At 48.2% G+C, this 110,901-nt stretch overlaps 2 protein-coding genes and 2 long non-coding RNA genes across 20 annotated transcripts; 2 read left to right on the forward strand and 2 right to left on the reverse strand.

Annotated features, from left to right (window-relative positions):
• Positions 1 to 8,490: 8,490 nt before the first annotated feature.
• On the reverse strand, positions 8,491 to 86,594 carry LOC144292441 (large ribosomal subunit protein bL21m-like). Of its 3 annotated transcripts, XM_077862732.1 has the most exons (8): positions 21,426 to 21,555; positions 17,491 to 17,548; positions 16,701 to 16,903; positions 14,985 to 15,070; positions 13,765 to 13,928; positions 11,520 to 11,572; positions 10,477 to 10,580; positions 8,491 to 8,605 (listed from the first exon to the last, which is right to left on the reverse strand). In XM_077862732.1, exons 3-8 carry the CDS (start codon positions 16,742 to 16,744, stop codon positions 8,541 to 8,543), a joined length of 516 nt encoding a protein of 171 aa, XP_077718858.1. In that variant the 5' UTR covers positions 16,745 to 16,903; positions 17,491 to 17,548; positions 21,426 to 21,555; the 3' UTR covers positions 8,491 to 8,540. The 3 variants fall into 3 exon arrangements, with proteins under 3 accessions (XP_077718858.1, XP_077718857.1, XP_077718856.1); XM_077862731.1 differs by lacking the exons at positions 16,701 to 16,903; positions 17,491 to 17,548; positions 21,426 to 21,555 and adding exons at positions 71,336 to 71,489; positions 86,452 to 86,594; XM_077862730.1 differs by lacking the exon at positions 16,701 to 16,903 and having other exon boundaries at positions 21,426 to 21,549.
• Positions 21,573 to 104,325, forward strand: LOC144292439 (DNA-binding protein SMUBP-2-like). Of its 15 annotated transcripts, none has more exons than XM_077862716.1 (8): positions 21,573 to 21,728; positions 23,499 to 23,668; positions 26,139 to 26,328; positions 26,727 to 26,824; positions 48,353 to 48,407; positions 48,620 to 48,715; positions 49,470 to 66,571; positions 66,761 to 68,130. In XM_077862716.1, exons 1-8 carry the CDS (start codon positions 21,643 to 21,645, stop codon positions 67,000 to 67,002), a joined length of 18,039 nt encoding a protein of 6,012 aa, XP_077718842.1. In that variant the 5' UTR covers positions 21,573 to 21,642; the 3' UTR covers positions 67,003 to 68,130. The 15 variants fall into 15 exon arrangements, 14 of the variants coding, with proteins under 14 accessions (XP_077718842.1, XP_077718847.1, XP_077718839.1 ...); XM_077862714.1 differs by adding an exon at positions 23,074 to 23,174 and having other exon boundaries at positions 21,601 to 21,728; positions 49,470 to 68,130; XR_013359836.1 differs by lacking the exons at positions 48,620 to 48,715; positions 49,470 to 66,571; positions 66,761 to 68,130 and adding exons at positions 47,663 to 47,705; positions 70,698 to 71,186.
• LOC144292443 (uncharacterized) lies at positions 41,760 to 69,787 on the reverse strand. The gene is made up of 2 exons (XR_013359838.1): positions 43,089 to 69,787; positions 41,760 to 42,320 (listed from the first exon to the last, which is right to left on the reverse strand). It is a non-coding gene; the product is annotated as an uncharacterized LOC144292443 (long non-coding RNA).
• On the forward strand, positions 86,682 to 87,848 carry LOC144292442 (uncharacterized). The gene is made up of 2 exons (XR_013359837.1): positions 86,682 to 87,209; positions 87,658 to 87,848. It is a non-coding gene; the product is annotated as an uncharacterized LOC144292442 (long non-coding RNA).
• Positions 104,326 to 110,901: the final 6,576 nt, after the last annotated feature.

Here is a 110,901-nt window from a genome sequence, read left to right on the forward strand (position 1 = left end):
GGATGAAGCAAACTGGCAGAAGAGGGTGGAATCATGGGGTGCCTGGGAGGCTCAGTGGTTGAGCATCTTCCTTCTGCTCAGACCATGATCCTGGGGTCCTGGGATCGAGTCCCTCATCGGGCTCCCTGCTCAGTGGGGAGCCTACTTCTTCCCTCTCCTTGTCCCCCACCTCCTCCCCACTTCTGCTCTCTTGCTCTCTCTTTCAAATAAATAAATAAAATCCTAAAAAAAGAAAAAAGGAGGTGGAATCACACTTTCCTGGGTCTTCAGCTTGTATGTGTCAGATCATGGGACATCTCCCCTTTGGTAACTGTGACAGCCAATCTCCAACAATAAATCGTGTATCTCCGGATATCCTATTGGTGCTGTTTCTCTGGAGAACCCTGACTCCTATGGTGTGATCATTTGGGGACGGAGTGACAACTTATGGAGGTGCAGCGCCTGCAGGAAGCTCTGGATGCAAGGTGGTGGTTGTTTGCTCTTGATTCTTCCCTGCACAGAACCTCCTCGCGCCTCTGCACAAAGATCCTGTGAATTCCAAGCAAGAAGTCGGAGTTTTATGATGGCTGTTCTGAATGAGTTTAATGCATTCTTTTGCACAGATAGTACTTGCCTATGGCAAAAATTCCAAAGGCGCAAAAGGGCATGTAAGAAAAGCATGCCCTTCCTGTCCTCTGGTTTCCCAGCTCCCCACTCTGAAGAGAGAAACTTATGTCAGTTTTGGGTGCCAACTTCGAGGGATATTCCATGTTTTCACAAACATATACTTTTTCCTGTGATTTTTCCCCCCCCAAGTGAAATAGTATCTGAAGAGAAGAGCTAGCTCATTGTGAACAAATATTTATTGATAACTAGACGGGACATGGACCAGACTGGAGTGCGAGCCCCTAAAGGAGCAGGTGTTCTGCTGAGATTTGAAGCCCTTAACCCTGAATGAAGCTGCGGACACCAGCAGCTTCCCCTACAGAATCGAGTAACTGGACATCTCAGCCCATCGTAAATGTGTTCTTTGGTGATGAGAGATCAAGACAGATCCTCTCCTCAAGCTGGCTTCGGTTCCCAAATACCCCACATCTGTCTGTGGCAATAAAAACAACCAGCACAAGGGGCCCCTGGGGGCTGAGTCGGTTAAGTGACTGACTCTTGATTTCATCTCAGGTCATGATCTCAGCGCAGCATCTGCTTGGGATTGTCTCTCCCTCACCGTCTGCCCCTCCCCAACCCTCTTTCCACCCGTGCTTTCTCTGTCTCTCTAAAATAAAGAAATAAAATCTTATTTCTTTAAGATTGCAGGAATCACAATCAGCACAATCACTTACATGTTCCAGGCTTTGTTCTCCGAAGGTATCCCAGCCCTGCCTCTCTGTGTCACCACTATTATGTGGTAAGGACCCTACACAGGAATTTGGTTGCCAGGTGCTGGCCCGGCTACTGGAAGAAACCCAGGGTGATTTCTGAAGGAACTCCTGACATCCTTGCGTGGACATCCTCTGGCACTGGCCACAGGTCCCTACATTTGAAAGGTGACCCTTTATTACCAAAGAATGTACTACAATGGATTCAAGCACATACTTGCTGGGTTCCATTCGGGACACCCCTGGGCTCTGTGGCTGTATTTGAGTTAAGGAATCAGCAGGGATGGGAGTCAGAAGTAAAAAAAAAAAAAAAAAAAAAAAGTGGTTGGGACCAGAGTCTTTGCTCACCCCCACCTGTCTTCCTGGGTCTCACACTCAGGACCTCATCAGCCCAGGGCAGGTCCCAGACAGCCAGGGATGGCCTGTGTCCCACATCCTCTGAAATTATCCAGACCGGCCAAGCCTCAGCCTGTTCATTCCGCCCCGCCTGCTCCTTCCCTCAGAAACCACAGTGAAGGCTCCTGCCCACAGTTCCTGTCTCCTTCTGCCTCCTGAGCGGCCCTAGTGCTTTCCTGTGTGGCCCCCTCCTCTTCCTCTCGGAATCTGTGTGTAATAAACCATCTTTCCAACAGCAGCCGAGTCCTGATCTGTTGGACTCACTGCTCACTGTCCTAATGAGAATAAAACCTGTATTTTGGGGTGTCTGGGTGGCTCAGTGGGTGAAGCGCCTGCCTTTGGCTCAGGTCATGATCTCGGGGCCCTGTGATTGGGCCCCACATCTGGCTCCCTGCTCAGCGGGGCATCTACTTCTCCCTCTCTCTCTGTCCCTGCCCCTGTTCTTTCTCCCTTGCTCACTCTCTCTCTCAAATAAATACAGTTTTTCTTAAAACAAACAACCAACAAACCCCCACAAACCTGTATTTTGAAACAGAGGAATGCAGAAGAGGGGAGGGAGGTGGTGGCCGAGGAGGGGACCCTAAGCTTGTCTTGTCCCATGAACACAAATACCTAGCTATCAAATCATCTTAAATATCCCGGAAATTGACCCGAAGCCCGACAGAGCAAATTCCACACGACTAGAGACAGAAGTGGGCACATGGCGGAAGAATGCTTTTTTGTGCCATTGAACTCCACCTTGCGTATTTCATTACACAGAAAGTGTGATGTATGATTTAACAGAGTCTGTTATCAAAGATTTTTATTTTTATTTTTATTTTTTTTATTTTTTATTTTTTTGTTATCAAAGATTTTTAAACCATATGCCGAAAAAATAAAAATAAAATTAAATAGAGGGATGCAGCTCCCTGCTGGCCAGGAGAAGGAGAAAGGAGAGGTTCGCACAGGCGCCCCCCTGGCACGTGCGCCGAGGTCCTGGCAAGGTGTGCGGAGCGGCCAGGGAAGGGGTCGTCGTGCCCTCTGGGTACTAAGGCCGATGGCTCCTGCCAAGTGCCTCACTGAGGCAAATAGCACTAAGGCCCCACGCAGCTGAGGAGGAGGCGGAGGCTCAGGCGGTGAGGTTGTTGCCCATCAGAGCTGGGGCTCTGAACCCGGTCAAGGCTTGAGGTGGTGGAGGAATCCTGCCAAGAGAACCCCCCTCCCCCAGGCCCTGTGTAGTGGCACAGCAAACTCCCCAATGCTGTGTGTCATTCCCACAGAAACATTAAAGCTGGAAAATTGGTGAAGAACAGGTGTGGCCTGGGGGAGGCAAAGGTGCTGTGGGGGGAGTAATTTCTGGGGTGATGGAGGGCTCTGAGCCCAGGCCTCAAATCCTGCCCCTTGAAATGGCCCCACTTCAAGAATCTTCTGTGAGAGTCCTAGGTTTAGAAAAATTAAAAAAAATTTTTTTTCAAGTAAGCTCCACAGCCCAGTGGGGAGCCCAGTGTAGAGCTCGAACTCATGACCCTGAGATCACGACCTGAGCTGAGATAAAGACTCCAACGCTTAACCAACTGAGTCACCTAAGATTTTCTTTTTTTTTTTTTTAATTTACTTATTCATAGAGACACACACACAGAGAGAGGCAGAGACACAGGCAGAGGGAGAAGCAGGCCCCATGCAGAGAGCCTGATGCAAGGGACTGGATCCCAGGACTCCAGGATCAGGCCCTGGGCTGCAGGGGGCTAAACCGCTGAGCCACCGGGGCTACCCCTGCCTAGGATTTTCTTTATCCCAGTCCAAACATTCTGAGAGAGAGAACTCTACAAGCCTTAGCTGAGTTCCAGAAAGTTCTGGGCAGCAAATGGAGGGGGACTTGCGGTGTGTGCGGAAGGGGGACCATCAGAAGACACACTTCCATGTTTGGCCTCAGGCTGTTCAGGGAAACATGTTCTTTTCAGTGTTTTCAGAGATGTAGATGGTTTTCTTTTCTTTTTTAAAAAATATTTTATTCAGGAGAGACACAGAGAGGGAGGCAGAGACACAGGCAGAGGGAGAAGCAGGCTCCCTGCAGGGAGCCTCATCTGGGGACTCCAGGATCAGGCCTTGACCTGAAGGCAGGCGCCACACCGCTGAGCCACCCAGGTCAGGCGTCCCTCTTTTCTTTCTTTTCTTTTTTTAAAGATTTTATTTATTAGAGAGAGAGAGAGAGAGAGAGAGAGGAGCAGGGGGAGGGGGGGAAGCAGGCTCCCTGCTGAGCTCCATCCCAGGGCCCTGGGGTCATGACCCCAGCAGAAGGCAGCTGCTTCCCCAACTGAGCCACCCAGGTGCCCCTACAAGGTTTTCTTAAGGAAAACATTCCTGGACAGTGGAAGTAACAGTTTCATTTCAAAGGACGGGCTCGACAATCCAGTAGAGTCTTCCCTTGAAGGGGCAGGCAGGTCACGAGTTCCCACCTGCGTGCGCTGCGTCTTCCCGGGAGAACTTTTCTGGAAGGTGGGAAACGGCACAGCAAAACGTCACGTGTCAGCAATTAGCGAGTGTGATGACAACGTCGATGTTTACCCCCACACAGCGGCCAGCTGGGGCCAGGCGGGGAACCACGTGTGCTCCCCCCACCCCTTCCCCACCCCCGTCACAGCCGGGACACCGGGGGGCTCAGCGCTGTGGATGTTCAGTCCCGCCAGCCCGCAGACCCCCTGCTTTGAATGATTCAGAAACTCCCCTCAGGGCGCCGGGGTGGCTCAGTGGGTCAGGCATCAGCCTTTGGCTCAGGTCACGATCTCGGGGGCCTGGGATCGAGTCCTGCATCCGGCTGCCTGCTCAGGGGGGAGCCCGCTTCTCCCTCCCCCTCTGTGATCTCACTCTTGCTCTCTCTCTCAAAAAAAATAAAAGGAAAGAGGGGACCCCCCACCGTTTGAGTGCACCCAGGTCTTCCAGCCCTGAGCTCCCGCACCCAGGACCCGTGGCGCCTCGCCCGCCTTCCCTGCGGCCCCCACGCAGGTACCTCACTTTATTTTTATTTTTATTTTTTTTTAATTTTTATTTATTTATGATAGTCACAGAGAGAGAGAGAGGCAGAGACTCAGGCAGAGGGAGAAGCAGGCTCCACGCACCGGGCGCCCGACGTGGGATTCGATCCCGGGTCTCCAGGATCGCGCCCTGCTGCGCCACCCAGGGATCCCGGTACCTCACTTTAAAATGACCCTTGGTGACGGGCTCTGTCCCTCAGAGGTCATTCCTGGAGACCATCTGATAGACTGTGCCGCCCCGAAGTTCGGTTAGGAGCCGGGGGGTCGGGGAGGTCGGGGGGCCCAGGGCAACCCCCCCCTTTGCCAGTGTGTCCCGCACACGGAGCCTAGAACCCTTGGCCGGGCGGAGAGGGGGCGCTGCGCAGGAGCAGAGGGAGAAACCTGAGGACGTCTCTGGGGGGGACAAGGGGCGTCCTGGTCGGTGCGCCCCGGTCCCTGCGCGCGGCCCACAGGAGTAGGGCAAAGTGCGCCCAGCCTTGAGGTGCGGCGCTTATGTCCCGGCCACGGGGGTTGCGCCCCACCTTGACGCAAGTGGCTGGGCCCCGCAGAGGGAGGCCCGGGGTGCCGGGGAAGGTCAGCAGGTCACGGGAGCCCGTCCTCCGAGCCAACGCATGCAGCCGCCTCCGCCGAGGGCACCCGCACGAGGCTCAGGGGCGCCTTCAGCGCTTCTAGAGCAGGGCTCCGGGGTTCCGGGAGCCCCGGCCTCGGCCTCGGCCTCCCCGGCTGGTGAGTGAAACGACGTCATGCGCGCCCGGGCACTGGCTGTCCAGGGCGGGACGGAGGCCAGCGGGAAACGCGGGACAAGCACCCTCACGTGCTGACCCAGGAAGACAGGGAGCACACGGTGACCCGGGAAGCGTCCTCCCGAGACGGGGGCCCGGCAGCCCCACGCGGGCCGTGGTTCATACCCACAGTCAGGAGGAGCGCGCTTGGTGGTGGAGGGCGGGGGTCAGCCCGGGCTGCGCTGCCTCCCACCGGACAAGGCCTAACGCCCACTGCGCTCTCGGGACCCCTGGGAGGTCGCACAGCGGCCCGGAGGGCGAGCCAGGAGGCAGCGGGCTGTGGGCAGAGCACCTTGGCCCCTGCCGCCCGCCCCCGCGGCTGCCAGAACAGCACAGCTCTGTCGGGAAGAACCTGTGGGGGGCTTTCGTACTCTGCAAAAATACACGAGGGGCTGTTTCTTTTTCTTTTTTTTTTTAAGATTTTTTATTTATTTATTGATGAGAGACAGAGAGAGAGAGAGAGAGAGAGAGGGAGGCAGAGACACAGGCAGAGGGAGAAGCAGGCTCCATGCAGGGAGCCCGACGCGGGACTCGATCCAGGATCTCCAGGATCAGGCCCTGGGCTGAAGGCGGCGCTAAACTGCTGAGCCACCCGGGCTGCCCTCTTTTTTTTTTTTTTTTTTTTTAAGACAAGTGATGTCATTAACCTAATCCATAATCCATGTTTTCCCTTTTTAAAAAAGTTGTGGTAAAATCTACCTAACATAGAATTTACCATCTTAATCAATTTTTTGAGAAAGAGAATGAGAGAGGAGTGGAAGAGCCTGAGTGTGAGAGAATCACAAGCAGATTGTGTGCTGAGTGAGGAGCCCGACGTGGGGCTCAATCCCATAACCCTGGGATCATGACCTGAGCCAAAACCAAGAGACCGATGCTCAACCAACCGAACCACCCAGGCGCTCCACATCTTAACCATTTTTAAGTGACAACTGGGTGGCATTAATGACATTCACAATATTGCGTAACCATCACCACCATCTACTTCCAGCCTTTCCCAGGACCTCACACAGAACCCCTGTACTCATCAGGCAACAGCTCCCTATTTCTCAGTGACTCCAGCCCCTGGGAACCCACCTACTTTCTCTATGGATTCGCGAATTCTCGGTGTTTCACACAAGTGGAATCACACAGCGTGTGTCCTTTCGTGACTGGCTTCTTCCACTCGGCATCCGGTGTTCAGGCTCACCCACGGGGCGGCATCAGGACTTCACCGTCTTCATGGCTGAACAATATTCCACCGCACTATGCACTGCCCACGCTTATCCACCCACCTGCTGACACACACGTGAATCCTTTCTGCGCTTTGCCTGCTGTGAACAAGGCTAGTCCAGTTTTTTAAAGATTTTGTCTGAGAGTGAGAGAGCTCACGAGCAGAGTGAAGAGCAGAGGGAGAGGGAGAAGCAGGCTCCCTGCTGAGCATGGAGCCCAATGTGGGGTTCAATCCCATGACCCTGAGATCATGAGCCATCCGGGTGCCCAAGCTTAGTCGTTTTTAAAAGCAGCAAAGGTTCACTAGCTCATCTGCCACATTAATGCTCTGTAGGCACGTCACCAGTTCCCCAGAGCAGACGCTGCACATGGTGAACGTGGGCCCGGCGCTTCCCATCACATGGTCCAGTGACGCGGGTACTGGGATCTCCCCCATTTACCAGGGGAGGCTGTCGAAGCTCAGGGCCTGGGTACCTTGCCCCGAGGTCCCGCAGCGCCTGGGGCTCACACCCTCCAGAAGCGCCCTGCAGCCCCAGAGCCCTACTGCCTGGCCAGAGCAGGCCTTCCAGAACCTATTCTGTTTTCAGCATACACATGTGCCAGAGGCACAGAACGGGAAGGTGACTTCTGTCTCACGTTTTTCAACAGCTGTCAGCATGAGGGAGGTCCTCAGAAGCTCGAGGCGTGGCCTTAGGGGAGAGCGCTCCACCAGCAGGGCTGGGGCCCAGCACCCCTCACGCCCCAGCACCAAGCCCTGGCAGCCCATGTGGGCGTCCTGGTCCTGCGGGACTGCGCCCCCTGCCTCCCACGGAGGGTATTACACAGGAGAGTCTCCTCTGGGGCGGCTGCTCCATGCACCCCCAGAGCTGTCACTTCCACGTGGCAGGCACCACCCGATGACCCCCCACGGACTCTCCCAGGACCCCTGCAGAAGAAAGCACGCACTATGGTCCCACAGGTTTTGTTGTGTGGCTCACAAGCCCTAACTGTTCTCTGGGGGAGGCCCTGCCTCTGGGAATGACACAGCTCAGAGGGCCTTGCCAGCAGAGAGCACCCCCGTCCCCAACCGGCTCCCCGTTCCCTGGGCCACTCCGGGTCCAGGACCTGCTGTCCCTCCTTGATGGATTCCCTGTGCGCTTACGTTCCAGGACACGTGGCTGCTTTTAAGATCTGCCCCAAAACACCTCTGGCCCCTTTGCTGTCTGCTACTGTCACATCCCAGCCACTTCCTCACTCTCAATTCCCCCTGCCCCCCCCCCCCCTCCGCCGCCGCCCCGTCCTGGCCAGACTGCCACTCCCCTTCCCCACTGACCACAGGCAAAGGACAAGAATGGGGCTCTGGGCCCAGACTGGTCTGCATCCCAGCTTCTTAAAAGAGCAAATCACGAGAAACAACCATACTCAAGAGATGTGGTGTGCTCGTACTTTGCCCACCTTGCCAGAAGGTGGTGTGAGCTCCCAGGGCCCAGCTGTGTCCCCACACCACGCCCTGGGGCCCCGCCACCTGCAGTGGGGTGGATAGTGGACAGCAGCCAAGAACGCGACTTTGTCTCTCAAACAAGCCTGCAGGCTGCAGCCCCCGGAGGGCCGTGCTCGTGCTTCTTCCTGAATTCCAGGCTTCTCTGGCTTGGGGAGGCTGCTGCTTACAGAACTAAGCTCACAGACGTGGCACTCAAGCTAGAACAATCTGTCACAGGAATGCAAAGCTTTTTATATAGAAATTCAGAAACTCGGGTGTCCAGAAAACAGGGGTTTATTTTTACATTCTGTAAACATGAGCTTCAGGATCAGCACAAACATGGAGCGATCTCAATGGTGTTTATCCGAAGGACAGTCTGTGGGTTCACGATAACTGGAAGAGAGAGAACAGGGTCACAGCTTGGCCACGTCTGCGGTGTTCATGAGCCACAGTGAGACCCTGTGGCCGGACCACCTGTTCTTTCCACGGGGGATCGGCCTGGCACTGGCCCTCCCCAGGCGGAACCCAGGCCCCATGGGGACCCCGCTGGCCACGTGCCTGTCCTGCCCCATGCTCCGGGAGCCCCGTCAGAAGCAGCAGAGGGTGGAGGACAGGCTCCTGTGAACCTGACCTGAGGCGGAGCCAGCCTCTGTCAGGGTATTTTAGCACCTCCCCAATACTGGCAGCTCAGGCCAGTGGTGATGAGGGTGACTGAGGACTGTGCATGCTATACACTTCCCAGACAGGATCCCACACCTGTGGGTCCTAGGCTTGAGGAGCCCCCACCTTACGGGGGGTTGTGACTTCCAGGGGTGCCTTCTGCAGGGATGGGCCTGTTCCTGCTTGTGGATTCACGGGGCTGTGGGGGGTGGCCACGGACTGGACCAAAGAAAGCTAATGGGGACAGGACGAGTTGGGGGGAGCACAGGCCAGGCCTCAACTGGCACTCCCTCAAGATGGGGAGGGGCAGAAAGTGGAGTGACAGCTGGTCTGGCACCTACCTGGGGCCTCCTGTGACCCCATGTGTCCCAGGACCCTCCATCTTGGATGTGTGGGGCCTGGCCCCCACCTGGGGGCTACTGCCCTCACTCAGGAGATGCCCTCACCTTCCCGACCTCTCGTACCATAGTCTGGGACACCCCTGCAGCGTGCCCCAAAGAGCCACCGCAGGAGGCTTCCTCTCCTCTTCCCGCTAACTGGCTGCTGAACCCACCCCAGGGCCCCTCTGCTCCCTCACACCTGGCGGGAGGGGGGCACCCATGGGTGAGGTCTGTGCTGTGAAATCACCCCTCACATTCACTCTGCTGCTCTACTCCGGGTCTCCTTAGACCACATCAGGGCCACCTCCCCCCGCTGTGCAGCCCAAGTATTTGGACACCAATGGTCAGCATCCGCCCTGCCCCTGCCCCTGGCCCTCATGCTGTACCTGCCAGCACGTTACGCAGCTCCCGGGCTGACATACCCTGCCAGTTCCCTCTCGTCCATAGTCAGTTTTGCTCCTTCACTTTGACCCCTGACCTCACCCCTTCCCACCTGAACCTTCCCTCCACCCCCGCCGTCCCCAGGAGACCCCTGGACTTCCTGCCCAGCAGTGAGGCCATCAGAGGGACACTCACTTCATCACCAAGCCACACTCTGCACGGCCCTTCACCCTATGCTCCTCACCCCATCCCACGCTGGCTCTCCCTTCTCTGTCAACCAACGGCCCTCTTCCTCAGGCCTCCCTCCACCCCTGGATATATGTACCCAGAGGCACAAGGTCAGGTGTTGCTCAGGTCCCACCAGTTATCTAAGATTCCTTCCGGTTCTCGTGTGGAGTGGCAGTTTGCTCATGGCACTGCGGGGGGAATGCTCTGCTGAGAGGACTGCCTTGCCCCACCCCGTTTATTTGTCGAGTCTCCATGCCGGACAGGAGTCACCTCTGGTGCTTCTGGCACAAATGGTGCTGCCACTGATGCCCGTCCGTGGGTCATGGGACATGCTGTGCCAGTCTGAGGTGAAGGCAAATGTTCCCCTTGCCATTGTGACCTGCTGGCACATTGTGGTCCAGTGGCAGTGGCTGAGGTCCCAGGGCCCCTCCCTCCATACCCCTGCTCTGCTTACGAGTGACTTCTACCTGCCCGGCCCCATCTAACCCAGGAGACTGGGGCTGAGCTCCGTCCTGTGTCTGTAGCCGCTGTCCCTGCCAGCAGCCACAGGACCGAGCATAGTGGGGGACCGAGCACAGTGGGGACGGGGCACCAGCCACACTTTGTCTAACTCACCTTTCGTCTTCCTGTAGTTTTTCCTCTTCTTAAATTTCATATTAATTTTTGGCCATGATTCTGTCTTTTCGATGACCGTGGCTTCTACTCGAACGAGATCCTTTCTAGAAAGAAGAAAATAAACAATGACCTACCTTCTTAATTATTTTTCAATCTTACTAATGGTGTGTAAGAATTTCCAAAACAAAGTTTTACTTTCTTTTCTGCTGATTATAAACTATACCCTCCCTGCAGATAATTTGAAAACCTCAAAGAAGCACGACAGAAGGGGAGGAGGCAGGGGCAATGGGCAAAATGAGAGAAGGGGGGGGCAGCCCACGTGGCTCAGTGGTTTAGTGCCGCCTTTAGCCTATGGTATGATCCTGAAGACCCAGGATCAAGTCCCGTGTCAGGCTCCCTGCATGGAGCCTGCTTCTTGCTCTCTCTGTGTCTGTTTCTGTCTCTCTCTCTCTCTGTGTCTCTCATAAATAAATAAATAAAATCTTAAAAAGAAAAAAGAAAAGAAAAGAAAAGAAAAGAAAAGAAAAGAAAAGAAAAGAAAAGAAAAGGGGACTAAGAGGTGTGAACTTCTGGCTGTGAAATAAACCAGCCATGGGGGGGTGGCTCAGCACCAGGAATATGGTCCACAACACTGTAATCATTTTGGGAGGTGACCCAGGGCAATAGGCCCATGGCGGACTGTACTCTGTAATGTACCAAGACATCGTGTACACCTGACATGGATACGATACTGTATGTGAATTATAACCTGATACTAATAAAAGAGAACAGCACAGGGGCACCTGGTGTCTCAGTTGGAGAAGTGTGGGACTCTTGATCTTGGGGTTGTGAGTTTGAGCCACATGTGGGGAGAGCGTTTACTTTAAAAAAAAAGACAAGAGAAGAGAAGAAAAAAGAGACAGGGTGGTCTGTCAACAAATCGTACAAGTCGCCACTGTAATAAATTGTAATAGAACAATGGTCTGGCCTGGGTGTCCTCTGCATGGCCTCCCTCACAGATCGTGCAGGCCCTAGACAAAACCCAGCATTAGTGAGCGCGTTACCCAAGGAGTGGCTTGCCAAGTAACGTGAAGTTGTCAGCTCCAACCAATAGGACCTGGGAAATGAAACAGGCATGTTACCAACAAGTGACAGAAAAGTCAGTGATGCAAACAATGGAGCATGAGGAAGGAACCAGCCACCCAACAGCGTGCTACGGACTTGATCTGCCAGCCTACTAGCTGTTCCTCAGGGTTCAAACCAGTGGGAATGTGAGCCAGCCCCCGGCTGCTGAGCCACAGAGCTGCGGCTACCTCCCAGATAGGCCCATCAGTGCAGCCAGGACAAGCGTCGTTGAGTACCTGACTCGGTGATTGTGCTTCCAGAGAAGAGTGTCAACCGCCTGTGTAAATAACGGTGGCTTTTTTTTTTTTTTTTTTTACTTTTTATAGAAAGTTATATACAGCGAAAATCCTACTGCGGTGTCCTTGGAAGCAGTTTATAACACTGCTAATTCTGCCAAGATTTAGGTTCAAGTGTATTTTTTAAAGATTGCAAAATTCCACGTGGATGTTTCAGCAACTGTCCTTTGCATGGCCAAGTGCGGCCTCAGATGAAGGCATCTTTGCATTACAAGGGCAGATGAGAAAAACACCCAATGATAAAGCTTAAATATTTAAAGGTGAAGTGTATTTTACAACAACATCAATGGACTTCATATGTTCGATGATGACAAATAATCAAAACACTGTATTACAGTCACTTTCAGGGTGACATGTTCTCTTCTACTGCATTTCCTAAGTTAGGAAAAACAGTTTGCGTTAGGTGGTGGTTTCTAGAATGTTTTTGTGAATGTGAAATGTTTCAAAATGATATCTTTATAGGGGGTACCTGGTTGGCTCAGTTCGTGGAATGCATGACTCTCAATCTTGGGGTCATAAATTTGAGCCTCATGTTGGGTGTAAATTACTAAAAAAAAAAACTTAAAAAAAAAATTCCCTTTCAAAAATCTTCAGATACACCTCTAAAGTCTCCTACTTATTTTAGATGTTATATAGAGTAAATGTGCCCTTGCCCATGAGCTCATGACAGAGCCACTGTCATTAAGGAGAAGTAAGTCCTCCTGGCTGTTGAAGCCCTATATGGTTGATTAGTTCAGCTCTGAGCTCAGTTCACCGGCTGTGAGAACAGCATCTTAGAAACAAGAGTTTAAGGGGGCGCCTGGGTGGCTCAGTGGTTGAGCATCTGCCTTTGGCTCAGGTCGTGATCCCGGGGTCCTGGGATTGAGTCCTGCGTTGGGTGAGCAGGGAGCCTACTTCTCCCTCTCCCTCTGCTGCTCCCTCTGCTTGTGCTCTGTCTCTCTCTCTCTGTCAAATGAATAAATAAAATCTTAAAAAAACCAGAGTTTTGGTTTAAGTACACAAAAACTCTGCAACCACAAAAGAGGAGTTTTAATCAATAAAAAAACCCATATATGCTATGGCACATTATGTTAGCAGTTAAACACATCCTAGAAAAACTATCTAATATAGAAAACTCATATATACATATATAAATATATATTAGAACTTATTAGAGAGAGAGTGAGTGGGTGAGAGAATGCACAGAGGGAGAGGGAGACACAGTCCCAAGCAGACTCTATCTCGAGTGCAGAGCCCGATGTGGGGCTTGATCTGATTCTGAGACCACGACCTGAGGTGAAAACAAGAATCTGATGCTCAGCTGACTGAGCCACCCAGGCACCCCTGAAAACTTACATTTGATATACTTTTATAAATAGAATAAGAAAAAAACAAAGAAGTCTGCCCCAAACAACAAGAAGAATTGTAAGTGATGGGTAGAATTACCAGGCTAAACATGCAGACCAAGCAGTGTGGAATGGCCGGTAGACATACCAGTCCCTGGGAAATGCCTCTAAAACCAGTCCTTCTGCTTAAAAGCTGCAGCCATCAAGTCTAACACCACAGTAGTGTTCCTGCAGAAACACTCGCCCCGTCAGTGTGGGGCTGAACCCCTGTCTGCAACCGGGATGCTCATTACGCTCTAAGGGAGGGTGCTCCTGAGACGGGAGCTCCATCAGCACACGTGTTTTCCTTGGAGGAAGGGTGGCCCGCCTCCCTGTGAGGGGAAGTCTCCTGAGCTGCCCTTGCAGTCCCTCGCCCTGCTGGGCTTCAGCCACCCCCAAGGGGACACCTGCCCTCTCCTGTCCCTTGGCTCTGCTCACCCTCTCCCGCTGACCTGAGGAAGGCTCCCCAGGATAGCACACCTGGTGACTGAACTCCTGGGGCACGCAGACCCTGTTGCACTCACCTTCTCCAGCCGTATCCTCTCTCCACATGCAATGTCTAATTCGTTGTTGATTAAAATCAGGTCCTCAGAGGTCACCTTCCACTGGTGGCTGGCGAAGTGCACCACAGCAAACAGCCTGCCATACTGGCCTGTGGCGATCAGCTCGTTCACCTTCCCCACGACCTCTAGGAGCGGGGAGAAAGCAGGCCAGGTGGCCAGCCGGTCAGCTACTCACATTGGCAAAAGGCCTGCAGGGACAGTCATACAAGGCCCCAGGTCCCCTGCTCTCCCTCAGTGGGATGGGAAGTGGCGGTGGGGCTGCCGCCCGTGATTCTCTAGCCTGAGCACTAGGTGCACCTGGCTCCGTCCCTGTGACTCTGGGGTGCAAAGACCTTCACCCCATTGGATTCCCAGTCTTTTGTAAGAAAAAGCCAGAGGACTAGCAAAGTGAGAGCAGAGGCCTTTTTGCAAACCAGGAAAAGCTAGAATTACACCCTGTGGTGCTAGGTCCACCTGGAAGCCTCTGCCCGCACAGCCCGCACAGCTCCGGGCTTCCACTGCCTCACCTCAGGTCGCGATCCCTTCTCTCCTGCCCTGTTCGCTGTCTGATAAGCATCTGTGAGCCTTGACCTGCCCAGCCTGGCCTGAGGCTGGGTGCTGGGACAGGAGTGCACGGTGCCTGCCCTGGAAAGAGTCAGGCCCGAGCTGCGCCCGGAGAAAGGGCAGAGCACTGTTTATCTGGCACCACATCTCAAACGGTACTTTAAAACCAGAAGATGCCACGCGCTGACCTGCGTTTCCAGCCTTGTAAGGCAGAGGACACCGCGCTCCCTCGTGGCAACGGTGGCCGGCCACATTGTCCCTCCTCACGGGACACGCTCTGGGTCGACAGGAATCCTGACACCCCGAGTTTCTCCAACTCCCAGGCTGCACCCACACCTACTGACCACCATGCACATGATTCTTCTGATGGCGGAGCAATCTTTTCCTGCCACTGTGTTTCCACCAACAGCGTGGACATAGGTGGAGCCGGGGGTCCTCCCTTGCTTACACTGCCTGCTTGGACTGTGGCTGGTGCTCGCGAGGGTTTGAATCTGTGTCAAGTGGCAAAAACGAGCCTGAGCATTCACACCGTGCTGAGTCTCAGGGCCCCTGGAAATGTGAGATCCTGTTCTGTGGCCAGGGGACCACCTTGTCGGGGGAGAAATAGGGGGTACCGCCCTCGTTTCCACATCTGTTACCTGCATGGTGTCTGGTCTCCTCAGCTGGGTCTGGCAGGACAACTTCTGGCCAAGGTGGTGAACTCAGTGATGTTTTAGGAACGTACCTGTAAAACAGATTTTACATGTACACGGCATGCCCATGGAAAAAGACAGTTCAGGATCTGTGAGAAACGGCTGTGCTCAAGCTGGGGGGACAGGGCTATGCCTGCCATATGCTCCCAGGAGGCCCCGGGCCATGTGGACACGGGACTCTCAGTACAGACTTGCCCCTCTGTGTGACCGCACATCTTCTCAGAAGGGCCACATATTTCAAGAAACATCCACTAATTACTCAATAATCAAAACGGAAAAAAAAAAAAAAAAAAATCAAAACGGGAATTCCAACCATTTCATCCCAGAAGCGCCCCTCCTCAGAAGAACTACCCCCCTGGGCCGGTGGCTCATCCGAGAAGACAGGACTCTCTTTCTTAGTGTCAGGGTACACGTTCTCTTAGAGGTGTGGGCTGCATCGATGCCCCTCCTTTGCCACCCCCAACGCTCCACCCAAAGGCAAGACATTCTCTGCCTCCCAACCGTGCTGCAGTGCCAGTCTAACACTCAGGGGCTCTGAGGGCAGGGCTCCAGTGACAGGAACACTTTGCTGCTCAGCCCTTACCTCTAACTCCCACCAGGTAAGAGTCTGCTTGGCCTTTGTGCAGCCAGGGTCTGCCCCTCCCTCCGCTCGGCCTGGAGGAAACAAGCTGGGTGCACAGGGAGGGAGCACAGAGGCAAAAGGTGGCAGGGTCTTTCTCACTTCTTGATCTACTTCTGCCTTGAATTCCTGAAATCTATGGAGAGGGGAGAGCTCAGTAGAGCCCAAATTGAATTATTCAGAATGGTTTTAAAGCTTCTATTGCTGTTTGCCACCAGAGAGGGAAATGTCCGTCTTTCTGCTGCAGAGTTCCATCAGGAGCCCCACTTGGGTGCGTACAACGAATGCTCCCCATGCTGTGGCTCTAATCACTTTGGTGTCAACCGGCCAAAAAATGAAACTGAGCTCATCCACTGTGCTAATCTCAGGGCACCTGGAAACACGTTTCCACCCTGTGGCCAAGCAATGATCTCTGACAGACAAGGAGGAGGAGAGTCCAATCGTGGGAGCCCTGGTCCCCTTGCTGGGCCCGGCCCTCCCTATGAGACAGACTATAAGACAACAGATGCTGGAGACCTGGAACTCATGGGGAAAGAGAAAGATTAACTCAAATTAACTAATGTTCTGCCTTAGGATCTCTCTCTCTCTAATCTGATTCTGTTTTTCGACTTCATCTTTTGAGAAACATAAAAGCCCCCTGAATCTTCCCACTTCTGAGTTGGGAATGCAGGAGCAGCTGATACCCCATAACAACTCATGGTACGCCAAGCACTGTCCTAAGTTAGTTAGTTAGTTAGTTAGTTGTATGTATGTATGTATGTATGTATGTATGTATTTATTTATTTATTTATTTATTTACTTATTTAGTCCTAAGCTCTTTAAATGTGAAAATTTATTGAACGCGCAGAGGACTCCACTGAGAGAGATACTAACACCATATCCATCTTGCACAAAGCTCAGAGTGGACTACTTTGCTCATGGGCCCCTGGGTTGTGAGGGGTGGGACTGGGACAGGACCAGGAGCTTCCTTACTCTTCACTGCTACCCTCTACTGCTTTTGGATATTCCTACTGGGAATTTGGGTGGGATTTTGTCAAATTTACCTTCTGTAGTTTACATTAAAGGTTTTTTTCTCCCTGGGGTGCATGGGTGGCTCAGTCGGTTAAGCATCCAACTTCTGATTTCAACTCAGGTGGTGATCTTAGGGTCCTGGGACCCAACCCTGTGTTTGGGCTTCAGGCTCAGCTGGGAGTCTGCTTGAGATCCTCTCTCTCCTTCTTTTTCCCCTTCCCAAAGTAAATAAAATCTTAAAAAAAAATTAAAAAAAGATTTTTTCCTCTAAGAGTGATATTTTAATACTGAATATGTTCTTCCAAGAGATATTTAAGTTTTTCCTAAAAATTCTGATCCAACCTTCTTGTGATTCTAGCTCTCCGGTTAGAAGCCTCTAATTAGGAGCTACTAGATTTTTTATTTTTTAATGTATTTTTAAATTTTTATTTATTTATGATAGTCACAGAGAGAGAGAGAGGCGCAGAGACACAGGCAGAGGGAGAAGCAGGCTCCATGCACCAGGAGCCCGACGTGGGATTCGATCCCGGGTCTCCAGGATCGCGCCCTGGGCCAAAGGCAGGCGCCAAACCGCTGCGCCACCCAGAGATCCCGGGAGCTACTAGATTTTTTAAATAAAATACAGCTATGCAAGGCCTAAAAGCACATTCATCTTTGGACTCTGGATGTTCCATGGATGTTTATGTCAAGGGTTCTAAAAATACTATCAAAAAAGGTATGAGAAAATGTAAATATCATTGAAAACCCACACATAGGCCGTTCTGACTTTAGAAAGATAGTCCTACAAAGGAAGAGTCACTCAAACCCATGTTTTGACATTACCCTTGTGGAACTGAAGTACTCTGTGAACCAAATCTTTGGGAAGCAGATCCCAGGGAAGCTGAGGAAACAAGAAACAGTGATCATTAGTGGTAAGAAATGCCACTGCTCTTCATTGCTGGTGCTGGAGTTGGAGCACCAGGTCACAACGTGTCTGTGGAAAAAATCTCCGTTGACAAAGCTAAAACACCATTGCTTGTGGTTATTACTTGTGTGTGTCCATCTGTTCATCACACCATTGAAAAGGGCCTAAAACAAGAACCCTCACCCACTGACCTGTTCCTTGATCGCCAAGTGCCCCGTAGGGTCAGATGCTGTTCTCTGCCTCCCAGACGGCCTGAGGAGCCCATCTCCTGCTAGGCTCACCCATGTTGTCCCTCCCAAATGGAGTTGGTTTCTGTGACCAATGACATGTGGCCGACGTGATAGCACAACACTTCTGAAATTACGTTATAAAGGACTAGAATGGAGGCCTCCTGCCCATGACTAAGGTTGTGAGCTGGGAAACAGAAGATCCCGCCCCAGCAGACAGCCTGAGGGCAGCTTGAGAGCCAGAACCACCCAGCTAACCTGCTCCTGTACTACTCCTGACCATTGGAAATGGTGGGACATGACAAATGTCAACCACGCTAAGCTGCCAAGTTTTGGGGTGACTTATGATGCAGCAGTAGATGACTAATACACCAAGGGACAAAGGCCCAGAAATCAAATGTGGAGCTTAGGAGAGAAAAGGAGAGGGTAGCAACTCAGTAACTGTTGAGGATTTATTTATTCATTGCCTCTAAAGATGTCCTGTTACTGAAGTTTTCTCTATGGGGACCCCTGGCTGGCTTAGTCGGTAGACTATGCAGCTCTGGATCTCGGGGTCGTGAGTTTGAGCCCCACACTGGGTGAGGAGTCTACTTAAAATGAATTAAAAGTTTCCTCTATCTAGTTCTTTGAGTTGTCGTTATGAATATCGAATCCCGCCAAACATTTCTTGCATCTACTGATGTGTTTGATTTTTTTTTTTATTTTTAAAGATTTTATTTATTTATTCATGAGAGACAGAAGCAGGGAGAGAAGCACGGTCCATGCAGGGAGCCGGATGTGGGACTTGATTCTGGGACTCCAAGATCACATCCTGGGCCGAAGGCAGGTGCTTAACTGCTGAGCCACCCAGTCGTCCTGCATTTAGTTTTTTTTTTTTAATATTGAGCTACAATGTACTTTCCATGAAATTCACCCTATTACAGCTACCTCTTAGCAGGTGTTCCCAATATTGGTATCTTGGGCTGGGTTCTCCTCTACTACCTTGCTGTGCCTGGGATTTAGATCCTCGTTCGGCCGTATCTCTTCTTTTTCTGGGACCATTCCTCGGGTGATTGTATCTAGATGAATGGATTTAAGTATCTTGTTTACACTGGTGACTCCCAGGTTTACACCTGCAGCCTGGATTTGACCACCCACTTGTCCATTTGCTGTCACCACTTGCAAGTCTGACGGGCATCTCAAAACCTACAAAGGCTCCAGATTCACCCTCATGCCTGCTTCTCCTCCCCATCTCACAAAATGGCAATGTCACCTTTCTAGTTGCTCAGGCCAAAAAATCTCAGTCCCTCTTAACCCTTTCCTCTCTCACACCCTCAGAGCTATCAGCAGATCAGCTCTCTCTTCGAGATCCAGGGTCTGACCACCTAAATCCCCCAAGCCACCATCAATCACATCTTGCTGGAATTATTACTAACACCCTGCTCTCCCCATTACCTCTCTTCTCTGTGCAGCAGCTAGAGTGACGCTGTGAAAACTCAGGTCAGATCTTGTCACTATTTTGCCAAAACTCTCCAAGAGCTTCCTATTTAATTCAGAGAAAAGCCAAAACCCTCACAAGGGCCTACAGGGCACGGGCAGTGTGATGCCCCCTCTCTCTCTGGCTCGCTCTGAGCCCATGTCTCAGACTCTACCTCTTGTTCATTCTGCACCTGCCACTCTGGCTTCCTGGCTATTCTCGGAACATGCCAGGCACATGCCAAGTGCCTGCCTCGAAGCGTGTGTGCCTTGGCTGCTCTTCCTCTGAAACCTCCCTCCCCCATTTTCTCTGGGTGGACTCAAACAGCATCTCAGTAGAGAGGTCTTCCTGGACTATCCTATTTAAAACTGACCCTCTCCCACCCGCTTCATGCTTGATTTTTCTCCCTAAGACTCACCAGCTTCTAATACACTATGTAATTTATTTTAAAAAATTTCCTTCTTGGGCAGCCTGGGTGGCTCTGTGGCTTAGCGGCGCCTTCAACTGACGGCCTAATCCTGGGGGTCCTGGGATCAAGTCCCACGTCGGGCTCCCTGCATGGAGCCTGTTTCTCCCTCTGCCTGTGTCTCTGCTTCTCTCTCTGTGTCTCTCATAAATAAACAGAATCTTAAAAAAAAAAAAAGTTGCCTGTCTTTCCACAGCCACCCTTCCCCCATCAGAATACTAGCACCATTAAGAGCAGGGATTATTTAAGTCTACGATGTATTCCACCCCTCCCCCCATCAGTGCTTGCGCATAAGAGGTGCTCAGTAAATGGTGGGCGAATGAATGAAGCCCTGGTTGGAATATGCCCTGGCAGTGGACTCTGCGCCTCCCTTGGAAGCCACCTCACTGTAACTCATCTACGGCCTTGGCTCAGTCCTGGACCCCGGAAGGAACAAATGTGCTCCCTCCTCTCCCACGGGGTCGTCCTACAGCTCTGAGCACTGTGGTGTCTTCCATCCTGTTCCCCTCTCTCACTCCTCAAGGACCTGGCTGCTTACCATTCTGGTCATCTTCCCTGAACTCCACCTTACCTGTGTTTCTTAAAGTGGGGAGTCTGGAATTGAACACAGCGTTCCAAAGGCGGTCTTATGTCAGGACAAGGGAATAATTTCCACTGCTTTTGTAAAACTGTCCCTCCCTCCCTAAACCTGACTTTTACTAATGGAAAACGTCAAACACACGAGAAAGTAAAGAGGACAGAACCGAGAGTCCAGAGCCTTCACGCAGATTCAACGGTTATCAACTCGCGTTGCCCATTTTTGGGTGTACAGGGTCTCTGGCCCAACTTCGCAATGATTTTTAAGTGAATCACAGATACACTGCTTGAGCAGCAGAGATGTCAACGTGCTTCCACGGAAAGAAAATATTCTTTAAAAAACACATCACTGGGGATCCCTGGGTGGCGCAGCGGTTTGGCGCCTGCCTTTGGCCCAGGGCGCGATCCTGGAGACCCGGGATCGAATCCCACGTCGGGCTCCCGGTGCATGGAGCCTGCTTCTCCCTCTGCCTGTGTCTCTGCCTCTCTCTCTCTCTCTCTCTCTCTCTCTCTCTATCATAAATAAATAAAAATTAAAAAAAAATAAAAAAAAATAAAAAACACATCACTGAAGCACTGTTGTATCTAAGGAGAACACTTCTTCAATATCCGCAAATGTACACTTAGACCTATTTTTAAAAAGATCTTATTTATCTATTCAGGACGAACACACAGAGAGAGGCAGACGTGGGGCTGGATCCCAGGACCTCGGGATCGCGACCTGGGGCGCAGACAGACCTCAGCCGCCGGCCACCCAGGCGTCCCCGGGCCTATTTTGAAAACATGGTTGGGGGCAGTGGGTGGCTCAGGTTACGATCCTGGTGCCCGGCCCCAGCCCCGCTCCGGGCTCCCCGCTCTCCCGCTCCCTCTGCCCCTGCTCAGGTGCGCGCGCGCGCTGTCCCTCAAATAAATAAAACAGGCACGCCAGTCACGTCAAGCCAAGATAGTGCCTTTGGCGAACGTCACTGCTAACGAAAGGCACCAGGCCGAGCCTGGGCTGCCCCGACCGCAAGGCCAGCGCCGTGCCGGTCACCGCGCCGACAGCAAGCGGCCGACGCCGAAGGCATGGGGCGGACGCGGACCCGCACGCCGCGCTGCCCGCCTCCCACCCCGCTGCCCGCCTCTCACCGGCTCCGGGCCCTGCGGCTCTCGGGCCGCGGCGGCTGCAGGCGCACAGCAGCCGTCGGAAGCACACGGGCACGGCGCGGGCCGCCACGGCCGCCGCCATCTTCCCGCAGCCTCGGCCGGAAGCGGAAGCGGAAGCGGCGCGAGCACGCGCCTTGTGCGTTGACGCACGGGGTCCGGCCGGGATCTCCGCGGCCCCGGGCCCGGCGGGTCGGCGGCCATGGCCTCCGCGGCTGTGGAGAGCTTCGTGACCAAGCATTTGGACCTGCTGGAACTCGAGAGAGACGCGGAGGTGGAGGAGCGCAGGTAGGGGGCGGCCGGCAGGTCCCCGGCGCCCGCGGCGCGGGTTGGGGGCCCTTAGGTCCTTTCTTTTCAGCCTGGAGCCCCCGCCTCAAACGTCCAGCCCGGGTCCGGCCCGTTCTCGGCCTGTGGTCGGCGTGTCCTCGGCCCTTTTCCTCCCTCGGGGCGGGTGGGGGGCGCGAGGGCGCGGGGGCGCGGGCAGCTGGCTGCGGTGGGGCGCGGCGGGGCGGGCCCGGGGAGGAGAGCTTGCCCCGCGTGCGGCGGAGCCCGGCTCCCCCAGGTGCGCGGGGCTGAGCTGGCGGGGACCCGGGTGCAGGTGGGCGGGGGGGAGCCTTCCCGGACGAGACGTGGGGAGAAGCTGGAGCACCGGAGACAGGCTGCCTCGGAGGGAAGCCCGCCCGGCTGAAGCAGCAGCAGCAGCAGGTGGTCTGTGCCTTCGGTCCTCCGCTCCTCTGACCCGAGGAGGCTGTGCCGCCGAGCGGCCCCGTGGCTCCCCCAGGGTGACCCGGGGCCAGGCCGTGGGATTCCGGGGTTTGCGCCAAGTCACTGCGCTGCGGGCAGGGGCTGGCCGCGCCCTGGTTTGCGCGAGGGGCTTTTGATTTGAAGATGAAGAGCTTTTGCGGCCCCGCCAGCCTGGGCAGCACCCCCGCTCCTTCGTGCGTGGCCGTGGGACGTTCCGGCTACACCTCCGAGCCGTGGCCGCCTCGCTTGTGAAGTGGGATTCGGTGAGCTCGAGTTGGTCCTGCCGCAGGCGCTGGGCTCGGCGCCGGTGCCCGTGCACAGGGAGCGCCGCCGGGAGCGCCCACGGGAGGCGGCCGGGCTCAGATTGAGAGGGCCTCGCGGCGGGCCTGTGCTCTGTTCTGTGTGCGGACGACGGCTCTGCACGGTGAAGTGTGGGTTTTCGGGGGAGGGGTTAACCTCAAAAATAAAACAGCCCCCACCCCTTTTTTTTATTTTTACCAGCGAGATGAGTTTATTCATAATAGCAGAGAACTGCAGTTCCGGCCAAGGAAGCTGTGGCACAAACTGGATTAGTGCAACAAGAGGAGGAGAGGAAGGACCTTTATTTTACGGAGAAGGAGGCAGTGGGAAGGGTTGTTTGGAATAGAAGTCTATCACAGAAAGGCAGGCGCGCAGGGTGATGACCGGGGCTCACCGGCTGAGTGCAGGGCTGGTGGATTTCCTGCAGGGGATGTGATGCGCATCTTTCCCAGTCGTTGAGGCTTCTGTGCCATCAGGGTCTGTAGCTGACGTGGAATGGTGCAGCTCCCCTCTCTGGCCTCCCTACTCCATCTTAGTGAGGTCTTCCTTTGTTACCTTTCAAAGGGGAGTGACTAGATTTGTGTTTCAGGTGGCCTGCTTGGGTGCTGCTGCTTGCGACTGACTGGTCAGGGCAAGCGCCCGAGGTCAGGCAGGAGGCCGGAGGCTCTGTCTGGTCCAGATGAGGAGGAGGTATGGCTTGAACCGGGGTTATAGTGGCGAGGATGAGAGGCAGAGGTGGATTCGTGAGGTTACAGATGGTGGACTTGGCAGGGGGCACTGATGGACTGAGTGACATGGGGGGAACCCGTGCAAGTAGATCAGGTAAAGGGACTAGCTCTGCCAGCGCGAGGGGATGGGGGAGGCTCAGGATGCAAGGGGCAGATGCAGAGCCTCTGTGGGTCTCATTTGGCGCCTTTGTCTGCTTTTCTCTCCCTTTTACATTCCTTCTGTGTGGGCTGGAATAAAAGCTGGGCAAGTGTAAATATTGAACTCTCAGTATTGGATGTCTTCCAGGTCCTGGCAGGAAAACATCTCCCCAAAAGAACTCCAGAGCCGAGGCGTCTGTTTGCTGAAGCTGCAGGTTTCCAGCCAGCGGACTGGGCTGTACGGGCGGCTGCTGGTCACCTTAGAGCCCAGGAGATGCACATCTGCTGCGGTGCTTCCCAGCAACAGCTTTACTTCAGGTCTGTGCATTTGCGATGTAGGCGTATATTTTGTGCTGCTGGTCTCCAAGCTGTGACTTTTACTCTTGTGAGCACCAGCTTACATGTGACTAGTTGGAGAATAAAGCAATGCAGCGAAGAACTCTTAGTTGGAAGTTCACCACCTCTGTGGCTCTTTGGTAGTCTAGGTCAGCACTGTCCGCGGTGGCAGCCACCTGCCGTGTGTGGTTGAGATGTGGGCAGTGATTGCCACATGCGTGCAGCGCACACCAGATTTTGAAGTTCAAGTACAAAGAAATATAGATAATCTCTAGAGTAATTTTTTGGAAACGTAATACATGTTGAATGTATATGGCATTAAAATATGTTGTTACTAAAACCAATGTATTTTTAAAAAATTTTTTCTATCGTGGCCCCTAGAAAGTGTAACATTACACAGGACTGTCATCGTATTTGTCTTGGACGAGGACACAGTGTTCATAGCTCCGTGTTCCCTGGCTTCTTGTGCCAGGAGTACTTGAAGTACACTCGTGCCAACCCTGCTGGAGAGGACGAGCAGCTGGGAGAAGCTGCTGAACCACCCACCAGGGGCACCTGTTTAGCTCTCAAGCCTGGAGACAGCAGCACCAGTGGTTCTGTACTTGCTCTAGAAGAGTCTCCGCTGTGTTTTGGTGCTGACGGGTTTTTGATTTCATATTCTGATTGGCCAAACTCTTGCCCACTGTTGTTGGAATACTAGCTGGAATTGGAGACGGGATGAAGAGGGGCTGCTGGTTGGCATCAGGTCTACATGTTCTTGTTAAGTGAGGCTGCTATCTGCAGACAGGGACTGGGGGCGTTACAGTGGCAACTTTCTGTTACACTGTTTCACTGTCACAGTCCAGTATCCATGGGGGGGGTGGGGGGGTGTTGTAAATCTGAAAACGAAAAGTAAAAATATATTCAGTAGTATATTCAGTTGACCAGCATTGTGAAGTGTGACCCCAGAGACTAGTGAAGGGTTCATAAACAGGAAGTCAGGGGCAGGGGCATTTATGTGGAAATACATCCGGCTAAAAATCTGATGTGTCGATGCAGGTTTTGATCAGATTGAGGTAGGGTTGTTACTTTTTAATCTTCTGAAGAGCAGTTTTAAGGCTCAACTTAGAAACATCAGTTCTGGAACATGGGACCCTATGCAGGGTACTGGTGGGGAGGTGGTCCCAGGAGGCATGGGGTCCTGTGGTTGCGCACACAGAACCAGACCCTGCCCCAGGAGTGTTGTTGCCCTGTGCTCTTTGTGTCTATAAAGTTGAGAGAAGGTGCCAGAGAAAAGGTTCAAGGTAGAGATGAAACTCATTGCCTGGAAGAAAAGTAGCCCAAGTTAAGGGTGTGCCTGGTGCCTGGTTGACTTGTGGCATATACTTTCCGACACAGAATAAATAGGGTGTAAATATGTGAGTGGCTCTGGCTTTCTCTCACAGTGGAGTCTGTTTTGGTCAGAACAGTCTTCTGTTCCAGGTGATGAAAACCCAAGCCAAACTGGCTTGGGTACGAAGGATGGCATTGGTTGCAATACTGGAAGGTTGCCTTCAGGGCTTTTGGGAGGTTGCTTAGGCTTCACTTCTCTCCATTTCTTGGCTTTGCCCTCTTCTGGGTTGGCTTCCTTCTCAGGTGACACATCATAGTGGTTCTGGCCCCAATTTGCTTTCAAGTTCCTGGTTCAGCTAGACAGACGTAGGGCCTTTTCGCAGATGCCAATCAAAAGTCTCATTGCATCTCAGGGCCTCAGATTTGGTCTGTGCTCATCCCTGAACAGTCACCGTGGCCAGGGATGGACATGGGATGCAGTGACTGGCTGAGGCGTAGGTTGTATGCTCTCTCCCTGGCATCAAGGGAAGGCCCTCAGGGTCACCTAGCAGATGGGTGAATCCCCCAGCATTGCCATGGGAAGTGGAGAGATCTGTGCTGAGTGGTCAGCAAATGACCTCCCTCCCTCCCTCCTTCGTCGATGTTCCTGTTCTTCCTGGAATGTTTCTCCTAGATGTGCTTGAGGGCTCCACTTTGTTCAAGCCCCATCCTGCTTACCTGTCACCACTCAGAGGAACCCTTGTTATACAGTGTTTCTAAAGTGACGCCCTCATCCCTCTCCATCCCCTCCTGGGTGGGCTTCATCTTTCCTTTTTTTTTTTTTTTTCATCTTTCCTTAAAGCCTTCGGTGCAGATATCTGTGTCTTATTTCTAATCAGACCAGTGCCTGGAATAGCGCCTGGCACAGAGCAGGCACTTTAAATGTTTCTTGACTGGCACGTTTGCTGTAAACACTTCATTGATTTCAAGTCAATTTTTATATATAATTTAGGTGCTGGTTAAAAAACTTTTACTATAAAAAAAAACTTTTATTGCTACCGATTGCATTTCTTTTTTTTTTTTTTTTGCATTTCTAAAGACAAGAGGGATAGGATATTTGAAATACTGTGCACAGCGTATGTGTAACTTTTTGCTTCTATAGGCGATATAGTGGGTCTGTATGATGAAGGCAATCAGCTGGCCACAGGGATCCTGACGCGGATCACACAGAGATCAGTCACAGTAGCCTTTGATGCGTCTCATGATTTCCAGCTGAGCTTGGACCGGGACCGGGAGCGGGCCTACAGACTGTTAAAACTTGCCAATGACATCACTTACAAGCGACTGAAAAAGTAAGAGTTTGTGTGACTGGGAATCAAGTTTCTTTTTCTTTTTCTTTTCTTTTTTTTTTTTTTCTTTTTAAGATTTTGCTTATTCATGAGAGACAGAGAGGCGGAGACATAAGCAGAGGGAGAAGCAGGCTCCCTATGGGAAGCCTGATGCAGGACTCGATCCCAGGACTCTGGGATCACATACTGAGCCACGCAGGCATCCTATTTTCTTCCAGTACTGCACACTTACCCTGACTGCTTGCCTCTGTGGGTAGAAGAGAGCAATTGTGTTGAGTGTGGAGTCTTGTGTGGGCCCCTCACGGGATATGGAGGCTGCAGGTGGCCTTTGCTGGGCAGAGGGTTGGGCACAGATTCAATATTTGGTGTTCACCACACTCCTAATTCTACTCTGTTGGCAGGGCTCTGATAACACTAAAGAAGTACCATTCTGGCCCCGCGTCCTCACTCATAGAGGTCCTCTTTGGCGGATCAGCCCCCAGTCCTGCCAGCAATACAGGTAAGAACCTTTGTGTGTTCTTTTCTGATCGAGGTTGTTACAGAAACACCAAGAACAGCAGGACCCAGGGTGTTTGAGTGAAAGTTCGAGGATGTACAGTTAGAAGGCATCTCTCTTTTATAAATTAAAAGTCTACTTTAAATTTCTCAGAATGACTCACATGGACTGACCTCTTGTGTATTTAGTGCAAGGAAGCAGCTGTTCTGTTGACTTCACTACGTTCTCTGGAGATGTGAGGATGTTCTAGCTCAGTGATGTGGAAATAGGATGATTGAGTGTTTGTGTTTAATAGTGTTTTTGTGTTTGTTTGAAAAGTCCCAATTCTTAAGTGCATTTGGTCATTTCTCAGCATCCTTCATTTTTTTTTTTTAATTTTTTTATTTATTCATGATAGTCACAGAGAGAGAGAGAGAGAGAGAGAGAGAGAGGCAGAGACGCAGGCGGAGGGAGAAGCAGGCTCCATGCACCGGGAGCCCGACGTGGGATTCGATCCCGGGTCTCCAGGATCGCGCCCTGGGCCAAAGGCAGGCGCCAAACCGCTGCGCCACCCAGGGATCCCTCTCAGCATCCTTCAAATTGAAGATCACTTATTTCTGATGAGAAGAGTAATAGAGTATGTGTTAATCGTAGAATATTTGGAAATAAGTACATTAGCAGGGGAACAGATCCCTCAGGAACCTGCCATCTGGAGTTAGCCTCCCTAGTACTTGTGTATATTCTAGTTTTTCCACGTGGAGCACTCTGTCTTTTACATACAGACATGTATGCACACATGTGCACTGGGACTTTGGGTCAGGTGGTTCTCTGCTGCTTTCTAGCTTTGTGTCAGTCTGGCCAGCCGAGATCAGGGCACTGTGCCTGGGAGTTCTGCTCACTCATGGGTCGGGTGTCTCCATGTAGTCGGTGCCTTATAGAGCTGGACACATAGCTGCCGCTCTCTGAGCACAGAGTACACGAGGCAAATAATTGGTCTTCATCATAGAAGATTCAGTGAGGAGACACGATTCCAAAATTTGCTAATTCCTTTTTGTCATTTGGTTTTGTCACTTTATGGGCACTTAAAAAGGGGCAGCAGGATAGAAAAACTAACTTATTTTAATTTTTACTTATTTTACTTTTATTTTTTGTGAGAGTCGAGCATACATGGAGGGGAGGGGCAGAGGCAGAGAGAGAGAATCCTTTTTTTTTTTTTTTTTTTTAAGATTTTTTATTTATTTATTCATGAGAGATACAGATAGGCAGAGACACAGGAAGAGGGAGAAGCAGGCTTCATGCAGGGAGCCCGATGTGGGACTCGATCCTGGGATTCTGGAATCACGCCCTCAGCCATAGGCAGATGCTCAACCACTGAGCCACCCAGGCATCCCGAGAGAGAAAATCCTACGGAGATTCCCTACTGAGTGCGGGGGCTCAATCTTACGACCTCGAGATCATGACTTGAGCTGAAATCAAGAGTCAGGTGCTTATCGGACTGAGCCCCCTAGACACCCCTACTAGAAATAGATTCCAAGAAACATTTCTTTCAGAAAGGTCTGTTACTGTGTAGCATACGTTGGCAAACTTCTTAAATAAAGGGATGGATTGTAAATATGTCAGGCTTTGTGAGCTGATGTAGCAGCCAGAGACAAGCATATGTGAGCGGGTGTGGTTGGGTCCCAGGGAAACTGGACTTGGGAAAGTGCAGTAGCCCCACTTCCACATGTGGAATGGATATGGTTCAGGGTCATATTTCCCCAAGGATGGATGCAGGAGGACTGTAGAAGTCCAGAGGGTGTTTTGGTTTGGTTTGGTTTGTTTTTTTGCCATGTACTTGGATGGTGCAATGCTATCAAGTTGATTCAACTGCTGGACAGTTGTGTAAGATGTTGAGGTGTAACGAACTAGGTGGAGTAGGTGCTGGAGACAGTCAGGCATATGGAAGAGATAAGATGGCTAAGGTCTGATGCCCACCCCCAGGAATTCATGAGAACATACAAACAATTCCAACACAAACAGAGAGAGTTGAAGTGGATTCGAACAGCAAGCTAGGTATGGAGAGCTGCCAGAATTATTTGGGGGGATATTATAAGGTAGGCCAAGAGTCAAGGAAAATTTTGGAAGAAAGGAGGTTGAGTGAGGTAGGGTGAGGGAACATCCAAAGAAAACTTGGAAATGTTCGGACACTGTTGTGGTTACAATATCAGAGTCAGGTCATTGTCAATAGAATCTAACCTCTAGGGAGAGCTAAAGAGATTCAAAGATTTTTTAGAATTATGCAGAGACAAATGGTAGGATAACAACATTTACCATTATTTTGGAGAAAGTTAACTTCTGAGATAAGAAAGGTGTAATCTGTTATCAACACAAGGCAGTAATTCTGCTGAAATGATGGAAGGATTTGTCCCAGAGGACTGGGATTGTCCCAGAAGACTGGATTGTGGAAGACGAAGTCAACAATTTCCTGCTATACTCATTTGCTTGAAGACGAGTAAGAGGTAAGGGTGGAAGATATTTGGATATTGCATATACTTCAAACTTACTATATTAAAAACTGGAGCCCAGGATCTCTCCTCCAAATCAACTGTTCTTTTCATAACGTAGTTGGTCTTGAATAGTAGATAGGCTGGGGCCAGGCACGTGGGACAGTAAGGCCAGTGATCAAGGGGCCCCAATGTGGCTCCAGGGATGGAACACAGCAAATGTCTAATATCTGATCCCAATTCAGCTATAATTTGGACAGGTGGGTCAATCTCAGGCACTGAATCTAGGCAGTGTAAAATATTTCTTTCTTGGAAGAGAGAAGATTGGCGCTTACCTGTAAACTAGTGACTACATTGCTCTGTCATGGGAGAAAGAGACAGGCAGGGGAGCCAGGAGCATCTTGTAGGGCCAGAAAGTAAAGAAGCATCCATAAAAACAAAAGGATTGGGTCATATTGAAAGGAAAAATGAGCCAACCCGAGATAGCTCCCAATGGCCAAAGTTGGAACAATTTGAGCAAAAGAAATAATGTTGTATTGGACTAAAACACAAAGTACGAAATAAGTATGCATGAGTTTGTACTGCTATAAAAAAGAATTGAACAAATAAGAGGAGACAAATTTTCTCTATACAAGAATTCCAAATAACATTGTGTAGATAGGGCAGCCCAGGTGGCTCAGCGGTTTAGCACCGCCTTCAGCTCCGGGGGTGGTCCTAGAGACCCAGGATCGAGTCCCACATAGGGCTTCTTGCATGGAGCCTGCTTCTCCCTCTGCCCCTCTCTCTCTGCCCCTCTCTCTCTGCCCCTCTCTCTCTGCCCCTCTCTCTCTCTGTCTCTCATGAATAAATAAAGAAAATCTTCGAAAAAAACAACATTGTGTAGATATACCCCACTCCACTTCTCACTCCTTCCAGCCACAATGTAGGCTCCACTTAGGGGCTTGCTGCCAAAGCACTGAGAATAGAAAGAGAAAAAAGAGAGCTCCACGCAGGAGAAACTTGGCCAGCACAACCTTAGCCAGGTCATGAAGATTAGCAACACCCAGCTGATCTCATGTACTGCCTGATGTGATGTAATGAGAGGGGCATGTCGCCTCTGTGGTTTTTTTCCCCCAAAACACAGAACCTCAGTCTAAGCATACAGAAAACAGAAACCTAAATTTAAGAACCTGCCAGTACTCCTCAAAACTGTCACGGTCAGAGAAAACAAGGAAGGACTGAGAAACTGTCATAGACCGGAGGAGATTAAGGAGGCATGACAACTAAATCCAACATGGACCCTCGATTGGATCCTAGACAAAAAAAAGGATGTAAGTGGGAAAACTGGTGAAATCTGAATGAAGTTTGGCATTTAGTTAAAAGTAAATGTACCAATGTTATCACATAGATTTAACAAATGTACCAACGTTCTACAGTAACGTTAGGTGAAGCTGAGTGAAGGGCATACATGGACTCACCGCTATCTTTGCAACTTTTCTGTGAATCTAAAATGATTCCAAAACAGAGTTTATTAAGAAAATAAAATTCCTGAGTACAATAATGTCTATGCGGGAAGGGGAAAATATAATTAAAATATTCCGAGGGGGACACCTGGGTGACTCAGTGGTTGAGCATCTGCCTTGGGCTAGGTCATGATCCTTGGGTTCTGGGATCGAGTCCTGCATCAGGCTCCCTGTTGGGAGCCTGCTTCTCCCTCTGTGTCTCTGCCTCTCTCTCTGGGTCTCTCATGAATTATAAATAAATCTTAAAAAAAAAAAAAAGATTTTGAGGGACTTGATTTATCATCCATAAAGAGGAGGTTTTAAGAATTTGGTATGTTAAAAATATGTATATATATACATTGCATTTTAAAGGATATCCACTAAAAATGGGGTTGCAAATTATCTGTAAAGGGCTAGATAGTAAATATTTTAGTCATTGTAGACCCCCTTTGGTGTTTGCTCTACCTACCTACTGTCATAGCATCAAAGTAGACATAGACAATGTGCAAAATGAGTGTGGCTGTGCTGGAATACATTGTTATTTACCAAAAAACAGGCATCAGGTTAGGTTTGACCCACAGGCCATAATTTGTCAATCCTTGCACTAAAAGAACAAGACCAGAGTTTATCTTCCAATGAATAATGGGAAAAAATGGAGTAATTCATTAAAAATACCTAGTTATCTAACAAAAAGGCAAGAAATGAGAAAAAAAACGAAATATAAAACAGGGTGAAACAGAAAGTGCCAAGTAAAAGGGTAATTTTGAATCTCATGCTTTAGTGATGACATTAAATATAATGGAACATGTAATGGAACTGAAAATGGAATACATGATGTTCAGGGTGGGAGAGTCTGTGTTGTATGAATGGAGGTCTCAGTTGTTGGGTTTCCTATGAACAATTTCCATGAGGATCCATACTCTAATAAAGACAGTTGGGAAGGAGGTGGGTAACTGGGTGATGGGCCCGTGATGTAATGAGTGCTCGGTGTTGTATGCAACTGATGAATCACTAAACTCCACCCTGAAATGAATAATACACTATATATTAACTAACTTGAATTTAAATTTAAAAAAAATTTTTTTTTTAATTTTAAAAAAATAAAAACTTAAAAAAAATTAAAAAACGAAGACAGAAGAAAGTAGGAAGCACAAAGCAGTTTGTTAAGGAAGTAAACCCTCAAGGTGGGAGAGTGGGCCGGCTCAGCGGTGGCAACTGCCCCGAGGTTACAGGAGTCTTTTCTTTTTATGTGTGTGTGTGTGTGTGTGTATGGGGTGGTCTCTAATGGAGGCTTCCAATCCTTTGAGGGACTCCTTCCACAGGTTGGGAGAGGTTAGTTTCTGACTTTACAAAGTTTGTCCCAGAACCGTCAGGGCAACCTTCCCTCTTGGGATTGGGGGTAGGGCTAAAACACAACGTGAATGCATTATAATGAGTCTGGGGGTTACCCTGGAGCAGAGGTGGGAGAGGAGAGTGGCCCGTCCTGCATCTGGAGCTCTTGGTCTATTAGCCAAGGGGTCCTGGAAGCCACAACTTCAAGATGCTGTGCCCCCTTCAGGCTTCTAATGTGTAACCATTTATCACCATCCTTGCCTCCAGCTTCTGTCTACCTAACTGCCTACTCTATCAGTGCTCCAATAAAATCTGTTTGTTTTAGATGTGTCTCTTGCACATTGCATATATTTAGATTTTGTTTATCCAACATTAAAACAAAAAGATATAGAAAAGTTGTAAGTAAAAGAAAGGGAAAAGATATGCTATGCAAGTATCAGTCAAGAGAATATTGCTATAGCGATATTAGTATCAGACAAAAGAAGTAAAGGCTAAAAGTATTGTTAAAGAGGGTCTTCATAGTGATACAAGATTTAATTCACCAGGAATAAATAATGTTTTTAAATAACACTTAAAAATACATAAAGCAAAACTCCTCCGTATTCAAAGGGGAAATACACCCACGATCACTATGAAAGATTTTACATACTTGTCTTAGTAACTAGTGGGAAAAAAGCAGACAAAAGTTAAGGAATAATATAGACTTGAAAACACTGAGATGAACAGAATTGACCAAATGGTCATAGAGACGCTCCCCCCACCCCCGCCACCAAAGGAAAACTCTGGAGAAACTTCTTTTAAAGATTTGTTTATTTGAGAGAGAGAGTGAAAGGGGAGGGCAGAGGGAGAGAGAGAGAGAGAGAGAGAATCCCAAGTAGACTCCCTGCTGAGGGTGGAGCACGATGTGGCCCTCCATCCCAGGATCCTGAGATCTTGACCTGAGCAGAAATCAAGATTCCAGTGCTTAACCGACTGAGGTGTCCTTGAAGAGACTATTTTTAACACCTGCCGAATACATTGTATTTTTAAGCAAATAATTTTTTTAACTGACCATGAAGTGGGAATAAAGTCTTAGAATATTTCAAGGGAGTGAAATTAAAGTCTACATTCTGGCCACAGTGCAACTTTGTTAGATAACTAGAAAATCCCCCTGTGCTTAGAAACTTAAAATGAACTACCAAATAACCCATGGATTAAAGGAGAAATCATCACGGAAATTAGAAAACAGTTGAAAGAGAATGATAAAATTTTTACATATCATAACTTGTGGAATGAAGCTAAAGTAGTACTTAGGAGAAAATTTATACTCTCAAATGCATATGTTAGGGAAAAGGGATTAAAAGTGAATGATCTAGGCATTTATCTCAAGAAATTAGGGGAACGAAACAGCAAGATAAATCCAAAGGAAGTAGAACTGTCCCAATAAAACTGGGGCAAAAACGAAAGTAGAAGTAAGGCAATAATAAAGACAAAGAGAGAAATTCTTGAAGTAGAAAGCAAACATACAGAAAATTGGTCCTTTGAAAGAATTAAGACTGACATATCTTTAGCAAGAAGACACAAATAACCAATATCATAAAACCAAGGAGACAGAACTGGGGAGGAGCAAGACGGCGGAAGAGTAGGGTCCCCAAATCACCTGTCTCCACCAAACTACCTAGAAAACCTTCAAATTATCCTGAAAATCTATGAATTCGGCCTGAGATTTAAAGAGAGACCAGCTGGAATGCTACAGTGAGAAGAGTTCGCGCATCTATCAAGGTAGGAAGACGGGGAAAAAGAAATAAAGGAACAAAGGCCTCCAAGGGGGAGGAGCCCCGCGAGGAGCCGGGCTGAGGCCGGGGCGAGTGTCCCCAGGACAGGAGAGCCCCGTCCCGGAGACGCAGGAGCTGCACCGACCTTCCCGGGGGAAAGGGGTTCGCGGGGAGGTGGAGCAGGACCCAGGAGGGCGGGGGTGCCCTCGGGCTCCCGGGGACAGTAACAGAGCAACTGCGCCCCAGGAGAGTGCGCCGAGCTCCCTAAGGGCTGCAGCGCGCACGGCGGGACCAGGCGGGACCCGGAGCAGCTGAAGGGGCTCGGGCGGTGGCTCCGCGGAGGGGGCTGCGCGGCCCCGGGAGCAGCTCGGAGGGGCTCGGGCAGAGGAAGAGGCTCCGTGTAGAGGGCGCTGCGCGGTTCCAGGAGCAGCTCGGCGGGGCTCGGGCGGCGGCTCCGCGGAGGGGGCTGCGGCCCGGGAGCGCGAATCCAACAGCGCAGGCTCCGGAGCACAGGGCGCCGGGACACAGCCCAGGATCCCGCCTCCCCCGGGACAGGCAGAGGCCGGGAGGGCCCAGGACAGCAAGGACGCCCCTGCCCCAGCTGAGCAGAGCAGCGGCCCCGCCCCGGAGCCTCCAGGCCCTGCAGAGGGAGTTCCTGCCGGAGCTGAATCCAGGTTTCCAGAGCTGCCCCGCCACTGGGGCTGTTCCTCCTGCGGCCTCACGGGGTAAACAACCCCCACTAAGCCCTGCACCAGGCAGGGGCACAGCAGCTCCCCCAACTGCTAACACCTGAAAATCAGCACAGCAGGCCCCTCCCCCAGAAGATCAGCTAGACGGACAACTTCCAGGAGAAGCCAAGGACTTAAAAAACACAGAATCAGAAGATACTCCCCTGTGGTTCTTTTTTTTTTGTTTTGTTTTGCTTTTTGATTTGTTTCCTTCCCCCACCCCCTTTTTTTCTCCTTTCTTTTTCTTTCTCTTTTTCTTCATTTTTTTTTTCGTTTTTCTTTTTCTTCCCTTTTTTTTTCCCTCTTTCTCTTTTCTTTCCTTCTTTCTCTCCTCTCTTTTTCTCTTTTTCCCAATACAATCTGCTTTTGGCCACTCTGCACTGAGCAAAATGACTAGAAGGAAAACCTCACCTCAAAAGAAAGAATCAGAAACAGTCCTCTCTCCCACAGAGTTACAAAATCTGGATTACAATTCAATGTCAGAAAGCCAATTCAGAAGCACTATTATACAGCTACTGGTGGCTCTAGAAAAAAGTATAAAGGACTCAAGAGACTTCATGACTGCAGAATTTAGAGCTAATCAGGCAGAAATTAAAAATCAATTGAATGAGATGCAATCCAAACTAGAAGTCCTAACGACGAGGGTTAACGAGGTGGAAGAACGAGTGAGTGACATAGAAGACAAGTTGATAGCAAAGAGGGAAACTGAGGAAAAAAGAGACAAACAATTAAAAGACCATGAAGATAGATTAAGGGAAATAAACGACAACCTGAGGAAGAAAAACCTACGTTTAATTGGGGTTCCCGAGGGCGCCGAAAGGGCCAGAGGGCCAGAATATGTATTTGAACAAATTCTAGCTGAAAACTTTCCTAATCTGGGAAGGGAAACAGGCATTCAGATCCAGGAAATAGAGAGATCCCCCCCTAAAATCAATAAAAACCGTTCAACACCTCGACATTTAATTGTGAAGCTTGCAAATTCCAAAGATAAGGAGAAGATCCTTAAAGCAGCAAGAGACAAGAAATCCCTGACTTTTATGGGGAGGAGTATTAGGGTAACAGCAGACCTCTCCACAGAGACCTGGCAGGCCAGAAAGGGCTGGCAGGATATATTCAGGGTCCTAAATGAGAAGAACATGCAACCAAGAATACTTTATCCAGCAAGGCTCTCATTCAAAATGGAAGGAGAGATAAAGAGCTTCCAAGACAGGCAGCAACTAAAAGAATATGTGACCTCCAAACCAGCTCTGCAAGAAATTTTAAGGGGGACTCTTAAAATTCCCCTTTAAGAAGAAGTTCAGTGGAACAGTCCACAAAAACAAAGACTGAATAGATATCATGATGACACTAAACTCATATCTCTCAATAGTAACTCTGAATGTGAACGGGCTTAATGACCCCATCAAAAGGCGCAGGGTTTCAGACTGGATAAAAAAGCAGGACCCATCTATTTGCTGTCTACAAGAGACTCATTTTAGACAGAAGGACACCTACAGCCTGAAAATAAAAGGTTGGAGAACCATTTACCATTCGAATGGTCCTCAAAAGAAAGCAGGGGTAGCCATCCTTATATCAGATAAACTAAAATTTACCCCAAAGACTGTAGTGAGAGATGAAGAGGGACACTATATCATACTTAAAGGATCTATTCAACAAGAGGACTTAACAATCCTCAATATATATGCTCCGAATGTGGGAGCTGCCAAATATATCAATCAATTATTAACCAAAGTGAAGAAATACTTAGATAATAATACACTTATACTTGGTGACTTCAATCTAGCTCTTTCTATACTCGATAGGTCTTCTAAGCACAACATCTCCAAAGAAACAAGAGCTTTAAATGATACACTGGACCAGATGGATTTCACAGATATCTACAGAACTTTACATCCAAACTCAACTGAATACACATTCTTCTCAAGCGCACATGGAACTTTCTCCAGAATAGACCACATATTGGGTCACAAATCGGGTCTGAACCGATACCAAAAGATTGGGATTGTCTCCTGCATATTCTCGGACCATAATGCCTTGAAATTAGAACTAAATCACAACAAGAAGTTTGGAAGGACCTCAAACACATGGAGGTTAAGGACCATCCTGCTAAAAGATAAAAGGGTCAACCAGGAAATTAAGGAAGAATTAAAAAGATTCATGGAAACTAATGAGAATGAAGATACAACCGTTCAAAATCTTTGGGATGCAGCAAAAGCAGTCCTAAGGGGGAAATACATCGCAATACAAGCATCCATTCAAAAACTGGAAAGAAAAAAAAAAAAAAAAAAAAAAAACAAAAACTGGAAAGAACTCAAATACAAAAGCTCACCTTACACATAAAGGAGCTAGAGAAAAAACAGCAAATAGATCCTACACCCAAGAGAAGAAGGGAGTTAATAAAGATTCGAGCAGAACTTGGGATCCCTGGGTGGCGCAGCGGTTTGGCGCCTGCCTTTGGCCCAGGGCGCGATCCTGGAGACCCGGGATCGAATCCCACATCGGGCTCCCGGTGCATGGAGCCTGCTTCTCCTCTGCCTGTGTCTCTGCCTCTCTCTCTTTCTCTCTGTGTGACTATCATAAATAAAAAAAAAAAAAAAAAAAAAAAAGTCAATAAAGATTCGAGCAGAACTCAACGAAATCGAGACCAGAAGAACTGTGGAACAGATCAACAGAACCAGGAGTTGGTTCTTTGAAAGAATTAATAAGATAGATAAACCATTAGCCAGCCTTTTTTTTTTTTTTTTAATTCATCCAGCTCTTTTTTTTTTTTTTTTTTTTAATTTATGATAGAGAGAGAAGGAGAGAGGCAGAGACATAGGCAGAGGGAGAAGCAGGCTCCATGCACCGGGAGCCCGACGTGGGATTCGATCCCGGGTCTCCAGGATTGCCCTGGGCCAAAGGCAGGCGCTAAACCACTGCGCCACCCAGGGATCCCCCATTAGCCAGCCTTATTAAAAAGAAGAGAGAGAAGACTCAAATTAATAAAATCATGAATGAGAAAGGAGAGATCACTACCAACACCAAGGAAATACAAACGATTTTAAAAACATATTATGAACAGCTATACGCCAATAAATTAGGCAATCTAGAAGAAATGGACGCATTCCTGGAAAGCCACAAACTACCAAAACTGGAACAGGAAGAAATAGAAAACCTGAACAGGCCAATAACCAGGGAGGAAATTGAAGCAGTCATCAAAAACCTCCCAAGACACAAGAGTCCAGGGCCAGATGGCTTCCCAGGGGAATTTTATCAAACGTTTAAAGAAGAAACCATACCTATTCTCCTAAAGCTGTTTGGAAAGATAGAAAGAGATGGAGTACTTCCAAATTCGTTCTATGAAGCCAGCATCACCTTAATTCCAAAGCCAGACAAAGACCCCGCCAAAAAGGAGAATTACAGACCAATATCCCTGATGAACATGGATGCAAAAATTCTCAACAAGATACTGGCCAATAGGATCCAACAGTACATTAAGAAAATTATTCACCATGACCAAGTAGGATTTATCCCTGGGACACAAGGCTGGTTCAACACCCGTAAAACAATCAATGTGATTCATCATATCAGCAAGAGAAAAACCAAGAACCATATGATCCTCTCATTGGATGCAGAGAAAGCATTTGACAAAATACAGCATCCATTCCTGATCAAAACTCTTCAGAGTGTAGGGATAGAGGGAACATTCCTCAACATCTTAAAAGCCATCTATGAAAAGCCCACAGCAAATATCATTCTCAATGGGGAAGCACTAGGAGCCTTTCCCCTAAGATCAGGAACAAGACAGGGATGTCCACTCTCACCACTGCTGTTCAACATAGTACTGGAAGTCCTAGCCTCAGCAATCAGACAACAAAAAGACATTAAAGGCATTCAAATTGGCAAAGAAGAAGTCAAACTCTCCCTCTTCGCCGATGACATGATACTCTACATAGAAAACCCAAAAGTCTCCACCCCAAGATTGCTAGAACTCATACAGCAATTCGGTAGCGTGGCAGGATACAAAATCAATGCCCAGAAGTCAGTGGCATTTCTATACACTAACAATGAGACTGAAGAAAGAGAAATTAAGGAGTCAATCCCATTTACAATTGCACCCAAAAGCATAAGATACCTAGGAATAAACCTCACCAAAGATGTAAAGGATCTATACCCTCAAAACTATAGAACACTTCTGAAAGAAATTGAGGAAGACACAAAGAGATGGAAAAATATTCCATGCTCATGGATTGGCAGAATTAATATTGTGAAAATGTCAATGTTACCCAGGGCAATATACACGTTTAATGCAATCCCTATCAAAATACCATGGACTTTCTTCAGAGAGTTAGAACAAATTATTTTAAGATTTGTGTGGAATCAGAAAAGACCCCGAATAGCCAGGGGAATTTTAAAAAAGAAAACCATATCTGGGGGCATCACAATGCCAGATTTCAGGTTGTACTACAAAGCTGTGGTCATCAAGACAGTGTGGTACTGGCACAAAAACAGACACATAGATCAGTGGAACAGAATAGAGAATCCAGAAGTGGACCCTGAACTTTATGGGCAACTAATATTCGATAAAGGAGGAAAGACTATCCATTGGAAGAAAGACAGTCTCTTCAATAAATGGTGCTGGGAAAATTGGACATCCACATGCAGAAGAATGAAACTAGACCACTCTCTTTCACCATACACAAAGATAAACTCAAAATGGATGAAAGATCTAAATGTGAGACAAGATTCCATCAAAATCCTAGAGAAGAACACAGGCAACACCCTTTTTGAACTCGGCCATAGTAACTTCTTACAAGATACATCCACGAAGGCAAAAGAAACAAAAGCAAAAATGAACTATTGGGACTTCATCAAGATAAGAAGCTTTTGCACAGCAAAGGATACAGTCAACAAAACTCAAAGACAACCTACAGAATGGGAGAATATATTTGCAAATGACATATCAGATAAAGGGCTAGTTTCCAAGATCTATAAAGAACTTATTAAACTCAACACCAAAGAAACAATCCAATCATGAAATGGGCAAAAGACATGAACAGAAATCTCACAGAGGAAGACATAGACATGGCCAACATGCATATGAGAAAATGCTCCGCATCACTTGCCATCAGGGAAATACAAATCAAAACCACAATGGGATACCACCTCACACCAGTGAGAATGGGGAAAATTAACAAGGCAGGAAACAACAAATGTTGGAGAGGATGCGGAGAAAAGGGAACCCTCTTACACTGTTGGTGGGAATGTGAACTGGTGCAGCCACTCTGGAAAACTGTGTGGAGGTTCCTCAAACAGTTAAAAATAGACGTGCCCTACGACCCAGCAATTGCACTGTTGGGGATTTACCCCAAAGATACAAATGCAATGAAACGCCGGGACACCTGCACCCCGATGTTTCTAGCAGCAATGGCCACGATAGCCAAACTGTGGAAGGAGCCTCGGTGTCCATCGAAAGATGAATGGATAAAGAAGATGTGGTTTATGTATACAATGGAATATTACTCAGCTATTAGAAATGACAAATACCCACCATTTGCTTCAACGTGGATGGAACTGGAGGGTATTATGCTGAGTGAAGTAAGTCAGTCGGAGAAGGACAAACATTATATGGTCTCATTCATTTGGGGAATATAAATAATAGTGAAAGGGAAAATAAGGGAAGGGAGAAGAAATGTGTGGGAAATATCAGAAAGGGAGACAGAACGTAAAGACTGCTAACTCTGGGAAACGAACTAGGGGTGGTAGAAGGGGAGGAGGGCGGGGGGTGGGAGTGAATGGGTGACGGGCACTGGGTGTTATTCTGTATGTTAGTAAATTGAACACCAATAAAAAAAAAAAAAAGAAAAAGAAAAAGGAGACAGAACTGCGCTTGAATAACTTTATGTCAATACATTTGAAAGTGTAGATTAAATAGAAAGCTTACTAGAGGGACGCCTGGGTGGATCAGTGAGTGGTTGAGCTTCTGCCTTGTGCTCAGGTCCTGATCCTGGGATCTGGGATGGAGTTCTGCATCAGGCTTCTTGCAGGGAGCCTGCTTCTCCCTCTGCCTATGTCTCTCTGCCTCTCTCTCTCTCTGTGTGTCTTTATAAATAAACAAATCTTAAAAAAAAGAAAAATCACTAAAAAATATAACACACCAAAGATGATTCAAAAAATTTACACATTCTCAATAGCATTGTAACCTGCAAGGAAATGAAATCTTTAGTCAAAAATCTTCACTCAAAGGGCAGCCCCGGTGGCGCAGCGGTTTGGCGCCGCCTGCAGCCCGGGATGTGATCCTGGAGACCGGGATCGAGTCCCACGTCGGCCTCCCTGCGTGGAGCCTGCTTCTCCCTCTGCCTGTGTCTCTGCCTCTCTCTTGCTCTCTCTGAATGAATAAATAAATAAATCTTAAAAAAAAAAAAACTTCACTCAAAGAAACCTCCAGGCCTGTATGGCTTTGCCAACAAATTATAGCAAATGTTGAAGGATCAAGTAGTTCCAGTCTGATGCAAACTTTTTCAGGGCATTACAGAAAAAGACAAAAAAACATTCCCCAACTCAGGAGTCTAGCACAACCCTCATAACAAAAGCCTGACAAAGACAGAACAAGAGAGAAAAATTATAGGATGGCCTCACTCATGAAAATAGGTAACAAAAATCCTAAACAAAATATTAGCAGCTAGAATACAGTATTATGTTTAAAAACAAAATGCCCAATTAACTCATGAAAGTGTGTTCACAAGTTAGTAATTATTAGTAACCAGAGAAATTTAAGTGAAGCAATGGAATACCGTTACCACATATACCCGATTGGCTAAAATGAAACAGCCTGACAATACCACACGTTGGTGTGAAAAAGAGGCAGGAAGAATTGCCATTCATGGATCCCGGGTCTCCAAGGATCACGCCCTGGGCTGTAGGCGGTGCTAAACCGCTGAGCCACAGGGGCTGCCCTAGAGCAGGGATTCTTAATGTGCCGTCCTTGGTCCAACAGCAGCATCAGCAGCACCTGGAAACTCCTTAGAAATGCCAAATTCCTAAGATCCACTCCAAACTTACTCAATCAGCAATACTAGGGGGAGAGCCCAGCAGTCTGTGTTTTAACAAACCCTCCTGGTGATTTTGGTGTATATTAAAGCTTGAGAACCGCTACCGGAAAGAACTAGGAATATATATCCAGCAAGATACATGGACAAGGATGTTTTTAACAGCACTGTTTATAATAGCCAGACATGGAAAACAAGCCAAATGTCCGTCAATATCGTAATTGGAAAATAAGTTATGCAGTAGTTATGCAGTGTAATGAAATAATAAAAATGAATCCTAGGTGTACCAAAGAGCATAGATGGCTCAAACATAATGGTGAGTAAATATTCAAGACACTAAGAATATATATTTTTATATACGCATAGAAAAAAGTGGGGTGCCTGGGTGGCTTCAGTGTCTACCTTTGGCTCAGGTCATGATCCTGGGGTCCTGGGATAGAGCCCTGCATTGGGCTCCCTGCTTAGTGAGGAGCCTGCTTTTCCCTCTCCCTCTGCCACTCCCCCCTCCACCGCTTTTGATCTCTCTCTTTCTCTCTTTCTCAAATAAATTAATAAATAAAATATTTGGGGAGCCCGGGTGGCTCAGTGGTTTAGCGCCGCCTTCGGTCCAGGGCGTGGTCCTGGAGACCCGGAATCGAGTCCCGCGTCGAGCTTCCTGCATGGAGCCTGCTTCTCCCTCTGCCTGTGTCTCTGCCTCTCTCTCTCTCTCTGTCTCTATTAATAAATGAATAAAATCCTTAAAAAAATAAAATCTTTTTTAAAAAGTCCTTGTCAAACCGTGCAAATGTATTCTAAGAACCAAAACTGTACCTCCGGCCCTAACCTCAGCTCTCCAGGCTGGCATATAGTAGTATTGCCACATAATGTGTGCTCAGCCTGACAAGTATGGCTCTTTATAATTATCTTTATAGTGACTGCAAAGTATTTCATAATTTGGACATACCATATGTTATTTAGCCATTTCCTTGTTGATGGGCTTTCTGAGAATATTACTTTGGCTGCACCAATAGACTGAAAATTGTATAAAGTGAGAACCATAATTGTCTTTTTCAAAAACAGTGCCTGCTATTCAACAGTTATTTAATTGAATTGATTTTCCAGATTAACATTGGCATAAGAAAAAATACCCTGGCCAGTTTTATTTATCTTTATTATAGCATAGGTCGATTCCTTGTAAATTTTGTTTACAGTGAATTAGCGTAGAAAATCCAGGTAGCTCTGGGTGTAATGATGTAATAAATGTTCTAGAAAATGAGACCCTGGATTCTGGAGTAGAGTGATCCTCTGAGATTATTTAATTTCCCTACGTGACATCTCTTCTCTGTTTCAGTGCTATAGCAACTAAGAAATGGGTTAAGCCTTGGAGTAGGAAATTATATGTATCACATTTTTCTGAGAGTGTTTACTTAAGATATCCAAGCTTTCTTAAATGTATTTGACTCTGTATTCTAATTTGTGATTTGGGAACATATGACACCATACCTGAACCTCTATGGAATGACTGGTTCCAGAGAAGATGCTTTAGTGCAAGAGAAGTGACTTGGAGCCTTTGAAATTTGACTCCATATTCTCTACTTTATGACAAGTTGTCCAGCCAAATCCTAGTAGAATTGTAAAGGAGGCTTCCTTGAGCATTGTCAGGACAGAACCCGTGAGCAGGTGCAGAAAAGGGCAGCAGATGGGTATGGCTCAGAGGAGAGAGGCCAGCAGCTCGGACATTGGCTGGGCCCTGTCAGGTTTACCTTGAAATTTCCATTGTGACGTCATATGGGGTCACACACAGCCTTGAGGGAGAGGAGCTGAGAGGAGCATTGGGTTGAGAGGAGCATTGGGTTGAATAATGGCACTGATTTGGGGGCTGGCCATGCCGCCTCCACCGTATGTCAGCCTTCTACTATTATTTGGTTTCCTTGCATGGGGACTTTGGATACTCTTTTCTGGGAAACAGAGCAGGAAGCAGGTGGCAACCAAGACAGACTCCAAGGTATGTAATACAACCCTCCCTTGAAATTCACTGCTCCCTGTCTCTGCCCCCGAAGCCATGGCAACTCCCACATCTTGGGCCATGAGAGGAACTGGCTGGGGAAAGAGGGGAGTTGAGATCGTTCCTATGCATGTCTTTTCGATAAGTACAAGTCATGCTTGATCCTGTTCCTTTCAGTTTGTTTCAACAAACCTCGAGCACCTATTATATGTGGTAGCATACTAGACATTGAAGAAAAATAAAACACCATCTCCCACCTTTTAGGAGCTCAAAGTGAACTGGGGGAGATGATCAAATGGGTCTGTATATATAATCCAAGGAAAGAGAACGTGATGAGTTAACAGAAGTATAAATATTGCTGCAGACGTTGGAGGTGGAGTGTTTTGAAGCAGGGAGATCTATAAAATGCCTCTGGAAAGCTCGGGTTTGAATTATGCTTCAGAGGAAGGGTAGGGCTTTGAAGGTGGATAGTGTGGATGGAAGAGAGTAGTGAAGACTTTCCTGATGTAGGGAATGGATTGAGAGAAAGCATGGGAAGTTGAAGAGTGTTGGATGTGTTTGTAGAGAGGACACCTATGAGGATGGAGCGTAGAATAGGGAGCCCAATGAGAGAAAATTTTAGAAAATTGGTAGAGATGACATTGTAGAGGGCTTTGAATGCCAGGCTGAATGCTTCTCATAAATATTATTCCCATATGCAATTGAAAGATGGCAGAGGGGTGAGAATGGGGAAAATTAACAAGGCAGGAAACCACAAATGTTGGAGAGGATGTGGAGAGAGGGGAACCCTCCTGCACTGTTGGTGGGAAGGTGAACTGCTACAGCCACTCTGGAAAACTGTGTGGAGGTTCCTCAAAGAGTTAAAAATAGATCTGCCCTACGACCCAGCAATTGCACTGCTGGGGATTTTCCCCAAAGATACAGATGCAATGAAACGCCGGGACACCTGCACCCCGATTTTTTTTTAAGATTTTATTTATTTATTCATGAGAGACACACAGAGAGAAAGAGGCAGGGACACAGGCAGAGGGAGAATCAGGCTTCATGCAGGGAGCCCGACATGCGACCCAATCCCGGGTTTCCAGGATCACGCCCCGGGCGGAAGGCAGGCGCTAAACCGCTGAGCCACCCAGGGATCCCCCACCCCGATGTTTCTAGCAGCAATGTCCACAATAGCCAAACTGTGGAAGGAGCCTCGATGTCCATCGAAAGATGAATGGATAAAGAAGATGTGGTTTATGTATACAATGGAATATTCCTCAGCCATTAGAAACGACAGACACCCACCATTTGCTTCGACGTGGATGGAACTGGAGAGTATTATGCTGAGTGAAATGAGTCAATCGGAGAAGGACAAACATTATATGGTCTCATTCATTTGGGGACTATAAAAAATAGTGAAAGGGAATAAAGGGGAAAGGAGAAAAAACGAGTGGGAAATATATGAAAAGGAGACAGAACATGAGAGACTCCTAACTCTTGGGAACGAACTAGGGGTGGTGGAAGGGGAGGTGGGCAGGGGGTGGGGGTGACGGGCACTGAGGGGGGCACTTGATGGGATGAGCACTGGGTGTTATTCTATATGTTGGCAAATTGAACACCAATAAAAAATAAATTTATATAAAAAAAGGAAAATGGCAGAGGGTGCCTGGGTGGCTCAGTTGGTTAACCCTGTGATTCTTTTATTTTTATTGAAGGTTTTATTTATTTATTCATGAGAGACAGACAGACAGACAGACAGACAGAATAGGCAGAGACACAGGCAGAGGGAGAAGCAGGCTCCATGCAGGGAGTCCAATGTGGGACTTGATCCCAGCACTCCATCCCTGCACTGGATCCCCGGACTCTAGGATCACGCCCTGGGCTGAAGGCGGCGCTAGACCCCTGAGCACCCCCGGGGCTGCTGGAGAGTCTGCCTTTCTAACAAGTTCCCAGGTTCTGTTACTGCTGTTAGGCTACAGACCACTTTCTTTCTTCAGAACAGAAAATTTTATTTTATTACTTAAAAATTTTAATTCCAGTATGGTTAACATACAGTGTTATATAAGTTGCAGGTTTACAATATAGTAATTCAGCAATTCTGTACATTACTCGGTGCTTGTCAAGATAAGTGTACTCTTAATCCCCTGTTTTTACCCATCCCCCACCCACCTCCCCTCTGGTAACTATCAGTTTGTTCTCTGAAGTTAAAGCAAGTTAAAAACAACATGTCAGGGACGCCTTTGTGACTCAGCGGTTGAGCGTCTGCCTTCAGCTCAGGGGGTGATCCGGGGTCCAGGGTAAAGTCCCACCTCAGTCTCCTTGTGGGGGTCTGCTTCTCCCTCTGCCTATGTCTCTGCCCCTGTCTCTCTTTCTCTCTCTTTCTGGGTCTCTCACAAATAAACCAATAAAATCTTTTTAAAAATGCAACTGATTTACTGTATTTTGCAACTTCTCTAAATTCGTTTATTAGCTCTAATTGGGATTTTGTGTGTGTATTCTTAGGATTTTCTGACAACAAGATTATGTCATCTGTGAATAGACATGGAGATAGTTTAACTTTTTCCTTTCCAATTGAGATGGCTTTTATTTTTCTTACCTAATTGCTCTGGTTGAAGTTTCTAGTCCAATATTAAAGAAAAGTAGTGAAAGTGAGTATCCTTGTCTGTTCCCCCCCTTAAAGGCAAAGCTTTCAGTCTTTCACTGTGAAGAATGATATTAGCAGAGGGTTTTTCATAAATACTATTTACTTTATTGAGGACATCCCTTCGAACCCTAGTTTGTTGAGTGTTTCTATTTTTTATTAATCATGAGTGAGTGTTGGATTTTGCCAATGCCTTTTCTCCATCAGTTGACATAATTGTTCAGGTTTTTCCTCTTCATGTTATTTCTTAAAGGTTTTATTCATTCATTCATTCATTCATTCATTCGAGACACACACAGAGAGGCAGAGACATAGGTAGAGGGAGAAGCAGCCTCCTCATGGGGAGCCTGATGGGGGACTCGATTCCAGGACCCTGGGACTACAACCTGAGCCAAAGGCAGACACTCAACCACTGAGCCACCCAGGTGCTGCTCTCTTTGTGTTATTAATGTGGTATATCACATTGGTTTACTTTCTTAGGTTAAACCACCTTAGTGTTCTTGGGAGATCTTACTTTCAACACTTCTGTCCAACATCGGATTGCTTAGCTAAAACATTTGCTAATACCATGAGTGAAATTGTATAGAGACTGTTTTAATATACTCTCAGAGACTGATGTCCAGAATCAAAAGGAAGAAATAAAAATTATTTTATTTGAAGTGGCAACACATATCACTTCTGTCTTTAAAATGATCTGGGGTGTGCCTGGGTGGCTCAGTTGATTAAGTGTCTGCCTTTGGCTCAGGTCATAATCTTAGGATTCTAGGATGGAATAGGTTCTCCACTCAAGTGGGAACCTGCTTCTCCCTATCCCTCTGTTTGCCACTCCCCCTGCTTGTGATCTCTTCTCTGTCAAATAAATAAATAAATAAATAAATAAATAAATAAATAAATAAAATGACCTGGAACAACTTGGCTTCCACCTATATTTTAGTTTCATCTCTCACTACTTAGCAAAAGTACACCCAACAAATCATGACTTTATAATCTTCTTGGTGATGTTCCCATTGGCTGGAATGCTCTCTCTTTACCTAAAAATCTTCTGGTGATAATTTAAACTCCAGTTCAATTGGCAATTTCTTGAGTAATTTTTTCCTTTTTTCCCAGGCAGTTAACCACTGTCCTCTTTATTCCCTAACCTTTATATTTCTGTTACCACATGATATTGTAACTTAGGCGTTTAGACCTCTGTTTTCCCCAGTAATGGGAGTTCCCAGAATACAGGGATCTCATTAACTTTTGTAGTCCTGGCACCTAACGTAATGCCTAGAAGTTAGTAAGCGCTCATTAGATGATTTATGAATAAGTGAATGGGGTGGTAATTGTTGCTGTGGTTATGGTTACCAACTGGATCAATAATTGTATCTGTAAGACGAAATGTGCTGTTGATAAATTCTCTAACCTAGAACATTTTCTGGTTTTATTTTTTTCCTTTTTGTGCCCCTCTAGACTTCAAGGCAGCATAAATTGAAAAAGATCCAGAAATTCACAGGTCAGAGAGATCTTATACTTTATTCTTTAGCTCAAGGCTAATGACAAATCAACAGTGGGTCTGCTTTTAGACTGTAGACTTTAATAACAGGGAGAGGGAGGGAGGTTGAAAAAGATTGTATAAGTGAAAGAAATGTGCCTATTCTTCCTAACATCTGCAAAGATGCTGAATTCTTTCTGGTAACTTCCAAAGAGATGTAAACTGATTTATAGTTCTTTCTATGCTTCTGTTCCTCATGCTTTCTTTCCTAATTTCCTTTTATGCAAAACTCAAAGTATCAGGAAAGAAATTTGATGAGATCTTTAGTGGGGGAAGTTTCGATACATTTTTCCCCTGCCATAGACGCTGAATAGACTCCTTTGAAGGAAAAAATATGTATTACAGATTTATTTCCCTTACTCCAACTCCCTACTACCATGATTGTTCCAGCTGTTTCCAATGACTTACATCCACTACATGGTAAAGGTGGCATAGTATATTTTAAAATATAAAAACTTAGACCTACATTACGTCTGAGCTCTATCACTACTTAACTTTATGATCCTGGACATGATTTCACCTTCGATCTCTTCTTTGTAAAACAAGTGGCTTGAACTAGGTGGTATCAATAATTATGATTCTAACAGATTCTTTACCTCTGCTCCCAGCTTCCCAGTGGGAAGAAAATCTCAGAATGGGTTGCTCTGAAGCTAACCTGACAAAGTGAGTAAAATTGATCGTCACTATTTATTCTTTCTTTCTTCAGCCTACCCTACTGATAAACCCTGTAAAATTAGGAGAAAGATACCTAGTACTGTTTTACTTTTCTGACTGATAGTAGTTTCCTTTCTAACTTAAGCCACTCTTCTTATTGGTTTCCTTATTAGTACTTTTAATATCACTTCAATTACACTGACACACTCTGTTGTATCCAGCTTTTCAAGACTCCCTGTGGGATGGGCCCAGGAATATATACTCTGGTCAATGAACAGAAGTCTTCAACAGATCTTCAAACATCTGGAATGCACAAGGTCAGGGAAGGTAGTTTCTGGGTGGGGGTTGAAAGTGATGGAAGTTTTTGGTATTTTTTTTTTTTAGGTAAACTCTACCCCCAATGTGGGGCTCAAACTCACAGTCCCGAGATCAAAAATTCCATGCTATACTGACTGAGGCAGCCAGGTACCCCCAAGCTGGTAGAACTTTTAAGAGAGAGGAAGGAAGGGACTGAAGGGAGGAAGGGTTATAGAGAGGGAAGGAGGGGAGGGAAAGAGAGAGGGAAAAGAGAAATTGTTAGTTGGTTGGTTGGTTAGTTTTGATAGTGGGGATAAATTCTGAGTTCAAAGGTTTAAGAACAACTGGTTTATGAATCATTTCTGATTGCAGTGGAGACAATGGCCTCCCTTTCCTCCTGGTAGAGGAATTCTTTCTATAAGTAATTGAAGTTGGAGGGATCCCTGGGTGGCGCAGCGGTTTGGCGCCTGCCTTTGGCCCGGGGCGCGATCCTGGAGACCCAGGATCGAATCCCACGTCGGGCTCCCGGTGCATGGAGCCTGCTTCTCCCTCTGCCTGTGTCTCTGCCTCTCTCCCTCTCTCTGTGTGACTATCATAAATAAATAAAAATTAAAAAAAAAAAAGTAATTGAAGTTGGGGAAAGCAACCTCTTTTGTTGTTGTACTCCCTCAGGTCAAAATATTTTACATTTGAAATGGCCACTATCTTTCCCTTTTCCTACTTTTCCTACCTTCTCCTGCTTCAAAGCAAATGGAATTTTTCTTTATTTCTTAGATCAAGTCTTATGCACTCGTGTTTGCAAGAATCTTCGGATATGATTTCTTCCTCCACCTCCTCTGTGTTTGTGTCTCAGGAGCCTGTTCTACCCTGTTGTGGCTGTAAGAAGGCAAAACATTCTACTGATCACAGCATCTCCTCTGGATCATTATGCAACAGCTCCAGCCTGTCACACCTTTCTGTCATTTCTGAAGGAACAACCTGTCAACTCCAGAGCCTTAGTTTACCCATTTTACCCAAAAACCAGTCTTCTGTGCTCAGGAACCAAGGCACATCCCTGCCCCCTTTTCAACTCTCACAGCTTGAGAAATCAAATCTTTTGGAGGATTTGGCAGCTCTTTCACCATTAAGGTCTCAAAGCTCTGTTTTTGAATCCCCAGGTCTCTGTCAACAAGAACAAACAAAGAATGGGAGAGGGAGCAAGAGTCATTTGACATTGGATCATGGGTCAAGTTCTCTCTGCAAGGCAAGACCACGATTCTCAGGGCGGGCTCCACTCCAGCTCTCTCCTTTGGCTAGGTGGAAGTTAGAAGGACATATGGCTTGGAAGGTTTGTACTTTGAAGGAACAAACAGTTCCTCTGCCTGTGAAGGAATCATGGGAAATGCTGCATTATTTAACTGAGGCACGAGGAGGAGTAGTCCCTGAACCAGAGAAACCTCAAATGCAGGTATCTATGCCTACCCATCAAAGCACTGAACAAAGTATCAACAATAAATCCCCAAACTGTCCATCATTCCAGCTCCATGTGAATATTGGAGTGGAATCTGGATTGAATAGAACAGAAACAAAAATTTCACAGTCACTTATCCCAGGTAAGCTGTCACAACTGGGGGATGGCCCCCAAATCGTTGAATCCAGGCCCTTAGTTACATCACTGGGCACTCCACCTCCCAAAAGTTTAGGAGTTGACATAGTTCAAGGGGAAACCAATTTCCTGCAGAAGAAGCCAAAACACATCCTAGAGCTTAGTACAGAGCAGAGGGTCATAGGTTTTCCGGAAAAAAGGATGCAGCAGCATGAGACCCAAGTGACTAAAGTGGAGTTGGCCCCAAGGCTATCATATCAAGTTACAGATAGCATAAAGGTAACTCCATTGGCATTACTTCAAGTCATGGATTCAATGGGGATCATCCCAGAATCACATTCAGAAGTGACAGAATCTGTGGGTTTGTTCCCACAGCCACCAGATGAAGTTGGGAAACCAGTGGAAACGATGAAAAGAGTGAGTGTAAGCACAAAACCATCATATCAAATCACTGAATCAGTGGAGGTAACATCAAGTCCTCAGCATCAAGTTATGAAATCAAAGATGACCTCCAGATCACCGAATCACGTCACAGATAATGTGAAGGTAACTCCTGTAGCATTGCTTCAAGTCATGGATTCTATCGGGATGATTAAAAAATCACATTCACATATCATAGAATCAGAGGGAATAACCCCAAGAACACAGTATCCAGCCATGGAGTCTGGAGATATAAACACATCGTTGGATCATGAAGTCATGCCACCAGGAGAGATAGGTCCACAGGTAGGACATGAAGTTGTGCAAACTGTGGAAATGACTGTAGGGCCACAGTTTAAAGTTGCTGAATCCGTGGACATAACCTCAAGGCCACAAAATCAAGCCATAGAACCATTGAACATTCCTCCAGGACCAGTGTGTCAAAACACAAGATCCCTGGAAATGATCTCCACTCCATTGCATCAAGTTACAGATTACACAAAAGTAACTCCAGTGGCACTATTACAAGCTGTGGATTTCATGGGGATAATTCCATCAGCACAGTCACATGTTATAGAATATGGAGATTCACAGTCTAAAATTGCAAATTTGACCCCAGGAGTGACTCAACCAGATGGTTTGACTTCCGGCTCTCCTACTACTATTGGTTCACCTGGAGTTGTAGAAACTGTGGGTTTACCTCCAAAGCCACCACCTAAAGTCACAGAATCAGTAGGGGTGATTCCAATGCCATCACATCAATCCATACATTCTCTAAAGGTAACTCCAGTAGCCCTGGGGTCACCCATGGGAATGATCATAGCATCACAATCACAAATTGTGGAAACTCCGGATTTGACCTCAAGGCCAGTATCTCAAGTCAAAGAACCTCTGGAGTTGACCCCTGGGTCATGGATTCAGGTGCTGGACTCTGTGGGGATGACTCCACAACCATATCATCAACGCACAGAAACTATGGCATTAACCCCAGGCCTATCTCATCAAGTCATAGAGTCTTCAAGGATGACTCCGTGGGATCAAATCTTAGAACCTTCAGAGAGGAGTCCAAGGCAAAGCCACCAAACTATAGAGACTAGAGGGTTGGCCTCTGACCCCACAGTCACAAATCTAACTGAGTTGACACAGTCACCTCATCAAATAATGGAATCTTTAGGTACAGTCCCGAGGTCACTGGGTCAAAGTACAGCATCTGAGGGAATGAATCAAGAGCCACTGAATCAAGTCACAGATTCTGCAGTATTGACCACTACATCACTACTGCCAGATGTAGACTATTTGGGGGTGAAGCCAATGCCACAGCTTAAGGTTGTGGATTCCATGAAGTTATCCCCAGGATTACAAAATGTAAAACCTATAGACGGAACCTCAGGTTCAATCCCACAAATGGCAAAATATGGACAGTTGATCCCAACTGTGAACTCCATAGAATCGGCCCCAGAACTTCAACTGCAGGTTGTAAAATCTGATGGGTTGGCACCCATTCCACTGCTGGAAAGTGGGAATTCTGTGCAGTTAGCCCCAACGTCTCAGCTTCAAGGTCTGCAATCTATTCGTTTAACTCTAGGAACACAAGAGCAAAGTGGAAAATCTGCTGAGTTAGCCCCAGCACCACAGTTACAGAATAGGAAATCAATGGAGTTGACCTCCAGTCCACAGTTGCAAGGTCTGGAATATGTTCATTTGGCCGTGCCACCAGAGTTTCCAGATATAAAAGCTGTGGATCAACTGATCCTAAGACCACTACAGGAAGACATGAAATCCATGGAGTTGGCCCCAGAGCCACGGTTACCTGATGAAAGACCAGAGGAGATAGCTCCAGCACTCTTACTTAAAGATGTGAAAATTCCTCGAATGGTAGAATGCAGAAGGTTGATTCCTAAAACACAGGTGGAAGGTATGAAATACGAGGAGCCGATTTCAGGGGCACGCATTCGAGCAGTGAAATCTGCAGAGCTCAACCTCAAGCCAAATCATGAAGCCATAGATCCCGAAGGATTGACTCCATGGCATCAAGCTTTAGAATCTTCAGGAATGATCACAGAGCCAGGATACCAAGGAGCAGAAGCAGAGTTGACCTCTGACACTTGTCACCAGAGGAAAGAATCTATGGAGTTGAAACAATCATCTTTAGGAAGTACTCCAAGGCCATTGAGCCAGACTTTAGAATCTATGCAGATGAACTCAATGCCATTCCAAGGTGCTCTTGAGACAATGCTCCAAGGCGTAAAAGCCTTGGAGACTCGGATGTCTCAACGCACAATACAAGAATCTCCAGAGTTGGTACCACGATCAGAGATTCAAGATCTGACCCCAGAAGTGATGAACCCAGAGTCTCAAGGTATGAAGTCTGTTCATCTGAATCTAGGACCATATTCCGATTTTATGAACTATAAGGAGTTGGCCTCAGAACCACAATTTCAAAGTGTGAAATCTGTGCCATTGACCCCAGGACCACGGCCCCAACATACAAAACCTGAGATGTTGACTCTAGGGCCACTAATGCATGATAATAAATTTGTGGATTTAACTGTACCACTGGAAGCATCTGGGAGGTTAATTCCTGAAACACACTTACATGTTGAATCAAGGAAAGTTACCATGGAACCACACTTAGAAGCAATGAAATCTCTGGGTTCAACTTCTAGATCAAGGCATCAGGACACAGCCTCTGCAGCTTTAGCTTCTGAGATCTGGCCACAAGAGGAGGAATCTGTGAAGTTAATCCCACAGCAAGTCACGGAAACTGCTGGGATGATGCCAAGGCCACATTTTCAAAAGTTTTCAGAGATGACCTTGGGACCAGGCCATCAAGGCACAGAAACTGCGCGGCTGACTTCTGAGGCTTTGCTCCAAATGGCATTAACACAAAAACCAACAGGTCAAGTTATGGAATCTACAGGAATGACTCTAAAGCCACATTGTCAAGTTACCGAGCCTTCGGAGATGCCCGTAAGGTCAGAACATGAAAATACAGAAAATTTTGGGTTGGCATTGCTTCCAGTTGAAAATATCCAGGAGACAATGCCAGTACCACCATATTTAGTACAAGGATCTCCGGAATTGACTTTAGGACCAGGCATGCAATATGAGAAATCAGAGCCACTACTGCAAAATTTGAAATCTGTGATGTCAACCCCTGGAACATCCCCATTAATGGAAGGATCTAAACAATTTATCACAGGAGCAAAACGACATGTTCTGGAGTTGACCGCAGAGCCACAGCTCCAGGGAGTAAAGTCTATGCAGCTGAAGCCAGAGCCACAATTACAAGATGTGGAATATGTTAATGTAATTCAACAGCTAGCTACTACTGGAGTGGTAGGATCTGAGAAGCTGGTACAAGAACCAGTACTACAAAGTATACTATCAGAAGACTTGACTAAGGGGGCACAGCTTCAAGGTGTGAAATTGACCCCAGGGCCGCATTTACAAAGTGTCAGATTTTCAAAGTTATCCCCAGGGCCACTTCTTCAAGGAGAAAAACCTGTAGATTTAATCTCAGGATCCCCACATCACAGTGTGAAATCTGATGAACTGACCCCAGGTTCACCAATGCAAGAGATGAAATCCTTAGATTTAACCCCAGGGCCAAACCATCAAAGCGTTATGTCTGTACAATTGACTCCAGAATCACAAACTCAGAGTATGAAATTTGTGAAACAAAACTCAAGACCACGCTTGCAAGATGTCAGATTTTCAGATTTGACCTCAGAACCAAAGCATCAAGGTTTCAAACGTGTGCAGTGTGTACCAGGAACACAGCTTCAAGATATACAGTCCGTAGGATTTGAAACAGAATCATCTTTGCAATCAAACCAAGGGCTCTTGAATGAGAATATGAAATCTCTTCTGTCTATTGAAGGATTACAGTTTCACAGCATGGAATCTAGGAAATTGACCAAAGAACTACAGTATCAAGGTGTGAAGTCTCAGGAACGGAATCTAGGACCAAGGCAGCAAGAGGTGAAATTTTCTGAATTGACGTATGGGCCAAAGCTTCAAGGTGTCAAATTTGGGGAGCAAACCCCAGGATCAGTGTTTGAAGGTGTGAATTCTGTGGAGATGACCCCAGAATTAGGGCTTCAATATTCTAAATTAGCAAAGACGTCTTCGGGGCTTCAAGATCGAAAACAGGTGGGGCTTAGCTCAGGGCCATGGCTACAAGATATCAAATTTTGTGATCTGACATCAAGAAGTCAACCTTCCAGTGTGAAATCTTCAGAGTTAAACTCAGGGCCACAGCTACAGCATGTGAAATTTTTTGAGTTGACCCCAAAGCCAAAGATGAAAGGAATAAGATCTATGGGGTTGTCCCCAGGACCTCAAAAGCAAGTGGTCAAGCCTGAGGTATTAGTACCAGAGACATTGTTTCAAGGCATAAAACATTTCGTGGTGGGCCAAATGTCTAACTTGGAAGGTAACGGTCCTTATAAATTCGTCTCACAACCACAGAAACCAGATGCAAAATCTATGGAGTTGACTCCTGAGTCACAGTTGCCAAGAGTAAACTATTCTGAGTCGACTAGAAGACCACATTTACAAGCTATAAAATCTTCTGAAATGATCCAAGGGCCACACGTGGGAGGTGTGAAACCAATGGAGCTGACACCAGGCTCAAAACGTCAAGGTTTAAAATCGGAGTTGTTGATCTCAGAGCTGAAAGATGTGAAATCTGTGGCCATAGCTACAGGACAGTGTCTAAAAGGTATGAAATCTATGTTGTTAACCCCCAGTCCACAGCTGGAAGGTGAGAAATCTATGGAGACAACCACAGTGCAAGGGATAGAACATGTCAAATCTGTGAAAGACACCAAAGATACTAAGCTTCAAGTTGCAACACCTGACTTGGCTCTGCATGCAAGAATTCAAGAATTCAAAGGAGTGGAGATGGTCCCGAGAACACAACCGCAAGATGTGAAAACCGTGGAACTGAAATTTGGGCTAAAGATGCAAGGTGAGAAACCTGTGCCTTTTGCACCAGGACCATTGCTCCAAAAGTCTGAACCGCAAGATGTGAAACCTGAGGAATTGACTTTAGAGCCACAAACGCAAGATAGGAAGGTTGTCGACAGTACCCCATGTGGAAAGCATCAAAGCTTAAAATCTGTAGAGGAAACTCCAGATTCAGAGCTGCAACATATGAAATCTGTGAAATTGACCCCACGGGTAAAGAAGCAGGAAGTAAAATCTGGGAATGTAACCAGAAGAGCAAAGTTTCAAGGAGTAAACTCTGTAGACTTAGCCCCAAGCCAACAGTTTCAAGGGATGGCACTCATGAATTTCACTTCTGGGCCAGAACAGGATGGCAAGATATCTGTAATCTCATCAAAGCAGCAATGGAAGAATTCAGAGCAATTGAAGAGAAGGCTTAAGGCAGAAGATGGGATGTCTTTGGAGTTAATTCCAGAACTAAAATTTAAAGCCAGAAAATTAGAAGACCTCAATTTTGAGTTAGGATTTGAAGATATAAAATCACTTGATTGGACTCCTGAATCAAATATTCAAGGTTTAAAACCTAAGGAATTCAACCTTGAACCACAGTTGCAAAGCCTAAAATCTCCTAAGTTGACCCCAGGGCCCCAGTTGCACCAAGTAAAACCCTCAGAGTCAGCTTCAGAGCCACAGCTTTGTGTAAAAACTCTTGAGTTACAACAAGAGCCGCTGCTTGAAAGTATGAGATGTATTCAGTGGATACCGGGACCTAAGTTCCAAGCCGTGAAATCTGTAGACTTAAATCTTGGGTCACATTCTCCAGGTGTTAAATCTGCGGGATTGAAATCTTCGACACAGTTAAGAGATGTAAAGTCATCTGAATTGACTCTAGGGCCAAAACCTCAAAGTGCAACATATACAGAGTTCAACCTTGGGCCACAGCTGCAGAATGTGAAAACCCCTGAGGTGCTACCAGGACCACAGCTGCAAAAAGGGAAGGCTTTGGCATCCACCTCGGAGCCACAGCTTCAAGATGTAAAAACTACTGAGTTCAAAAAAGAGCCACAGCTTGAAACTGTGAGACGTATTCAGTGGATACCAGGACCTGATTTCCAAGCTGTGAAATCTGTAGAGTTAAATCTCGGGTCACATTCTCCAGGTGTTAAATCTGCAGGGTTGAAATCCTCGATACAGTTAAGAGATGTGAAGTCATCTGAATTGACTCCAGGGCCAAAACCTCAAAGTGCAACATATACAGAGTTCAACTTTGGGCCACAGCTGCAGAATGTGAAAACCCCTGAGGTGCTACCAGGACCACAGCTGCAAAAAGGGAAGGCTTTGGCATCCACCTCGGAGCCACAGCTTCAAGATGTAAAAACTATTGGGTTCAAAAGAGAGCCACAGCTTGAAACTGTGAGACGTATTCAGTGGATACCAGGACCTGATTTCCAAGCTGTGAAATCTGTAGAGTTAAATCTTGGGTTACAATCTCAAGGTGTCAAGTCTGCAGAGTTGAAAGCTTTGAAACAGTTAAGAGATAGAAGGTCATCTGCGTTGACTCCAAGGCCAAAGCTCCAAGATATACAATCTTCGTCATCACTCCAGGAACATCAGCCTCAAGGTTTCGATTTGAAACCTTGTCTACAGGTTAGAAGTGTGAAATCATGTGACCTGACTTCAAAGTCAAAGTTTTGTGATATAAAATCTATGACATTCAAATCTAGGCTTTGCTTGCATGATAGGAAATCTACTAAATTGACTGCAGGACCAAAGCTTCAAGAAGTGAAATCCTTACAGTCATCCCCAAGAGCACAGCTTCAAGGTGGGAGGTCTCTAGTGCTTGCGCAAGGGCCACAGCTTCCTGACACAAAATCTGGGGTATTAAGCCAAGTGTCACAATTACAAAGTGGTACAACTATAGAGCTGAACTCCCCACGACACTTGAAAAGGATGAAGTCATCTGAGTTGACTCTTCGGACAAAGCTTCAAGGTGTGAAATCTGAGAATTTCAACTCTGGGTCACAGTGGCAAGATCTAAAATCTTCTAAGTTATCACCTGAGATAAAGTCCCAAGATATGACATTTATTGAGTTAAATCCAAGTTCCCAGATGGAAGGCATAACCTTTTCTAAACCGACTGCAGGGACAAAGATTCAAGGTGCCAAATTTACAGATTTGTTTGGGTCATCGTTACAAGGTGTGAATGCTGCTGAGGGGACCTCACAGTCAAAGCTTCAAAGTGTAAAACATAAAGAAAGCGACCCCAGTCCCCAGACGCAAGTTGTGAAATCCTCGGACCTGAACCTTGGATCAGAGCTTCCAAATATGAAACTGGCGTCCAGCCCTGAGCCACAGTTTCAAGGAGAGAAATGTTCTAAGTTAATCTCAGAAACAGAGTGTCAAGATGTGGAATCTGTGAAGTTCAAACCTGGGCCACAGTTGAGGGGTATGAAATCTTCCGAACTGATATCAGGGACAAAGCTTCAAAAGGTGCAATCAGTGGATTTCAAGTCAGCCCCACAGTTACAAGATATGAAACCTTCTAGGTTGATCATGGGTATAAAGCTTCAAGACATTAAATCTACGAATTTCAAGTCTGGACCACACTTGCAGGATGTGAAGTCTTCTCAAGTGATCCCAAGGGAAAAGCTTCAAGGTATGAAATCTGTAGAACTGAAACCTAATCCAAAGTTACAAGGTGAGAAATCTTCTGATTTGACCCTGGGGAGGAAGTTTCCAGCTGTGAAATCAGGCCCACAGTTACAAGATGTGAAATGCTCTGAGTTGATCATGGGTATAAAGCTTCAAGATACAAAATCTACGGGGTTCAGTTCTAGATCACACTTTCAAGGTATGAAGTCTTCTAAAGTGATCCCAGGGTCAAAGCTTCAAGAAGTGAAATCCTCTGAGTTCAACCATGGTCCAAAGCTACAAGGTGGGAAATCTAATTTAACCCAGAAGAGGAAGTTTCAAGGTATGAAACCGGTGGAGTTCAACCCTGGACCACAGAGACAAGGTGAGAAATCTGATTGGATACCTGAGTGCAGGCTTCGAGATTTGAAATCTGTTGAGTTAAAACCTGTTCCACAGTTACAAGGTGTAACCTCTTCTGAGTTGGCACCAGAAACAAAGCTTCAAAGTGGAGAATCTGTGGAGTTCCTTGCCAGACCCATGAAGCAAGATATGAAATCTCTTGAATGGACTCTAGGTGCAAAGGTCAAAGATGTGAAATCTTTGGGGTTTGGGTCAGCCCCACAGTTACAAAACAGGAAACTGCATATGTTGACACCAGGGGCACACCTTCAAGGTGTGAAATCTATGAAATTCAACCCCGGGGCAAAGTTGCAAGGTGCAAAATCTCCTGAGTCCATAAACCTTCGAATAATGAAAACGACAGAAGTCAAACATGACCCAGAATTTCAGGTTGCAAACCCCTCTGAGTTAGCCTTGAAATCAAAGACTTGCAGTGTGATATCTTCTGAGTTCAAAGCTGGGAAACAGTGGCAAGAAGAGAAATCTTGTAAGTTGAAACCATGGCCAGAGCTTCAAAGTATGAAATTTATGGTATACAATCCTGGACCACATCCGCAACATATAAAATCTTCAGAATTATGCAAAGAGACAAAGCTTCACGATGTGAAAGCTATGGAATTCAATCCCGAGCAGCAGTTGCAAGATGTGAAATCTCCCGAGTTATGCAAGGGAACAGGTATGCTTCAAGGTATGCAGTCTTTTGAGCTCAATCCTGGGCCACAGCTACAAGAGATAAAATCTGAGTTGTGCACAGACGTGAAGCTTCCATATGAGCAATTTCTGGAATTCAAGCATGAGCCTAAATTACAAGGTGGGAAATCCTCTGAATTGAATCCAGGGCCACAGCTTCAGTGTACAAATCTTGTGGCATTCAGCACTGGGCCACAATTGAACGGTGTAAAATCTGAGTTGAATCCTCAGCCGGGGCTTCAAGGTATAAAATCTCAGGTGTTCTGCCTTGGGCCACATGTGCAAGGTGTGAACTCTTCTGCATTTATTTCAAACCCAAAACTGCAGTGCGTAAATTCTTTTGGATGCAACCCTGAGCCACCTTTGCAAGGTATAAACCCTTCTGAATTAACTTTAGTTTCAAAACTTCAAGGTATGAAGTCTTCTGAAGTGAGTTCAGGGACAGAGATTGCAAGTGAGACATCTATGGTGTTCAACCCTGACCGGCATTTGCAAGATCTGAAATCTGAATTGATTCCAGGGTCGAAGTTTCTAGGTGTTGCACCTATGGAATGCAACCCTGGGCCACAGATGAAGTGTGTAAATTCTTCTGAGTTGAATGCAGAGCCAAAATTACAATGTGTAAATTCTATGGGGTGCAAACGTGGGCCACTTTTGGAAGGCGTACAGTCTTTTGGGTTGACTTCAGGGACAAAATGTCAAGGTATGGGATCTGAGGTGAATCCAGGGACTAAGAAGCAAAGTGAGACATCTGTGGTGTTCAACTTGGAATCACATTTGCAATGTTTGAAATCTGAATTGATTCCAGGGTCAAAGTTTCTAGGTGTAGCACCTATGGAATGCAACCCTGGGCCACAGGTGAAGTGTGTAAATTCTTCTGAGTTGAATCCAGAGTCAAAATTACCATGTGTAAATTCTACGGGGTGCATACTTGGGCCGCCTTTGCAAGGTATACAATCTTTTGAGTTGACTTCAGGGATTAAATGTCAAGGTATGGGACCTTTTGATTTGAATCTGGGAACGGAAGTTCTAGGTGTAAAATCTGTTATGTTCAACCCTATGCAACATTTACAAAATGTGAAATGTGAATTGACTCCAGGGACACAGTTTCAAGGTATAACATCACGGGAGTTCAACTGGGGCCCACAGCTGCAAAGCATGAATTCTTCTGATTTGAAACCAGGGTTAGAACTTCAATGCATAAATTCCATAAAGTTTAATCCAGGGCCACAGATGCACGGCACAAAGCCCTCTGAAACTAACCCTACATCAGAATATCAAGGTACAAAATCTATTCTGTTCAACGCTGGAGCATATTGGCAAGGTGTAAAATCTTCTGAGTTAATTCCAGGGACAAAGTTTCCAGAAATCCAGTTTTTGGAGAATCACTGTGGGTCACAGCCACAAGTTGTACAGTCGGTGTTCACTTTAGGCTCTCCGTTAAATGGTATGAAATCTGTGTTATTTTTACCAGAGCCACTGCTTAACGATGTAAAGTCGGTGGAGATGAACAAAGAGCCACTGCTTTGTGGTGCAAATTCTGTGAAACTGATTTCAGGCTCCGAGCTGCAAGACTTGAAATGTGAGACGTTTGCACTAGAGCCATGTTTTAAAAAAATGAAATATGTGGAGTTAAATCCAGGGCCACATCCTCAAGGTATGAATTCTGAGGAGTTGCCCTCACACCTTAGACAACATAGTGTGAGATCTGTGGTGTTTGCACCAAAGCTGTGTTTTCAAGATGTGAAATCTCTGGAGTTGAAACCAGGACCGCAACCTCAAAATGTGAATTCTAAGGATTTGAATTCTTGCCTCCGGCAGAAATCTGTGGTGTTTGAATCAGAGCCACGTTCTCAAGATGTGAAATCTTTGAAATCAAACCTATTGCCACATTGTCAAAGTGCTAATTCTTTAGGGTTGTCAACATGCCTCAAGTCACCACATGCTAACTCTGAGGCCTTTGCACCAGAGCCATGTTTTCAAGATATGAACTCGGTAGAATTGACACCAGGGTTCCAACAGCAAGGTACGAATTGTCGAGAGCTGACTTCAGGATGGCAAGGTATGAAATCGGTGGTGTTGGCACCAGAGGCAACTAAAAAGTTTGCACCAGGACCATTGTTGACTAGCGTTAAATTTTCAGATTGGTCTCCGGGATCACAGCAACGAGATGAGAAATCTTTGGAGTTTACTCCAGATCCAAAGTTGCAAAGTATAAAACATGTGAAATTGTCCTCAGCCTCTCTACGGCAAGATACAAAATCTGTAGAGTTAGCACCGGGGGCACTGCTTCAAGGAACAAAAGCTGAGATGCTAAATCGGAAAAGAAGCTATCAAATCACAGACTCTGAGATAATCCCTAGGCCAGGGCATCAGTTTGTAGAATGTGCAGAGATGATCCCGACACCAAAGCATCAAGTCCCTAAATCTATGAATTTGATTTCAATACCAGTTTATCACATCACAGAAAGGTTGGCACATCAAGGCAATGAAACCACAGAAAAATCTGTGGAGTTGACCCCAAAGCCAACAAGTAAAGCCATGGATTCTTCAAGAGTGCCTCTAAGGCTAGATCTTCAAGTACCAGAATCTGTTGATCGGACTCCAGTGCTAAGGAATCAAGGTTCTAAATCCTCGAAATTAACCCTAAAGAAAAGCTACCAAATCCCAGAAACTCTAGAGTTGCTCTCTGAGTCACGGCCTCAACTTAGAGATTTGAGAGAGTTACATACAAGGCCACTGCAGCAAGCTGTAGGATTTGAAGAGATTACACTAGAGCCCAGGCATCACACTACAGAAACTGTGGGATTGACCTCCAAGGCAAGGCAAAAAGGGAAGGAATTCCTCGGAGTGACCCCAAAGCCAGTAAGCGAAACCACTGGATATTCAGAGAGATGTCCTAGGCCCTATCCTCAAGCACTAGAATTTGTGGAGGTGATCTCTGAGAAAAGACTGCAAAGAGGAGAATCTGACGCACTGATTACAAAGCCATTGCATCATGTTCCAGAATCTCCAGAAATGACATCAGGGCTAGGATATCAAGTTCCTGAATCTGTGGGTTTAACCTCTAGGCAATGGCTTCAAAGGAGACAATCTTTAGAGTTGCTCCAAAAGCAAACAGGTCAAGCTGTAGGACACACAGAGTCTGTAGAGCTCACATCTGAGACATGGCAGCCAGGGAATGGATCAGTGGGGCTACCACAGTCACAGAATCAAAGTATAAAATATTCACAGAGAGCTCCAGGAGTACGGGCTCAAATTACAGAAGTTATGAGGATTAGTCCAAAGCCACTAGATCAAGTCCCAGGATCCACAAAGACACAGCTTCAAGCTGCGCTCTCAATAGGAATAACCCCGGGAGCCCCCCAAAAAGTTACTGAGTATGTGAAAGTGACTCCTGGGCCACCACTTCAGGTTGTGAAGTCTGTAGCATTAACCCCAGGGCCAGCCTTTCAAATGATAGACTATGTTCAGCTGACCCCAAAACTGCAAGATGTGAGACCCTCTGAGTTTACCTCAGAGCTGTGGTTGCAAAGTGTAAAATCTAAAGAATTAACCACAGAGCCAACACACCAAATTTTGGACATAATGAAGTTGACAGGCTTTCAGATTGTAAAGACTGTGTTAATCCCATGGCCACCACTTCAAATTGTAAAATCTGAGGAGTTAGCACCAGGGCCAATTGCTCAGGTTGTAGAACCAATAGGAGTAGCATTAGGATCAGCGATAGAAGTAATAGATTGTTTCAATCTTCAAGAAATGGTAGAACCCGTGGAATTAACTCCAAGGCCAAATACCCATGTGAAATCTGCAGAATTACTCTCACAGCCAGCATGTCCCTTTGAGGAGCCTGCAGTGTTCACTCATGAACAAGGGCTTCAGGCTGTGAAAGCAATAGGGATAAAAATAAGCCCTCCTCAAATGATGGAATCTGAGGATTTGAATCTACGACAGGTATATCAGAATAGGGAATGTGAGGATTTTACATCAAGAGAGGAGTTACAAATAGAGAACTATCTCTCTAGATTTCTCCATAACTCTTCCAACTCCCTCATCACAAGTTCTGGTGAAACAGAATTCGGAAGCCTTTGTGATTTTGAGGTGCCAGAAGTATCAAGGGCCTTGGATATAAGAAACATTGGGACAGATATTTTTCAGCCTGAAGAGTCCTTTATAGACCCTACTATGATACAATCTTCAACTCTTCCCTTTTCCCTTCACAATCAACTCTCTGATAAGATAGCTAACATTGTAGAAACTCCACATTTTGAGATCTCAGGAGTGGGTGTCCTATCTAAGACGACTGACAAGAAGCAGGTGGAAGAGCTAGGGAACTCACTCCAGGGCCTATCCCAACATCCACCACAAAGCTGGAGATCACCACCTAGGACATTCCACTCAGGCTCAAGAATTCAAAGAGGCCTTACCAGCTCTGTCCTGGGCAGACAACAGAACGTCTGGGAGAGTCACTCCTGGAGACAGCGACTACCTCGAAAATATCTCTCCAATATGCTAATGTTGGGGGATGTCTTGGGAACCACGATGGAAAGGAAGCTTTGTTCTCCAACATCTTTAATGGAAAGAGCCACTAGAGATATCCGTCAATCTATCCAGAATTTATTTGGGGTTCCAGCTGAACTGATGAAGCCTTCCCAGAGTCTGCTAGAGAAAGGTCGAGGTGTTATTCCTCAGCCTTCAGTGGCCAGAAACTACATTCAGAGGCACACTTCATGTCGTGGTCACGAGCAAAGAACAGCCTTAAGAATATGGACACGTAGCTCCATGTCCTCCATAATACAGCAATATTCTGGGACTAGAGTGAGATTAAAGAGAAGTTCAAAGCTCACTGATATATCCCAGGACATCTTTCAGCACATACCATTCAGCACATCAGAGGGCCAGCCTCCTGCCCCAGTACAGCTAGAGTCTTCCTTCAATATAGTTTTCACCAGGAAAGATTCTGTTCCAGTGGAAGAGAGTGAGAACTCTTTGAGTTTTGAGTCCCAACACAGTCTCAAGCCAAGTTATCTTCCCCACCAGGCCAAGACTGACTTCTCAGAACAGTTCCAGTTGCTACAAGATCTGCAGCTAAAAATAGCAGCAAAACTGTTAAGGAGTCAAATACCCCCAAATGTACCTCCACCTCTAACTTCAGGTCTGGTTTTAAAATACCCTATCTGCTTACAGTGTGGCCGATGTGCAGGATTTAATTGCTGTCATAAATTACAGGGCACTTTCGGACCTTACCTTCTTATCTATCCACAGCTCCACCTTGTACGCACTCCTGAGGGCCACGGAGAGATTAGGTTGCAACTTGGCTTTAGGTTGCAAACTGGGAAAAGACCCCAAGTCCCAAAGTACCACAGAAGAGACAGACCCATCACACCACGAAGTCCTAGATCACCATCGCTAAGGACAGCGAAAGTCTATACTCGAGCTTCCAAGAGTCCTACTTCTACGATATATTTCCAGTCTGGATCTTCCCAGTCTCCTTCTCCTGTACGAGTCCACATCAGGCGAAGGCAGTATAGAGGCCCTGACCTAGTAGGAAAGACAGAAATTAGAAAGCCGGGGCTCTATGAATTTAGTCAGGTTCACTCTCTACCAGAGAGTGTCTCTGAAAGCAATCAGAATGTAAAATGGGCTAAAAGGAAAACCAAAAAGACCCATAATCCAAAATACCCATACCCAATGAAAAGAATCACCAAGGGAAGCAGAACACAAAACACAAAACTCTACACAAATGGTAGAAGCATAATACAGAGTCCTTCTAGGGAATTACCAGCCCAGGTAAGAAGCAAGAGGACTGGAACATCTCAAACTACCTCTGCGTCTTTAAGAAGACAATCTAAGAAATCCTCCCAACCCAAATTCATTCAACTGCTTTTTCAAGGCCTAAAGCAAGCATTGCAGACAGCACACAGAATTATGACTTCTGCCGGGCAGAAGCCCGTGGACAGGCCACGGCCAGACCATTCGTGGTCAAGCAAAAACCAGCATCTAAAACAAAGAGCCAGAAATGATTACCTATCAAGAGATATCAAAAGAGACAGGATGTCAGTTGTTAAGGTAAAGCCAGTAGACATAACCACTAAGCAGAACATGTTATGGGAAGAAAGAGAGCAATTCAGATCAGCTCAACCACCAGAAAGAGATAGCTCTTTCCAACTCAGACGTACCCAACTGCCTAAGCCCATAATTTCCCAAGGAAGTGCCGCTTTCAAAACCAGTTCACTTGGACAGCCTATGGGTATTGTTCAAAATGACTCTAGCAGCAAAGGTAAGAAAAAGCTCTACAGAAGTGAAATCTCTAGCCAGGAGTCCAAGAACTCCAAAACAGGAACCGGAGTTCAAGTCGGGGGGAGAAATCTACATGGTTCACCTCACAGAACCTCACACAGCCACCTTAAAGAGAAACTCGCACCCAAGAAGCAAAACCACAGCTTCTTAAGGGGGAGAACCCCATATAATTCCTCTGTAAGGAGCCATCGCAGTCCCTCTGAGAGGAGATGTCGCAGTCCCTCTGAGAGGAGCCATCGAAGTACTTCTCAGAAGAGCCATCACATTCCCTCTGAGAGGAGCCATCACAGTCTGTCTGAAAAAAGCCATCACAGTCTCTCTGAGAGGAGCCATCAAAGTGCCTCTGAGAGGAGTCATCGCAGTCTTCCTCAAAAGAGTCATCACAGTCCCTGTGAGAGGAGCCATCACAGTCTTTCTGAAAAAAGCCATCACAGTCCCTCTGATAGGAGCCCTCGTAGTCTCTCTGGAAGGAGCTATCACGGTGCCTCTGAGAGGAGCCATCGTGGTCCTTCTCAAAAGAGCCATCACAGTGCCTCTGAGAGGAGGCATCACGGTCCTTCTCAAAAGAGTCATCACAGTCCCTCTGAGAGGAGCCTTCGAAGTCCTCAAAAGAGTCATCACAGTCCCTCTGAGAGGAGCCATCACAGTCTTTCTGAAAAAAGCCATCACAGTCCCTCTGATAGGAGCCCTCGTAGTCTGTCTGGAAGGAGCTATCACGGTGCCTCTGAGAGGAGCCATCGTGGTCCTTCTCAAAAGGGCCATCACAGTGCCTCTGAGAGGAGGCATCACGGTCCTTCTCAAAAGAGTCATCACAGTCCCCCTGAGAGGAGCCATCGAAGTCCTCAAAAGAGTCATCACAGTCCCTCTGAGAGGAGCCTTCGAAGTCCTCAAAAGAGTCATCACAGTCCCTCTAAGAGGAGCCTTCGGAGTCCTCAAAAGAGTCATCACAGTCCCTCCGAGAGGAGCCATCACAGTTTCTCTGAAAAAAGACATCACAGTCCTTCTGAGAGGAGCCCTCACAGTCCATCTCAGAAGAGCCATCACCGTCCCTCTCAGTGGAGCCATCGCAGTCCTTATCAGAAAGGCCATCACAGTCCCTCTGAGAGGAGCCATCGTAGTCCTTCTCAGAAGAGCCATCACCGTCCCTCTCAGTGGAGCCATCGCAGTCCTTCTCAGAAGAGCCATCACAGTCCCTCTGAGAGGAGCTATCGCAGTCTCTCTGTAAAGAGCCATCGGAGCCCTTCTGAGAGGAGATGTCGCAGTCCCTCTGAGAGGAGATGTCGCAGTCCCTCTGAGAGGAGCCATCGAAGTTTAGGATTAATCTGAGATTTTGTAAGCAATCAAGTACCCTCATTTGACAAGTATTGTAAAACAATCGTTTTTGTTGAAATCTTTGAAAAATAAAAGAGACCTAGGGGGAGTGGTTTCTTAACCATGTTGATTAATTCCCAAGATGTTAATCATGCTGATCATATGAAGTATTGTTTTTTTTTGGTTGTTGTTATTATTGTTTTTAATGTGCTTATGCTTATTCATGAGAAGGGATATGGGTATATTTGAGTCTTACACTGACAGTGATGAAATTCCTATGGTGACAGTTTACTAAGAGGAGTCAGAGGGGACTTGACTCTTATTGGCCTCCTGATACTAGCAAGTCTTCCAAGTAGAGATTTCTCCCATTGTTTTGGATGGTGGGTTTTGGTCCTAGAGTACTGCTAATTCCTGTTAAAATTTTTTATACTTTTACTGAGGTACCATTGAAGTACAATAGAATGCATCTTTACAGTATACATACTTAAAGCATACAGTATGATCAGCTCTTTTTTTTTACATTTTTAAAATTTAAATCAAATTTTCAATATAGATTATAACATCCAGTGCTCATCCTATCAAGTGCCCTCCTCATTGCCCGTCCCCCAGTTACCCTATCCCGCTCCCACCAACCTCCCCTTCCCAAATCCTTGGTTTATTTCCCAGTTAGGAGTCTCATGGTTTGTCTTCCTAATTTTTCTCACTCAATTCCCCTCCCCTTTCCCTTATAATCCTTTTCACTATTTCTTATATTCCATGTATGAGTGAAACCATACTGATTAGCTTTGACATGTGTAAATAACCATAACAGTGTCACTACAGTCACTATCCCTCCCCCAAGATTTTTTGGGTTCCTTTGTCATCCATTCTTTTCCCTACTCCTGTTCCCAGACAGCACTGCCCTTTCTTTCTGTCACCATACAGTGGTTTGCACGTTCTAGGATTTTATATAATGAAATCAGGTAGTATGTCCTATTTTTGCATGATTTTTTTCATTCAAAATAGTGGTTTTGAATGAGAACTAATTTTTATTGCTGAATAGAATTTCATTATACAAATACCATAATTTGTTTAGCCATCTTCCTTGAGACATTTGGGTTCTTTGCCTTCTGGGAGTATTAAAATAAAGCTGTTCCGAACATCCATGTGCACTTCTTTGTGGGAATTTTTTTGTTTAAGATTTTATTTATTTATCACGAGAGACACAGAGAGATGCAGAGAGAGAGGCAGAGACACAAGCAGAGGGAGAAGCAGGCTCCAGGCAGGGAGCCCGATGTGGGTCTTGATCCCGGGTCTCCAGATCACGCCCTGGGCTGAAGGCGGCGCTAAACTGCTGAGCCACCCGGGCTGGCCTTTTTTTTCTTTTTCTCTTGATAAATACCTGAGATGGTATTGTTCTACCAAGATATGCCATCTTAGGTTGATTGGTCATATGTCTGGAGTGTGTTAAACTTTTTAAAAAATTTGCCTGTTTTCCAAATTGCTGGTATAATTTTATATTCCTATCAGCAGTGTATAGGAATAAGTCTTTAATTTTAGCCAATTTTAAGGGTGTATAGTGGTGTTTCATTGTCATTTTAACATTTTCCTGATGAATAATGATATAGAACATCTGTCATGTGCTTATTAGCCATTCATATATCTTCTGGGAAGCACCTGTTCATATCTTTTGCCCAATTAAAGATTTTGTTTTTGGGGTTCCTGGGTGGCTCAGCAGTTGAGCATCTACCTTTGGCTCAGGGTGTAATCCCTGAGTCCCAGGATCCTGGGATCAAGTCCTGCATTGGGCTTCCTGTTTGGAGCCTGCTTCTCCCTCTGCCTGTGTCTCTGCCTCTCTCTGTGTCTCTCATGAATACATAAATAAAATCTTTAAAAAATAAAGATTTTTTAATATATTTACTTGATAGAGTATGAGAGAAACAACGGACACAGGTAGGGAGAGGGGTAGAGGGAGAAGCAGACTCTTTGCCGAGCAGGAAGCCTGACTGGGGGCTCGACCCCAGGACCCTGGATCATGACCTGAACTGAAGTCAGAAGATTAACCAACTAAGACACCCAGGCACCCCTCTTTGGCCTATTTTTAAATGTTGAGTTGTCTGTCTTGCTATGGAATTGTAGCATTTTTTTAAAGATTTTATTTATTCATAGAAATGCAGAGAGAGGGGGCGGGGGAGAGAGAGAGAGAGAGGCAGAGACACAGGCAGAGGGAGAAGCAGGCTCCATGCAGGAAGCCCGATGTGGGACTGGATCACACCCCGGGCTGCAGGCGGCGCTAAACCGCTGCGCCACCGGGGCTGCCCTCCTTATTCTCTTTATTTTGGTGTTTGTTTCGAAACTACTAAACTAAATTAAAAAAAAAAAAAAAATTCTTGCTAAAGCCTTCTTAATAAGAGATTGATTTGACCAAGACAATGGATTTAAAAACTCTCAAAGCTCTTCTGAATTATTTTAGAAGCTACTTGCATCCTTCCATGTTATTCCCATAGATTTCCTATTGTCTAGAGGTCTAAGAGAAAGATTTTTTTTTTTAAGGTTTTATATATCTATAAAGGAGAGATACAGAAGGAGAGGCAGGGAGACATAGGCAGAGAGAGAGAAGCAGACTCCCTGAGAGGGAACCCGATGTGGGACTCAACCCGGGATCACAACCTGGGCCGAAGGCAGACATTCAACCACTGAGCCACCCAGGTGCCCCGAGAAAGAGATTTTAAACAAAGTGGGGGTTTCTCCTGGTGTTCTCTGAAGTAAACGTTCTTTTAAGGTGAAGACACATACATGTATTACGTTACATTAAAACCAAGGCAAGAGGTCTCCCACTCACCCCAGCCTCCCCCTGCGGCCCCTCCAGCTCCGAGCCACATGGTCCTCTGTAACCATGCAGTCAGGTGCAGCCATGCACTATTGATCCTCTCTCTTCCTATCCACTGGTCTTGCCAGCAGTACTACAAGGTCTTTGAAACCAAAGAACACTTCCACTGGGGTGCAAGGACACATGGCCACAGCTCTGCACCCAAGTCTCTCTTTCCCTGGATTTGGCGGTAAAAGGTGTTGCTCTCGGGAAGGTCAGGTGGCAGAGCGCGCTTCCCCCTGTAGGTGGCGCCTGCTCGACCGCGGGAGCTGCCAGGGCCTTGTGCGGGGACCCCCACCCCCACCCCCACCCCCACCCGGGGCAGCACCTGCCCAGCCAGGCCGGTTCCCAGGGGGCCTGTCGCCCTTCTGAGTCACTGCTCTCACCTACTCTGGCTCCTTGGCCTTCTCATCAGCGCTAGTCTGAGCTACACCCTCTGAAAAGGAAACTGGAAAATAAATAAACGGTTATGAGTTTTCCTCATTCCTTGCGGCAGGTAACTTGATGAACTGTCATCTCATTTGAATTCTTTCCAAACATGCATCTTATTCCTCCTATGATTTTCAAAATAAATTATGATTAAGTGAAAAAAAAATTATGAAAAAAAAAAAAAAAAAAAGAAAAAAAATTATGATTAACTGGAAAACGAGACTTGTGCTTGAATAAAAAAAAAAAGCTTGGGTGGCTCGGTTGGGCGTCTGCCTTTGGCTTGGGTCACGGTCCTGGGGTCCTGGGATGGAACCCTGTAGTCAGGCCCCCTGCTCAGCAGGGAGTCTGCTTCTCCCTCTGCCCCTCCCCCTGCTCATGTGCGTGCTCTCTCTCATAAATAAAATATCTTTATAAAAAGTGAATAAATTCCCAGTCTTTCAGGTAAACAGAATTGAGAACATGTGAAGTTAACTCTATTTGAATTTACATGCATATATTTCAACATCTGACTGTCTTATCAGCGAGGCATCTGTTAGATAAACTCACTGCGATTCGTACAGCTGGAAACGATCCTCCTTCTCCAAGGTGTAAAGAGTTCTGAACTCAGAGACGTGGATTTTAGTCTTTGCTTCCCTGAACAACCGCCTCACCTGCCTACAGGGTGCCAAACCAGCCTGCCTGCCTTACAGAATTTCTTCAAGAATTCAGTGAGCCTGGGACACCTGGGTGACTCAGTGGTTGAACGTCTGTCTTCGGCTCAGGTTGTGATTCCAGGGTCCTGGGATCAAGTCCCGCACTGGACTCCCCACATGGAACCTGCTTCTCCGTATGCCTATGTCTCTGGCTCTCTGTGTGTCTCTCATGAGTAAATAAATACAATCTTTAAAATAAATACATAAAGAAAAGTAAAAGAACTCAGTGAGCCAGTACATGTGGAAGTGTTTCATAAGTCCCGATGAAGTACCAACCCCGTGCCCGTCAGCACTGACACACCCATCCTGCACCAGCACCCAGACGCATTCTCAGGTGCTAGCGTGAGCACCACATAGATTTAAACAAGGATCCACAAACCTTGAATCTGATGAACTTCTTCTTCCAGGAATGTAGTCCAGACAGATAGATTTGCTTAAGAGCTTCATGGCTCAGCCGCAGGTCGATACCGTCTGGGGTGACAGTGAACTGGAAGGCCACGGCTTGGTGAGCTTCCGCCATCTTCGGCAATCTCCTAGGAGAAGGGGACAGTGTGACACAACCAGCATTTTACCAGGTATTAGCCCCTTACCTGGACCTGGGATGTGTTCTGAATTTAGTCTTTCCCAGCCATCTAACAAACTTCATATTCCATTAATAGACCCAATTCCAGGGGCCACTGGCCCCTCCCCGACCTGTCCAGCACTACCCAGCCCACTGGCCCCTCTGCTCAGAGGCCCGGGGTGGCCGGTGGAGTCCAGGAGAAGAACCTCACCCCCACCCCTACCATCAGGCCTCCAGGCCACACCCAGCTGACCCAGGAAGTTGGCAGCCGTTTAGCCACCTGCCAATCTCACTGCCACCCACCAACCTCCTGGAGTCTGGCACAGAAGAAACCCAGAGAGTCCACAGATGAGTCCCTGATGGCCCTGAACCCCTTGTGTCCAGGCAGGAGCACTGGACTCTGGGGGATGCATGTGGCTGCTGTCTTGAGAGACCGGCTCAGGCGCCACTGAAGACTCCATGAAAAGGAGACACAGAGAATCCTCCGGAGTGGGTGTCTATGGGTGTCTCTGCTCAGGCTAGCTGCCCTGCCTCAACCAATAAAAGTGTGTTTCCTTTCAACGGCTTCAGAGCCAGGTCTATTCCGGCTCCCTTCCTCATGGTTCCTGTCTTCTTCCTTGGGGACTCAGGATGCACCTCACGGCTCCCTCCGGCACAGCCAGCCCCTCTGCTACCTCCTGGAGCCCCGGGACCATGCTCCTTCTTCCTAAGCTCTATACCGGATGCCCCACAATAAAAAGGAAGCTAACAGAAGGGGGAAAAGCTACCAAGAACTATAATGAAAACCCAAAATTGTATGTTTTCTTATCACAATTTCTCCTGTTTTTACCTTCTGAAGCCTACTGAGTGGGAGGAGGACCTACCAATATAAACAGGTGTCATGCTTTCAAAGATGCCCAGTTACAAAAGCCAAACTAGCTATTAGTCTTCGGCTAATTGGAACAAATGGTTCCATTACAGGCCCAGAGAGGCATGCGGCCTGCATTTATTTGCTCCTTCGGCAAGCGTTTGTTGACTGCCTCCCACATGCCAGCCACGGGGAGGATGCAGACGTTGGCAGTAAAGTCCTCCTCCTGCCCCTCTAGAGCTCACATAGGGAGGCCAAAAAGTAGAGAGGGTCCAAGAGGGGACCTCCTAGATGACATGGAAGCCCAGAAGGATCAGCTGGAGGGCAAGCCTTTCAGGCCCAAAGGTAAAACAGGACTCTGGGCAGAGGTCAAGGGCAGGTCAAGGACAGGGTGGCTGGTGTCAAGAGCAGGCAGCTATGGTCAGAGAGGATGACCCACAGGCAGCCAGGAGAGGCAGCTGGGTTTTATGCTAAGGGTGAAGGAAGAGCATCCAGGGGCTTTAAGTTACTGTTTCTGTCTCAAGAAGACCCCTCTGGGGGCGCCTGGGTGGCTCAGTTGAGGAAGCATCCAACTCTTGGTTTTGGCTCAGGTTATGGTATCAGGGTGGCAAGATGAGGCTCTATGTATGGCTCTGCACTCAGTGGGGAGTGTGCTTGAGATTCTCTCTCTCCCTCTCCCTCTGCATCTCCCGTTCATGCTCTCTCACATGCTCTCTCAAATGAATAAGTCTTTAACAGACAGAAGACCACTCTGGCTGCAGTATGGATGGTGGGCAGGGCAGGGCGTGAGACCAGTAAGAAGTAAGGGCAGTCAGTCTTCCAGGAGACAGTGGTCCAAAGTGGCATGAGTGGGGGTGAGGAGGACAACCCGCTCCAGCCAGACAGGCTTCAGAGGCACCCTGGGGCTTCAGGCTTGATCACTGGCTCAGAAGAGCCACTGCCTGACACAGGAGAGTCTCTGCCTGGGGACGACAAGTCGGGGGTGGGAGCAGAGGAGTGGTGTGTGGACTTAACCACATGTGATGTGGCTAGGGGCAAAGGGAGAGGCTGAGACAGGCACACCTGGGCACACCTGGGAAGAGTCAGCACACAACCTGCTTTCATGATCATGGAGGCAAAGAGCAAGTCGGCAAAACTCAATCCACTGGGAATCACCTTAGCTTAACGCAACCTGCAAAGTGTTCATGGTTATCTACGTGTTATTCAGCAGGCATGGAGCCAAGCTCCCTAGCCTGGCCGATTCTGAAGAAACAGATCCCATGTCTGAAAGCAGCAAGATCTCCAAGCAAAGGGCTCCTGCAGATAATGCAGGATGTTGAAGAGGGCACCTCAACAGCTCTGAATCCTGTTCTCAAAAAGCTATCCAGGTGGCTCAAGGATTCTGCTAGCGCCTCAAGGCCACCTCTTAACCCCTCCCCACAAAGACTGCAGGCTACACATGTGGCAGGAGGCAGGTGTCACAGAGATCACTCTGCAGAGAGTGAAGCATGGCAAACAAACTTACGGACTGGCCACCCTCGGGATGATTTATAAGCTCTTTCCAGGGCTTTATACAGATGTGAGGGATTATTAATGGCAGGAGATGGAACCTAAACATAGCGTCTGCAGTCAATTCTATCTGAAGGTGTGGGTCCAGTGTTTGCTCAGGGGTCTGACCTCTGTCAGGGAGGCAGGCGAGACAGTATCTGCAGAACCAGGTTTGCAGTATCTGCAGACAAAGGTTTAAAGAACTCCCTGTGCAAATCTAGTAAGTGAAAATCCCACCCTCTGTCCTGGCATCCACAGACTCGTGTTTAAAAACATTTACAATCACAGGGGCGCCTGGGTGGCTCCGTCAACGGTTAGGCGTCCGCCTCGCTCTCAGCTCAGGTCTTGATCTCAGGGTCCTGAGTGCAAGCTCCATGCTGGGCACGGAGCCTGCGTTTAAAAAAAAGAAGAAGAAGAAGAAAGAAGGAAGAAGAAAAGGAAGAAGGAAGAAGGAAGAAGGAAGAAGGAAGAAGGAAGAAGAAGAAGAAGAAGAAGAAGAAGAAGAAGAAGGGGCAGCCCAGGTGGCTCAGTGGTTTAGCGCCATCTTCAGCCCAGGGCATGATCCTGGAGACCCGGGATCAAGTCCCACGTTGGGCTCTCTGCATGGAGCCTGCTTCTGCCTCTGCCTGTGTCTCTGCCTCTCTCTGTGTCTCTCATAAATAAATAAATAAAATATTTAAAAAAAAAGAAAAAGAAAAACAATATATGCTTTCAATGCTACCTCCTATCACTGTCGGGGAAATGCCAATCAACACTGAGGCCAAATGCCACTGTACACCCACCAGGATGGCTAGAATCCAAAGGATGGAGGGTAACAAGTGCTGGCAAGGCGGTGGAGAATCCAGAACCCCCATGTGCTGCCGGTGGGGATGCACAACAGTGCAGCTGCTATGGACACCAGTCTGGTGGTTTCTCAAAACATGGTGTTAGTACACAGCCCCGCACTTCCACGCCCCGGTGTCCATGCTAGAGAACCAAACACGTGTCCACCCAACATCCTGTACACAGAGGCTCATAACACCATTACTCAAATAACAAAAACAAAAACAAAAACAAAAACAAAACAGAAACAGCCCAAATGTCCTTCCACTGATGAATGGGTAGAGAAAATGTGGCCTATTCATCCAACAGAATGTTCTTTACTATTAAAAAGGAGTGAAGCACCTGACACACGCTACCACACTCATGAACCTTGAGGATATCCTACTATAGGAAGGAGGCAGCCAGACTCAAAAAGCCACATACTGTACACCTCCATTTACGTCAAGTGTCCAGAACAGGCAAATCTACAGAGCCAGAAGGGAGAAGTGTTTGCCTGGGGTTGGGGTACACATGACCACTGAGTGGGGTGGATGGCCGAGGGGAGGGATGGTGCTGGGTGCCCCTGTGTGTGAATGGATTCAACCCACTGAAGTGCATGCTCTGGGTGGGCATAGGGACAGTGCGTGAAGTCATACCGCAATAAAGCGGTTATTTATTTTATTTTATTTTATTTTATTTTATTTATTTTATTATTTTAATTTATTTTAATTTATTTTAGACTTTATTTATTCATGAGACACACAGAGAGAGGCAGAGACACAGGCAGAGGGAGAAGCAGACTTCTCAAGGGGAGCCTGATGCAGGACTTGATCCCAGGACCCCGGGATCATGCCCTGAGCCAAAGGCAGACACTCAACCACTGAGCTACCCAGGTGCCCCTAAAGCTGCTATTTTTAAAATGCAGCCTCTCGAGCCTCCTGAAACTCAAGTGTCATCTATTCAACCTTCATGTGCCTAAACCTTCTCTCCCAAACAGGTAAGGCAGGTGGGCAGGGCCATCAGTGTCCCACTCATTGAGGACTCCTCCTCCAAACAACTGTCAGCTCATAGCATCGAGGGATTACTGTTAAATATTTTTAGGTGGCATAGGATAGTGTGGTTATGTTTTAAACGAGCTACTATCTTTTACCGACACATGCTGAAATATTTATCAATGCAATTTCATCTTTCGACAAGTCTAGGGTCTGCTTCAAGATCCCTGGGGGTGGAGCGCACAGAGGAGCAGAGGTAGAAGCTGGCCACCGGTGGGAACTGGTGAAGTCGGGCAGTGGCCGTTATCGGGCTCTGCTATGCTGGGCTCTTTTCTCCTGTACGTTTGTGATTCTCTCTTAATACTTTCTTAAAATAGGGCGCCGGGGTGGCTCAGTCCGTGAAGCACCTGCCTTTGGCTCTGGTCATGATCTCAGGGTCCTGGGATCGAGCCCCACATTGGGCTCCCTGCTCAGCAGAGTCTGCTTCTCCCTTTCCCTCTGCTTGCAGCTCCCCTACTCGTGTGCGCGCTCTCTCTCAAATAAAAAAAATCATAATTTCTTAAAACGTATCTAACAAAATAAAATACCTGTCCACTGTAGCTCAGCGCTACATCTGACCCTCAGGAATGAACTTTCAAAGCTCCCAGGCCCTTTGTGAGCTCATCAGTGTGTCTGCCTTCTGGGGACACCTCACCCCTGAGCCCCACGAGCCACGAGCCAGCCTCAACAGAGCCATGGCTGGGCCCCTTAACCAGGCATGGAGACAAAGTCAAATAAGGAGGAACTGCTCGCTCTGCACCGGACGCGGGGCACACCCTCACCTTTCACCCAGGTGGGTGTGGGTGAAGCCTGCCCGCCTGCCCTGCCTCCCCGTCTCCCCAGAAGGACAGCCGGAGTAACTGATATAGGCACAGCTACCGTCACTTCCCAAAGGCTGGAGGGGAGGCCAACCACGCCGGAGGCTGGAAAGAGGCAACCTGCCCAGGGGAAGGAGACAAGCCATCAATTAATTTTTGGACAATTATGAATCAGGGGACCTCAAAAGAGCCCCAGTGAACGTCACTGTACTACACGGCAAGGCTGTCTTCTGTTCTAAAAGTTTTCAATCATACATGCTGCACACACAGTCTGGAATAGTACCGATGAACCTGCTGTGTCCATGTGACACTGCCCAGTCTCTGAACTCTCCGTTCCCGGGTTGGCCTCCCGGGAGACCCTGGCCAGGCAAGGCTGTCCTGTCATTCTGTCAGCACAGCTGGAAACCCCAACACCCTGGAAGAGGAAGGGCCCTGGGCCAGTTGGCAGGCCAGGCCTGCGTGTGGATGCAGGCCACTTACGATCGACAGCCTCTTCTCTATCCCTCCAACCAACCTTCCAGCACAACAGTGAAGGCCACAGCACAGTGGCCCTGGCGAGGGCAGGCCATACCTCCCTCCCTGCCCCTTGGGGCTGTCACTGGGCTCTGCAGTGTCCCATCTATGACATACAACTAAACTGTTAGTGTCCATGGGCTGGCCTCACTCACTCCTGGACAAGGTGACCGGGCACAGACACCTTCCCACAATCTCTCTGCTCCTGCCACTCGCCCCTCTTAGGGATTCTCAGGATTCTGAGCTGGGGGCCACTGGTTCCTCTTCCAGCCCCTCTGCACCCCAGGACTCAGCCCCCCGCAGGACCCTGCCTGGGGCTCTAACCTCTCCCTGCACACACAACTCACCATTTCATGCACACCTCCACTGACACCAAGGCTAGTCAACCGCAAATTCATCCCGTCACCTTCCACACACCCTCCCCGTTTCTCCCTCCCAAACACCGCCACTGCCTGCTAGGCCCAGGCACGCACACAGGCTGGAGTGTCCTCATGCTGCACCTCACCCCTGTGCTGGGTGCAAGCACCAGAACCTGATAGTCTGGAAAGGTATGCTGCCCCTCACCCCCACTGCCACCATACCATCCTCACCTGAGCACCTATCTACCTGGGTGGAAAGAGGTGGCTTCTCTGGGAACAAAGTTTACAGGGCATGACTGCTGGGATCCACCTCCTGCTCAGCAGGATGCGCACCTGCACTCCGAGTTCTCACATGGCTAGAGAAAACACCGGTAACGGCGAGAAAAGCAGAAAAGACGAGGGAGAGGGAGAGGCTGCAAAGAAACCACAAAAGCATAAAAGAGAGCTTTACTCCCCTTTGGGTCACTCATTATTTCCCTCGAATCATCTCCACCGGAAGCCCTCTGACAAGAAATCTGAGCAGGAGGGAAGAGAGTGACAGCAGACGCACCCTCTGGGAACACAGGCTGGCTCCTCCTCCCCCAGAAGCCCTGGTTGTGCTAGGGGGAAGGCCCCTTGGGGACTATTCTTGATATCAGGCCACCTCTTGCTGTGCACCTGCCAGACCAGTTTAGGGGTAAACCAGGAAGTGGCCACTTGAGGCACTTGAGACGTGAAGAAATTTACCCAAAGTGCTGAAGATAGAAAGAAAGCCCCCTGGGTCTATGTGGCTTGGCATGCTGTGGGGCTCTGGACCTGCTTATTTTTCCTGGCACTGCAGAAACCACCTCTGGCCGCCTCTGGTGGAGAGTGCCCACCTGGGAGCCCCAGCTGACGTGAGCTTGCATGAACCTCCCGGCCTGGAACACACCTGGGCGCTGCACCCCCAGGCTGAGCATGGGAACCATGTGACGTGCTACTTTAAAAATCATGAAGCCCACTACTGGAGAGAGAGTCTACAAGGTCTGCACCAGAGAACTTAAGCATCTTATGTTAATCTGCTCTCGGAAAGACACCAAGATCCGAGTTGAGAGCAACGACCTATTTATGGCAATTTTTATAAATTCACATCACTGGTCTATTATGCGGCTGTTCCTACAGCTTCCCAAGCCAGACCCCCACTTGGGCCTTGGCCGGGAGAGCCTGCTAACTCCAACTCACAGCTGGGATGCCTTTGCTCTCTCTCCATTCCCATCTTCTGGGTTCACACTTAGCTTCAAACTCCCCTTCTGCAGGCTGCCTTTGACCCCACATTCCCAGAGAACCGAGTTCCACCAGGTTTCAGCTGGTGATTCTCCCCACACAGGCTGGAAGGTGACTTTCATTTGTAAATCTTTCATTTAGGTGGCGTCTGGGTGACTCAGTTGGTTAAGCATCTGCCTTCCGCTCAGGTCACGATATCAGGGTCCTGGGATCCTGGGATCGAATCCCTGAGTCAGGCCATGCTCAGCGGGGAGTCAGCCTCTCCATCTCACATGTGCATGCTCCCTCCCTCTCTCTCTGATAAATAAAAAACTTTTTAGGGATCCCTGGGTGGCGCAGCGGTTTGGCGCCTGCCTTTGGCCTGGGGGGCGATCCTGGAGACCCGGGATCGAATCCCACATCAGGCTCCCGGTGCATGGAGCCTGCTTCTCCCTCTGCCTGTGTCTCTGCCTCTCTCTCTCTCTCTGTGACTATCATAAATAAATTAATTAATTAATTAAAAAAAAAAAAGAAGAGAAAACCTTTTTAAAAACTTAAAACAAATCTTTCATTTAATCTCCCAACGGAAGTGAGGACTGTCTCCAGGACACAAATCCTTGTTCTACTCTGAATCCATTGAGGACGACAGACAGACAGCTCTCTAACACTTAATGCCAAGTGAATGCTGGGGGCGGGGGGTGGGGGCTGACGTAACACATACTTTAGTTTCAGTAAGACTACTTTAGGGATCCCTGGGTGGCGCAGCGGTTTGGCGCCTGCCTTTGGCCCAGGGCGCGATCCTGGAGACCCGGTGATCGAATCCCACGTCGGGCTCCCGGTGCATGGAGCCTGCTTCTCCCTCTGCCTGTGTCTCTGCCTCTCTCTCTCTCTCTGTGACTATCATAAATAAATAAAAAATAAAAAAAAAAATATTTAAAAAAAGACTACTTTAATTTTGATAACTGCCCAATGCCACTCACCACATCTTTGGACAAAAAAATTGTTCTGTAGTTCATTTTTCATATGTGCCTGCTTTGTCCTCCTCCTCCATCAACTCTTCCTCACCATAATTTGTTCACACAAGGTCAGCGGCCAGCAATCATAACATCAGCCACCCCTAAGCTAGTCCCCTTACCCTTCAGGAGGAGCCGGCCCAGTGCCACCCCCATCCGCCAGGATTCTGGGGCAGGCAGCTGGCTAAGGAAAGGAGGTAAAAGGTCAGCACAATGCAAAGTGCTTAGCCGGCTTCCAAAACAGCCCGGGGGGAGAATTCAGATATGGAAATCACCTCCGTAATAAACAAACAGTAAAACCTGCCCTGTGATATCCAAAATATGTAATTAGTTGCTGTCAGAGGTCTTTCAACCTAACCTTAAAAACAACAGATAAGGAGAGAGAAAGGTAGGTAGGCAGACAGACAAATGCAGCAGATTCTTTCCTGTGCTTTTAACAATGAAAACACAAAAATATTCCTTCTACCAAACTGTAGCTACTGGACAACATGACCCGCGTCTCACCCGCGTTACCCATCTGATTCCCAGGAGAACCCAGGGAAGGGGCACAGAATTTACCAAGGGGCAGATCAACGTGCAGGTGCCAAGACACCTGCCCAAGGTCACAGCCAGCAGACCCACGTCCAACTCCAAACACCACGTGCCTACCTCCCAAGTTAAGTGGTAGGTACTCCATTAAAAGTTCCACGTAAGATTCCTAAAGCTACACAAATATAAAATTAGGTCATCCTGTTGTAACCGAAACGATGTGATTGCAGTCAGCAATAAAACTACAGTAACTACAAACACGATTGGTGCCAACGCTAAAATTATTCACAGGCACCAGCCTCTCCACTGAATTGCACAATTCACGCACGCACAGGAGTGGGCTCAGCCTGCTATTAAAATCCGGCAAAGGGCGGCCCATCTCATCTAGCGGGTCAACAGCTGTGTTGGGAATCCTTTGAGGAAAGGTTACCCACAGGAAGCAACGGCTTAGCAGCCACGTGGAACACCAGGCAGGGTCTCCAACAGCACAGGCCTTACTCCTCACCAGGGAGGATGCTCGGGCCTCCAACCCTGGAAAAACTCTCCAGAGGAGACACTGTGGGCAGAGCCTGCAGCACGGTCTTTCACGGGGCACCATTCACGTTTATGGGGTAAGGATGCTGAGTCAAGGCAGATTATAGAGGGAATTCTCAATCATTATAGTTTGTTTTATGGCTCCGGAAAAACCCAACTTCTGCCCACGGAGCTAGCATAAAAATAAAGCAAATTCAAATGTACACCTGATATCGTGCCCACTCTAGTAAATAATGGCCAATCAGAAAAATACAAAGAAATATGATCCACGCAAGAGAAAAGAATTCGGGAAAGGTCACCGAGAGTCATGTTTTTATGAAGAAAATACAAAATGCCTCACCAGGCCCCAATCATCTGTGCTCCGCTCAAATATTTTTCTCCAGATGCAGATCTATAAGCACCTGTGTCACCAGCCATGCCGATGGCGGCCCCTCTGCTGGAAGAAGCATGCCTCCACCCAAAAGAGATCCCTGAACCTCTGCTCAGAGCAAGATATCGTTCCCACAAATGTTCCTGACACCAAGGGCAAGGTGGCTTTCCCTCGCACGCTCCTCACTCTGGCACCCAGAGATGCCGCTGACCTTGCCAAGCCCCAGTTCCAGCTCAGGGCCTGGAGAGGATGGTCCTATCCATAAAACATGCCTGAGGCTATAGTATTATTTGCTAAAACTCATGCCTACTTCATACCCTTGAAACTATTTTCACATCTGGCCTCTTACTGGATCCTCCCCACTCATGAGACAAATCAACAGGTGTCAGAGGCACCATTTTACAGATGAGGAACTGGAAATCCAGAAACACATATAAGGCTGATTCAGTGTCATATCCAGGGGGGTGGGGTGGGGGCAATGCTAACACCCAACACTGCCTGCACAGGGGTCTGGGAAGCAGCCTGGGACAGGGAGACAGACGGGGCACAAGGTTTGGAGAACACAGATCTGGATTCGAACTCCAGCTCTGCCACTTAGCCGTGTGTGTGTGTGTGTGTGTGTGTGTGTGTGCGCGCGCGCGCGCGTGCGTGTAGGAGACAGGGAGACAAGGAGACAGAGAGGGAGGCCTTGAACAAATGTCACTGCCTTATCCTAACATCGTTTCCTGGCACATCAAGTATGCAGAATATGCCCCCCTCACATCAAGTAATAGGCCTGACACCACAGTATGTAGGAACACACTGTACCTTCCGAACTATGGTCCCATGCTCCAGGAACGTGGGTTTCCACGTGTATCTGCCCTCTACTTCTTTCCTAGACCCCTCTCCCCCCTCTCCCCGTTCCCTGCACGCCCTGCCAGCATCAGATACCTCCCAGACCGACCTCCTCACTCTGGTATTCAGCTTGCAGGAGCGCTGCTGATTCATTTCTAGTACACCTTATCGTACCCTAACCTTAACCCCCCATTGTACAACAGAGTGTTTTTGAAAAAATAGAAAGAAACCAAAACTCTTCACGTTAAATCTTTTTAAGGGCAGTAGAGGAGTTGACGTTTAGGAAAATTAGTGACAGATGCGTTATCTCATAAATGAGGAAGACTTTCATAAAATGTAAAGTCAGAGTTACAGCCTAAGAAAACTTCTTAAAGGCAAGGTTATTTTGTGTTTGCTTTTAACCTAAACACGTATTACCTTTTACTGGGGCAGTGGGAGGAGGTGCCAGGGCTTCTAAAGAGAAGGAATTAACCCTCAGAACTTGACTCCTCAGAAACTGGACGAGTCCCATCTGCATGGAGCCGTATTTCTCACCAGGGCACGGAAACAAAGAGGTGACCAGACAGGGGTGCGCTGGGGATCAACAGCCTCCTCGGGACTCAGGAGGAAGCCAGTAGACTGGTAGGAAGAGGAGGTCACTGGTCCCTCCCTTGATGTGGGACGTATGGAGCTTGCAGGTCTCCCATCCAGACATCCCTGAGCACAGTCACAAGGCAAAACAAGGGCACCGGGCAGGTGGAAGAACGTAACAGCTTCCTCTGTCTGCTGCTTCCTTCCCTGGCACAGACTTTCACAGCCCCTAAGGACCCCACCGCATCAGAAAAGTGCAGCAATCCAGGGGAGAACGGATCCCAAATGTTCTTCACTGGATTAATATCTGAAAGGCCACTTTGGCTCACAGGAATCAGCAGGAAGGCAAGTTTAAGAGTCACGTGGGAAGCAAAGGTAGCAGGTGGCACTCAGGGACGGTCAGAAAGAATCTAGAACACTCAGGTTCCGCGGGGACAGGTGGGTGGTGAACCCACAGCATTGGTGGTATGGAGTCCTTTCTTTTTTTACCTGAGTTACCTGGTGTCCAACAACTAGTTGATAATCTTGTGCAATCTCGCAGCCTTCCACGGTGGCAAATATACTGTACACTGAGAGAGGCAAGCCTAAGGCAGCAGCAAAATTTCAATTGTTGACTTCCAAAAACAGGCAGAAAAACAACCCACATTACAGGAAAGTAAAGGTGGACATTCCAGAGAACTGAGGCTCAGGATCACCTTACCCCAAAAAGGTCAGTTGGCTTCCACCCAGGGCCTGCTGGGAACCCAAGGTCCACCCATATTTGCGCTGGGTAAAAGGTGAAGTTCACAAAAAGCGGCATAAACGTCAGAAATCAACAAAAAGAACATATTCTTTACTTGTGTTAATTACCAGATCTTTTTTCCTTCCTTTCTTTCTTTTTTTTTTTTTTAAAGCAAGCCCTGTGCAGCCTAGACTCTTTCCACAGGCACCCAAGGCACTGTGAGAGGGTGGTCCCCGGAGCGGGGACCTGGGCGCGGAGGGGAGGCCAACTCTGCGCATCCTTGGGTCCCCTAAGCACCGCCTTCATGTTGGACCCTGTGCTTGTCCTTACTTATCTTTCAAACAGAACAGTGCTGGCAAGAGCTGCTCAGGAGTGGCTCAAGCATTTGGGGAGAAAGAGAAGAGGCCCCATCAAAGCCAGCAGAGAATCTGTGACACGCACTCTGAACATGCCAATTTTATTTTAGCCTTAACAGCACCAATTCTTCCGGAAGCGAAGTTGAGGCTTCCAGGAGCACCAGCAGCAGCAGCAGCAGCAGCGGCAGCAGCACTCTGGCCTGCCGGTAAGAACCACGCAGAATGACTAAACCTTTTCTCCAACAAAGGAAAAACTGCACCGGATCAACGTGCAGCAGCAGCCCCGGGCCGCAGCGGGCGCGCTTTCCGCCTCCCACCTCCCCACCGCCCTCCGAGCTCCGCCTGCGTCTTTAATTGCTCGCCTGGAACGCGTCCTCGAGGGCGCCGCGGGCAGCTGCGGCCGCCGCGCCCCGCCCCGCCCCCCCCGCCCCCCCCGCGGGCGTCACGTGACGGCTGCGAAAAGTAGGGGAAAGGTTAACCCGAGCCCCGCCCCCGGCCCGGCGCGTCCCCGGCGCTCAGATCCTGTTCCACCCGCCCGGCTCCGAGAGACCTTCCGGAGCGAGCTGGCGCGCATCGCCGGCGCAGCCCGTCCTCCTCCCCCGGCGACACGCAGCGCCTGTCCGTGGGAAGGCCCGGCCCCGCGTGGCCAACCCCGAGGGCACCGAAGGGCTGCGGGCGCCGGCTGCCGCCCCACGGCCGGCCCGCAGCCCCGCGCCCCAGGCGCCCAAAGCGCGCCCGGAAGGGACTCCCGCCCCAGGAAAAATGAAGTGTTTCTATGAATGGGCGCGAAGGGCCGGGTTGCATCAGCGCGGCCCTGGCCCCAGGACTCCCCGGAGGCCCAGGCTTGACCGCTGGGTTACCGCGCGTCCAGGGTCGGGCCAAGGGCGGCAGCAGCGGGGACGCCAGGTTCACTCCCTGGGCCTCCGGGTTAGGCCACTTGTTTTCGGGACAAACTCGAAAGCTTATTTTGGCCTGCGCAGGAAGCCAGTTTCTGCCGCCCTGATACAAAGTATGTGCGCCCCCAAAGGTGGCCCTTTTCTGTTGGACTCCAACAGATGGGAGTTCAGGGTGCGAGGCCGGGTCTAGCAATGCTTCACAGGAAGGAAACGGGTCGTTTCGAGGCGAAGAGGAGCCCCCAGGCTCACGGAGGCTCAACCACCAGACCCCTCGGTCTGAGGCTGCATTCAGTTCCGAGGGACGCGATGGCCCCATAGGCCTTCCCACCAGACCCTGCTTCTCCTCAAAGACCAGCTCCTCTATCTGCATTAAGGTCGTCCTCCGTGCACACTCACCGCGAGTCACCTTAAATACTTCGGAGAAAGGGGGGCTGGGAGGGGTGCTGTTCGCTGGCACAAATTAAAAAACAAAAAACCAGGGAGTCCAGCCACGTTGTAATCCCTTAGTTTGAGGTTCGGGAGGAAATCAACACGCCTGAATATCTGGAATGGCCAGAAACCCGACGCCGGTGCAAGAGGATGGTGTAACAAAATACACGTTTCAAAAGGTAAAACGGATTTCTATTTTATTCGGCAACTTACAAAGTTACCAGTTCCCCCACAACAATCTCCCTTTAAATAATTCAACCCAGGGAGCACCGAGGAACCGAAAGCCTTGTCCTGAGCGGGGACTGCTTAAGCGTGTTCTGCACCGAACCTGGTTAATTATACGGGATGGTTAAGTCTCGGTGTTCAAGTCAGCCCTCACCTTGGTTCCCTCCAGCTTTCACGAAAGCCAACAAAGACGCTCACCCACGGCCTTTCCGAGCAAAACGAAAGGAAAGGAAATGGTCGTGGCCTCGCTGAGGGAGCGGAGGTCAGGGCTGCACCCGTCGGGGCTCAGACGGCGCCTGCCGGGGCTTGCGGGCCCAGGGAGCCCGGACCCGGTCACGTGACGCCCCTCCCCCACCCCCGCGCGGCGGGGGGCGCGACCTTGGGCGGACGCTCGGCGCCCACCTGCCCCGCACCCAGGGCCTCACCGGGGGGTGGGGGGCGTCCGCCAGCGGAGACCCCGGCCGGGCGCCCCTGTGGTCCCCGGCGGACGCTCGGGGCCGCGCCTGGAGCCCCGCGTCAAGGGCGTGTCCCGACGGCTGCAATGCGGGGGCAGCCGGGGAGGGGGGCGGACGGCGCGCCGGGGAGTCCTGAGGCCCCAGCGTCCCTCTAGCTCCCGCCTGGAACCCCAGGACGGCCCCCCAGACCCAGTCTACCCCGATGGGGGGAGGGATGCGGCGGGATCGAGAGCGGGGGGACGGCGCCCAGCCAAGTCCAGAAGGCCGAGCATCCGTCCTGCAGCCTCGCCGCCCCTCGGACGGACCCCCACGCCCAAACCATTCCTAAGAGAAGGGTGGGATGAGCGGATGTGGGAGCCGGCGCCCCTCGTGGCCCCGGGCCGGGGGCATCCAGCCAAATCCGGAGACCCGAGCATCCCTCCAGCTCCGGCACCGCACCCGCCGGCGGGCCGACCCTCGGGCGGACCCTCACACCCAATCCACTCCCGGGAGAGGAGGGGGAGAGGAGCGAGCAAAGAAGCCAGTGGCCCTGCTAGTCCCGGGCTTGGCGCATCCTGCCAAGTCCGGGGGCTGAGCATCCCTCTCGCGGCCGCACCGGACCCGCACCGGGGACTCGCGCGCACACCGGCCCCCGGCGGACGCCCCCCGCCCCCCGCGATCCGATCCGGGGCGGGAGGGGAGGAGTCCCTGCCGCGCTCGCGTTTCGGGCTCCCGGCGAAACCCGCCGTCCGGGTGGAGGGATGCTGGGGGTTCCCCTCCGCGCCGCGGGGGCCCCCCGCCCCCGCCTGGGTCGGGACCCGGGCAGTCCGCGCGCGCCCCCCCCGAGCCCGCCGCAGCCCGCAGGCCCGCGCGCCGTCCGCGGGCGCAGCCTCGGCCCAGCCTTACCGAGTCAGCGAACGGAGGCGGCGGAGGCGGCGGAGGCGGAGGCGGCGGAGGCGGCGGCGCACTGAGCGCTCAGCGAGCGAGAGCCGGGGGCTGGAGGGCCGCGGGCGAGGCCGAGTGCACCCGACGCCGCCGCCGCCGATTGGCTGGAGCGTGCGGGGCTGCGGTGCGGGCGGGGCTGAGACTCCCCGCGCGGGGCGGGCGGAGGGGGGGGACCGCGGGGGGGGGCGGGACCGGGGCGGGGCGGGGCCTCCGCGGCTCCCCGGGGAGCGTGTCGGGTGAGGAAACTGAGGCTGCTGGGGGCACGCGGCCAACGCCTCTGCCAGCCTGGGGCCCGGGGCGAGATTCCTCAGCCCGGAGACTCGGTTTTCTCATCTGAAAAATGGGCCAACTCCCGTGGGCCAAGCCCGTAAAAGTGCTTAGCAGGGTGCGGGGTTCACGCGAGCCCTCCACAGCCATTGCCGCCTCTAATCCGCAAAGCGCCCCCATAAATAGCCGATCCCGGCCGAGGCTGCAGAAAGGATCACTAACTCGCGCATGACCATATGGCTGAGAAAACGGACCCGACGCTGGAGCCAAGTCTAACTCCAGAGCCGTCGCCCCAAATCCCCAAATCGGACATTGTCCCCGGAGTGACAGCTCAGGCGAGCCGGAGGCCGCGTGGCTCGCGGAGCCAACCCGCTGCTGCGAGTTCCCGCGACCCTTCTGAGCCTCTTCCTCCTCATCTAACCGGGAGAAAAACACCTCCCTCGGGGGCTTTGGTAAGATTTGGCAAATTAATCATTCAGGCGCCTAAAGCAGCGTAGGTGCCAGGAAAGACCTGGCTGGTAGTGGGGACAGAGTGACCCAGAGACCCTTGCGTGGGCGGACCCCCGGGGCCTGGGCCGGCAGCTGCCGCAGGGCGCTCAGGTCAGGGGCGCAGCGGTTCCCCCCGCCCCGCCCCGCCCCGCGCCTTCCCTTCCCTCTAGCTGGTGGCCCTGCAGGTAACAGGTGCTCCGTAAAGGCCCCAGGTTTATGAACAGAGACCCGGCTCTCCTAAAGCTCAGTGACTTCTTTGGGCAATGCAAAGGCCATGCTTGCCTCCATCTTTCTGCCTGTATCCTTTGGTGGTTACCACTGGAAGGTTTAGAAGAGAAAATGAAAGTTCTCTCTTGTTCCCGCCCCCGTCACTGCTGCTACTACAGTTAACTGTTGGTGTGCGCTCTCCAGGCTGTTTGAAGTGAAGTCACAGGATCTGTGCTGTTTGTGACACTCTTGTTTTCACTTGGCTCCCCCCTTGGACGACGGTTCCCTGTGGAGATACAGAGATGACCTCCTCTGTCTCGGTGACGAACGCGCCCCACGGCCCTTAGAGCCCCTTTTCACCATTGCGGGTATAAATAAAGCTGCACTGGCTGTGAGTGGGCCTCTCTGAGCTCTGATTTCTCTCTGTAGATCCCTAGTAGTGAAGCAACTGAGTCAAAGGGCAGGCACCTGTGACATTTTGGTGACATTGGTGTCACTTGCAGAGCCGCCCCAAAAAAGCTTACTGGCATCTATCTATTCCTACCCAGGCATGGGAGTGGAGTCCTGTCTCTAGGGACCATCAGTGCTGTCTGTCTCTATCCGCTCTCTTCATGTTTCTCAGTCCTAAAGGAGAGCGTGTAGATAATGCTATTTATTTTAATTTGCATTTCTCTGAAGTTACAAGTTAGAGATTTCCCGCCACTGCTGGCTCCCATCTTGCCCACCAGGGGTCCCAGGCTGCGACACCCCCCACCCCTCCCCTCCAGATTTCACAGCCTGCCAAAGCAGGTGGGCTGGGCCAGGGCACACCTGCAGAGACCTGCATCCTCTACTCCACAATCATGGCAAGTAGGCTTTCCAGGCTTGTCTCAAATGCTCTTCCCTCTCCTTTCCCTGGAATACAACAGCTGGCGGTCTGCAGGTCCCAGCCCAAGGTCACTTTCTTCCTCACTTAAGTCCCATGGTGCTCCCCTCTGGGATCAGCCCTGCGCTGTGTATGTTCCCAGGGCTCTGTGGCCTTGACCTTACACACCTCCCTGCGCACGGTCCCCGTGTCACCTTGCAGGCCGGGTGAGGCAGGGGCAAAGGCAGGACTGCCGTCCATGGGGCCACCAGGTCGCTACAGTCACCTGTGCCCCAGTGACTGGGCTCTTGGGCCACGGTAAGGAAGCCCACGCCCGCCAGCAGTTCCAGCCTGAGCGTGGAGGCCTCATTCTCCTCCTGTGCTCTGCTCCCCGAGACTGCAGCTCTCCAGGGCCGCTTAGCAGCCACTATTAATAAAATGCCCAGGAACTAGGCCTCTGGGGAGCTCCGGGCCTGTCGAATCCTGTGTTCTCTTTGGGCCAAAAATATCCCAGAGTCGGCCTCAGAAACTAGAGTAATCTTTCTCAAGGTCCGTTTATGTTTTTGTTCTTTTTTCAATTCTTCCCCAGTTTGAATGGAACATACTATAGCAGCTGCCTATTGTGGCTATACAGAAACCTTTTTTTAAAAAAATGCATGTACTGTCTTTATTATCACTAAGAAACCCCCCCTTTTTTTACTCTGAAAATATCTTTTTTTTTTTTCAGGTTTTCTTTATTTATTCATGAGAGACACAGAGAGAGAGAGAGAGACAGAAACACAGGCAGAGGGAGAAGCAGGCTCCATGCAGGGAGCCCGACGTGGGACTCGATACCGGGTCTCCAGGATCACACCCTGGACTGAAGGCGGCACTAAACAGCTGAGCCCCCCGGGCTGCCCGAAAAATATCTTTTTATGAAAAAATTCAAGCATATAAAAGTTAATGAAATCAATAAACTCCTGGATAACCAAGCAAAACAGTTTCAACAATTATCAAGTGAGGGCCAAGCTTGTTTTTGTCTACCCCTGCCACTGCCTCTGGATTTCTTTAAAGCAAATCCAGAAATCCTACTGTTCTGTCTACCTGTTCTTGAGTACAGATTTCTAAAAGACAAAAGTTCTTTTTTAAAAACATATTCCCCTGTGGGACACCTGGATGGCTCAGTGGTTGGGCGCCACCCTTCGGTTCAGGTCGTGATCCCAGGATCCAGGATCCAGTCCCACATCGGGCTCCCTGCAGGGAGCCTGCTTCTCCCTCTGCCTGTCTCTGCCTCTATGTCTCTCATGAATAAATAAATAAATTTTAAAAAATAATAATAATAAATAAAAACATATCCCCCTAACACACACACACACACACACACACACACAACATACCAAGAATACCATTGGCCAACCTAAAATAGCACAACAATTGTAATACAAAACTTGTAAGGCCTGGGGCAGCCTGGGTGGCTCAGTGGTTTAGCGCCGCCTTCAGCCCAGGGCCTGATCCTGGAGACCTGGGATCAAGTCCCATGTCAGGCTCCCTGCATGGAGCCTGCTTCTCTCTCTGCCTCTCTCTGTGTGTCTCTCATGAATAAATAAATAAAATCTTTAAAAAAAAAAAAAGCTTGTAGGCCCTCTTGGGCTGCCAAGAGCACGGCTGAGTCCCACTCTCCTGCCAGCCTTATTCATTGCTGGCAGCTCCCAACAGGTTCTGATCCCAAAACATGTGGGATTTTCTAGAATTTAGCTCTCACTTCCCATAGGAAACAATTTTGTAATCCCGGAGTTCTGTGCTTCTCTCTCCTCTCCAGTGCTTTGAAACCCTCTGAACTTGAACCTTGAGCTGCTGTCAGTAGTGGGCAAATAACAGCAGTCCCACGTCAAGTGGCAATAATATTTGCTCAGCCAGCATCGCTGGAGTTTGGTAAGGACAAAATGAGGTAAAGCATGCAGGTGCAAGCAAACTGTTTCAGACACAGCTCGACCATGTGCTAGTGACAGGAACTCCTAGTAACAACCAAAGGGTATTCTTATTTGAATAGGCTTGCCCTATGACCCAGTCAGTAATCCTGCTCCTGAGTATCACTGAAGAGAAATAAGAGCACATGTCTGTGCAAAGACGTCTGGTACAAGAATGTTTGCAGAAATTTCACTTAGGGGTGCCGGGATGGCTCAAGCGGTTGGGCATCTGTCTTCAGCTCAGGTCATGATCTCGGGGCCCAGGGATCAAGTCCCACCCTTGGGACTTGGTGACTCTCTGCTCGGTGGGGCGTCAGCTTCTCCCTCTCCCTCTGTGCTCGTTCTCTCTCTCTCTCTCAAGTAAATAAATAAATCTTAAAAAAAAAAAAAAAGAAGTTTCACTCAAATGGACAAAAATCCAGAAACAACCCATGGGGCCATCAACATAGAATGGATAAATATATTGTGATTTCTCCATATAGTAGAGCAATAAGGAGCAACAAAAAAAGAATAAAGGGACACCTGAATGGTTCAGTGGCTGAGCATCTGCCTTCAGCTCAGGGCATCTGGGATCCGGGATCAAATCCCACATCGGGCTCCCTACAGGGAACCTGCTTCTCCCTCTGCCTGTGTCTCTGCCTCTCTCTGTGTCTCTCATAAATAAATAAAATCTTAAAAAAAAAAAAAAAAGAATAGAGTGCTAACACACAAGTGGATTTATCCTACAGATCTTATATCATATAAAAGAAAACCAAACAAACACACAAAATATTTATATGTTATATGATTTATTTGTTGTTTATTTATTTGGTAGAAAGAGAGAGCACAAGTATGGGGACGGTGGAGGGAGAAGCAGGCTCCACTAAGCAGGGAGTCTGGCATGGGACTCAATCCCAGGACCCTGAGATCATTACCTGAGCTGAAGGCAGACACCCAACTGACTGAGCCACCCAGCTGCCCTTGCTGTATGATTTCTATAACAAATGTGCATAATAATTGCAGTGATGGGTGACTGAGAAACAGAGTAAGGAGGCCACAGGCGGGCTCAGTGGAGTAATATGAAAATGCAGGGCTCTATATCCCTCAGATTATGCACTTACTGTTCTTGCTACCTGCATGGTAGGCCTCAATTTCAAAAATTAAAAATTAAAGGGCACCAGGGTGGCTCTGTCAGTGAAGCGTCTGCCTTGGGCTCAGGTCATGATCTCCGGGGTCCTGGGATCAAGCCCCTCATCAGCCTCCCTCCTCCTACTAGGAGCCTGCTTCTACCTCTCCATCTGCCTGCTGCTCCCCCTGCTTGTGCTCTCTCTCTGTGTCAAATAAATAAATAAAATCTTTAAAAAAAATAATAAAAGCTTTTGTTTATAAACAATAAAATGTAGTCAATGAATAACTTATTTCCTGGTTTAGTAATCAGAAATGCAGATATGATTGTCAGCCAGAGCTTGCGATCAGCATGAGGCACATCCACTCTTTCAACAGATGTTTATCCCAAAGTCCAGACTGCCAAGACCCGATGCATTACTTGCCAGCCATGGATAAAAAAGTTGGGCTTCTTGAACTGTAGAGTTTTATTTTAAATAAATCTGGGAACTCTTTATGGAAAATGTCAGAAGAGTTCAAGGGCCACCATTCGGACTTCAGATCCCGGTCATCTCCGAGGTCTGCGTAAACTAGCCCAGCCTGCCTGGAGAGTGTGCACTGGGGCCTGGACCTGAGCTTGTAGTGGGACCAGAGCAGCGTGCTGGTCACAAAGCTGGTGACAGCTCAGTGGGTACTCCTGGAAGTTGACAGCTTGACTGTCCCTAGCTGGAACTGCACCAGCCTGGACACTGGGACCTCAAATATAGGGAAGAGGTGACTGACCCCCCTGCCCCACAGCGCCTGCAAGTAGGTGCCTAGAAATCCAAGTGAGAGCATTAGCAGAAGACTTCTGTGTCAAGAAGGAAATTCCCCCGCTTTGGAGGGAGAAGAAGATGGGCAGCTAGCGCCTTGGGTCAGTGGCTTTTATGCTGGGAGGGTCACTAGTGAGAATCTACTGGCAGCTACAACCTTTTCCCCAGAAAAAATGCACGCATGTAAACCATGGTAAATCATTTAATTCTTGAACCTCCCAAAGCCATTTACAAACTCCTGACTCACACAGGTTAAGAAAAATAATCTGAAATGTGGCAACAAGGCAAAAGGGTATTTGAATATTATTTCATGGGCTTGTTGTCTAACTGGCCCATCCAAGGATTTGCTTCTTCTCTGGGGAAACGTATCTCGACCAGGCCCCAGACTCTATGAAGATTCTATGTGTTAACCAGTAGATTTTTGTCCAACAGAAATCCTTTGCATTAGATGCAAGGAAAAAAAAAAGTAGAAAAAAAAAAAGTATTCCAGGGCACCTGGGTGGCTCAGTCGGTGAAGTGTCTGCCTTCGGCTCAGGTCATGATCTTGGGGTCCTGAGACAGAGCTCCGTGTCGGGCTCCCTGCTCGCTGGGAAGCCTGCTTCTCCCTCTCCCTCTGCTGCTCCCCCTGCTTGTGCCTGCCCTGTCAGATAAACAAAATTTTAGAAAAAGGAAGAAAGGAAGAGAGGGAGGGAGGGAAGGGAAGGGAAGGGAAGGGAAGGGAAGGGAAGGGAAGGGAAGGGAAGGGAGGGAAGGGAAAGAAAAAAGAAAAGAAAAGAAAAGAAAAGAAAAGAAAAGAGACTCAAAGGTATGATTTCATTGCCCTGTAGGATGTTAAGGAGTTTTGTACCTACTTAGGATAAACTTCAGATTTTTTTCCACCTTCCTGTGTAGGGAAAACGCAGCTCTTCCTGCCCTGTGTCTGTTTGCTCTGTGACTCATCTACTCACCATCATAGCACTTCACTTCTGATACTTCTAGTCACCAAACACGGGGAGGTTTTTCCCACAGCAATAGGCAATTCTCAGACACCTGCAGGGTGTCTAGGAATTCAACTCCATTCTGACATGGTCTACCCAGATAGCGTCAGATCCCACAGGCTAAGGGCTTGATCCTCACCAAAGGCTCCCCTGTGCCCACCACTTCAGATAGCAGGTTGTTATGTGTGCTCTGGCCAACCCTCTACAGGGGTTCCAAAGACCCCTCCTGGAGTCCAAGGAATTTGCTGGAGTGGCTCACAGAACTCAGGGACACACTTACTTAGACTTGCTGGTTTATTAGAGGATATGACAAAGATGCTGATGAACAGCCCAGTGGAGGCACATAGGGCAAGTCTGGAGCTTCTGTCTCCATGGCTTTGGCATGCATCACTCTCCAAGCGTGGGTACATTCACCAGCCTGTGCTATTGGGGTGTCTTGGAGGCTCCCTCATGTAGGCATGAGGGATTGCTAACTCCATTTCCAGCCCCTCTCTGTTTTCTGAAGAATGGGGCTAGGGGGCAGCCAAGAATTTCAAGCTTCTCATACTGACTTGGTCTTTTTGCTGACCAGCCCCCAGCCCGGGGTCCCCCCAGAGTCGCCTGGACAGATGGTGCCAGCGCTCTTATTGCTTAGGAGTTTGCAAGGATTTCAGGAGCTCTGCGGGGCAGGGGCGGGAGTGGGTGGGGGGGGTGGGCAGAGCCCCTATGCATACTTTCTGTTAACTCACAGAGTCGAAATAGTTCCCTAGCCATCGTGTTCCAGCTTTCTCCTCTGTCAGAACTTCTGGACTCAGCCTCTAGAATCCTCCTCCTCCCACCATCCTGTTGGGTCCTTCACTGATAAATTTATTTATTTATTTTTTTCTTTCCTTCACTGATAAATTTAAATCTTTGACATTTGCTCACTTTGTATTTGAGAGTCCTGTTTTTGACTTACTGAAAATCCTATCCGACACACATTACTGTGCATGAGAGCCGGATGCCTTTCCGAGAGCTGACACTTGGTACAAAGCGTCTCAGAGAATGAAGGATGAGAGAGGAGGGCCTTCAAACATTCCTAGGACTCTGGGGTCTCTTGTTATAAATGGGCTCACTTCTCAGGTCACCCAGGGTCAAACTTCTTAGAGGCAGAGACATTGAGATAGCAGCTTGGACCTCTTTTTTTGCCCATAGCATCCTCCTGCGTTTCTGCAGCAATGCAACACTAGGGGAGACCTTGCTGGGAAAGAGTTGGGGGCACCCACACCCACGAGCCCCCTGGAGCAGCACAGGGCAGCTGGTAAACCGCGAGACCATTTGTACAAGACCTCCAGCTTGTACTGCACCTTCCTACTCCTACATGGTGTTATCCTCACATTTCCAATGTATTCCATATTTTCTTTTCCTTTAAAAAAGACCTAGGATGACTGCAAATATCAAGGCCTGAGAAAAGCACTGGCTCTGCCGAGTCCAATGACACGTTCCTTTGGTCCTTATCCCAAGCAGGAAACACTTGAAGGTTCTAGGTTTAAGCCAGAGCAAGCATATCTGCTTTCCATGCTCCACAAACCGTCTGGGCCTCAGGTCACTGCCCTGCCCCAATTTCTGCCCCAGGCCTGTCCCCTCCTGTCCCTAGCAGGCCCTCCTCATTTATAAAAGGAGGGTCGGGCAGCCTGGGTGGCTCAGTGGTTTAGCGCAGCCTTCGGCCCAGGGCCTGATCCTGGAATCTCGGGATCAAGTCCCACATCGGGCTCCCTGCATGGAGCCTGCTTCTCCCTCTGCCTGTGTCTCTGCCTCTCTCTCTCTCTCTTTGTGTGTGTGTGTCTCCTAAATAAATAAATAAAATCTTTAAAAAATAAAAAAATAAAAGGAGGGTCAAATACACCAACTCATCTCGGAGGGGTGGGAGAACTTTTAAGAATCTATTGAGCACCTGCTGTATGCCAGGCAACAAGCTAACCGGGGAGTGACTGCAGAATGTGAGATCCTCAGAGGCCCCTTCATCCTGCATCTTGTCCTTCATCTCCAGCACGAGTCCTCCCGAAGCTCATTAGTGACTGTGGTGACCCACAAGCTCCCTGGACCAGCAGAGGCCACTTGGCAAACCACAGTTGCCTCCTTCTCTAGATCCCATCCTGTTGGAAGCCTGTGCTACATTTCACTATTGCCTCATCTTCCTCTCCCGGGAGCCTTCTCCTCCTGTAACCTGTGAGTCACTCTGGTCCCAGGTTTTCCTCCTCCGCTGGGACCTGTTCTCAGATGCCTTCTCTGGCTCACCTCCATCTGCCTTTCAACCTAGATATGGCTCCAAGCCTCTTGCTTTGGCCCTGCCTCCGTCACCAGCTTTGCTCCCCTGTGAGCCCCCACCCGGCCACACTACACCCCATTCTGATCCTCCCAAATCCTCACCAGAGGGGCCCTCCCCAGGTGAAATGATAGGGCTGAGCTACCCACCAGGAAGAGAAGGCAAGTTTCAGGGGCCAGTGGAGCAGGGACACAGAGAAAATAGGTGTGTGTGTGTGTGTGTGTGTGTGTGTGTGTGTGTGTGTGTGTGTGTTATATTTCTTATGTCCAAGAAAGCAGCAAATAACCACCAAGGGGAAAATTAAAACTCTGAAGGATTTTCTTATACTCATTTTAGTATGTATCTTTTAAATTACATATGAGGAAGTCACCCTAATCCTTTTAGCAAGGAGGGCTTTCAAAAGATCTGAATCTAGGGGCTCCTGGGTAGCTCAATTGGTTAAGTGGGCAACTCTTGGTTTTAGCCCAGGTAATGATCTCAGGGTCCTGGGATCAGGTTCCACATCAGGCTCTGTGCTGGGTGTGGAGTCTGCTTAAGATTTTCTCTCTCTCTCTCCCTCTGGCTCTCACTCCTCTTCTGCTTGTGCATGTGGTCTCTCTCTCTCTCTCACTCTCTCTCTCTCTCAAAAAAAAATCTGAATCCAGCCCTGATCTGAACCATATTCATTCATTTCTTCATTCATTCATTCATTCATTCATTCATTCATTCATCAGACAAATATGTACTGAGCACCTCCAATGTGCCAGGATTGTTCTAGATACTGGAACTCTGCAGTAATAGAGCCTTTAAACCAAGCCCTGTCCTCAGGAGCCCTCATTCTGGTGGGAGAAGCAGACAAGCAGCAAATTCACTCTTTTGTGTGAAAAGAAAGGGCAAAGGAGAAAAAACAAGGAGGGGGACCCAGGTTGCATGACCTAGCATGGGGTAGGTAAGGCTAGCTTATATTTTCAATGGAGCATAAGTTCCTAAAGGTAGAAACCTTTGTAACCCCACCTAACTCATCTTGGGTCTCAGAAATGTTAGCTGAATGATTGATAGGTGAGTAGACGGGTGGATAGATGGGTGGGTAGATGGGTATGAGCTCCCTCATGCCCTTCCCAGTGGGCCCTTCTTTTCCGTGTCCTCAACCCATCACAAATTCTTCCTCAAGAATCTTTAAACTTCATTCCTGTCTGTCCTTCTTCGTGGTGTGCCTAAGGTCACCTTCTGAGTCACAACAACTTTGATGCACCCTGTGGCCTCAGGCAGACCTAGATGCATAATTTGTCAGGTCCAAGGCAAAATGAACATGCAGAGACTCTTGTTTGAAAATGATTAAGCATTTGAGGACGGGGATCCCTGGGTGGCGCAGCGGTTTGGCGCCTGCCTTTGGCCCAGGGCGCGATCCTGGAGACCCGGGATCGAATCCCACGTCGGGCTCCCGGTGCATGGAGCCTGCTTCTCCCTCTGCCTGTGTCTCTGTGCCTCTCTCTCTCTCTGTGACTATCATAAATAAATAAAAATTAAAAAAAAAAAAAAAAAAGCATTTGAGGACGGTGACAGCTGAGCATTAAACCAACCACAGGGCCACTCTGATTGCTGGCTCTTGTAACAGCATGGGTGGCACACCCATGAAACTGGGCCTGCTTTGAAGGCCTTCCTAAATCTGTACTTAAGGAGCCACCCAGGCTGTGCTTACAAGCCTCAATGAAGGGGCGCCTGGGAGGCTCAGGCAGCTGTCTGCCTTCAGCTCACATCATGATCCCGGGGTCCTGGGCTGGTCCTGCAATCAAGCCCTGCACCAGGCTCCTTGCTCAGTGGTGAACCTGTGTCTCCCTCTCCGTCTGCCTGTCGCCCCCCCGCTGGTGCTCTCTCTTGGGCTCTAAATAAATAAATAAATAAATAAATAAATAAATAAATAAAATCTTTATTATTTTTTAAAAAGATTTTATTTATTTATTCATGAGAGACGGGGGGCGGGGTGCAGAAATACAGGCAGAGGGAGAAGCAGGCTACATGCAGGGAGCCTGATGTGGGACCCGATCCCGGGACTCCAGCCAGGATCATGCCCTGGGCCAAAGGCAGGCACTAAACTGCTGAGCCACCCAGGGATCCCTAAATAAAATATTTAAAAAACAAAAAAACAGGGGATCCCTCGGTGGCTCAGTGGTTTGGCGCCTGCCTTCGACCCAGGGCGTGATCCTGGAGTCGTGGGATCGAGTCCCACGTTGGGCTCCTTGCATGGAGCCTGCTTCTCCCTCTGCCTGTGTCTCCGCCTCTCTCTCTATGTGTCTATCATGAATAAATAAATAAATCTTTAAAAAAAACAAAAACAAAAAAACAAGCCTCGATGAATTCTGTGCTCCTTCCCTCAAGACTTCACTCCACTTCCAGCCTCTGGGCATCTGTTCCTACTGTTCCCTGCTCAGGGTGCCTTCCCCACTCACCGCTTGTCTTTGTGCACAGCCATGAGCTAGACGTTAGGAAGGGAGATGCGGTAAATCAAACCTAGTCCTGACTCCAGAGAAGATCCTCACAGGGTACCTGAGTTCTGGCTTAGCTGCAGCCCTGCCCACTGCGTGGCCCAGAGCTGGTACACTTTCCTTTGTTGCAAAACGGGCAGCAGCCAGGCCAATGCTGCATCCACCTGGGGTTCTGCTCATAACCCTCCCCCATTTAAAAAAATCTACGCTGGGATCCCTGGGTGGCGCAGCGGTTTGGCGCCTGCCTTTGGCCCAGGGCACGATCCTGGAGACCCGGGATCGAATCCCACATCAGGCTCCCGGTGCATGGAGCCTGCTTCTCCCTCTGCCTGTGTCTCTGCCTCTCTCTCTCTCTCTCTGTGACTATCATAAATAAATTAAAAAAATTAAAAAAAAAAATCTACGCTATAAGGCCACCTGGGAGGCTCAGATGGTTAAGCATCCGACTCTTGATTTTGGCTCAGGGTGTGATCTCAGGGTGCTGAGATCGAGCCCCACATCAGGCTCCATGTAGAGTGCGGAGGAGACTGCTTAGGACTCTCTCTCTCTTTCCCTCTGCCCCTCCCTGCCCTTGCGAGTGCTCCCCCCCAAAAGAAACCTAAGATATGACTCACGTGCTATAACATTCATCCTTTTAAAGTATACAATTCAGTGGTTTTTAATATATACAAGAGGTTGTGCAACCACCACCATGATGCAATTCCAGAACATTTCCCACAAATCCCCTCCTAAAAGAAACCCCATTCCCAGTAGCAGTGCTCCTCTCATACCTGCTGCCTCCCTGGCAAGCACTACTTTACTTTCTACCTCTACAGCTTTGCCTACTCTGGATGTTTCATATGAATGAAATCCAGCACTATGTGATCTTGGTGTCAGGCTCCTTTCGTGTTTTCATGGTTCATCTTTGTCTTTGCAGGTATCAGGACTTCTTTCCCTTTTGTGGCTGGATATTCCATTGTGTGTCAAAGGGACATTTTGGCGGATGCCTAGAGCACCCACACATCAGCTTCCAATGCCTGGAGGTTGCAGGAGCCCAGCTCCCACTCTGAACTTGACCCTGAAATACAGCCCGGTCTTCTTTTCCTTTATGGAAAAATTTCACTTCTCCTTCAAAGTCAGATACCACCTGCTCCAATTTCCCTCCCCAGATTTCTCCCAGAGACTGATGAATCCCTTCTTCCGGGTCTTCCAATAGGTCTGGGATGCAGGACACTCCACCTTCCCTAAGGTCCGCGACCCTGATCCGGAACAGCCCCCGGGTCCCCTGCCGGGCGGGCCAACCCGCCAAGACTGGTGTGGAATGGGAAAGAGGGAAATTGCCTGGACGCTCATTGGCTGCCAGACGAGCGATTTCCTTGCGATCACTCGCTTTGGACGGCAGGGGAGGGGGAAGTAAATAAATAAATAAATAAATCTTTAAAAAAAAAAAAAAAAAAAACGATAGTCACACTCAGACAGAGAGAGAGAGAGAGAGGCAGAGACACAGGCAGAGAGAGAAGCAGGCTCCATGCACCGGGAGCCTGACGTGGGATTCGATCCCGGATCTCCAGGATCGCGGCCTGAGCCAAAGGCAGGCGCCAAACCGCTGCGCCACCCAGGGATCCCGATATTTTATTTTTTGAGTGGGAAATATGCTCTGATCACTAATGTGGTTTGAATATCAAATCAATATTTTTTAAAAGATCTAGGGAAAGTGGTATCTGCCCCATCTGACACACAGGTAATCAGTCTTAGGTTTCTTGTATTATCCTTCCAATATTTCCTTATAAAAATACAAGGGGGAAAAAACAAGCAAAATGAGTCATGTATGCTACTTATCATCAGGGAAATGCGAATCAAAACTACAATGAGGGGGGATCCCTGGGTGGCGCAGCGGTTTGGCGCCTGCCTTTGGCCCAAGGCGCGATCCTGGAGACCCGGGATCGAATCCCACGTCGGGCTCCCTGTGCATGGAGCCTGCTTCTCCCTCGGCCTCTGTCTCTGCCTCTCTCTCTCTCTCTGCCTCTCTCTCTCTCTCTCTCTGTATGACTATCATAAATAAATAAAAAAATTAAAAAAAAAAAAAACAAAAAAAAAAAAAACAAAACTACAATGAGATATTGCCTCACACCTGTCAGAATGGCTAAAATCAACAACACAAGAAACAACAGGTGTTGGCAAGGATACAGATACAAGGATACAGTGTTGTACACTGTTGGTGGGAGTGCAAACTGGTACAGCCACTCTGGAAAACAGAATGGAGTTTCCTCAAAAAGTTAAAAATAACACTATAATTTAGCAATGGCAGTACTGGGTATTTACCCAAAGGGTACAAAAATACAGAATTCAAAGGGGTACATGCACCCCAGTATTTATAACAGCATTGTCTATAATAGCCAAATTATGGCAACAGCCCAAGTGCCCCTTGACTGATGAATGGATAAAGAAGATATGGTGAATATAGACAATAAAGTATTATCAGCCATCAAAAAAGAATGAGATCTTGCCATTTGCAATGATGTGGCTAGAACTAGAGGGTGTTATGCTAAGCAAAATCAGTCAGAGGGTGACAAATACTATATGATTTCATTCCTATGTGGAATTTGAGAAACAAAACAAATGAGCAAAGGGGAAAAGAGAGACAGAGAGGCAAACCAAGAAACAGACTCTGAACTGTAGAGAACACACTGATTACACTGGTTACAGAGGGGAGGTAGGTGGTGGGGGGGTGGGGAAATAGGTGATGGGGATGAAGGAGGGTACTTCTGATGAGCACCAGGTGATGTATGGATGTGGTGAATCACTATACTGTATACATGAAATTAATATTACAATGTATGTTTACTCCCTAGAGTTTAAATTAAAACTTTAAAAAATCATGAACAGCAACCAAAAAATGAGAGTGTATATATATATATTTCCCTTCTTTCTCGTGTAAAAGGAAACTTGCTATGGTTTACTATAGCCCTCTCCTTTTAAAAGATGTGTTGGGGGCAGCCCCGGGTGGCTCAGTGGTTTAGTGCTGCCTTCAGCCCAGGGTGTGATCCTGGAGACCAGGGATCCAGTCCCGCATTGGGCTCCCTGCATGGAGACTGCTTCTCCCTCTGTCTGTGTCTCTGCCTCTGTGTGTGTGTGTGTGTGTGTCTCATGAATAAATAAATAAAATCTTAAAAAAAAATCTTTTAAAAAGATTTTTAAAAAAAGATGTCTTGGTGTTATTTTCCTGTAATTGCATAGAGAGGGAGTATGGTGGGGGGGGTCATTTAACTTTATATATTGTTTGAAGGTACGCAGTGTTCCATCGTATAGTTTATTTTACCATGATTTATTTGTGTCCTGTGACATTTTGCATTTCCTGTCTTTTGCTTTATAAACTGCAATGAAGTTGCTGCAATGGTTAACTGCACAAAAGTCAGTTCTTCCACCTGCAAGTTTTACTGTAGGTTAATTTACTTAATCCACTGAATCAAATGTTAATCTCCTCTAGAAGCAGACTCATATGCACACCCAGAATCATGTGGGACCAGATATCGGCTCCCCCCCGACCTTGGCCTAGTCAGGTTGACAAATAAAATTAATCCTTACACCCTCCTTGGAGTTGTCTTGGTTTGCCCTCCCCCCTGCTTGGGATGAGTTCTCCAGTCCCAGAAGTGAAAAATACTGTCTTAGTGCATTTAAATTTGTATTTTTTTTTTTCATTATGAGTAAGGCTGAGAATCTTTTTTGCAAACTTGGGGAATATTTGTATTTCTTCTCAGTGTACTGCTCATACATTTTGCCTATTTTTCTACTAGGTTGTTGGCCTTTTCATAGATTGTGCTGAAAAACTAACTTTTTAACCGGTATGTCTTTTTATAATGAGCATTATCAAAATAAAGTTCTATATGATACAACTCGTTCATTTAAAGTATATATTTCAAGGGGTGCCTGGATTGTTCTGTTGGTTAAGCATCTGACTCTTGGTTTTGGCTCTGGTCATGATCTCAGGGTCATTAGATTGAACCCTACATCGGGCTCTGCACAGGGTGTGAAGCCTGCTTAAGATTCTCTCTCTCGGATCCCTGGGTGGCGCAGCGGTTTAGCACCTGCCTTTGGCCCAGGGCACGATCCTGGAGGCCGGGGATCGAATCCCACGTCGGGCTCCCTGCGTGGAGCCTGCTTCTCCCTCTGCCTATGTCTCTGCCTCTCTCTCTCTCTCTCTCTCTGTGACTATCATGAATAAATAAATAAAATCTTTAAAAAAAAAAAAGAAAAGATTCTCTCTCCCTCCCTCCTCCCCAAAACAAAAAGTTCAACCATGTTGTAATATGTCAGTTCTAATTTCCTTTTTCATGACTGAATAATGTCCCATTGTATGGATAGATCATGTTTTGTTTATCCACTCATCTATGAGAAACATTTGGCTTCGTTCCTCTTTTTGGCTAAGCATCATTTTACATTCCCAACAGTGGTGCGCGAGGGTTCCCCTTTCTCCACATCCTCACAAACACTTGTTATTACCGATAGCTTTGATTATAGCCATTGTTAAAAAAAAAACACAACAGGCCCCATGGTACCCCCAGATGGCAGTCAGTTGAGTGTCTAACTCTTGGTTTTAGCTCAGATCATGTTCTCAGGGTCGTGAGATTGAGCCCTGCTTTGGGCTCCAAGCTCAGTGAGGAGTCTGCTAAAGTTTCTCTCTCCTCCCTCTGCCCTCCTCTCTCTCTCTCTCTCTCTCTCAAATGAATAAATACATTTAAAAAAAAAACAAAAAAAAACCAAAGCTGTGACAGGCCCCCAAATGGAGTCATCTGTGCTGAACCCCACATCAGTAAACCAAGACTTAACTCCTAACTGCAGTTTCAGCCTCTCCCAGAAATGGAAATTTATTTTTTTTTAAAGACTGTATTTATTTATTTACAAGAGACACACACAGAGAGAGGCAGAGACATAGGCAGAGGTCTCCCTGCATATGCAGCAGGCTCCATGCAGGGAGCCCAATGTGGGACTTGAACCTGGAAATCCAGGATCATACCCTGAGCCAAAGGCAGGCGGTGAATCGCTGAGCCACACAGGCATCCCTAAAAATGGAATTTTAAACAGTCTAGAATTTCCTAATCAATACTAGGGAGGTCGTCTGCTTGATAGGCCCCTGCCTTCCACCAAGGGAAGGTAACCTTGCCTGAAGAATCCACTCTTTGCTAGAAACTTTTTTCTGCCCCTTTCTGGCCGTAAAAGCCTTCGATTTTGTACAACTTCTTGGAGCTCCTTTCTATTTACTAGGTGGGATGCTGCCCAATTCATGAATCATTAAAACCAATTAGATCTTCAAATTTACTCAGGTGAATTTTGCTTTTTAACACCTTATTAGTGGGGATGAAGGAGTATCTCACTATGGCTTTGATTTGCATATCTCTGATGGCTAATCAGTTTATCTTTCAACTCTGATTTTTTTTAATGAAGATTTGTTTTCTATAGTTAAATCAATTTCCATTGATTTCTGACTATTGACTCATGGAGAAATTTATCCCCACTCTAGGATTTCTTAAAAAATATTTTACTTGTTTATTCATGAGACACACACAGAGAGAGGAAGAGACGTAGGCAGGGGGAGAAGCAGGCTCCTCGCAGGGAGCTACCCATGCGTCCTCCCACTCTAGGATTATTCGAAGAAATTTTCCTATATTCTCTTCCAGCACTTGTATGCTTTCAGATTTTACATTTAAAACTTGGATCCAGGGGATCCCTGAATGGCTCAGTGGTTTAGTGCCTGCCTTTGGCCCACGGTGTGATCCTGGAGTCCTGGAATCGAGTCCCACATTGGGCTCCTGGCATGGAGCCTGCTTCTCCCTCTGCTTGTGTCTCTGCCTCTCTCTCTCTCTCTCTGTGTGTGTGTGTGTGTGTCTATCATGAATAAATAAATAAAATCTTTAAAAAAAATTAAAAAGGGCAGCCCGGGTGGCTCAGTGGTTTAGTGCCACCTTCAGCCCAGGGCATGATCCTGGACACCCAGGATCGAGTCCCACGTCTGGTGCTCCCTGCATGGAGCCTGCTTCTCCCTCTGCCTGTGTCTCTGCCTCTCTCTCTCTCTCTCTCTCTCTCTGTGTTCTCATGAATAAATAAATAAAATCTTTTAAAAAATTATTAAAAAAAAAACAAACTTGGATCCATTTGGACCTTATTCTGGTAAATGATGTGAAATACACATCAGCTTCTTTCCTTTTCCAGAAGCATGCTGTGTCCCAGCACCGCTGTGGGGAGGGACTTGCAGCAGCAAGCCCAGTGTGAGGAGAGGACATTTGCACAGGAACCTGAACATATGGAGAAAGGACCCACACTCCAGCCTCGCAGGTGAAGAGCAGCAGACAGAGCGCTCTGAAGCGTGGCAGGCTCTAAGAACAGCAAGACCAGAGTGGCTGCAGGTGGTAGGCTGCCAGGTCACAGAGGGCCTTGCAAGCAACTGTGAAGTGGGATTTTTCTTTTGGGTATAATGGCACTGGACTGCTGTGTGTAAGATCATTCCAGCTGTGTCCTTGGTAAGATAACACCAAGAAGGGAAATTTTCTAGGTTAAGACACTTTCACATTTTTCAGCAAACCACCAAATTGTTCTCCCAAAAGTCTGAGCTAAATTATTCCCCTCCACCTTCATTTTATTTTGATAACATGTGCCATTTAATTGAATATTTTTGAAACATTGTTTGGTTGAATGCTCGGTTCTTTTTTATGGTTCTTTTATTTTTTAATTTTTATGTTTTTAAAAAAGATTTTATTTTATTTATTTATTTGACACAGAGAGGAGAGAGAACAACTAGGGGGAGCGGCAGGCAGAGGGAGAAGTAGGCTCTCTGTGAAATAGGGAGCCTGACGAGGGGTTTGATTCCAGGACCCAGGATTGTGACCTGAGCTGAAGGCAGATGCTTCACCGACTGAGCCACCCAGGTGCCCCTTTCAGGGTTCTTTTAAAAAACATCTTATAAATAAATAAATAAACAAACAAACAAACAAACAAACATCTTTGTTGGGGCATAACTGATGTACAATAAGCCACACAAGTTAGAGTGTACAATTCAGTAAGTCTTGACATACATGTACCCCTGGGAAACTGTGACCACAATCGACAGTGAACATATCCATCACCTCCAAAAGTACCTCTTATTCTTGGTGGTCCCCACCCCAGAGACAGAGCAGGAGCTGGACATGGGTCCCCTTACCCTGACCGCAAAATCTTCGGCTGCCTCCGTAAGGAGAAGAAAAAGCTAAGGCTCTATGCTTCTTGTATAGCTTATCTTGCAGGAATTCAGAGGGAAGGAGGATGCAAGCTGAGAGGGAGATGCTCACAACAAAGACTGGCAAAGAGTGGACCAAACTAGTCTGCACCAAGATGGACCCCAGTGGTGACCCTTCCCCAACTTTTCCTGTCATAATACTAAAAATCAGGGATCCCTGGGTGGCGCAGCGGTTTGGCGCCTGCCTTTGGCCCAGGGCGCGATCCTGGAGACCCGGGATCGAATCCCACGTCGGGCTCCCCATGCATGGAGCCTGCTTCTCCCTCTGCCTGTGTCTCTGCCTGTGTCTCTGCCTCTCTCTCTCTCTGTATGACTATCATAAAAAAAAATAATAATAAAATAAAATAAAAATCACATGCTGGGGGTAGACATTGAACATGCTAGTTAGACATGCCATATGAGAGAAGCATCATCTTTGAGTGCACAGGTGCTGATAAGTCCACAGCCCTGCATCCTTCGGTAGGACCCTTTCCTCTCCTGGGTTTCTTTAAAACACCCTCTGTGGGGAGTCAGCCTGAGGATTCTTTCCTTTGTGAGCCTCCCCTGTGCTGGAGCTTAAACCCCAATAAAGCCTTGCCTGAAACCTGTTTAGCCTCTTGTCAGTTTCTATTTCTAGGAGATCCCAAGAGTCAGGTTGGATAGCATCTCGCCCAGCCCCAGGAAAAGATCGATCTGGTCTTTGATAACTGCACAGTGCCCACCACATGGCTGTAATTATTTGAGCATCCCTGTATTGTTGGGCGTCCGCATTTATCCCATTTTGCTATTTATTAATCCAGCTATGATGCACGTCCTTGTACATACACACTTGGGCACATATCTGATTATCTTCTTAGGACAAATTTCTAGAATTGATAGAAACAGTCTGTGAATGCTAATACTTTTGAAACAATTTGCCAAATCCTCCTTTTTTTAAAGATTTTATTTATTCATGAGACACAGAGAGAGAGAGAGAGAGAGAGAGAGACAGAGACACAGGCCAAGGCAGAAGCAGGCTCCATGCAGGAAGCCCAACGTGGGAATTGATCCAGGGACTCCAGGATCACACCCTGAGCCAAAGGCAGACGCTCAACCACTGAGCCACCCAACCAAATCCTCTTTATAAGGCTTGCAATGGATAACATTCACATTCACTCTGATTTGATTTTCCTTCCAAAACATTGAATCTCTTTAACACACACACACACACACACACACACACACACACACACACACACACAGAGCTAGCACTCCAAATGTGGCTCAGCTGTTTCTGCGTGGAGAGAGGGCTGGCTGTTTTTGGAGAAGTACTTTTGTGGCTGCGATGGCAACAAACATTAACATCTGATGGGATTGCCTTTTCCCTGGGCCCCTAAGGCACCCTGTGCCTTGGTGGGGTCCAGCCTAGAGTGGGCTGCAGGAGCGCCAACCACGTGCCACCCTACAGAATTCTGAACACTAACTACATCAAGAATGGCAAGATCGGTACCTTGGGTCAACCTCTGTAGGCACAGGGTCCTCAGATGGGGGTCCTGGGAGCAGTTCCCAGGCAACCGGAGGGGAGAAGAAGGGTTGGGACGCCAGCATATGCCACCCCAAAATAGGCCTCTTTGGCCTTTGGGGTTTTTTTGAGCAAAATAGCCATTGAAAACCAGCAGATTCAGGAAAACCTCTAAAAACAGGGCACAAGGGTTTTTTTGTAAAGGAAATTTACATTTATAAAGGTAATTTCCATTTGTAAAGAGTCTGCCTCTCTCACACAGGAAGTGGAGGGCTCTCCACGCAAATCAGTGGGAAAGGCTGGGACTCCCATCTGCTTAACATTCTTTTCCCATTCTTTTCCTTGTCACGTTCCGACACTGGTCCTCCGAGTAGCAGCCCAAATCCCCTTTGCCTTGGTTTTAACTTAGGTGATTCTTACGGTTATTATAAGATGGTCTATTTAAGCTTAAATTCTAACCACCACACTGGTTGCTCTGCCCTGTGTGCTCCAGTGTGTCTCCATGCAATGCCCATGTTAATAAACTTCTGTTTCATTTTCTCTCCTTCGTCTGTCTTTGCCAGTCTCACTCACAGAGTCCCAACCACACAACCTACGATGGATAGGGGAAAATATATTTTCTTTCTGAGCCTGAATGGCTCAGTCTGGTAAGCCTCCTACTCTTCATTTCGGCTCAAGTCATGATCTCAGGGTAGTGAGATCAAGCCCTGCATCAAGCTGGGCTTGAAGGCTGCTTGAGATTCTTTCTTGCCTTCTGCCCCCCATCTGCCCCCTGCTCATGCCCTTTCTCACGCTCTCCAATAAAATTAAACAAATACAAACTTTAAAAAAATGCATGCAGAAAAAATAATTAAAAATACATGCTGTGTTATATAATGCTTAATAGAGATAAATGGGTTGCAATAAGCTTGGAAGATTTTGCCATCAACTGTTACATTTTTTTTAATTAAGTAATTAATTTGACAGAGAGTACAAGCAGGAAGAGCGCGGGCAAGGGAGAGGGAGATGCAGACTCCCCGCAGAGCAGGACCCTGGGATCATGACCTGAGCTGAAGGCAGACATCCAACCGACTGAGCCACCCAGGTGCCTCCATCAACTGTTAACTCTTGAGGAGGATGTGCACTTGAGTAATGAGCATAAGATGGATTTTTTCTTTAAAAAGGTGTGTGTGTGGGTGCCTGGGTGGCTTAGTCGGTTAAGCATATCACTTTAGTTCAGGTCATGATCTCGGGGTCCTGGGATTGAACCCCACATTGGGCTCCCTGCTCAGTGGGGAGCCTGCTTCTCCCTCTCCCTCTGCCCCTCTCCCCATTTGTGCTCTCCTGCTCACTCTTTTAAATAAATAAATAAAATCTTATTTAAAAAAAAAAAAAGCAAAGAAACAACAGGCCTGCAGTGGAGTCACTTTCACTCACTGTCACTACGCCCAGCCAAGACTTCATACCTCATCGAATGGCATTTTCAGCCTCTCAAGGCCTGGGACCTCACTTGTGAGGTCACCCCCCCTCCCCCCACCCCCAAAAGGAGGTGACTTTGCCCAAAACAGTCCATCTTTTCTTTGCTAATAACCTCCTTGTCAAGTCCCCATTTCTGACCATTAAATTAATCCTTCCATTTTTTTTTTTAAATTTTTGTTTATTTATGATAGTCACAGAGAGACAGAGGCAGAGACACAGGCTGCATGCACCGGGAGCCCGACGTGGGATTCGATCCCGGGTCTCCAGGATCGCGCCCTGGGCCAAAGGCAGGCGCCAAACCTCTGTGCCACCCAGGGATCCCTAATCCTTCCATTTTGTACAGATCCTCTGCGTCCCCTCTACCCACTGGGTGGGCTGCTGCCCCATTCATGAATCATTGAATAAAGCCCATCAGGTCATTACATTTGCTCCATTGCATTTTTGCCACCTCCCCAGGTAGGGCCTCCAGGTGCCTCCCCCTCTGGGCATGGCATCTCTAAACTTCAGGCTTGTCACCTGTGAGGCAGGGATCCTGAAACTTGCCTTGCAGGATTATTGTGAAAAATTCATGGGTGTGATGGTTGATTTTACATTGACCTCATGGGGCTGAGGGACGTAGCGACAGCTGGGAAAACATAATTTCTGGGTGTGTCTGTGAGGGCATTACCAGAAGAAGTTAACTTTTGATGGGTGGGGCTAAGGGAGAAGCATGGCCTGGTCCCCTGGGGGTGCGGGTGGGCACTGGGTGGGCACTGTCCCACCCTTGGGGGTCTGGATGAAGCAAACTGGCAGAAGAGGGTGGAATCATGGGGTGCCTGGGAGGCTCAGTGGTTGAGCATCTTCCTTCTGCTCAGACTATGATCCTGGGTCCTGGGATCGAGTCCCTCATCGGGTTCCCTGCTCAGTGGGGAGCCTACTTCTTCCCTCTCCTTGTCCCCCACCTCCTCCCCACTTCTGCTCTCTTGCTCTCTCTTTCAAATAAATAAATAAAATCCTAAAAAAAGAAAAAAGGAGGTGGAATCACACTTTCTTGGGTCTTCAGCTTGTACGTGTCAGATCATGGGACCTCTCCCCTTTGGTAACTGTGACAGCCAATCTCCAACACTAAATCGTGTATCTCCGGATATCCTATTGGTGCTGTTTCTCTGGAGAACCCTGACTCCTATGGTGTGATCATTTGGGGATGGAGTGACAACTTACGGAGGTGCAGCGCCTGCAAGAAGCTCTGGATGCAAGGTGGTGGTTGTTTGCTCTTGATTTTTCCCTGCACAGAACCTCCTCGCGCCTCTGCACAAAGATCCTGTGAATTCCAAGCATTCCGGGCACTGGCTGTCCAGGGAGGGACGGAGGCCAGCGGGAAACGCGGGACAAGCACCCTCACGTGCTGACCCAGGAAGACAGGGAGCACACGGTGACCCGGGAAGCGTCCTCCCGAGACGGGGGCCCGGCAGCCCCACGCGGGCCCGTGGTTCATACCCACAGTCAGGAGGAGCGCGCTTGGTGGTGGAGGGCGGGGGTCAGCCCGGGCTGCGCTGCCTCCCACCGGACAAGGCCTAACGCCCACTGCGCTCTCGGGACCCCTGGGAGGTCGCACAGCGGCCCGGAGGGCGAGCCAGGAGGCAGCGGGCTGTGGGCAGAGCACCTTGGCCCCTGCCGCCCGCCCCCGCGGCTGCCAGAACAGCACAGCTCTGTCGGGAAGAACCTGTGGGGTCTTTCGTACTCTGCAAAAATACACGAGGGGCTGTTTCTTTTTCTTTTTTTTTTTAAGATTTTTTATTTATTTATTGATGAGAGACAGAGAGACAGAGAGAGAGAGAGAGGGAGGCAGAGACACAGGCAGAGGGAGAAGCAGGCTCCATGCAGGGAGCCCGACGCGGGACTCGATCCAGGATCTCCAGGATCAGGCCCTGGGCTGAAGGCGGCGCTAAACTGCTGAGCCACCCGGGCTGCCCTCTTTTTTTTTTTTTTAAGACAAGTGATGTCATTAACCTAATCCATAATCCATGTTTTCCCTTTTTAAAAAAGTTGTGGTAAAATCTACCTAACATAGAATTTACCATCTTAATCAATTTTTTGAGAAAGAGAATGAGAGAGGAGTGGAAGAGCCTGAGTGTGAGAGAATCACAAGCAGATTGTGTGCTGAGTGAGGAGCCCGACGTGGGGCTCAATCCCATGACCCTGGGATCATGACCTGAGCCAAAACCAAGACACCGATGCTCAACCAACCGAACCACCCAGGCGCTCCACATCTTAACCATTTTTAAGTGACAACTGGGTGGCATTAATGACATTCACAATATTGCGTAACCATCACCACCATCTACTTCCAGCCTTTCCCAGGACCTCACACAGAACCCCTGTACTCATCAGGCAACAGCTCCCTATTTCTCAGTGACTCCAGCCCCTGGGAACCCACCTACTTTCTCTATGGATTCGCGAATTCTCGGTGTTTCACACAAGTGGAATCACACAGCGTGTGTCCTTTCGTGACTGGCTTCTTCCACTCGGCATCCGGTGTTCAGCCTCACCCACGGGGCGGCATCAGGACTTCACCGTCTTCATGGCTGAACAATATTCCACCGCACTATGGACTGCCCACGCTTATCCACCCACCTGCTGACACACACGTGAATTCTTTCTGCGCTTTGCCTGCTGTGAACAAGGCTAGTCCAGTTTTTTAAAGATTTTGTCTGAGAGTGAGAGAGCTCACGAGCAGAGTGAAGAGCAGAGGGAGAGGGAGAAGCAGGCTCCCTGCTGAGCATGGAGCCCAATGTGGGGTTCAATCCCATGACCCTGAGATCATGAGCCATCCGGGTGCCCAAGCTTAGTCGTTTTTAAAAGCAGCAAACGTTCACT

The sequence above is a fragment of the Canis aureus genome, chromosome 21 (assembly GCF_053574225.1).
Source record: "Canis aureus isolate CA01 chromosome 21, VMU_Caureus_v.1.0, whole genome shotgun sequence".
Classification (NCBI taxonomy): domain Eukaryota; kingdom Metazoa; phylum Chordata; class Mammalia; order Carnivora; family Canidae; genus Canis; species Canis aureus.

Coding starts and splice junctions, on each gene's coding strand:
- LOC144292441 (XM_077862730.1), bottom strand. CDS start 21,525: ATGGCGGCGGCCGTGGCGGCCCGCGCCGTGCCCGTGTGCTTCCGACGG. Junction 17,549..21,425: donor AGCCGCAGGGCCCGGAGCCG/GTGAGAGGCGGG, acceptor TTGTTTCCTCAG/CTTCCCTGGGATCTGCTTCC. Junction 15,071..17,490: donor AGTACTTCAGTTCCACAAGG/GTAATGTCAAAA, acceptor TCTGTTTTACAG/GTACGTTCCTAAAACATCAC.
- LOC144292439 (XM_077862713.1), top strand. CDS start 21,643: ATGGCCTCCGCGGCTGTGGAGAGCTTCGTGACCAAGCATTTGGACCTG. Junction 26,329..26,726: donor ACTTACAAGCGACTGAAAAA/GTAAGAGTTTGT, acceptor CTCTGTTGGCAG/GGCTCTGATAACACTAAAGA. Junction 48,716..49,469: donor AAACATCTGGAATGCACAAG/GTCAGGGAAGGT, acceptor TTTATTTCTTAG/ATCAAGTCTTATGCACTCGT.